The 144179-nt window shown below is 38.0% G+C and overlaps 2 protein-coding genes across 3 annotated transcripts; both read right to left on the minus strand.

The window, feature by feature from the left end:
• Positions 1 to 5234: 5234 nt before the first annotated feature.
• On the minus strand, positions 5235 to 119478 carry LOC145988801 (nuclear factor NF-kappa-B p105 subunit-like). 2 transcript variants are annotated; one of them, XM_083123994.1, is made up of 20 exons: positions 119366 to 119478; positions 108790 to 108929; positions 99866 to 100029; positions 92949 to 93039; positions 86188 to 86317; positions 81095 to 81187; positions 71534 to 71627; positions 67438 to 67556; positions 64223 to 64384; positions 61762 to 61908; positions 56167 to 56289; positions 54807 to 54907; positions 51680 to 51741; positions 47684 to 47798; positions 44254 to 44452; positions 40865 to 41034; positions 29504 to 29608; positions 26071 to 26259; positions 16994 to 17052; positions 5235 to 10121 (listed from the first exon to the last, which is right to left on the minus strand). In XM_083123994.1, the coding sequence occupies exons 1-19, from the start codon at positions 119400 to 119402 to the stop codon at positions 17011 to 17013; spliced, it is 2283 nt and encodes a 760-aa protein (XP_082980120.1). In that variant the 5' UTR covers positions 119403 to 119478; the 3' UTR covers positions 5235 to 10121; positions 16994 to 17010. The 2 variants fall into 2 exon arrangements, with proteins under 2 accessions (XP_082980120.1, XP_082980119.1); XM_083123993.1 differs by lacking the exon at positions 119366 to 119478 and adding an exon at positions 116095 to 116199.
• Positions 13080 to 13430, minus strand: LOC145989080 (uncharacterized). Its single transcript, XM_083124374.1, has one exon. The coding sequence runs from the start codon at positions 13428 to 13430 to the stop codon at positions 13080 to 13082; it is 351 nt and encodes a 116-aa protein (XP_082980500.1).
• Positions 119479 to 144179: the final 24701 nt, after the last annotated feature.

Below are 144179 nucleotides of genomic sequence, written 5' to 3' on the forward strand. Positions count from 1 at the left end.
CGACACCCCCATTCATTGCAGTTTCCACACCAATACCCACTTGCAACGTGTGATTGTCTTCCGTCCACGCGTCTCTTTCAGACAAATTTCATTTTCTGCAGTTAAACGTAGCACACCCTATCTCTTCCACGAATGGCGATAGGTCCAAAATGAGTTCGGATTGTCGTTTGTGGGACGATTCTAGCCTAAATTGATGTGTCATACATACCCTTTTCCATTTGAAAATATTGTGTGATATCCAATATGGCGGAATCCAAGATGGCTGCCATGATGGCCACACCTTCATTCAATGCAGTTTCCGCACCAATACCCACTTGCAACATGTGATTTTCCTCCGTCCACTCGTCTCGTTATTACTGGCCTGTCCCGATACTTTTGACTAACCCTGTATAAATTGTTTATTAATTGAAATAAAGTTTATAGTGTGATTATAGGACATCTTGTACTTCGGATTAAGGAACAAAAATGTCTATTTTTTTTGACTTGCCCCAGGGCATATACTCACTTAGGGCTGGCAATGTGGCTATTATCATAATATGAAGCTGTCAATTAATGTAAGTGAATCACATGTTATCAATTCACATCGATTGGCAAATTAAATACTTATTGCATTTAGTTTACGTTTACTTCAGTGGCGTATGCTGGGTTCAAAACTTGGGCTATATCATAGTATTCAAAAGGACACACATTTTTCGTTCATTTCTATAATAGTTTGTATATATAAGTGATGTGACATTGTGATTATAAATATACATACACTTCACAAATAATTATGAAAATGTACATTGTATCATTAAGAGAAAAATATGGAAAGTATTTCATGCTTATTTATAATGAGGGCCTGCCCATTTTGTGAAATATTTATGCAGATCTACTTGCGAAAATAAAATATAACACATAATATAAAGGGTCTTTCATTAAGAGTGATACTTTTTAAAATTTGAAAAAAAAATAAACCACTCAACGTATCAAAGTAAATTGTGCTTCTTTTTGAAGCTTAGACATTGCAGTTATGTTCTGAACAAAATATCGTTCAAATGTCCACCACGGCTTTGAACACACTGACGCACACGAAGCTCCAATTGTTAATCACTCTGGCCAACATTAGTGGCGATATGTCTGCGATAGCCTGACGAATGTTCGCCTCCAATGTTCCAAAGTTCGTGGCTTGTCAGCATAGACCTGGGCTTTGATGTAGCCCCAAAGAAAAAAATCCATGGGTGTTAAATCACACGACCGTGACGGCCAATTCACACATCCACGTCTTGAGATGATCCGGTCTCCAAACTTCTCCCTCAGCAAATCGAGCGTAGCATCAGCTGTGTGGCGCGTAGCGCCATCCTGCTGGAACCACATGTTTTCAATGTCTATGGTGTCAAGTTCTGGCCACAGAAATTCGCGTAACATGGATCTGTAGCGGTTGCCATTGACGGTAACGGTTCTTCTCTCATCATCTCGAGAGAAATAAGGTCCAATGACGCCGACACGCCATAAACCGCACCACACATTGAGTTTTTCTGATTGCAATGGCACCTCATGGACCACTTGTGGGTTCTTCTCTCTCCAATAACGACAATTTTGCGTGTTGACGAATCCACTAAGACAACAATGCGCCTCGTCTGAGAAGATGATTTTTCCACTGAAATCAGGATCAGTGGAGCCATCGTGTGCGTCAGTGTGTTCAAAGCCGTGGTGGACATTTGAACGATATTTTGTTCAGAACATAACTGCAATGTCTAAGCTTCAAAAAGAAGCACAATTTACTTTGATACGTTGAGTTGTTTATTTTTTTTTCAAATTTTAAAAAGTATCACTCTTAATGAAAGACCCTTTATAATAAACAGTAGCATATGCTGGGTTTAAAACCTGGGCTCTCTCTTTTTATCATAATGTTCAAATGGGAGGCTCTTTTTCGTTCAATTTCTTGGATTTTAAGGTGATGTGACATTGCGATTAAAATACATACATTACAATTTACTAATAATTATAAAAATATCACTTTCATTAATATAAAAACAATAAGGAAAACATTTCAAATATTTCATGGTTACTTATAAAATATAGAGGCCCATATTGTGAAATATTTATGTAAGCCTACGTGCGAGAAAAAAAATATACTCGTACAATAAACTTACCTTGGATATTTAATTTGGACAGGAACTCCATTCTTCTCTTGGCAACCTCTGTGGTAAAATGGTTATTAGCACAGTGCACTATGATGCCAGGGGTCCTGGGTTCAAATCCAGGCATGGACATGGGTATTCTTTGTGAATCACCCTTCATGAATTTCATCTTATCGTCACTCATTCTGATCGTCCCGATTAGCTAAAGTGGCAGAAGAGCAAAGGAAAATAACAAATCAAATCCATTCTTCTCTTCTTTGCGATGCCAGAGGCCTGATTATCTTCACGATTTGAAGTTTATCCTCATGCAAGAGCAGAGTAAATTGTATCGGCAATAGTTTGTTAATTATGTCATTCATTTTCGTTCACTACACGACGCAGCACAGATCATTCAAAACATATATACGTAATTCACTCACTCAATACACTTAAGAAAATCCACACAGTAAGAAACCTAATTTTCTTAAACTTCCTTCAACGTGATTTCCACTTGCAAAATGCCCTTTGTCACCTCCGGCCAGTCAGTCTACCACAGTCAGACATAAAAAAAGCAGCAGAGGGGTTGAAAACATCCTAAAGCGTGGTTGGTTGAAGATCAGTGGCCTGTGAGTTCTGCATGTGTTCGATGGGACAGTGTTGTTTTGGCCTAGAGGACAAATTCCCTATCACATGCCAGCCACTCTTTCCCGTTCCTGCAATAGTAGTTTAGTTTCAAAATTTCCCTTACCTGGGAAAATCCCATGCTGTTTAGCGCATTGGCATCGCTGTAAGGTTTTACCGCAGTTGTAAAACGAAGAGTTCCCTGTCTAAAAAGCCACTACAAATACGTCACCGACCGCCTCCAGGCGCTGGTCGGGGAAGAATTTAATCGCTGAAGTCTGGTGGTAGTTTCAAACGAAAGGAGTCCATCCCCATGTATAGATCGAGCACAAGGAAAACAAACCTTGGACAAAAAATCCCCACGCAGCCTTTTCTTCCATTCAACTCTGGCCATAAGGAAGCATGGTCCATTTTCCTCGCGGGAGTATGGTGCACAGGAGTCGAAAGGTTTTATACTATCATTTCTTCCCGCGGTCGTTGTTTGAGAGTGAAGCATCAGTCACATTTGATAGTTGATTATTTTCTGTATTTAATCTGGGCTTCGGCGATAGCCTAGGTAGCCTAGAATATACGTGCCTGATAATAAACTTCTTACCTTTAAAACTTCATTTCAATAGGAACTCCATTCTTCTCTCCTTCTGGGTAAATATAAATGTCACACTTTCATAAAATGTTTCTTCGGACCACTCTTTCATTTTCAGAAGAACACTTTTCTCAATACATAGAACAGCTGTGTTGTCAATAGATCCTTAATTATGTCACTCATTTTAGTTCACTAAACAACACAGCACAACACAAAAATATAATTCACGTAGAAACTGACCACAATACCCGCATTCACTCACCATAATACACGCACTCACTCACCACAATGAGAAAAGCCATGCACTACGGAAATGAACTTCCTTCAACATTCCTGGACGCGATTTCCAATCGAGCTACCCTACTTGCCTCTGCCCTCTGTCAATCGGTTATTTTTAGATGAAGTCATAAACCAGTTCCGGTCAGCTAACAAATCTTCCGAACTCCTGGTCACCATTGTAATGCAGGTACTCTGGTTGTTTCAGAGGTCAACGGCCTCTTGTTGTGCTCGTTTGCAAGGGTTTGGAAAGTGATGTCCTTGGTCCAAAGGGAAGTTTCTGTCATCAGCAACCATTTTCCCTTTCCTCTAATAGTTTCGCTCCAAAATCCTGCCCTTGTAGGAAAGATGCCACACTGGGAATAATGAGTTCGCAACACTGACGGTATCATAGCAAGAAGACTGCCAAGCTCAACGCATGCAGCTCCCTGCGAATTTCGAAGATAGCCAACTCTCAGTGTAACAACTTCTAAGAAATAAGTGTGTCAACTCCTGAAACGCCATCATCTTCTCATTGAAATGAACAATATATGCACATTTTGTGATCGATTTTTTTTTCTCTTCTGAGCCTGAGCTCCGCAGATAGCCTGGAATATACTACGCCTGTGGTTTACTTATAGCCTAATTGTACTTTTTTTCCATCTGGTTGGAAAACTATTCATAAAACGTAAGTGCATTCCCTTTAAATTATTGAGGATCATTTTCTGGGATTATTTGGGAGACATATCCTCCCCAGCCCAGCTAATAATGCATGTGATATTAAGAACAGATAGGTGCTGCTGTCCTTGCATGATGAAAAGTCCCAAATAGGCATTTGAGTTCTTTAGTATTGAATCATATCATAATGACAATACCATCGTCTGTGTCCACTTATTAAATTAGCAAGTAGTACAAGCAGTAAAGTATAGGCTACTTGTTTTCGGAAACCACAACTTATTCTTTCAATCATTAATACTGGATCCAAATAACAAAAATCATTGAACATTTAATAAAAAAGAGTTACATCAACCAATTGTGCACAAAAACGATTGCCAGTATTCCCAAAGGTAGTTCCTTCCATGTATTAATCGTAAATGTCACATTTTTAGGTGCCTGGAAGTTTGAGATGTTGTCTTAGCACCCACGGTCTCAGTAAATTTGATTGATTGATTTGGTGTTTTAAGTCCACTTTATGCACAGTTAGGCTAATGGGGACTGGACAGTTTAATGTGGGATCCAAACCACTTGTGCCTCCACCGGGTATCAAACCCGGGATCAGTCTCAGTAATTTTTTTTTTTTTTAATGAAATATGAGAAAAATGTTACAACTCAAGATGTCACTGAAGGCTCGGCTGGCACCAGCAAAGCCATTTTCGAAATTTTCTCCCCCTTTGAAAAATTACTGATATTCCAAATTCTGAAAAAATACATGTTTAGAGTTCCTTATAGATGTGACTCTTTATGTGGTTTCCTTTCGCAATTTTCCAGTCATTCACAATCGTTTAATAGGTTTACATAAAATTTGAGGAAGGGGGAGGGTGGGAGAGAGGGAGGGAGAGACAGAAAGAGAGAGAAAATATATTTTTGGAAAGAAACCTGTACTTAAGAAAAATTTAACCTACCATACTAAAATCACAATTTTTTCTGTTTAGGTATTATTTGCAAGAAAACACGTTATTTATTGCACATTTATTAATGACACGTATGAGGTCCAGAAATAGGTTTGCAAATTTTTCTAACTAAATCACTTAACATATACTGATTCAGGACATAATTTAACTATTAAAAACACAATTAAACTCAACATACACAACATGATAAATATATTAATGATGCTTGCAAACTACACTAACAATTAAAATTATACAAGCGTAACTTTTCAACAGACATGATACTCATACACTCTATATGAAATTTGAGATATCTGTTGTTCATTTTTAATGTCATTATACATTTATTTTTTAAAAATTAAGAAAAATAGTTGACATATTTTCCAACCAAAAAAGAAAATTTAATTAGCAGACCTGATGGTGTAGTGGAAACATTCACCTTGTAATCAAGGAGTCCTGGGTTGAATACCTTTTCGAACCATAGTGGTTCACATTCCACTTTAAACTCTAGGTACAGTTGCAATTAGCCTATCTGTGCATAAAGTGGACGTAAAACAAAAACTAAGACAATTAAATCATTGATACTGTAACATCATTCTTCTTATGAATACACTGAGAAAATATTTATCTTTAAATCAACAACAAATTCCCACCCTTCCCATTAAAAAATATACAAATTAAGGACAAAACAATATTATGCAAGTTTCTTTGGCATAAATTTAAATATTTCATTTGAACATAGAGTAATTTGATCACAGGAGAGAGTACACGATATGGCACAATCAGACATTTGTTCAAATAAGGACAAGATGCGTGGATGGCATTGTTTACTACTTTTATCTTTTTTGCCTTCTTTCCACATTTAATATGTCTTGTTTAAATTTAAATAACTAGTCTGTATTTGTAACAATTGTCTTAAGAGATAATATATTTACTTGTAGGCTTTCTCATCTGCTAGACTTTATTAACAATATTAGGCCTACTTTAGACGAAAGCATTTTCTTTAGCATTTTTGTAACCAAAATGATATTTTATAAAGTGAAAAATATTTTGTCATTTCAGATGACATAGCATTTCTCAAGGATAGAATCGGTCCTATTTCCGTAGTATTTTTTGTTGCACAATCAATCAGTAGTGCACTTCACTTTTTTAAAAGCCACTAACTATTCAACTGAGAGAAATAACAGTTCCTTTAAAAAGGTGTTAGGTATAAATCAAAAGTGCTGCTTAAATACATACTTTATAGCATATACAATACACATATGGAAGAATAAATTAGTAGTTTCAATTGTGAAACTTGGAGCACTGGATCATGAACAGAAATATCTCAATATGTAGGGGAGATTTAATGTTACAAAAAATGTAGGGTTTCAGTTTGTTTACATGATATCTCCCCAATTAAATAACAATTTCCTGTTTTAAATTATAAATTTATTGGTTATTAAATGAAAACCATCTAACTATATAGTATGCCTTTTCTTTCATGCAGTATATATTATCTAACATGCTCTGCATGCTTCACAATCGCAAATGATAACCGTAATGTTAGTGAAATAGATGTAAAGTGATGTAAGTAAAGTAAAAAGTAGTGCTCCCCTGTGCTTTGCACCATGCCATGAATGTGTATAGGGGGTGTAGAGTTAGGGTCCCATATTTTCTTGATCATGGCTGAAGGTGGGGGTGATGTCACCAGCACCACGCTCCTGGCCAGCTTTACCCCCCAGTTTCCTCCAGGTACCCACTTTATACAATGCTGGGTGGGTGCCAGAGCTGCTCGCACAGGTTACAAAAATTCTTCACCGGGGAAAGGAACTTGGGTCTCCCTCATGGTAGTCAGACACCCTAACAACTTAATATTTATACTTTCTTCTTTTTCAAAAATAATTAGGTCTAGAAATAAGTGATGTCTGCTATCAAAAATGTTATAAGATTTTTGGAAGCATTTCTCGTGGCATAAATGTTAAAAGGAAATGTTTCCCTCAAAAACAGGCCTTAGTAGTAATGGCACATTGACACATAAGAATCCTAGGTTTTTAAAAGGATTAAAGAACCTAAATACACCATTGGCATTGTCACCTTTGAGTTATTGAGGGCACAGACCTTATAATCTGCCAATATCTTACATATACATAATATATGTTTGTAGATTATTGGGAGCCACTAACAAACCCCATCTACCTCATATAGTATTGGAGCTACATAGATTTTCGTTGCAGTCAGTGGCGTGCCCAGAATTTTCGAAATGGAGGAGTTTTGCACACTTTCTCTTGGTAGTCAGCTCTCATTTTGTCATATTTTGACATTCTTCTTTTAGGAATACTGGACCAAAAGGGGGGGGGGGGGTGTTATAACCCCCACCAACCCCCCTTGGGCATGCCACTGGTTGCAGTTGCAGTATCATAGGAACAAATGAAGAAGTCATGGATATTAAGAAATGTTAGGCTTCAGTATAAATGGTAAAATAAAAGTGAGAATGTACAAGGCACAACCTTAGCATGTTTAAAACAATAATGTTTAGAACACTTCACATTTTGTCAAACATTCATTTTTGCATTTACAAAAAATAGATTTTCGAAGGCATAATTGGCAGTCTTGCTTTATATAATCTGTTGCACATTAACATGTCTTCAGTAATTAAAACATATGCCTGTTTTTTTTTATAATAGTGGTAAAAATATTATCACAACAAATATAATCTCAAAAATTAGTACTAATTTTTGTTTGAGTACTATAAAATATATTCATTAACAAACATTCATTTAGAAATATGCATGAACTTAAAAAAAATACATTATTTTAAGGCTTGCTTGAAGGTGCTTCTTTTCTTTATAGCTTCTCAATCACATTGAAATGAATAAAACAGATTCATTAATAGAAACAGTACAATTATATTTGTCAATTCTGAATATTATACTGCCAATAAAAATGCCACCCAGCAGGTGTGGCACTTAATTTACACATAATATTCATCTGATTTTATTTCTGTCAAAAATAATTATGTCCTGAGATAATTAAAACAATGTACAAAAGTTGCAGCTAAGATGATTCATTAGAATATAGACTAATTCAACTTGATAGTCTATTAGACCAAGATTTGCCTTTGTAGCTATCACAGATATCGAGTTACCCTAATATATTTAGCATTTCTCGCAACACTTGTCAGCTTTCAACAAATTAGCTCTGCAAAACTGACAAAATAACACTTTCTATTCTTCTGGCAACAATATATGACAGGAATTAATAATACTGAAATATACACACACTCTACATTGGCACAATGTAGTGCCACATTTACTAGAATACACACATCAGTTTACAAATCAATGGTACTCATGAAACTTAATGGCAACATTTAAGTCAACATTGCCTTAGTAGCTGTACTTTATCAACACCATCTTAACATCTCCTAAATTGTTTCATCAAGGAAAAAATTATGGCCATTTTGATTCTAATTTTATTCTTACACAACCAAAAAAATAACTTTCTGCCCCTTAGAAGAAAAATTCTGGATAAAACCGTGCCTAGGAGTAGGCTTACCATATTTTTTTGTATTTTTTTGGGTCCAACCCAGGACATATTCGCGATCCTCGTTACTGCTGAATTTCAGTTTTTTTTACAAAAATAAATTTAAATTACTTAAAAGCCTTAACCTTTTATTGGAACGTTAAACTATAAATTGTACAAGAAAAAATATTAACATTATTTTCTAAAATCAATCAATTAATTTTCAAATGTATAATTGAATAATACATTTTCTGATGTTTAGGAAACCTCTCTGTTCTAGGTAGCATTATCTCTTAGTCGACTCAGTTGTACTTTTCACTAGATATGACTTTTTTTTATAAATAGCTGGTTTGTTTTAATAACATCATAAAATTCACAACATGAAAGTTCTGAATTAATTTTAACATTCAGCACACGTTTAACACGATACTAGAAGTCTACCTCTTTCTGCAGACCAAATATTCCCAATAATTGAAACTGGAGCAGATATTCCAAACAAAGACACAGCAAACTCAACCATTTTAGAAATGTTGGTACATGAAATATCAGTCTTTTGAAACATCTTAAAAATTGATTGCCACTTCTCTTCAATAGTATCTGGTACTTTTTCAGAACTTGAACCACAACCTACCTTTAGGTTTTGAATAACCTCGTTCAACAATGTACGTTCTGGTCGTGAATATTCAATACCGGTAGCTATTTTCATGTTTAGATTCTTAAAACCCCGAACATTTTGCAATCCCGGACAGAACTAAAAAACCAGGACTGTCCGGGCTAATCCCGGACGTATGGTAAGCCTACCTAGGAGGAACATATAGAAAAAGCAGCATTCGGAGAATATCATCACAAAATATCATTTCCTACAAAATATGTGGAATGTTGATTGTTAAATAATGCTGTACCAAAGCCTGTGATAAATGTAGAATTTTCTAAATTAATAGACTGGCTAATGCTCTAACTAATTTATGAGGTTGCATTAATATTGATTCATAACCAGCAATATCCTCAAGAACTCAAAGACAGGAAAAAGTAGTGGGGGGGGGGGGGCATGATCACGAAGTAGTTGTTACCCAGTACTATATTTTACCATATTTTCTGGTATACCAGCTCCTTTTTAAAGGATAGCTAGGCCAACAAGAATATAATATACCCCTCCCCATTTTCCCTTAACTACATTAGTGATTCTAAAATTTACAATACTTCATTATTATTGTGCAAAAATTATTTAACATATCAAATCAATATAACCATGCATTTGAGTATCGAGCACTGGTTTTGGAGAAATAAGATACTAGTACTAGTTCATTTACATTTAAGAACAAAAAGCAAAAAATAAGGCATGTAAATACTAATTTGAAGCAAATAAACATTCACGTGGTCCAAAGTTAGAAAACACTGCAATGAATCCCATTTTCCAGATTTCCTTTTCTTCCACAGGTGGACCTGCTGATAAATTGACACAAAATTATTAAGTCTTGTTATTATACATGATAATAGAAGAATGGAATATTTCCTGGCAACATACACCACGTAATCGTTGCAGATGTAATGCTTTTTTTTTCTTGCAAAATGTGAGGTGCGACCATTATGTGAAACTCTTTTTATGTTAAAATATTGAGCCAGTATTGCCAGTACTTAAAAATCATTCATTACAGTCTTTGGTGCAAGATTAGGATGAATGGAAAACTTGTAAATGTATGTTAAAATTGAATGTGGTAGTCCAAATTGACACACATAAATTCTTCGTGACCGTTTAGCTAATATTTTTGTGATCTGAGAAAAAGTTAACATATTAGTTGTTATTGATTTGTGCATTAGAGTCGAAATATTACACTTGAAGAAAAATTTACTACAGTGTTGCCAAGTACAAACCTAAGAAAATTAATGTTCTGTATTTTTAAATTCTGTGCCACTATCATTAGTTTCGTTATCTGATGAGCCGATGCAACAATTATTTGATGGAAGGTTATAAACCAATTTTTGGATTCAAAACACAAGATGCGACGATTATGCAGTGGCAACAATGTGCGGTGAAATACTGTAATTGATTGATTTGGTGTTTTAAGTTCACTTTATGCACAGTAAAGCTAATCGGGACTGGGCCTACAGCTAAAAGTGGGATCCGAACCACTATGTGCCTCCACTGGGTATCGAACCTGGGACCCCTTGATTTCAAGGCAACGATGTTACCATTACGCCATCGAGAAGGCATCGAAATACAGTAATTGAAATAGATGTTCTATCTTGATGAGCTAGGTTAGATCAGTAGAAAATTGGCAGTTTTAGGGAGCTTTTGAATAAAAAAAAATATATATATATATATACACACACTGAATTTCTGGCACTCCTGATTTTTACCAATAACTGGCTTGTCTGTCAAAGATGAATATGAATAATACGAACTTTAGAGCTTTATTAATTCTGTAAGAATGGAAAAAAATATGCTCAATGACAAGATAATAATATAATTATGTCACATTCCAATGAACATTCCCATTAATTTTACACCACTAATGATTTACTTGAAAAAAACCTCTTTGGAATTGAAAAAATGAATCCTAATTTTATAGCCGTGCTTCAAATTTTCTATAATATGCTGAGTTTTCTCAATATTCCACCAGGGAGGGGGAGAGGGGTTGCACTCATGGCTGATATGTAGGCCCTCCACTCACCCCTAGCCCCCCCCCAAATTTTAACGAACATCCCCCAAGCAGAAAAGTGGAACACCTCCCTGTAAAAGGGGGGGGGTAAATATGGATTTTTATAGGGGGGGTAAATATGGATTTTTATATCAATAATAGAATGACAATACTTCAATATTAACAGAAAGGAACCATTTGTAACTCTATAAGAAGCATTGTCCAATGGATCTTTCGATCAACTAAAACAAAAGTGTCGAGGAAAGAGGGTGGAATGTGCAGCATGGCCATTGAGAAATGAAACCAGAGAGAAAGAAACCGAAAGTGGTGAGTAGTAAAGCAGTGACACTATATGTAGATATAATTTCTTCCAACGGATATTTATAAAGTACCAATATAAAATTTACTGACTGAGTACCGGTATTCGATATAAAATGGCAAGTATTTCATGAAGAACCTAAGTGATTCATTCACGTCTATAGATGTATGCGACCATTTTAGTGGCTCTAAGAGTTCTTACCGTTGTAAAAGTAATTATATATTAGAAGGAGAGTTGTAAAAGGGGGGGAGGTTCCACGCGGGGTGGTTGCCTGGGTGCTAAGGACAAATGGGGTGCCGAACAAGCAAAACAGATAAAAATAGAAAAGTGTTAACATCGTAGTGCCCTGTGAAATGACTGGCACCCTATTAAATTAAAGTTATTGTCATTTTGCAAAGATATAGATTTAGTAAAAATTGTCTTCTTCTTTTTATCTAGTCAGTTCCCTGACTGAATGACATATTTAATTTTTTCCAACTTTTCAGAAGAAGCAAAGGAAGTATAAGGAATTAAACATAAAAAGAAAATGAATTTATATTAAGTTCCAAATTTACACTAGTGTCCAAAACTTGAGCATAATGACAGTTCAAGGATAGAGGGCCCGAAAAACGTAAAGAAACCACACCTAAGGGAGCCACCATACCAACATACACCACATGGAACAGGCCACATATACAAGAAACCATGGTAGCAGACGTCACACACCACAAATGCAAAAAATGGACCAATACACATACCACAAAAACACTGTGAAGAGCACTGGAGGCACAGAAAACAGGTTAATATGGGGTATGGTCAACCCGAACAGCTACCAACGCTCCATGCTGAGATCAGGTTGTTGAGGAGCTCTTGGGGAAGCTGATTCCACTCCTCCCGAAGAGCAGTGTAGAGCTCCGGCTTTGGCCTGGGGGGTGGCTGGCAAGTTCCCACATGTCTCCCCAATATGTCCCAGGCATGTTCAATAGGGTTAAGGTCTGGAGATCGTGCTGGCCATTTGATTTGTTGAATGTCTTGAGTCGCTAGATAGTCGTCCACCAGTTTGGCTGAATGAGGACAGGCATTGTCATCCATGAACAGAAACTGTGGGCCGACTGCGCCCCTAAAAAGTCGAACATGGGTATGAAGAACCTCGTCCCGGTATCGCTGGCCAGTGACTGATCCAGCATCGAACATGTGCAGGTCCGTACGACCATTCACCATAATGGCTGCCCAGACCATTATCCCACTACCACCATACCGATCCCTTTTCACACTGTTAATGGGATGAAAGCAGGTTCCCTGTTCACGCCAGATCAGTGTGCGATGGGAATCATTCTGGGCACCGTATCGGGATTCATCCGTGAACAGTACGCGGCTCCATTCATTGCCGGTCCAATGGCGATGTTCTCTACAACACAGTAAACGGGCCCTTTTGTGTGCTGCAGTCAGTGGAACACATGTTACTGGTCATAGGGCATACAAACCACTGGCACTCAGTCTCCGGTATAGAGTTTGGCATGAAACTCCCACCCCGGAGGCGACTGCAAGCTGCGCTGACAGTTGCCGTGCAGGCATGGTCCGGTTGCGATGTGCAGTCACGGTCAGATATCGATCCTGTTGTGGAGTTGTCGCACGTGGATGACCTCCACCGGGTCTACGGCTGACGTCTCCCGTGTCCAGAAACTGTTTCCACAACCTGGAAACAACACTTTGTGGCACATTGAGGGCTCGTGCTACTGCTGTTTGGCTGTCACCACGTTCCAGGTGCCCGATGATCCGACCCTTGGAAAACGCGTCCAAATGATGTCTTTCTGCCATATTTCTGCTGTCTCTTGCCACATTAAACTCGGCAGTACCTTCCGCTCACTACAACAGACGTAAACAGAATGCACACATTTCGGCTTCGAGCACTAGTGTTCACTTTCCTCCCATAGAGGGCCAGGATAACACTGGCGACGATCGGTTCAATGCGCCTCATCAACAATAGGAGTCGTCTGCCACATTTTTCATGCTCGGAACTCTCTCCTCGGCTTTTAAATGCAAATTTTAGCATTATGGTTAAGTTTTGGACACTAGTGTACATCTGATCATTGGCGCACCAGTGGGGGCACGACGGCGCTTGCCACTGCCTGCTGGAAAACGTGGAGAGAAACATTTTGTTTGGTTCATTGTGCTCTTTGTGTTGGAAAGTGAAAGAAATGCTATTCAATTTTTAAATAATTGAAAATAAAGCATTACTTCAAATTAGAAGTGAAAATTCCTTGCCTTCCCTTTGCAGACACATGCCATGTGTTTATTTGCACATGTTATTTAGTTTTCTTTTAAGGCAAAGAGGCACATGACTCCTAATTCCCTAGTCTCTTGTTCAGTATTTGAAAGATACACTCTCAATAGCGCCAAGCGTATTTTCCAAAGTTTTGTAAGGGTATAAGACTTCAATATGAATTTCCTTGCCCAATTTCGTTCAAAAGCAATACCAGGTATCTATCAAATGTGGATCCCAAGTTCCCAATATATATGGAAGTCTTCATGGCCATGCTCTAAATACACTGCTCAAAAGAATTAGGGGATAATGTGAGTTTAGACTTTGCACGGACAGCCCGAAGATAGATAGGTATGAAAACCAAGAGTGCCAGTCAATGGGAGGCTAACACATGCCAAACAGGCAAGGCAAAGGCAACTTGTGGAACATGAAGGCAAAATTAGTGGTCAACAGCAACATGTTACATGGGACTCACCAACGATGGACTCTGAGAGAGCAATGCCGCCGCATGGAAATGGACCTCTAATATGGTGTGTGGTGTCCAGCAACCGCTAAAACAGTTGTGCATCGCTGTGGCATAGAGAGAATCAGGTTATCCAACAGGTATTGGTGGATTCTGTGCCACTCCTCGATGAGGACCTGTTCAAGCTCCTGAGGAGTCTGGGGAGGTGTTTGCAGACTTGCAATACGTCGCCCTAGTGTGTCCCATGCATGCTTAATAGGATTCAGGTCAGGCGAGCAGGCTGGCCAGTCCATCCGCTCAATACCTTCCTCGTCAAGCATGATGTCCACCAGCTGTGACTGATGAGGTCGAGCATTATCGTCCATAAAAAGGAATGTGTCCCCTACCGCTGCAGCGTAAGGTACAAACTATGGGTCGCAAGATCTCATCACAGTATCGCACTGCTGTCAGCGATCCATTCCGGACACTGTAGAGGTCTGTACGACCACAGATACTGATGCCGGTCCACACGAGAACTCCACCACCACCAAACGCATGTTGTTCTTGCAGAAATTGTGGATTGTTGCGTGTTCCTCTTTCTCGCCACACAAACAGTCATCGATTATCGGGATACATGCTGAACCGAGACTCGTCACTGAACAAAACCGATCGCCATTGTTCATGGTTCCATGCATGATGTTCTTCAGCCCACTCTCTGCGGGCTCTCCGGTGACGTTCAGTGTAGGGGTATGCACACCATCGGTCGACGGGCATACAGGCCTACCTGATGAAGGCGATTCCGTATTGTCTGCATCGATACGCGTCTTCCCAGTCATGGTGAACTCACGTTGCAGTTCGGTAGCATTCATTCGGCGGTTCCGACGGGCTAATAATGGCAAATACCGGTCATCTTGTGGGGTTGTTGATGTTGACCGACCCTGCCCACGTCGTCTTCGTACCGTTCCGGTATCCTGGAAACGTCTCCACAATCTACAGATGAGACTTTGCGACACTCCACACACTGCTGCCACAACTTGCTGTGTATGACCAGCTTCCAGTCGTCCAATTGCTCTCCAACCAGTGGACTCGTGTAATTCGCGTTGCGGAGGCATCACGTAATCACCCTACAGCAACACTGCCTTGTTCCAAGTGAACAGGATGACACAGAGAGGGCAGTACTTCTGCCCATTCCCCTCTACGCTCAGGTCATGTGTTGTGGAACGTCGGTAACCCCCTGGTGCATATTCTTTTCAACCGACTTTTGTGATTACATAACAAAACGATATGTACGTTGACCCCCAGAGTAACGATTTGTGCATGTTAGTGGCGAATTCCATCAATATCGCATTATCCCCTAATTCTTTTGAGCAGTGTATATAGAGAGTTTCATTACTTTATTTCAATTTGTGAATCATTGTTTAAACAGATTTGAAAACACCAGCAGAATTTGGCACTCACTCGCTACATAGAACTATTAAAATTATATATATGCATATTTTCTAACTGAAGCTAGAACAGGAGGGGGCAGGGGGATTGTGCTGAGGTACAGAGGATGCCGAACAACCAAAGCAAGATTGTAAAGTGCAAACATCGTGGGATACTGTCGCTATGTTTAATTAATAATATGCATAATCAGTTTGCAAAGAAATAGTTCTAAAAATTTTCTTCCTTGCTTCACTCGCAGTTTAAGGATTTATTCAAGAGTCATACTATATCTGTACTTATTACTACTACTTCAGACAGGCAAGCGCGCGCATCCATGTAATGCATTCTCACTGATATTTCATCGATGAATTGGGCACCTCCCAAGATAAACTCAGAGTTACACCTACGACAAGAACCATACAAATACAGTTATGCGCAAATGTTTCTAATTTCTTTATAACTAGCTTAATAATTGCATGAAATGATTCCTGGTAATAATATGTTTAAATTTTGTGTTTTTCAATGTCATCTCTTGTGTTTTATCTAATGATTGATTAAATCAAGTACTGAACATTAGACTGAAATGTTAACATTATCACAAAAATCTATTTTCCTGGCCTCCCCGATGGCACAGTGGTAGCGTCGTCGCCTTGTAATCAAGGGGTCCCGGGTTCGATACCCGGGGAGGCACATGTGGTTTGGATCCCACTTTAAACTATAGGTCCAGTCCCGATTAGCCTTACTGTGCATAAAGTGGACTTAAACCAACAAATTAACCAACCAACCAATCTATTTTCCATCTTTTCCTGCATTTGACATATTTTTTCTTCTGATATGTTAGTTGAAGGGAAAGGGGGGGGGATTAATCTCTGGAAACATCTACGAACAAATTGAATTAGGGTAAAAAATATGCACTTAACATCCCCAAACTTACACCCCTCCAAAGAGAAAAATTCTGGATAAACCCCTGCGTCCCCTAGCATTTTCATACTGAGGTGTTGGTGAATTTGGGTAAAGAGTGAATGATCACTACATGGAAGCACTTATTGAAACAGGTATCACGACTGTTGATACAGATGACGACAGTGAAGTCCAGGTTTTGGGTGGTGGAGTGGTGATTGTCTATCCTGAGGTTGACGGCTGTGAATGAAATATTATTCACCATGAAATAAGAGCCTGAATATTTCATGGCATCTGCATTATCAGCCTCTACTTTATGTGATTACTTGACTATTTATTTATTTTACTTACCTGTAAGCACTCAGAAGTTACTCCTCTTTAACAGTAGCACTTTTTGAAAATTTAGTAATCTGAAAGAAATAATTTTGAATGTAATAGATGTTCACACTCAGGAAAGAAGGCATAATAATCTTAATTATCTTCAATGCGAAGTTCAGTGAACAGTGTCACAGAAATTTGCAACACTTGTTAACATTTTATCTAGGTTCCCTACAAGTTTTTCTAAGCACCACATGGATTAAACTACACTTTTATGATTGAAATATCCATTATACTATTTTCTTCCCCTGATAAACCTACAAGCAGCTTTCAGCAATCCCTGACACACAGATTTTGTTGATAAAATTACGTGTTTCCATTTTTACTGCCCAGGAATGGATATGAAAAACAAGAAAAGGAAGGTACTAGCTTCAACAAGTTGATCAGATTATATCTCCATTTCTTTGGATCTTGCTGCCAAAAAATCCAGGTTTGAGTCCCAGCTCATTTGGGTTATAGATGGATCTACAATAACTGTCAAGTTATTAAAAATATGTATATTTAGTATGTAATGGGAGAGGAAAGAAGAGTTTACAGAATTCTTGTTGGGAAACCTGATGGTAAGAGACCAGTAGGAAGACCAAGATGGAGGGATAATGTTGAGACGGACCTAAAGGAAATTGGTAGGGATGGAAAAGAGTATATAGATCTTGCTCAGGATAGGGACAGATGGAAGGCTTGTGTTGCTGCAGCCATGAACCTTCGGGTTCAGTAAGGCTAGAGAGTTAGTTAGTTATGTATATTTAGCATGGAAATTTATGATGTTGCAGGGCACAGCATATATCAATTGATTCACCACCTGGGTACGTATTAGATGTTCTGGCATGAACCAGGATATCAAACCTACCAAGTATTATTTTAGCCTTCCTGATCTCTGAAGTTCCTACCACCTACATAGAAAATTTTATGCAGCGATTTAATCTATTCGCTTTTGTCCACAAGGTTTCATTACATCTGCAAAACCTGAAGAAAGTGCTGCCATCTGCATCGTTGATTTGTGGGCTCAGTTTATTTGTGTTTTTATGAAATTGTAAATTTAATTTTCTCTTCATTAAAGTGAAATGTACTACATAAAAATTACAGCAAAAAATGTAGGCTCGATCAAGATTTGAACCCAGATCTTTCTGGCTTACTGTGCTGTTGCTCTACCAACTAAGCTACTACTGATTTGGTGTTTTAAGCCAACTTTATGCACAGTAAGGCTAATTGGGACTGGACCTACAGTTTAAAGTGGAATCCGAAACACCATGTGCCTCCACCGGGTATCGAACCCGGGACCTCTTGATTACAAGGTGACGACGCTACCAACTGAGCTACTGAGCCAGCCCAGGCTTTGCCTGATTTTTATGTGTGAAATTCTCTCTAGGTGCTACCACAACAGGATCTATTGCCTTTGAAACACTGATGACGTTGACAGTGCCTAGTTTCTCCCAGCATAGAGCTGTACAGGGTGAGGCAGAAAACCTAATTAGGGTGGCTACTCTAAGACCATGATAAAATTCAACTATAATTCCCAGTTTTCAAGGTGAAATTTCCAAAAATTCAAGGCTACAAGCAGATATTTTCTCTATTTGAACCTTATGGTATTACCACCTTTCAACACGCACACGCATACACAAACAAATATAGTAACAATATAAAGGGTCTGGGTGATTCCAATGTATACAAAAATTCTAGTTGAGTTCAATTAAACGGCATATATATTTAAAATATTTAATTTAAGGTGCGGAGTTTACATTTGCCATTTCAGACTCCAAATACATCTACAAACACAAGTCACAAATGCTACAGGATATACTACTCTAATAAAAATTGTTAACTGGATGAGAATTTCAAACTCAAATTTAACAAATCAACTTCAAGTTATCTTATCTTGCAATAATCTTCCGTCTATCAGATAGGTTGTTCTGCAGAGGACACTAACAAAGTAAACGGATTGAGAGAATTCTGTTTTATTTTGCATGCAGTTTTCTTTTCCTTTCTCGATAAAAATAAAAGCCAATAGTTGCAATTATTCACGTCTACAGTGCAAAATCCATGCAGAATTTTCAAAGACAATAATTCACACATAATTCTTGGAATTCAAGAAATTTCCGGTGAGCAGCCACCCTGCTAATGATTTTGAAAACGATATAACACAGTAAATAAAAACATCACGTGGTGGGGATTCCACTCCTCACTAGCTGCCATTTCAGTCACCATGGAGCCATGGACTACAACGCACCATGCTTTCATTGTTGAAACATTGAAAATGGGAACTATTGGCAAGATGTTATTTTCCGCACTTCATGTTAGTGTAAATATTTTTTTTTTCAATAATAATTACATACAAATGGCTGTAAGGCTAGCACACGAATATACGTAGATGAAAGTTCTTATTTACTGTGTTATATCATTTTAAAAATCATGTTTTTTGTTTTATTTTCATGCGGTATATTGTTTTACGATTTGGTGAACACACAGGAGATGTAATTATACAGAAATTACACACACAACTCTTTGCTGGGTGAAACTAGGCACAGACATTGTCAACTGTGCTTCAAAGTCAACAATCCCGTTGAAGTAGCACTGGCAGAAACAATTCCAAGCAGCTGCAACTGCGACAGCAAAAGATCAGGTAAAACCGAGGTTGGTTCAGCACAGTATGACAGAGACCTGGGTTCGAGTCCTTCATTTTTCGCTGGAATTTCTACATAATTATTGCTGATTTGAACTTTAAAGCTACAGTAGTTTTAGTCGGAACTTATTTTGGAGTGGGGGGCAGGTTTCCAAATCTATCAATAATTTTTTACAATCTCCAAAATTATATATATATATATATATATATATATATATATATATATATATATATATATATATAGTAATTATTATTAGAGCTAGGAATTTTAGGTGCAAAAATTTGCCAATAAAGGTGCAAAAAAGGTGCCAATTTTTGTACAAAAAAGGTGCTAAAATAGGTGCTAATTTTCAGATGTAAAATTTATTGTGAACAGTGCATACATATATGATTCAACTTGTCTGGATAAACACACAGAGTATTCTCTGGTTTTAAATAGTTTAATATAACTAAGCAAGGAAAATTCTCTGATACATTAGAAAGCGACATAAAGGAAAACATGCTTCTTCTTACTTGCTTAGAATTAGTCATCTAGAAAACTGTTAAAATAGATTACATTCAAAATTTCTATGTTCTTCTGAGTGAGGCTACATCTGCGGTCACTAAGCAGATACTTGTAAGTTGAAAAAGAACGTTCAACGTCAACAGACACAAGTGGTGCGTATTTTGTTTTCAACCGGTAATCCACATCCTTGTTGGTTGCAACTTCTTGAACATCAGGGCTTTTGGCTAAACTTTGTTCTAACTTCTCTTTCCCGACCCCTTGCAGCTCTCGTTGCACATCCACCAAAACAGCCCACTGTGCTTCCTTTTCAGGACACTGCTCCTCCAGTTTTGTGATTGCAGTAGAAAGGAAAGAGAAGCCATGTACAATATAGAGTTCATCTTGCAATTCCTGTTTAAGTGCAAGTTTTTTGGCTTTTTCTACAGCTGAGGAATCACTAGGCAAAGCATCTAAAAATTTCGATATTGTATGGAAATGATTGCAAATAAACACTGCAGCTTTAAACCATGTACCCCATCTAGGGAGGATGGGAGAGGGTGGTAGTGGAAGTTTCGTAATTTCTATGTACTTCTGTATTCTAGAAGGAGCCTTTTTCAGTATTTTCTTAATGCTAGAAACAAATTCGTTCACTTATGTATAGTCATCTTTAAGAGCTTCACAAACTCGATGCAAAGCATGAACAATGCAGGTCACATGTTTTAAGTTAGGATACATATTCTTCAGATTAGAAAATGCAGCTAACATGTAAGATGTGTGGTCTGTAAGAACTAACCCCACATTATCATATTTTATGCCCTCCGGTACAATACAAAACATGCATCATTGAAACTTTGCATTATCTGTTTTGCCGAGAAAATAAGTTTTTAAAAGCATGGGTTTCACTTGATGTCCATTGAGAGGTGCTACTAAAATGTTCAAAACGCACCTGTTTTGCCTATCTGTGGTTTCATCTAGTATGAAATAGACTGGATGGCCAGCTACTACTTGCCTGATCTGAGAGATTTTAGCTTCATAAAGAGGTTGAAGGTAAGATTTCCTTAAGGTGGTTGTTGTTGTTGATTTGTTGTTTTAAGTCCACTTTATGCACAGTAAGGCTAATTGGGACTGGACCTACAGTTTAAAGTGGGATCCGAACCACTTGTGCCTCCACCGGGTATCGAACCCGGGACCCCTTGATTTCAAGGCGACGACGTGACCACTGCACCATCGAGGAGGCTCCCTTAAGGTGGTCTCATCTGGAACTGACTTCCCAGTATATTTTTGCAAATATGATTTCATGACAGGATTGTTAAGTTTCGAAAGAGGTACCGTATTCCACACACTATAAATGTCCTTGCTGTCTCACTGAAAAATTCATTTTTATTTCTGGAACTCGAAGATGCAAACGCCTCACCAATGAATTGCTGTCGCTTCCCATCTTTACCATCTCGTAGTTCTTTATTCCTGACATGCTTCCCACTTTGTAGATGCTGGTGTTTGTCATCAACAGCAATAGAAATGTCACACACATCACACCTCAGAACAGATCCATCGCTCTGAATGTCGTCACCGCTAAACTGTTTAACAATGTCCTGCAGTTTCCCAACATTTACTGTATGTTTTGGCATGGTGAACAAGCAAATCCGATGCATCGATCAGTCGATCACAGACTGCAGTTACCTTGCTCGCTGAGACAGGAGAAGGAAACGAAAACAAAACAGCTTTCCTACAACAATTCGTAAACAATACAGCATAGGACAAAAAGAGTACAACTTCTAGCAATTGTAACGCGTCATTGTTGGCACTGTTTAAAGTCCGCGCGCTTACTACATTAACGTCCAAGAACTGAAGAAAGCCGATTCATTGTTGTGCGGTAAAAAAGAATCCCGTGCCAAGAAGCCGTGCATGGAATGTGGGTGGGGTTGAACAGCATGCGAGTTGTATTAAAAAAAAAAATGATAAAGATGCAAAAAGGGCGAAATGGTGCAAAAGGTTCTGAGATTGTGAAAAAGGTGGAAAAGGTTCCGAGATTGTGAAAAAGGTGCAAAAAGGTGCAACCGAAACACCATGAGTAAAGTTCAATACGTGCTTATTCTGGGGATGAGTCACTTTTTTACCCATTTTCACACAAACAAATTTAAGGTGCAGCACCTAAAATTCCTAGCTCTGATTATTATTAAATAGCTTATTATATATACTTATTGAATATATGAATATCCACAGTGGCGAAGCACTTAATACATGAATTACGATAATTACCGCAAATTTCTACCCCTGCCTGGTACTCGATCTTCGCATGCAGTGAAGCATGATGGTATTGAGACATTCCTTTAATGATTAGTAAAATAACTGAAAACGCACTACTTTTAAAAGTGTGCGAAGTACATGTGCAAACATATGGAGAAAATCCATGTTTCTAAAGCTTTCTGATCAGTGTGTTAAAAAGAAAGGTGCCTGTCGCAGTGTTCTCATTTACCATTTCATCATTTTATAAATCTTAGTATAATTTTAACAAAAAATTCGCATACTAAAGAAGAATTACATGAATAAAAGAGTTAAAAGGAAATAATTTAATGATAGATTTAGTTTATTTTACTTCACTTTTCTACCATTTTTGGTTGATCGTGAAGGCAGTCGATGAGATTGGGGCAATATGGTATATTTTATTTGGTGAGCGCTATATTTTTCATACTTCAACATATAAAACATTTGTGATTCTAAAATGGCGTAACAAAACTATTATTTCACCTTTTACTGATATTTTCAAATCCCAGACTGCTATTCAGAGATTAAGATTAAGAAATGAAGCTATCAGTAATTTTAGAGTATTTCTAGGCTAAAGTTTTGCAACGAAGGCTTTCAAATATAGTGCATTGTTGGAGAGGGCCAAGGTGTCAAATATGGGGCAAGTCGCCATGCTACTTCAACAGCTTTAAAATGAGATATTTTGATCTGTAATTATCGTAGCAGCTAGGTACTTGGTATTGCATTTGAATGAAATCAGTCTGAGCTTTACATGTATTTTCAGATAAATGGCCCCTCTTAGATGTTTCAGATTTTCCCCCATCCCCGAGAAGTCTAAAATATCGATCATGCCTCGACCTTGCCACCTAAAACCAACCGCCCAACGTAAAAATAAATCACCCGTGAACATAAGAATGAATGGTGTTCTCTCTCTCTGAGGTCTAAAACTAAGCCATCAGCCCTAAACATGACGTTTAAATAAAACAGTAAACTTTTAATAAATTTAAATGCCAAGAAATAAAAGATACTCCTTTCACACGAGAGGAGGTGGTTCATACACTCCAAATTTGCAGCGTTAAAGCCCGAAAGGGCAGATAACTGATGGTGTATCGGAACGATACTTGTCTGTCTCTAGTCTCGTCTTTTTGTATCCTTTCACACAGAAAATATAAATTAGTAAAGAAAACGTAAGGAGAGATGTAAAACTTAGCAATAGAACTTACAAGGTGCACTTTTTCTCATGGCCGATGACCTTTTGGACAGCAAGGGGTCTCTAAAGAAAGCTTGTGTTCGGCAAGTGGAGCGGAAGATTTTAAGTTAAAATGTCCTCTGTGCCCCTCCCCGGTGCATTGTTATATGCAAATGCACTTGTAGGTACAAAACATGGCAGGCTTCAAAGCAAAACTGGAAACAGAAGAGTGAATTCCTACGGGGATACTTGATTTGCAGAAACCTGGCTGTGATGTCACATACTTCTTGTTGTTAACAGAAACTTGAGTACACATTCACAAATCTAGTGCAAAAATATTTTTCCAAATATTCTTCACAACCAAGATAAGTTGAAATATATGTAGTCTAATTTCTTAGGGAATGACTGGGGGGAGGGCGAGCAAAAAGACAATCTTGCCCCTCCTCTGTGGCTTATTAACATCAGGCAATACTGAAGGTGTCGTCCTATTTTCAAACAGTCCTAATTGCGAACACTTGCTGTCTGAATAGGAATATACTCGAAGGGCTGTGTCCTAATCGCGAACACATTTTTCTGCCTTGGGACCTACAACTTTCTCTCACACTTTCAGAGTATATTTAACGATTTCTTTTCAAGCTACTCAGTTCTGTCAATGTTCTCTTGGATCATAGAAAATTCGACATGATTAAAGTAGTCGCCAAAGTATATAATTTAATAATAAAAGTGTGGCCAATTTTTTTTATAGGAATATGTACTGCACACTTCTTAACTGAAAAGAGCTTCGTCATTTAATATTACAATTTTTAACATTATCTAAATTTCAAATTCAAATTTCAAAACATGACATTGTTCTTAACAATTTAGGAATACCACCATTCTCCATATACTTGTTAGTGCTCCTCTCCAAGAAACAAAAACATATTTTTTTCTTCCAGCCTCATTTCCATCCTAAGAATCATGCCATTAGACTTTTCTCCTTAGCCTTTAAGTTTTATATAAGGTATTCCACCCTCGGATGTGACTACCTGGGTCACTGTTGATTTTGCTGCTCCATTCCTCCACTACGTCAGTTATCCGGTCTTTCCTGTCGAAGCAGTTTCACATCACTTAAGGCACCAAGGGGTTATCAAGTCATCAACACACGAATGAAAGTCAGATTATGTCGACAGACTGAAAGGGTGAAATGACCTTAGAGGTATTTACAAAGCAGAAGTCAATCAGGCTGGCTATTGTTGTTAGTTAAACTAACAGTCTCTCTGCTTCACTACCTTATCTGGTTTTGAAAACAGGTTTTCAGTTCCATGTGTTCGCAATGAGGACATGAAATTATTTCTCACTTTTGCGTGTTTGCAATTGGGACACAACCATGCTGAAAGCACTTGTGGGTAGAGGCGGAACAATCAAGGTAGGAACTTTAATTTCATGGCCATTTAGATTTATTAAAAGTTTACTGTTTGTTTTAAACGTCATGTTTAGGGCTGGCTTAGTTTTCGACCTCGGAGAGGTAACACCATTCATTCTTATGTTCACATGTGATTTTGCTTTTTAACCCATGCTAATAACTCCATACCATATAGGCACATTTAAGGGATGTGGGGGTAGAGCCCACACATTTTCAATCTTTGACATTTTGGAGATGATGTGATCAGCACCATGCTCCAGCTTCATTTACCCCCTGGCCAGGTACCCATTCATTTTAGGCTGGGTGAGCCTGGGAGCCGCTTTTTGCGGAGATAAGGCTGGAAAAATTCCGACCTTAGATCACCCACCACCGAAATTGAACCAGAGTCTCCACGTGGCAGTCAGATGCTCTACCCACTGGACCACTGCATCATCTCGATTTCTTTTCCCACCTTCACCTTTTTACCTACAAGGCTCAAGCTCCACCTGTCCCCCTGGTTCGGAGCCCTTGCATCCATGGAATGTAGTTGCAGATGGAAAAGAAGAGATTTCAAATGAGGCTGCTCTCTGCCCCCTTCCCATCGGGGTACATGGCGTTTATTGTTTCACATCTGTCAGTAAAATGGAAGCGGTGAATTTCTAAGAGGATAATTCCACCTTACACTTGATTTGCGGAGATGTGGCTGCAATTCCTATCTGCACATGGATCTTTCTGTCACGTAATTCTTGCTGGTATCGAAACTTGAGTCCACGTTCATTTAACTAGTGCAAAAATATTTTTCGAATTTTTTCAAATCGAAACACAAATTGGAAAAAAAATTAGTCTCATTTTTACCATGTGACCAGGGGGGGGGGGGAATACTATTTTGGCCCTCGATGATGAGTGGGGGCAATTGCCCCCCTACCCCCCATCCACCCGGTTCCAACCTCCCTGGTTTTAGAGCTTATAAAGATCAGTGTGATACTGAAAAGTATCCAGTTGAAGGGGAAATTTCAGTAACTACTTTCAAAGCATTGGATTTGGAATATTACGTACAGGCACAGATAGAAATAAAAGAGCATAATGAAGACTTCATTGGTCAAGAAATTTGTTTCTTCTTATCTTGCATACTTACTGGTTCATACTCATTCGTAAAGTATGTTGGCAGTTGAGCAAAATTTTCTTCTCTGGTGCTAAAATTACCAGCATTTTCAGCCCATACGCTCTCAGTAGAAGAATCACTGTCAGAATCACCATCAGAATCCCAATCACTCCCATTAGAAACATCACTAAACATACTATAGTTATGTATGGAAGGGTCAGCCTGAAAAATAACAATAAACAATCAACCAAGGTTTATTTCAATTCACAATTTTAAGTATATACAGATGAAAAATAAAATCAAAGCCTCAGTAAAAATTGCATCTAAAGGGCATACTGGAAACAAATTTTTATCTCAACTTTCTGCAGTCACATCCACATAAGAAACACTAAGAAAAATTATAACAAAAGCATGTCAAAAATTATCCAGTAAGGCTCACCCTATGCATTGATAAAGTTTAGAGGAAGTTTACAATAGTATGATCGCAATGTTGTCAGATCATCTTCTCCATACATATTCCATATTTAGGATGAGGCATTTACTTCCATTCTATATGTATCTCTTGGCAAATAAATACAAGTGATGTATTGGGAAATTGAGAAAAGTAAGTGACAAGTTACATAAGCGTATCCAGACTTTTTCCCAGGGGGAGCAAAACTTTTTTTCCCAGGGCAAGCAAACACTTTCTCAGGGAGGGCAAGGAATAAATATACCTGGTGAGCACAAAGTCTTTCCCAGATTAAGAAAAATCATATCTTCAAAACTATGACAGACAGAAACACGAATGTTGTGCCGTTACGTAGTCTGACTCATCAAGTATTTTTGGGTTGTTGTCAGTAGAGCTGCGATCATCTGTTTCAGCGAATGAAGGAGAAGAAGCAGTGAGTTCTGTGGTACCATGAAAGTAAATTGCCGGTGACAGTCCACAGACAGTTCAGAATGTAGTATGGACGAGACCGTCCAGATGATAAAAGAATCAAAGCATGGTATGCAACGTTTAAGGAGACTGGTAGTGTGGGTGACATGACCAGAACAGGTAGACCTGCTGTGAGTGAAGGGACTGTAGATGCAGTGTGCATCGTGTTTCAGCATAGTCCTCAGAAATCAACGAATCATGCCGGAAAAGTACCTGGAATCAGGATTGTAAAGGGTCTAGGAATTCTAAATAAATTCAATTCTGATCCAGAAGAGAAAATCAGCAAGCGTAAATGGGTTCTGGTCCATAAAGAACCTTTTTATCTATAAAGTATTTGAATTCTGTCCAGGAACGTTTTTTCCAGATCAATTTAAATATGTTCCAGGAACATTTTCTCTGCATCAATTTAAATACAGTCATGGAACCTTTTTTCCAGATCAATTTAAATACGGTCAAAGTTCCACATTCAATAAAACAATATGCAACATGGACCAAATTTAAAATGGGTGAGAAAAAGGTTCCAGTTCTGTTACAAAACCCAATAGAACCCATTAGAATTCATGGGTTCCTGGACCATTAACAACACTGCCTGGAATCCCTAAGGGAATGATGGTTAAAATTTTACACACACACACACACAGTTTTGTGTTAGCGACGGTTTCTGATGATATGTTGTCCAACACGTGTAGAGAAATTTAATATTGTTTAGGCGTGGCGTGACTTTTTAAAAAGTGTTACCGGCTATGAGTATGACAATTATGCCTGCTAGACGTTATTACACCCCCCCATCCCTATTTGGTACAGAAAACATGTCTTCGAGCTAGATATTTGTTCATTTCGTTCTTGTTTTGCAATCAGCACAGTGATTTAGCCACAAACACTCCTAGAAAGAACTAACACGAAAATCCAATGAATAGTGGTAGAACCTTGTCAATTCTTCATCTGTCTCCGTTTCTTTGCAATGAACTGCGAAGGGGATGAAGAAGAGCCACACTTTTCTCAGGTCAGTTTGACGTTTGTGTGGTGAGCACTGAGCAGACGACAGAACTCTGCTCCTTCATGGAAGGGAAACCCAGCTGTACGTACTACTGTTGCCAACTTAGTATTTTGGAGCAAGGTTTGTCCAAATCACGAATCACACCAAGGAACTATATTTTCATCTATTACCTAACTGGTCTCAGTTGTAGTTCAATCCAGCCTTGGCTCTGCAGTTGCTTCACAGAAAGTGTATTCCTATTTTAGGCGGGATATAGCTCTTTTCTGCCAATCGGATGTGGCAACACTGGCTGCTCCGTTAGGTCTGAATGGCAACAGGGCCCCTTAACAGGCATATGAATAACCCCGTAGCACACTATGCCCCAAAGTCCTTCCCCGCTCTTTCCCTGCATTGGCGCCGTCTTCTCCCTTGTTGCCTCTTCAGGTTAGTGGAACGGCCTCCCTCTTCGCTTCCGTCGGTAGCAGAAAAAATGTCCTAGGCAATATCTACTCGACGGCAACGGTGTTCATTAACGTATTTAACAATGTTGTCATTTAATTGAAACAACTTTTTAATTCTTTACATTTTGCTGTTACCTGCGGTAACACCGGCTACATGCATGCCACGCCTCTGTCGTTTAGATATTCTCCATGCAACAATTGATGCACATGTTGGAGTCAAAACATCAACTTGTGATTTTTTTTGGGAGGGAGGGGGACATTTGAAAAACATATCTGTGCTTAGCAAAACAAAGCTTTTTGAGTTTTGGTATCATTTAGGACATCCCCACGTATTGCCTCTATTAGGAAGCAAATTATGTGCAAACATCGTACCACGCAGTGGATAGGTAGACTGGGCCCTCACTTTCCTAGCCATAGAACTATGTACCTAGTAGTGAGAGCAATAGACCTTAGTAAATAATTATAAATTATAAGCAAGGGTATATTTTCAATTTCATGTCTATTACAACCAAAGCATTAACAAGTAAATAGTAATTACTAATAACAAGAATTCTAACATCACTAACGTTTATATAAATAACCAGTAAATAATCTTTGAGTTTTTGGCACCGTAAAAAAACTATGGATGTTTAATTTAAGAAAAAAATAAAAAATAAACCCCCATTTTAAGTAGGTTATTTTTAGCCCTAATGGCCGATAAGTAGACTAACGTGGATTATGTTATTGATTAATTCATAGTTTAATTGAAATACTTAACTGCAGTAGAACTTTCCCCCGGTGTGTGTGTGCGTGTGTGAAGACCAAGTGGTCGAGCGATTCTCCTGGCTCGGACACGAGATTACGTAGCGTGACGTCAGAGCATGTGATGTAGTGTTACCAAGTTTATCGTACATCTATGAAATGGGGAGTGATACATTTAAAAAAAAAAAGTCTCTATCTATCCTCCTTTCTGTATAATAAATGTTGGAAATTAGGGAAAGACTGCTCACCCTGTACTCCAATATTGTTGCAATGCTTTATTTTGAATTATTTGAGAAGGAAATAACATTAATTTCAGAAATTAGAGAAAATAATTTGTCAGAACATTATGCTTGAGTATGGTAACAGACTTACCTTCCTTTGGAGTAGAAGTTTACACAAATCTGAATTTAGCACTTTGCATGCCAAATGAAGAGGGGTGTTGCCTTCAGAATCTTGCAGATTGACATTGGCATTGGTCTGCACAAGAAAGATAAGAAGTCATTGTTTAACTGGAACATCATACAGAACAGTGCATACCATTTTTTACAATAATTGTAGTTCACTTTTATTAGAATAACTCCTGTACTGTACAGAAGAACAACAGGCAAATGCAGTGCTAAGCAGGCCCGTAGCCAGGAATTCTCTGTAGGTGGGCAAAGTCAATCCTAGAGGCGGCAAATTTTTAATATATTGTGTCGCATTGGCAGATATAGCAGGGTACACAGAGGCACTTGCCCCCTCCCCCAAAGGAGATAAGTAACAGAAGATGGATGATATCTTGAAACTGCAACGAACAAAAAAAAACTTCGAGCAACATCAAATAGCAATATTTCGATAATGAATTTGAATTTTATTTTCTTCCGTCGACCCTTGATTAAAAGGGCATGGAAAACGTCGATACCTTTCCAGGTTGCCAAAGAATATAAAGTTTAACATAAATAGGCTAGGGACTGTATCTACTTGATATTTACAGGTCGATAATGTTAATAGATGATTAATATGTACCAACAGCTTTGGGCCTCTCTGCAGTACTGATTATGGGAGCACTTTATAAATCATGCATCATAATGATTCCCTCTAGTTTCCAGTAATGCAAGATTATTATGCACAAAGGAATTTAACGAGAATCCAAAAACACCATTGGGTTGTGTTTTGCAAGAAAAATCGAATTAATAAAATAATAATGGTTACATATTATCTACACTTTGATGAATTGTGTAACAGTTTTTTGTACTTGCTAAAACATTAAAACATGGGTCCCTTAGTCCACCACGGACTCGATTTCCTTGAAATGGGACTTGCATCACTACAGACAATGTTTGCCTACTGTTTACGTTAACCATTTTGCAAAATATTGTGTGAATTGTATTATACTGCTAGTTGAAATACATGTTTTGACACCTGACAAACAAATAGGAATCCCTTGATTGATCAATGACTTCTTGGATTACAGTGTCATCAGTGATATTTCAATTCAAGTTTCATAGAAAGAAATTGTTATAATAGAGCGCAAACTATTTTACGGGGCGTAATGGCATTCTCTTTAACATTTTCTTTTTTCATAAAGATCGTTTGTCGTTTGGCTCCCAGGGCCGACTCCCGCTGCCCCATAGCTATGGCTTTGAACTTGGACTATAAGAATAGCAGACATTGCGAGCGAACCGAGCAAGAAAATTTTACGAAATGTATTTTTATTTGTATATAATTTTAAATCAAGGGGGGGGGGCAATTGCCCTTCTGTGCCCCTTGCAAGTGCGCTTGGCCATCTGGAAGAAAAATGCAAGTAACACGTAAAAACTAATTCTATCATGAGTATATAATTGTCCTGCTATTCTTAGATTCTCCTAGTCTTGTTTTTTTTTTACTTCAATGTTTGCTTCTCCTAATATGGACTTCCATGCCCCATGTCCCCCTCTGGTTACGGCATTACTTATGAGTGCCTCTTCCTCAATTTCACGTCATCACTCATTGTTGCAAATAGCTAGAAGTGGCAGAAAAGCAACGCTAGTAAAAAAAATCAAATATCCACTCTCTCTCTCTCTCTCTCTCTCTACCACATGAATCACTATTACCAAAAGGCAGACTTGGGAAACAAAAATTTAAACAGTTCCAAGTTCATAGCAACACATCCAAGAAAAACATCCGAACACATTAGGCACCTTTAATACAAGACTACTCAAAATGTCACAACTGTTCAAGATATTGAAAATTGTGAAATCATTTCCCAAAGTCTGAATCTGGAAGGGATTTTTCCCCCAATGATGATACGACATTATATGGAATCTCATACACCCTAATAAATCACACATCTTCATAAATCACAAAATCAATAAGTGTCATTGTTATGTTGCTAGAGTAACACATGATATAATTGTAAAGATTAGTGAGAATTCCAGGTAGGAATGTGTTCTGTATTTTTCACAGGGGGCAAAGCAGGCTCTCAGGAGGGGGCCTGGTGCTAAGCTAATCTTATTGAACTGACATTAAAACTGAAACAAGCTTCTCTCAAGAACACCACTTGATGTTTTTTTTTGTATATATATATATACATATGGAGATATTTTATTTGTAGTTTGATGAATGTTCCAGTTATAACAGTTCAATAAATTTAACAAACACAAAAGAATCAAGTTATACAATGAGTTTTGTCAATAATGTTACATTGTTGGGGTCTATGATATTAAGATTAAGAGAGTGGCAATGTAGAGTTGTTAGGCTACAACAATATACAATTATTGTCAAGGTTCATTGTAAAGGGTGTCCAAAAGGTCACACAACCAAGACTTTGAACATACGTAACTTTTGTACAAAAAGCGATGGATACATGAAACTTGCACTGCATAGTAAATTTGTCTGTGTGGATATTTTTGAAACATTAAACAAGCAAATCATGCTCTATGTGAACATTCAGTATGCAAAAAAATTACTAAGATGTAAAAAAGTTTTTGTATGAAGTAAAAACAAACATGAAAAAAAAACAGCTGTGGAGTTGCTTGCAATAATTTTCAATGTATATTAATGGTCTCTGTGGGTATGTATCAAAATGATAAAAGAACAACAATTTTTTATACATTTTATGCATTATAGATGATTTAAAAAATCATGTTTAAAAAAAATACGAGGTGTACTGACAACAGTGGTTGTCAAGAGGGCAGTAAGAGGTGTGCCCAACATTTGGCTATGTTATTCAATTAATGCCTAGATGAAATACAAGAATTGAAATTTATTGTACAAAAAAACTAACCTACCTATCTACCAGTGTAAGTTTCATGTCTCTATCGTTTTTTGTACAAAACTTACGTACACTCAAAGTCTCAGTTGTGTGACTTCTTGGATACCCTGCATAACTGTATCTTTTTTGTTTTTGTTGAATTTATCCTACTGTTATATGTTTTACAGGTTTTAAGTCCACCCTAAGCACAATTACGCTAATTGGGACTGGACCTACAATTTAAAGTGGGATCTAAAATCACTATGTGCCTCCACCAGGTATTGAACCCAGGACCTCTTGATTACAAGATGACAAAGTTACCGCCAGGCCATCGGGGAGGCATAATAAATTATCAAAAGCAGAGAAGAAGCCTGCTTCCACAGTGATGTCACATGTTTGTCATCCTCTTGGCTTGCAGATAAAATAAAATTATGAAAGGACCTTCTCAACGTGATGATGGACCGAACCGAAGACGTGTAACTCGTTAGTTGTAAAGAAGTAACTTTCAAAAGATTGTCAGATACCCAAACATTTATATCAGCCTGGTGTCCTAGCTAAAATTCATTTGCCAGATAGTGCTACCAGAAGCACTCAGATTTTTATTGGTTCGAGAGAATATTGAAATCAGTTTTGTAGAAATCTCAATTCATGATTGAGCAAGTGAAAATGTACAGGGTCCGCCTTTCCCCTTTGGGTGCCTGACGGCGGCCACCCGGATGCCAATTCCCGTCAAATTGAATGCGATATATCTCTGCTATGGAAACAGCTAGCTTGGAATGACTTCAAGTTCTCAGAATTATAGTTACAATTACATTCAAAATAAGCACGTTAATTGTCACGGGGGATGTTGGAAATGTTATCCTTGTGCATCCACACTTTTTTTGGCATGTTTTTAGGAAACTTTGCGTAGCTTTGGTAACAAGACATGCTAAAATGGGCACTTAAGTTTCCTAACACACTTAAGTTGGCCAGAGTGCCAACTGAAACACATGGTTTTGAGCATAACTTGTGAATTTTTTCTTAACCCCATTCCATTTCAGTAACTTCGCGATCTCAGTTCAATCGTATTTTTAAAGTGGTTATGTGTGATATGCGTTTTGCTATAGTTTTAATAATGGGACATAAGTACACATTACAACAGAAAGTTTTCATGTATGATTCGTATGTGATTACAAATTCTCGTGGGAACTTACGTAGACGATTTTCAACAGAATTCCCAGGTGTGCCTGTTCCACACAGAAATACCGTGCAAAACCTTGTGAACAAATTCAGGGAAACAGGATCTAAAATCAGAATCACGAACCTTCCGACCCTCTATAAACAACCGTCTCACTTCGAGTAACGTATCACTCCGCATCAGCTGTTCATGGATGGCGCGGTCATCATATGCTGTTGTTCACTCGCATTTCACCCGAATACGTTACATGAAAAGAAAATGTATCCCTATGTTTTATGACATCCCTACAAATTGAAGCAAAAAAATTTTTCGAAGTGTGATTAAATACATGTTCTTGTTGAAGCTTGAAGTACAGGTATGAACATATTTTTTACTTCAAAAAATTCATTTATCTGACACTGGGTTAACGGGTCCCTCCTCCCCTTTTTCTCTCAGTATGATGGGGCCAAAGTAAAACTAAGAGAGCGAGAGAGTCGATTCAGTAAATTCAAGCCTTTTCGTTTCCTTGCTACCTCTTCCACCAAGCTATTGCCCAACATTGTTGACATGCAAAAGTAAAGTAAAGAGCTCCCCTGTGCATAGCACCACGCCATGAAGGCATATAGGGGGTGTGGGGGTAATGCCCCACACTTTCTTGATCCGGTCGTGAGTGGGGGTGATGTGATCAGCATCACGCCCCTGACTGCCTTTACCCCCCAGGGTTTCCCCTAGGTACCCATGTTATTCGACGCTGGGTGGGCGCTGGGGCCGCTTCCATCGTTAGAAAAGTTCCCGGATTTGAACCGGATAGGGATCGAACCCGGGACCTTTAGCATGGTAGTCAGACGCGTTACTGACTGAGCCACCGCTGCCATTTTGTTGACATGCAGAGAATTGTTTTTCTCCTTTGTCCAACTATGTCCCGCCAGTTTTAGCAGAAACTAGACAAAGATAAGCCGAAAGATAAAAATAGATTGTTTATCTCCGTTCATTTCTCTTTCTTGAGCACTGAAAAAGAAGCGACAATAAGAACTCACATTATTTATGCAAGGGAAAAATATTTACTTACTTTAATCCGACGACGGGAGAGGTTCGATGCCTGTCAGATCTTCATCACAACTATCTTCAGATTCACTTTCCCCGTCATTAACTTGGATAATGAATCTTTCCAAATTTAAATCATCTGTTAGGTTGTCCACTTCCCACAATTTCCGCTCTTCGGTTTCAATGACATGCCGCACTGCATCTGCCCAGTTACGCGCCGAAATCTGAGACATGGCAATCCCAGTCAGTCTCTTGACCTCGTCCAACTTGAAGGTCTTGTTGTTGCGCACAACGTACCCTTTGACCTGAGCCCATATCATTTCAATGGGATTCAGGTTGCAATGGTAAGGTGGTAGACCCAACACAGTGTGCCTGGCTCTCCTTGCCATTTCGTTGACAACGTATTTGTCGTAGCTTGGCTTCATACGCGAAACGTGATCGAAAAGTTCGGCCTTGAGCACGTCAGCTGGAAGCACAACACCTTTTTCGCTCAGCCAATCTAATATGTCAGACTTCTTCCAAGCAGTGGTTGGCAACTTTTCACACTTCACACTGTGATAGGGAGCATTATCCAGCACAATAACACTGTTTGGGTCAAGTTTTGGCAGAACAGATGAAAACCACTCCTCAAAAACATCACCGTTCATTTCTTCGTGGTAGTCACCTGTAGTCTTGGACACAAAAATTAGCTGTGCACTGTCCACGAACCCACTTCCACTTCCAACATGAACAATGATGAGCCTCTTGCCTTTTCCTAACGGTTGCTTCATTCCGGTTGACAGTCCTTCGAGAAAAGCTTTCTTCCTGGAGGTGACAGTGCTATCCTGCCACGCCTTGCTCACAGTGTGTCCTGCGTTTACCCACGTCTCGTCCAAGTAATAAATGTTCTTACTTTGCTTTCGCAGTTCCCTTATGGACCGGAGGTATTTTCGGTGCCAAACAACAATATCGTCCCTATCGATGAGTGCTGTCTGCCGACTTCGCTTCCCATAAAGGAACCCAACGTCCAACAAGAGGCGATATAACATGGACGCGCTAAAATTGGGGAGATCCTCATCGTTATTAACATCCGCCAATACCTTCCGCAAGGTGGGTAGTTCTTGATTTAAAAAATAGGAATGCACTTTGCGCCGTATTGCGCTTATTTCAAAATCGGTGTACTTGTTCACACAAGCAACAACGTTGTGTTTCTTCCCGGGAGTCACAATTTCACCAGTCGTTTTCCGTTCTTTCAACGCACCGAAAACAGAAGACGCTGACACACCACTGCACTCGGACACCAACTTCACCACCTCCTTCACTGTTTTCTCAGGATGCCACCGACAGAACGTTGCATAAATGTTCAGAACAATCTGCTTCTCACCACTTTTCAACGGTTGTCCTTGCCGATGTTTCTGAAAGAAACTGAGAACACGGAGACCTTCCTGCATGCATGGAAGTTGCCATATTTGAAACTGGTGCTACTTTCTTGCCGCTCACGTGATCAGTTGTAATTCATACAATCATCACGTATTATTATTATTATAAGCAGAAACCTTTAATGAAAAGCTATTTTAAAATTCATATTCCAGGATAATTTACACATTTTTCTTGCATTGGCAAGCTTTTTTAAAATATGCGGCGGAAGAAATCCGCTATTAGGTTGTTGCCAACCCCAATACCTTCGCACTAAAATGTGAGGAAACTGAAGTGGTGTGGCAAATATCGGCACATGATAATTTGATTTCACGATGTCAGTGAGGGTGCTGTGGGGTGAAGGGAGACGGATGGTCTGACCATAGCAGAGGTCTGCACCATCGATTGCGACCCTCATGACTGCAGACCTCACAAACAGCCTCAGACTCTGTAAGACTTGTGGGGATGAGGGAGGGCGAAGGCAGCCCGTGAGGGTGAGATGAGGGCAAGACACGAGAGGGGTATGGGTGGAGGTTGATTGAAAATGAACACCTTCGCTCTACAAAGAAGAAAAACATGATAATTTTTTTAAAAAACCCTGCAAATATACATTTTATTTTATATGTAGAGTGCAATAAAATGTGACTGCCTCTTACCGTCTTCTTCCCCCACTTTTCTTTCCAGTGACAATGGTTCATTGAGTTGCCGTTTTAGTCTCCCTCAGCGTTTTTGCTGCTTAACCCAGAATTTTAGATAGAGGTGAAAAGGGCATACGAGTGTTTTGGGATAGCATAACTTTAGAGACGTTGAAGAAAACTCTGGAGCATGTTGTAATGTGCGACAATGAGGTGTAGATCCCCCACACTGTGACACGCACTTTATGTCATTAGTTACAGAGACGATGAATACGATTCAAGAACTTAGTTAATCAAATTAAATCTATCAGTCTACTTATGTGCAATAGTAATAATAAATCATACTTTCAAACCCCAATCAATTTAATCAATAAACAGCTGTTTTAAAAACGTCATTTATCTCAATGTGTCATCGAATTCCCTAGCAAATATGATTTTTAAGCATAGACGACAGAAGAAGAATCATTTGGTACTGAACTGTCACACCCGGTATGGGATAAGATCATGGACGTCCGCAGGATTTTTTCCAGGGAGGTATTTTTTCCAGGGGGGGGGGGGCAAACAAGGCACATTTTCCCCAATAGTAGTGTTGTTTCCTCAAAAAACATTGCTTAAATTTGAATTTATCATGTTCGTGCAATAATTAACACACATTATTGTGGCTGAAACTAAATTGTATGTGAAAAATATATAATTTTTGGTTGACTTTCATTTTTCAGGGAGGGGGGCATAGCCTCCCTTGCCCCCCCTTCCGGACGCCCATGGATAAGATATACATTTTGTTCTTTATTTTTTACATTTAAGACTTTATCTTCCACATTTGGGTAATCATCTCTTCTTGCACCCAGCCACCGAGCAGCCAAGATGTATATTTAATTGTTCTTTTTAAGTTACGTATCAAATTAACTCCCAACAAGTGATAGGGCCTCCTCAAGTGAAACATTGCTATAACGCGTCTGTTGACAAATATAACTTCTCTGCACCTTGTAGGCTACGTAGATAATTTTATTGTCATAAGTTGGCAACACTGTTATGATACACGTGCTTTTGTTTACAGAAGGTCTTAAGTTCTATGATTCTCACTTTAGATAAGAAGCGAATGGTAAAACGGTGTGTACTTACCAAGGATAAATTGGACGAAGTTGGAGAAAGATTAGAACACACTCCTCAAAAATTGCTCCGACGACTTGCACAGGAAACAGGAATTTCCGAAACAACAGCATGGCAAGCTACCAAAATTTTAAAACTGAAACCGTACAAGGTCACTGTTGTCCAGGAACTGATACCATGCAATAATCAGTCGGGTAAATTTCTGTAACTCGATTTTGGGGAATGTTAATGGTGGGGTAATTGATCCAAGTTTAATATTCTTGTCTGACGAAGCATGGTTCCATTTAAGGGGCCATGTTGTGTCACAGAATAACAGGTATTGGAGCTCCTTTGCATGACCAGAAAATCTGTGTTTGGTGGGCAGTAAATGCATACAGAGTTATAGGGCATATATTTTATGAAAATACCACAAATGCACAGAGATACAGGGACGACATACTCACACCATTCTTCGAACAACTAGTTGATATTGAATGCCAGTCAGGGTTTTTCCAACAAGACTCTGCCATTTCACACACAGCTCAGGAGTCGTTGGATTTCATTCAGGAAATTTTTGAAGACTGGGTTATTAGCAAAGGATTGTGACCCCCACAGTCCCCTCATCTCACCGTATGCGATTTTTATCTATGGGGGAAATTGAAAAATAAAGTCTATGCAACAAAACCCCACACATTAGAAGAACTGAAGAATATCAGGAGAGAAAATGAAGCAATTTCAGAAGCTGAACTGTTGCGTGTAAATGATATTTCCTGAAAAGATGCCAGAAATGTGTGGATGCAGGAGGACACCATTTCCAGCATCTCTTGTAACAAGGTACGTGCTTATTTTGATTATAATTGTAATTGACACTTTAATGATTGTAACTGTATTTGTTGCAGGAATGAATTTGCAATAATTATCATAACATAGTAGGTCGTTACAGTAAAAATTGGCATCTCTAAGAGTCCGATCTGCCACCTTCCAAAATATTTTTTCTTAATTATTAAGGGCCATGCCCTCCCCTCCCTATGCTTTTGACGCCAATATTGCCATGAAGCCAAAAGTACACACAGCGTAAATAAATTATTGTAGTTTAGTGAAACAAAAATAGGGGACAGTGGCAGTGGCGTCAACTTAAATGAGCCTGTGGGGCTGAAGCCCACCCGATAATTTGCCTGTTATATTTCATTTTAGAAATAAAGTCTCTGCGATTAAGAAAAGTTTTCATCATTATAGACTGAAAGAATTCTTGCAAGTTTAATTACTAACTGTTTTCAAAATGTTACATAATTTTTATATGACACTTTTCAGTGTCCTATATTATTTACACCATCCATAGTCATCACTATTACAAATCTATGGGAGGTTAAATAAGGGCTTATAAACAGGATGAGGATTTATAGGCACTAAAAACTCGCAAAATAAGCAGGCAAATAATAACAAAATATAAAATAGGTACTAATCGTTCTGCACATCGCCTTACGATGCCATGGATCCCAGGTTCGATTCCTGGCCTGGGCATGGATTTTTGTGAGTGTTCATTCATAATTTCATCATATCACTCATGCCCATCTTCGCAAATTAGCCAAAAGTGGCACAAAAAGCAAAGTAAAATAAATGAAATTAAATTAAATCAAACTAAACGTGCTGAACATTTTTCATTATTTTCAAGGATTAGACACTGAAAAAGATGTTATCTTCGAAAGAAGCACTTGTGACTAAAACAGTCACAAAAGAACACTATACCTGTGAAACATGAATACCACTCACTCAGGCACATAGTGTTTCTGGTAATTTACAATGCATTGCAGAGAACAATGATACATTGCGAGCAAGAAAATTTTTGGATCCAATTTTTTGCAGGCTGTAATCAATATTGATTTAATAAGGCACAAATAATTTCAAAGGATGCCAATGCATTCTTTCTTTTACAACTTTTGTGCCTCCTCGATGGTGTAGTGGTAACATCGTCGCCTTGTGATAAGGGGTCACAGGTTCCATACCCAGTGGAGGCACAGTTGTTCAGATCCCACTTTAAACTGTAGGTCCAGTCCTGATAGCCTTACTGTGCATAAAGTGGACTTAAAACACCAACTCAATCAATCAATCAATGAATACCACTCAGAAATGTCACGAGACGATTTTTAAACATAAACGCCTACATTATCTGGCCAAGAAACAAGAAAAGGCATTTTATGGCAAATCGTTAGCCTATTATTGCATAAAATTTGAAACAAATCTCCGGGATCAGCCCACAAATTTCCTAAAACCGTGCCAAAAACGAGTGGATGCACAAGGACAACATTTCCAACATTCCCCGTGACAATTAATGTGCTTATTTTGAATGTAATTGTAACTATAATTCTGAGAACTTGAAGTCATTTTGAAGCTAGCTGTTTCCATAGCGGAGATATCGCATGCGATTTGATGGGAGTTGGCATCCGGGCGGACGCCAAGCGTGCCGCCGTCAAGGCACCCAAAGGTGAAAGGAGGACCCTGTACATGTCACATGGCAGAGTTTACTAATGTAACAAAGATATGCACCAAAATGTTAGGAAATTAATATCTCCTATGTATTTTATGTACTAAAAAGAGTCAAAATGTGCATACAAATATAACATTTACCAAGCAACCAAATAAATGTTCCGGAACAAAATTTATGGAGGATGAATGTTTAATTTCCAATGTCACTAATTCTGACACTGGGCATTGATTGATTGATTGATTTGTAAATTATGGGCACCTCAGCACATCTGCTATTTCGACCCATCACGTTATATGAGGATAAACCCCTTAACTAAATCAAAGATAAGGCAGGTCCACCATAAAACAAGGTTTCTTAAAAGTTCCTTAGTCAATTTTTAAAACTAATTCATTCACAACTAAAGAAGAACTAAAACTTAATGTCTGCTATGACTAAAATATCCTTACCTAGATTAAAAGCTGAGGCTGCAAAAGGGCACTCAGCACACACAACGACAAAACACAGGACAACACACACATAGTCCTACGAAGATTATACTGGCCGCAGGTCCAGATGCCATAGCCTCATTTGCCTGCAAGAAGCAGTTGCCGGGATGTACTATGTGGAAGTGAGGTTGACTTTTGGGTGCCTTACCAGAAGGTCACCCCTTACACCCCTCTGACATTGAGCGGAATGATCTGAAGATGATCAGAGGAAAAACAAAATTATGCAAAATTACCTGTGTGATTAAGAACGAAGCAATGAATATGCAATCATTTTCTATTGCCATGTGCAGAGCAGTTGATTGTGTAGACAAGCTTGTCTCGTTGACATCAGCTCCAGCCTTTACAAGTAATATTACAACTGGCAAACAGTTGTTCTGAACTGCAACATGCAAGGCTGTGAATCCTAAAAACAAAAAACAATAAATTATTATGGCGTTTCAACCATATTTCCACACATGGTCACATAGATTAAGAATGATAGGAATTCTATTTTCACTAGCCAAAGGATACATATTATTGTCAATGTTCATATAATCATTTCAGAAAAAAAACATTATAGGCTCATTGTTCCATTAATATTTCACAAGTAGGGGAAACTGGCCTAAAATGACATACTCAGGTAAAATGACATAGTGCGTGTTTCTCGAATTTGAAGGTTTACAGGCGAAGGCAATTCAGTCCTTCCGATGCACAATGTAAAAAAACTGGAACCTCTGAAATAGCTAATGTGTACGACGAATGTGCTGTTGTTGGCAAGTGATTTTGTTAAAAAGTAGGTGGTGAAGTTTTCTCTTGCAAGTAACAGGAAATGTATTTGCACATCTTAAACTGTACACTATCAGATTAACAATAGGAATTTCTGTGCATACTGTTTAATGGCTTAAATTATAATGTACTGTCGCGTGGAATGTTCTATTGGCGTCTATGAAAAACACCTCATAACTTTTTTCATGTTGTTGGGTAAAACAACACATTACTGATCAGTCTAAAATTGCAGTATGTCATTTTACCCTAATAGAGAAAATGAGGAAACATTTATCTTATACTTTGTGTTGTCGACTTGAAATCAAGGGGTCCCGGGTTTGATACCCAGTGGATGCACATATTGGTTCGGATCCAACTTTAAACTGTAGGTCCAGTCCCAATAGCCTTTCTGTGCATAAAGTGGACTTAAAACAAGAATTCAGTCAAAATTACACAGTATGTCATTTTAGGTGTACTATTTCAGTACTTGAAAAATTGCATCTTGCACTTCAAACGATTATTATTAGTTGTTCTTGGAGCATATATCATTCTAATTATTTTTATATTGTAGCTAAAGAATGTAAGAATGGGTTACAATAAAAATCAGCCTTCTAACCTGTAGTCTTGTCCTATTTTTAGGCGTTCTACAAAAAAGTATGTCATTTTAGGCCTACTTCCCCTACAGCTTCATGGAGAGAGTCTATCTTCTCCATAATAACATGTTAAGAAATATTAGTTATTTATAAGAGAATAAATCCTGACTAGAATAATTCAAAGTCTATATAAGAACGTTAAAGGAACTGTTAGAATAAATGGACAATCCTCCAAGGAATTTAATATGGGAAAAGGTGTAAAACAAGGTGATGGACTTAGTCCTCTTCTTTTCATATTATTCATGGATCAAATTATAAAGCAATGCAAAAGAAGAACAAGAAAATGTAAAATTGAAATTATAAGATGAAACCGGTATGGATACAAACATTAGTATACGCTGATGATATTGTTCTCTTAGCAAAAGATAGCAACAGCCTACAAAATGCTGTCCTCGAGTGGGGCCGAGCATTCAAAGAACGAAAGATGGAAATCAATGTTAGCAAGACGAAAGTCATGCACTTCACTAAACAAGAACCAGCAAGGATGCACCTTCATTGGAATAATACGACCTTAGAACAAGTAGAACAGTTTAAATATTTAGGAACCATACTAACTGCGGATGGGAAAATGGACTCTGAAATTAATCACAGAATTCAGAAAGCAAATAATCTGTACTATAATATTAGTAACACCATTATAGGTAAAAAGGAGATTAGTAAAGAAACAAAAATGAAAATATATAAAACAGTCTATCTCCCCACGCTATTATATGGATCAGAAAGCTGGATAATGCAAACTAAATTGGAGAGCAGACTTACTGATACTGAAATGAAATTCTTAAGAAAAACTGTAGGAAAGACAAGGAGAGATATGATACGAAACACAATACGAAGAGAATGCCTGAATCAGGAACCACTGATTGAAATCATCGAGAAGAGGGAATTAGGCTGGCTTGGACATCTTATTAGGATGGAGGAAGAGCGTAAACCGAAACAAATATTTGAGGCCTGACCAGAAGGAAAGAGAGGAAGGGGACGACCCAGGTTGAACTGGAACCAGTACATTTATGGACTGGCACAGAAAAGAGGGAAGACTGGCACAGGATAGAACTTCTTTCAAGAAGTGGCTGAAAGGACCCGACGCCTAATTGGGCATAAGGGAGAAGAAGAAGAAGAAGAAATCCTGGCACATAAAATATAGTGTATGGAATAAATATGCTCAGATTGTGAAATAATTACTCAAATGGAGAAGTTCTAAATTACTAAATTTTCGCAAACTCCTTTCAAATTCTGTCTCAATTTATTTATTATATAATTAAGGCACAATCTTTACTAAACCAAATGATTGATTAATTGGTATGTAAACACTTAAGCTATTTTGCACACATCACATTATACGGGGCCCAGCCCCTTACCATAACTAAAATAAAACTGCCTGAGCACTAAAATAAAAAGCTGAGGCTGTAAAGGGGCACTCAGCACATTGAAGGACAAAACACAGGACAACACACACACACACAGCCATACAAAGGATTATACTGGCCATAGGTCCAGATGCCAGAGCCTTGTTGGCCTGCAAAAAGCAGTTACTGGGGTGTACTGTGTGAAAGTGAGGTTCACATATGGGTGCCTTATCAGAAGGTCACCACCCCTTACACACCCTTTACTAAACTAATGGGAGGATTTTGGAACAGATAAATATGACCCTGTTCTATATCAAGCTTAAATTTGAAATTTTGTGGCATACAAAATGAGCTGTAGCCAATGCAAAAGCAAAGAAACATACTCAAATTTGTAATATGATCCTCAAAGAAAAACTGCATCATCTCTAAATATATCCCTTTTAAAAGGTTCTAAAATGTAGAAGATAAAGGATAAAGCCCTCCCCATCGAATAAAGGTACATAGGGTTCCTCATTCTAAAACCTTAATGAAGCTGATGTGGTCAGCACCACACTCCAACTTCCTTCACCCCTCCAGGGTTGACTTCTTCCTCCCATTGATGAGAGGCTCCCCAGAGTCTCCCACACAGGGGTCGTGATTCATTTAAAACTTTCTAAGTGTTTACAATACTCAAAACTTTAAAATGTTACTAATACAGATATAGTACTGAGATATGAATGTGATTTAAAGTTTAATAACTCAATAATATTAATTTTACAGATAAACCAATACACTGATGTGCTTATATCAGCCAATACCAATAGAGTACCTTAATGCTAATCTGTACCATCTCAACTATTTATAGAAATAGAAGATAGATAATAAATAAAAAAAGACACTTGCCTTCATAATTTTTAGTGTTGAATTGAATGTGGTCCTTTTGTCTTAAAAGCTCTTTAGAACATTCATCGTCCTTATTCGCAGCAGCACAGTGCAAGGGACTGTTTCCTTCAAAATCTACCACATTTACATTGCATCCAGCATCAATCAGCATCTTCGCTGCTGCCACATTTCTCATCATCACAGCTAGGTGAAGAGCAGTCTGAAAATAAATTTTAAAAACTGAATTTTATTATTTTTGTGTGGCATGGTAACAAAAAATTAACTGCAAGTATGAATAAAAAAATATTAACAAATTCTACTACAGGATTATATTGTAACAACAATTCTTCAAGCTTTCCTGGTGGCAAAATAATGAAGGGCAGCATGGAATGCTTCTTCCATCTTCAGATATTAAAGTGCAGAGATGTGCATGAAACCAGATTTTAATGCATTTGGTATGGAAGAAATCTGACATGCGCGGCATGCCAATTAGGTGCTGCCTCCCCTATGGGCATCCCACACCAAGTACATAAAAAATGTTTACATATACATCCCTGTGCTTTAATTCCTGAAGATGGGAATGATGTTAGCTCTCAAAACATGGAAGTATATCCGAGAGAATCTCTCCATCATTACAATACAATATACGAGGTGTGGCAATAAAGTTTCCGGATTGATTTTCTTATTCATTTCAGGTCACGTGGATAACAAAGAGCTGGGTAGGACACTGACCAGTGGACTATCCTCTGTCTGCGCATAAACTATTACGCACATGCGTGGAACAGTCTGGCTGTAGTATTTGTTAGAAGCGGACTGTGCATCTGAGCTCCATCAGAATCATGTTGTGCATCTGAGCTCCATCAGAATCATGTTAAGTTCGAAAGTGGAACAACGTGTTAATGTCACAAAACTCGAGAAATCCACCATGGAAACTTACAATTAGTTGAAAGAAATTTGTAGGGATCAGTGTTTATTTCGCACACTAGTTTTCAAGTAGTTTTAGAAGTTTAAAGAGGGTAGAGAAGGTGTCTGGGACGATCCACGACAGGCCACCCTTGCTCATCGAAAACAGGAGTGAGTATCAAGAAGGTCGCTAAAATTTGTCATTGACTGGGTGCCTGAAGGTCAGACTGTCAATCAGTTGTGTCATAAGAATTATACACCATTAAGCCTTGTTTCCATGATATGAAAAACTCAATATGCTGACCAAGGCAGAAATTTATTTTATTATAAAACATAAACTACACGTAACATTTCAATCTTCTAGCAAGGTCTTCTTCAGACTCTGCAGGACGTATATATACACAAACATTACTCCCCTCCAGACTATTTGAAAGTTGTTCTGGAACATTCTAGCAGGTGGCTTTCCCTTGTCAACTGTACTTTCATCTAAAAGGTTAAACATATTTACTTCCATATAGAATGTGGTTGGACTCTTTATCTCACGCTCTTTTTCCTTAATTTTTCTTCATTTTCTTCCGTACAACATTCCAGTGTTGGAATATCCACCGTATTCACCGGACCTAGCCCCGTGCGACTTTTTCTCTTCCCAAAAGTCAAGTCTGCACTAAAAGGAACCCAGTTTGAATCTGTGGACGCGGTGAAAACCAAAGCGACGTGACTCTTGAACAGCATATCAGAAAATGACCTGTAACACTGCTTCTAACAGTGGGAGATCCTCGTGGAGTGGGGTAGGGATCGGGGAGGGGACTACATTGAAGGGTACAATATTTCGATTGTCTGATTTTTTCAATAAAAGAGTTACAACATGAGTCCGGAAACTTTATTGCCACACCTTACTTTCAGCCCAATTTTACACCTGTCCCGAGTTCTTCATCAGGGATGGAAAAGGATTTGTAGTTATGACCGTAACTTACGTTAAAACATAGTTACTTGGTTAAAAGGAAGATGGATTTACTGCTGACATGGATGTATGCATATATAGATAGATAATGGAAGCAGTCTAACTTTCAGTAGCAAAAGAATATAAAATTCTACAATCTGTATTTGACTTTCTTAAAAGTCCTCCGTTCCCACAATCGGAGAGAAAACCACAGCCATAAATCTAGGGGTGTATTACACACTGACAAAGATATTTTAGTTTGGAGTTGCCAAGCATCTTTCCCCCTTCCACCAAAACAAGACAGGGAGAAAGTGGCATCAGTGGATGTTCTTCCCTTGCTCCCTTGAGCAGTGACCATACCCAGAGGACGGTTGGCTGCTGATAGATAAAAGGAGGAAAAAAGATGTGGCAATGATTTCAACTGTCAATCGTGCAACACTGTAGTTTTGGTGGGGATGGGGTAAGGACACTTATTATTATTATTATTATTATTACTGTTCTTTGAATAGATTACAGTTACCCAATAAAACAATTCCTACTTTGAATGTTAATACACACTTGATGTATATCATTCCACATCAACATCTTTTTTACATTTAATTTTGTGTTTCAGCAAGGCAGTATTTTCAAAACAAATCCAGGATTGGGTAAAAAGGTTTTGGATTAAAAGACGTAAAACTACATAACTGTAATTCTGGATTTGTTCACTTGACGAAGTACTTTAAGTGCTGATTAAAAAGAAACGTGAAGAAGCGGAGCGAGCTCTGCGAAACGCAGTTTACAAGATTGTTTTAACAACGATACTCACGTAAGTGTTTATTACATATTTTTTCTTTAATTATAATAAGTGAGTAAACGCACTATCTTAAAATGTATACAGTATTTATTTTCTTAAAAAAATCTGCTTTCATTTTTGAGAATATAATATATTTAGGCAGAGGCACGGTGTCATGACTGTCAAACTTTATTATTTCAATTATTATTATTATGTTGTTTTACAGTATAGTTGAACAATAATTTAGAACACTCATTCAGATGAACATTTTTGGCTTCCAATTCAAAGAATATCAACATATATGACTGAACGTAATTCAACAAAAATTTCACTTTCAGAAAGGGCTTACATTCCCCACCAGAGATTTGCCTTTTAATGGAAGTTTTCAATTAAAATTGTAATATTGATAAATAAATCATGACATATCCACAGTGAAACTGTTATCCGCTGAATGAATACTACAAACTTTTCATGACAGAGATTTGAACAAGTGTGTAATTATTTATATTTATCAATGAATTCTACACTATGCTGTGCTTGTAACATCTCTGCATTAAATTACATGAAGTGGTAGTCATATTTGCAAGAAAGATTATTTTCTCAAAATGAGTTTTTTTTCCCCAGTCAGTTTTATTTCATCATTTCTCCATGGGGCAGAATATCCTATGAATTACTGGTGGAATTATGGTGCATGTAAATAATAGAACAATTCCTCTACCTATTTACTGTTTAGCAATCAACATGTTCAAAGAAATTGATGTTGTACACAACAAATGTTATTCACTTCCACTACTATAAAATAAATTAAAAAGTGGTGCATATCTATAACTTACCTGTCCATTTTCATTTTGAGAATCAAACATATAAGTATAACACCTTGTGATTAGATATGAAAGCTTTTTCTTCAGGAACTCGTTGTCTCCACTCAAAACTGCATTGTGTAATTCACTGAAAAGAAATAGAAATATTGAAATTCTATGCAAGATAGAAGAGTTAAAGAAAAATGCATAAATAAAATTCCAAATAAAAAAAAAATAACTCCATAATTCAACAACGCTTTGAGACAAGGCCTGCCAAGTGGCTTTTTGTTGGGTGATGTGTGGACATACTGAGTTCCGTTGGCACTCTCTGGCTTTTGAAACTGGAGCATGAAACTTCTATTTCAAGTAAATCCCAAATTGTCCTCATGATCCTGAGCCAATGCTGAAATTTTGGGGTGCCCACTAGGAATCGAACGCAGAACCACTTGCACAAAAGGTGTGAGCATTAACCATTTGGCTACACAGGAGCCCAAGAAGTTTCAACATTTTGCTGAATTCTTATTTTCATCTTTGGTACAGGTAAAGTCAATGGCATGGCATGGATTTCATAGGAAGTGTTACCAGTCAATGAGACAACTACCTTACTAATTTGATACTATTATTACAACTGTTATCATTATATGGGCTTACAGCATAGTCAAACCTAATCATTTAGCATGTTTGGCCAACTGACTATTATGACTTATGACCTACTAAAATATCAACGTACATGACTGAATGCAAAGAGGGATTTTATTCTGTGTCAGTGATTTCTAATAAGTCAGCCCATAATGGAAGTTTTTTTTTATTCTAATGAATATTACTAGAGCCACATACATATGGTGAATAAAAGATCAAGATTTCGGTACAAAAACTGGGCATATTTCTGGATCAAAAGCAGTATATAAAATGGCATTTCAGTGAATGGTGAATAAACAACTAAATTAGATTTAAAAACTATACTTATTACACAAAATTAACATGTCCCTTCTAATAGCACATTTATATAGCTATGGGAGTACTAAGCATATTCCTGTGTACAGAAGTACATTTATGCTTCTCAATGTTACATCCGTCAAATCAGGGGAGTAACAAACAAGCAGCTTAAGGGCATGAGGGAAGAATTTCCACATTGCCGTCCTCTCTGTGGAGGCTAGATCACTGTTGCCAACTTAGTTCTTCTTGAGCCAGGTCTGGCTCTTTCATGCACTCGTTTGGCTGTGAACTGGGGTGCATGCCTCCCTGCCTCACTATGCTGCTATCACTGGCTCCGGTGTACATAGACCAATTTTTACCATAAGTATACATTTTGCATGTGATATTGTTATATTTGCTTCGTCGCCCCACCCTCTCTTACCTAACCAGCTAAGTTTTCTTATAGTGACGTGAAGAGGACTTAATATTGTTATCTGGGAATCCTTTATTTTTGATTTAATATGACCATCGGTGATGGGTGATGCCGCCAGATCTAGACGGTGAAAAACTAAGAATAAATTGCCATTACTTTAAAGCTAACAGTAATAACAGCACCCCCACCCCAACTCCCACTCATTTCACACCTAAAATTACACTAGGAGTCACTTTATTCAGTTTCGTAAATCTAGTCCGTTGAAAGTTTTTACTGCATTTACGGTGAAATTTAGCTCATTTGTGCACATCAGGTTTGACAACACTGCCAGGATGGCCGTACAAGGCAAGGAGAAATGCATTGCACTTATGGAAGTATTATTTGATATGTTCTCTTGGAAATGTCAAACTTCTGATGACATAGAAAATATATCAATGGAAAAAGGACAGACTGAAGTAGTAATTGACAGGTGGAAAAGTCGAAACTTCCATTTGATTAGCCATAACTTGAAGTTGATTTCCCATAAGGAATACATGGGTTTCTGAAAATTCTTACTCATCATATTTTTCAAACATCGTATCTAGCTTAATAATCAACTTTAAGAAACACTTTCATTTTCAACGTGTGGAGAAATTCATAGACTCCTCAACACCGCTGCTTTTCTTCAGTAGCATTGCCATTCAGACAATATTGAAATAAATGCACAACTGGTGCGAAATTGTCACTTTTCCCCTTAAAGGGAGCTGAAAAAAGTAAAAATTATTGTCGCATTTCTCATGTGGAACATTTACGCAAAAATTCACACTAACTTGCTTGGACCTTTTTACTCATTTATTCTTTTCTTGAATAAAAATACTATGTCTTGTCTTTTCTTCTTTCTCTTGACCTTGCACTCCCCGATTTTAATATTTTAACAATAAAGCACCTCCAACTGCCAGGAAGCAAGTGTGAGACATTTAAATGCTTGTGTTGTTTTCAACCCATGGAGGACATGGGCAGTGGTTTGCATACAATGTAAGCTACCGAAGCATTGCTTCGGAATGCACTATGCAATAACGTAACAATATATTATGTCATTATATCACACTATTATTCAATAATATCTAGTTAAAACCGTTCCATTTATTCGCTACACATAGAACAAATACCAGCACCTGCACTATAAAAGAGCTTTTGTCCAAACTGTTTTCTGCCATTCTTTCTCAGAAAAAAATGATATAATTTAAAATGGTGGACGGCCAACACCAGAACTACTGAACTTGGTTCAAAAGACCAGTAAATTCACTAGACATTTTCATGTGTGTGTGTAATTATATATTTAGTGCTTTGGCTATCTAAATGGTCACCGCATGCCACTGGACATATGTAATATACGCAGTTCTTCCGCAGATCTTTCTACCTTCCTACAACTTCAGATTTCAGCTTCCAGAAAACAGAGAAATATGTACATTTTCAGGGCGAATGAAATTATTAAATATCATTTTCATCAGTAATTTATTACTATTATTTAAATATAATAAATTGCTGACGTATCTCTGAAGATTTTGTATCGATTCGCATTGAGATTTCAAATTTAAAGAAAAGATGGGGGCTTCGCATTCTAATCTCACCCAGAGCCTTGCGATATGTTGCTACACCACTGGATGTGGATGTTGTGTTACGTCTTATCTATCATCATTCATCTCACTGTTGCTGTCAGCCTTTTCATAATGTGTAGAGAAGTGGTATTAAAAAAGCACATGCAAATACAACACATGTGTTGAATCTATAATGCATTTCTTCAGTTCAGGAGCCCTGGTAACACTGGCTCCTTATAGGCAACCTCCCCTTAGTATTTCCTACCTCCTCATTTGAGAGGTCAATGCCCTGTCCCACTGTGTCACGTAATCTGATCTATCCACCAGGACCTGCGCTGTTTATCGACAACTGTGGAAGACTACATATCAAGAAGAGATGTGTTCTCTTGTTAATTTTTAAAACATTTTTAACAGAATTAAAATAACTTTGTGCTTTTCTTATATTTTTGGTAACAGTGGTTACGTGCATGCCTCTGGGTAAAGTTCAGCATGAGGCCGCCCTACCACCTACCCTTGTCATTATGGTATTACATATAATAATAGGCTACATCTATAAAACAATACACATATATAGATATCTGAAAAAAAATGCTGTATGTGCATTTGTATTTGCACCAGCAAGGGAACCCTTAACTTGTCCTTCGAAAGTAAAATTAATTTTCAGGATGCTGATGTAGTAACACAAAATATCAAAAAGTGGTTCTATAGAAACAACCTTTCTCAGTGTTCAGTCAATTTTTTTTTTAATTTGGTTCTCGAACAAACTGTGAGCAAGCTCATACAGGCTTAACGAGGAAAAGTTCAAACTTAAGCCTGGGTATCAGATCACCTTATGCAGAGATATTTTAAGAAGTAATAGTGAATGAGGGGAAAGAAAGAGAATTAAAGAAGAAAGATGCAGAGAAAGAGGGATAAACAAGCGAGAGAACGAAAGGTAGAGAAATATAGAAAGAATAAAAAGTAAATGAAGCAGACAATGGGAGGAAAAACAGAAAGATAGGATACCAAGCAAAGAAAAGAAAAGAGATGCTAAAAGTAAGAAAAGAAGGCCAAAAGCTAGAAAGAAGATACAAGAAAGATAAAAGGGTTACATAGGCAATTTACCTGTTTCCTTCATCATATGATGTTTCAATTTCTTTCTTCTCACTTGATTTGCCAGAATTCACCTTGAAAGGAACAAAACATTACAATGAAATTAAGCTGAAGTAGACAAGTATAACTGCAGCTTCTTATGACTGTGTCAAAAACTTTAACACATTATTCGTTAATACCAATTAAACAATTGTGGTATGCCACATTTAATACTACAACAAACTAAAACTTGGAACACCAAATACGTATACACTTAAAATGAGGGGTGCGCCCATAAGAACTTTCAGGAGGGGTTTAGACAGAATAATTCATATTCTCATTTGATTTGGTGTTTTAAGTCCACTTTATGCACAGTAAGGCTAATCGGGACTGGACCTACAGTTTAAAGTGGGATATGAACGACTATGTATCTCAACCGGGTATTGATTACAAGATGACAACGCTACCACTGCACCATCGGGGAGGCCCAATAATTATCATAAACTGCATTCAGTTCATATATATACACAATACATTACACAAACAAAGAAACACACACAAAGTAATACCTTCCACAAGGGTTTTCCAAGCTGACATTGCATTGGAATGTATATATAATGAATATGAAATGAGAAAACCACTGCCAGATGTGGAATTGAAAGGAATATATAATATAATTTGTTCATGTTCAAAAAATTAAGTGCAGCAAACATCTAGAAAGGAGAGGAATAAGTTGGCCAAAACTTTACATAGACATTATAAATATGGACTCAATAAATGGGTTTGTAAGCTCACATCATCAAAGAGCAGCATACAATTAAAAAGAGAGAAGTTTATTGAGAGTAATGGGAGACATAGATTAATGTGTGGGAGGCCCTCCTCACTGCAGAAGAACACCAGAAGAAATTAAATAACAAGAATGGCAATATAGAAATTTAATCCAACAGAAGATATCAAGTTTCTTTGTAGAAAAGATTTTGAGACATTTGGGATACATAATTAATACTTGATAAGATCTACATTAAAGATAATAATAATTCATACTATGGGAATGAGAGACGTGGTAATAGATAATTAAGGTACTCATATTTCCCACAAAGCTGTTTTACATTATTTTCTATTAATTTCGGTAGCCATTGCCACCATCCTTGTTGGAATTCGTTGTGCTGTTGCGAGGTGTGTTTCTGTTGTTTCTTCCTAAATCGCCGCTAGGTGTGCTGCTGTTGCCTGTATGTCTGCGTATATGTCGTCTGCTGTTCACCGGTGTTAATTGCTGCAGTAACAGAAGCCAGGTGGTGTGCCTGACCACTATCTATGTTGAGTTCATGGTTGTAGTGCATGATGGTGTGTATTTCTTTGATTTTTGTGCCTATGAGCGTGTGTGCTTTGTACGAGGGAGAATCCAATGAAAACGGAAAAAGTGTAATTAAAAATCTTTTTTTCTTTCTAGGCATTTGGAAATTTGCAGACACAGTCCTTGACGTCTTTCCGAGCTGGTAGTATGAAGCAGTGCTGGTAGGTGGGGTTGGATGTGAGTAACAGCTGATTCAAGATGGCGGCACCACTATGCAGTTGCACCAAGCAGGAACAGCATGGAGTTATTAGATTTTTATGGAGTGAAGGTGTGAAACCGGTTGATATTCATCAGAGAATGCAGACGAAGTATGGGGATGCCTGTCTGTCACAGCGGCAAGTCTACGATTGATTGGTGCAAGAAATTCGCAAAAGGTACGACTTTATTGACTGATGCTCCTCGTCCGGGTCAGGCTCAGCGAGTTGTGACAGAGGAGTCCATAACTGCAGCAGATCGGCTTATTCAGGAAAACCGGTATGTCACCCTGGCTGAAATGGCTTCTTTGCTGAATATGAGCTAAGGTTCAGTACAACACATAGTGCATGATGAACTCTGCTACAGAAAAGTGACCGCCAGTTGGGTTCCTCGACAGCTGACGCAGGAACTGAAAGTCCATCGGGTTGATGCATGTCAAGAGCTGCTGAGGCGTTATGAAGAGGAGGGGTGAGGATTTTCTAGCTCACATTGTCACCAGGGATGAAAGTAGGGTGCACCATTTTCTACTGACGAAAAGTGCAAGCAAAGAATGGCAACATTCATCTTCGCCGAAACCAAAGAAGTTTTACAGCCAGCCTTCTGCAGGGAAAGTCATGTTGACTTTATTCAAGTCAAAGGAAAAGTGCATGTAAGGGATCTTATGTATGTGTGCGAGTTCAGGCAATAATTCATGGTAGGAACACAAGAGTGATAAAAGAAAATTTGCATTCGTCAATTACAGTATCTGAACAATGCTTCATGTGCATAACAATTCGCTTCCGATCAAAGCTGCTGGCTGAACGCAGAGTAAAAAAGGGCTGCCAACGGCGTGTGGCAATAAAGCGCACTTTGTCGTAGCAACGAGAAGGAAAACGCGCAAGCAGTTGCCAAGAAAAACAATTCTGTCTGTCGTTTTCAATTCTCAGAATATGAAAAAATAAGGCATGGAAATTTGATTTTTATTCCATGCTCATCATTTGGATATCCTTTGCATCGCCATTGGGCTAACCGTTATCGAGATTGTAACACTGTTATTAAACATTAATTGTGGCTGTTCCACAAATGATAGCAACATTATATATGACTGAGATATTTCCACATAAACAAGCTTCAATCACAAGACATGTCATATTTACTGGTTTACAAGAAGCTACACACAATTGAATTCATCTTACATAAAAAAAACAAAAAACTACACTTTTATGAACATTTTTGTTTGAATAGAGAACAGACAGAGCTAAAATTAATTTGTCTTGCTTTTGTCTAAAAACAGACACTTCTGGCTTTCCAATGGGATATATTTGACTTCTTTCCTCCCACGGAGTACAATTTTACAAGCACGTAAACAGGGGGCTCAATATTTTTGTCACGGATAGTAGGTTGACCAAGGTGGAAATGGGGTAGGTGTTGAGACATTGTCTCTTGAGGGCCAGAGAAAACAGGATCACTTTCCCGAGATGGAGTGGGTGAGAGATGTGAGGGCACTGCAGATGGATGGATGTTTTCAAATGATCATCTTCGATGCACATTTAGGCAGGAGATTTATTTGATGAAATGGGCCTAGGGGAACTTGATGGAACATTTTTTCTCAACTATACACAAAATACTTACTACATCTGATGTTTGGTCAGTCCAGTATATGGCATGGTACGTAACTTCACAAGGATTGTAACAAGAGGCCATTCTCGATGCACAAGCATGGCTCGATGATTCTGGAAAGAAAGCAGGGAAAAATTAATATTTTTTCTTCCTTACATTTTTTATTCTTAGAAAGATTCAATTTTCCCATACAAACCCAATCTATACAATTTGCAGTATAACTCTTCTCCTTTGCAATAATGAGTGAGCCATAAATTGAACAATTTATCTGATATACTTGTGTTATCTGCACTAGGGCAGGAACTAAAAAGCAAAATTTTCTTATTATAGTTCATATATATTTACATTAACTTTAATGTTTCAAAGGAAAGTACAAATGAATGTGCTCACACACAAATCAAATCGTTAGTTTTCCAATGAAGGTGGTTCATTCACTAGACTTAGAATGTTACCAAAAAAAAAAACAACAGAACACAGAAGCAGTATTTTCTTCAATTCCATCTAGCATCAACAAAACGAGGTATAATTTGTAACTTCAGTGTTCTTAGTTTTAAGAGATTAAAAAAATGTACGTGCGCCGAATTTCAAATTTCCCTGCTCAAAAAAACACTGGTGCTTCACATTGGGAAATATTTTTTTCCCGGAAAGTATCTCAAATATGTGCGTGATTTTTTGTACAATAGTGCAAAACATATCAGGCAATGTGCTGGTATCATTTTGCACATTTACGTCACGGCGTCGCATTGTGGGGGCCCGCCGATTTTCAAATTTCATAAAAAACAAGTTTTCTTTTCTTCTTCTTCTACCTGATAACGGACAATTCAGTTTTTATGTCATAGGCTTATAGCCACATTTGTACTGAATAAAACGAGGTATAATTGTAACTCCAGCATTCTTAGTTCCAGAGATATAAAATTTTATATAAAAGCATGCAGAAATTTAAAATCCCTGCTGGAAACGCCTCGGTCGTTCGTGCGTTTACAGAGAAAACACGCTCGGTAGTCTAAGGGTTAATGAGATAACACCTAGCCTTTGAAGTTAAAAGATTTCCATAAGAAAGAAAAAAGTCAACCAATGCACAAGAAATGGCTTGTCTCCAATGTTCAGAATATGCCATTTGTTGTTGGCAAATGTTATAAAAATAACACAAAAGTATTATTTGTCCACAAATTTTCAGTGTTGGACAATGCAGAGTGACAGATAACCAGTTCATTTATACTCCTAAGTAGAGTGTAATTTTTTTGTGTGCAATTCTTGTCCCACAGTTCCTAAAAGCCAAATATTTTTAAAATTCATATTTTCACGTAAATAATCTGCTTTCTATTTTTTCACTCACATGTAAACCGGATGATTAACATACATTACTGCTTACCTCGTAATTTAGTTACAGGAGGGTGCTGTCCACCAGCACTATGCAGCATATGGCAGGGATGTATATCTGACACATAAATGCTATCTGACCCATATTCACTATCTTCAGAATATTCAGTGCTGCCTGTAAAAGTAATACATACAGTAAGTTTCAACAGTTATTACTCTTATTTAATTTTGGCATCATTGCACAGTAGGGGATGGCGAGATCAACAATTTTGTAATCTTGTCAGTTCTAAGTTTTGGTAACTTCACTGTGCAAAATAACATTTACAAGCACTACTGGTGTGTGCATTAAAACCCACTCATTTGTTTTAATTGTAACTAAACAAATACATTAAAGAAGGAGTCTACAATGTCGAAAGTTTGTTCCGGAAGGGGACACAAAATGTAAAAACAATATATTTGAAATGTGGTAAATAATATTTAAAATATAACAACAATCTGGCCTGGAAATTGTACAGGTGGTGGTCATTGAAACTGAAATGCTGGTGATTACAGAACATGCCACTGGAGGGCTCGCCTGTGCCACCTGTTGGTCATGCACAATCAGCGGCGGCTCAAAGGGCAGAGCCGCCGTGCCATGGCACTACCCTCAGAAGAAACTCATACCTCGCCAAAGTATTGTTAAATTAATACATTTACAATTTACAGACAAGGAGATTCGAATCTCATAGTGGAAAGACTTGGGTCAAGCTGACGACCACACCAACCTACAAGCGGCATCGCCAGCTGTTTCGTACCCTCGCGAGGCCTGAGCCTTCCAAGAGCTGGCCTGACAAAGCTCGAATATTTGGTTTCATGCAGTAGAAGAGAAGTCTTTCATGCAGTCTTTTGGAGAATCGCATGCAGCAATGTTTCCCTCCACCAATATGTAGTGAACTCATCGATGTGCATCAGGAGGAATGGCTGCAAATCACCACTGTGCAGGACCTCTATCGGTCCTTCCCCCGACGTGTTGCTTGGCCGCCAAAGGCCATTCAACACCTTACTAATAAAGATTAGTGTCTGTCCAGGTGTCTCAGTTTCAAGATCCACCACCTGTATAATTGGGAGGGCATTGGTATTGGGTCAGTTCTAGATATAAAGGATCTTGATCTGATCTGACTGTCTCTCTATGGCAGTCAAACAATCGAAGGTCAACATTCTATGTAAACAAAATAATAAAGTTACAAAATTGTTATTGTGTGTTCTACTTAATTCTGAAAATTTTCCAACTTGTCCAGTAATCTGCCTGTTATGTCATCAGTTGAATCATCATATGTTAAGTGCTTGGAAGATTTAATTTCAAGAACTAAAAAATACAAGGTGCTGGTTTATTGGGATATTTATGATCATGATCGATGTGTCCACTTATCTGCTAATGGGAATCAAAAATTGGCAGCAATCAGTATTATAGCAACTTATCCATAACCAATAAAAGTAGGCATATATTTTGCAGGTACACTGCAAAAGTAAAAAAAAAAAAGGTAAAGTGCTCCCCTGTGCATAGCACCACGCCATGAAGGCGTATAGGGGTGTGGAGGTAACGCCCCACACTTACTTGATCCGGTCTTGAGTGGGGGTGATGTGATCAGCATCATGCCCCTGACCACCTTTACCCCCCAGGGTTTCCCCCAGGTACCCATGTTATTTGATGCTGGGTGGGCACCGGGGCCGCTTCCATCGTTAGAAAAGTTCCCGGATTTGAACCGGCCGGGGATCGAACCCGGGACCTTTAGCATGGTAGTCAGATGCGTTACCGACTGAGCCACCGAGGCCACTGCAGGTAGAATAATTATTTTAACAAAACACTAGTTATATCAATTTGGCTATTTTGAAAACTATACAGGCTACAAAAAAAAAAGGTGTAATGAATTCAGTTTCAAAAACTAATTAAGAGGGTCATTTTTCTTGACCTGGCAACACTGTTGGAATATGCTCCTCTAGTGGCCATGTGTCAAATGATGAGCAAGTTGTGTTCTGGAGAGTTATGTGAATGTGTTTATGTGTTGATTGCATACATTACTCCATGTTAGTGAATTAGAACCAGTTGAAGTGTGGTGTGTGTGTGTTTCATCAACCTAATAATGTTTATGCACCAGGAACAGTAAATATTCATAAAGTTTCAGGTTGTACGTGGACAAAACGCATTGAAAATTCTCAAGGGATTACAGGAGGCTTGTGGTGCCTCAGCTCTTCCATCTCAGAACATAGGTCCTCCATGACAATGCGAGGTGCCAGTATGTCCCTTACTTGCCAGACACGAGTACGATTTTCCAAAAATGAAAGAATCACTATGAGGGAAATGCTTCCGTGCTGGAAAAGTTTCCAGCATCATTTCTACTATAGAGCACTTTCTTTGCACTCAGTCACAAAATGATGTGCTTAATATATACACCGCCTGTCTTGATATTTAGAACCATGTTCTCACAGCAGCAGGAGATTGCACTGAGGGATTAAAATCACATCTAGGTCACTCGTTGCCACTTCAAGAAAAATGAACCACATAATTATGATGTAAATTATTCTTATTGGCAATTTGTTAAAAATTTGTAACCAGAAACCAGGAGATACGCCAATGTACTGATTAGTACCCAAGAAGAATATTGTAGTTGAGTAGCAAATGCAGCTCCAACTTGTTTAATTGTCGACTCCAGATGGACATTGCACTATATAAGCACTACACAATGTAAGGGTTCTTAGGTGTTTTTAAATAGTTTGTATTCAAGGTTCAAACTTGCAATGGTAACTGTGAAATGGAATCATATTCAGTTGCTTGCCTAACCCCAAATGTCACCGCATGCCCCTGGAAATTCACAAGGGATTGCAGGAGACTTGTGGGACTCTGATCTCCATCATAATTTAAAAAAAAAAATATGTATTAAAACAAACTGAAACATAGCTCCTCCATGACGATGTCAGGAGTCATATGTTACATGACTTGAAGAAGTTGCTGCAGAAGGTACTAGAGCATGTCCCTTGCTTGCCAGACATGAGTCTGTGTGACTAGGATGTACTAGATGGACATTGTGCATTCTGAAAACCAGTCAATATCACACTGGAAACCATTTCCCTGACCTGACATACTTCATCATCATCTTTTTCTTTAAGTGGTTTTCTGAAAGACCATGTTTATGCAACCAAAGTGTTTGACAATGTTGAACTTACACAATGCCCAAAATGCTGAGAAACTCATTTCAAGAAACAACATACCACAAATAGATCACATATTGAATTGTTATGAAATTTAAATTGTGTTCGATTGTTTTGAATGTTAGGGGAGACCGGGGTAATTAGAACAGGAAACAGCCTGTAGAAGTTCCACTGTAAATTACTCAGAAAGTTACTGATGGATTTTTTAAAAATTTCTACCATACAAAAGGACATCTTTTGTATATTTTTGAAAAAAATAATGACCATACCTGCATTGCAAATACTCATCCAAAAAAAAATAATTGTCATGACACCATAAAATTGTTCCAATTACCCCATTTGGGGTTAATGGAACATAAGTTAGAAATTTCAACTGAATAGCTTTAGATTGCTGTTGGGGTAATAAGAGCATCATATATAAATGTCTCATTTATCCTGCAAATTTGAACACAATAGCTCTACTTCTTCTGGAGTTATCAATGCTTGTTTAAATAAAATCCCAAGTTAACGTCTTTTTTCATAAAGTTCAATTTCCCAGCTGTGAAGCAAACATGTGTGAATGAAAATCAGTGTTCTATGATTTATTTGAAAGGTTATAGGCCATTCTACAATGTAGTAAAGAAAAAACTTCTAATAGTTACATGTACAATCTAGTATATCAATTAGAAAAAGTACAAAAAAGCATCTTTTTTGGAGAAAAACTTACTCCAATTTGTAACAAGTAGTGCTAATACTTATGAAAACACTTAAGATAACTTACATTAACAGGTTTAACTGTCGTGAAAAACTAATATATCCAGAAATTAAGCTTATCAGTCTCAAAAATCAATTATATATGAAACCATAAAATATAGGCTACATGACAAAAGCTACACCAAAGAACACTTGACCCATATTAACATTTGTCAGTTTGGCACCAGTAGATCTACTGATTTGAATGTTTGATTTCTTTTTTGAAAGCTTCATACTTGCTCTTAATGATGTCATACAATGGAAGGGTATATGGACCGATTCCATTTAACTCCAAAGGTCCGTAAAATATAAACTTCCTATCAATTTCCTCAACATCAGGGCTTCGTGGCCAATCGAACTTGCCAGTTTCTTTTTCCTCCAGAAACTTGATTGTTGCTTTAGACTGGCCATTAGAGATTTTAATAATTCTACCAACATACCACTTTCGTTCGTAATATACAGCGTAGTACTTTTCCAGTTTGAATAGGCCTACATCGTCATAGTCTGATTCTATTTTACTATGTATATCACAATATACTTATCTAATGATTACAATTACCATTTTTTGAATGTTGATACAAAATACCAAGTATGACATCATATTATACATTGAACAATTTTAAAGAGTTGACCTTTGTATATAAACCTTGATGCCAATGCAAATGTACACAATTTCAATAAATTTAATTATAAATTTCAATGTATCATATCTTTCTTGTCTGAAAGAACACATATGATTGAAGATATTTGTTTTTCATATTGCCAGTCAAAAATAACTGTTATGACTAAATTATTATAAATATTGCACAAATGTGGAACTTTGAACTTAGCCTAACCATTTTCAAATGTTCTTATGACAATGTATTATTTTTATTGTCACATTCATGGTATTTCAAGATGATGTTCTTATTACCCCATGACTGTTCTAATTACCCCAAGCAAAATCAAGCAAATTACGCAATGTTCTAATAACCCCTTTGCAGAAATTTTTGGGGTAATAAGAACTTCGCTTATAAAAACCAGGCAAATTGCCCATAGACAACCAAACTCTCATGAAAAGATGTGTGCCCTTATATTTTATTATAGGGGTGAAGAAAATTTTGCAAGGGTTCTTTCATTCACATCCAGTATATGCAGAAGCAGAGAAACACCAAGCATGCGTCACATCATTTTTTGCAGGTGTATAATAAAAGCCAAATAAAACTTACTTTTGTGTAGTTATTCCAATAACAAATTTTCTGCATGTAGGTTTAGTGTAGGTACATAGGTATGAAATGTTATTACACCAGTCTTTTCGTTTTAAATTATTCTACATTAACATGTTCCAATAACCCCATGTTCTAATTACCCCGGTCTCCCCTAGTTAAAAAAGAACTGCCTAAGCTGTTCTATGATTCTATGTACAGTAAAATTAGACAAGTACTTTGATTCCCTTACTATTCATTTCTTACATGCTTCTTTTTCAATACTTTGTGACCACCATGTATTTTTCATTTACATAGTTTGGTACCTTCAGTACTGGCACCTAAATATTTAGTGTGAAACAATTGAGGTCCAACAACAGAACAGTGACACCTGATACTTATTCATCAACTCATCATTTGAAACTTGGTCCTCTCTTTGCCTATCATAATATGGGTATCATCTTCATAAAGTAAAATCAAGTGTTGGCCTGAATAGTCTTGTTCTTTCCAGATAAATAGTAATTTTAGATCATGAGTGTACCTACCTCCAGAATGAAGAGTGTCCTCTGGTATATCTGGTGCTTCACTTGAAGCCACAATTTTGTTGAAAGGAGAATCTAATTCTACAGAATTTAAAAATTTATCGATATCTTCCTGTTCATCATTGCCCTGTATTGGTGAATAAAATGGATCTAAAGAGAAATAAAAATGTATTTAAGATTTTATTTTCATTAAATGCAAAGTTAGTTAAAATTAAATTCACACGTTATCATAAAACATTGTTTCTTTGCATTTTATTTAATATTTTATGTTGAGTTTCTGCCACTTTGGGTAATCGTGAAAATGATGACCAAGGGATATTTGCAAAAAAATACCCATAGCTAGAACCATGGGCGTTGGTCTACTTTTTTTCAATTTTTGGCAATTTAAAAACGAAGCACTTTATTTCCTCTCATTTTGCGTCATTGTTTAAAAATGGTCTTGACATACCGAATTTGGTATGAAACTTTCATAGATTGCAACACAAACTTTGTTAATTTGTAACTTTTACACGTTTTGAAGCTTCTTATACTACTGTGTTTGCTGCTGCTACTAATGTTCGAAGTAACTATTATGTAATCTTGGTTGTAACAAGTACTATGTTATTCATATAATAAACTTATTGGATGCTAAAATAAACTAAACTAAAACTGCTACTACTGCTGCTACTACTACTACTACTAGTAGTAGTAATCATAATAAAATAATAATAACATAATTTAAAATATTGATAATACAATAATTTTGAAAATGGACCAATCTTTGACAAACTTCTGCATATGCCACTGGTCTATATCAGAATACTTTTGAGGGGAGGGGGTAACTTTGACATCTTCGGTTTGACCCCCTAGGAAAATTTCTGGTGACGCCCATGGCTAGAACACATCTCAAAGTTGGAACCTTCGGTGCAGTCTGAAGTGGAAATTCTTAACTGGGGGATGGTTTGTCAATTTTGTGGATATATGGGGGAATGCTTGTATGAATCAAAATGGGAGACAATGCAGCAGGTGGGGGATTTTATTCTAGCTGGGAGGAACTTCATTAAAATTTTCTTACCTGAAGAGATATCCCCCCCCCCCCCCCATGTTCGGTGGCAAAATCAAGATTCCATCATTCAATCTACCCAGGCCAATCTCTGTGGCAGAGTGGTTAGCACACCATGCTACAGTGCCAGGGGTACCAGGTTCGAATCCCAGCCTAGGCATTGTGTTCTTTCTGAGTGTACCTTCACCAATTTCACCATATCATCACTCATCCTCGTCTTTGCTTTTAGCCAAGAGTGGCAGAAAAGCAAAGTAAAAGAAGCCAAATTTATGAATCTGCTCAGTTTATTGCACGAGTTAATGAGCATTGCATACATGGAAACTGATATGATTGATTTCATTGTATAGGTAAATGGGACATATTTATCAAATACAGTACTTGGAATCTTATAGAATTTATCTGTAGCATCATTTACATTTTAATATTTTTTTAATTTGTTCCAATTGTTTGGAGTTCTTAGTAGAGCTTAGAAGAGATCTTTTTTTTAAAATTATATATTTTTTTCATAGGTTCTGATTTTATTCTGCATGGCTGTGAATGGGACAAAGCTGGGTGATAATTATTCTTGAGAACTAGTGGCATTTCGTTCTTTTTGACAATCACATGGTTCATATTAGTCTTGACTAAATCTAGTGTTATGCCTAGTGGATTTGTGACATTATTACTGCTTAAAGAATGTAGTTTGAGAAAATTTTGAAGCTCTAAAAAAAAAGGTTCCAGAATTTAGCATATTACAGTTAGGGTCCATGAGGTCTGGTATGCTGAAGTCTACAATTAAAATTAAAATGGCCATTTGGTCAGTGTGTAGTTATATGGCTGAATAATGTCTCATACATTTTAGGTGTAAATCAGGAGGAATATAGGTGGCACAAATGTATTCATTAGCTTGCTTTTCAATTTTAACTTTTACAATTAATGAGTGAAAGGTGGGATTGTCAAGAGTGCACTAAATTTTGGTGGGTTGATATTTCTTTGAAATAGCTAATAACATGCCTCCTCCCAGAGATTTCCCTGTGGACATTACATTGCCATCTTTTCTAAAGACTACTTATCTATTATCAAAAAGTTCTTTATCATTGTGTGAAGAAGTTAGCCAAGTTTCAGAACATATTACAACATCATAATTGCTCAAAATAATACTAAGCTAAAACAGTTTCATTTTTGTTCTCAACCTATGTATGTTCCGACATGCAATATTCATTTGTTTTTTAGCTTTAGGAAGGGATTGGTTGGAGGTATTTTTAATAAGGTTATTCTTTGCAGGTGAATTGGCAGAATAACAAGTGGCAACACTGATTGCATTATTATGTGTTTTGCTGGACCTGAGATTGATTGAAGTTTTCTCAAAATCATCATGACCTGAGAGGGTGAAGTTCTTACCTGCCAAGTATGTATAATAATTCACAGGTGGTACAGGCTTACCATATGAACACAATGGATTGGAAGCTTCATCGGGAACTTGGTCCAGTAGAAGATCAGCTTCTGTCTGTGTGCTTTGAGAAACCATTTCCCGTTGAATGCTTGAAGATAATTTGGTTTCATCACATGCTTCAGCCACATTAAGTTTCCGCTTCTTCCACAACACTGCACGAAAAAAGCAGCAGTACAAGTGATTAGCATATTCATGATTAATTACATTTTCTGTATTTATCTCTTATTAAGTTCAACTAGGTTAGGGTGGTGGTCACTTTAGAATCGTAGTAAAATTAGAGTATAATTTCCGGTTTTCAAGGCGAACTTTCCAAAAATTCAAGCAGATATTTTCTCTATTTCCCTACGTACCTTACGTATTACTGTCTCTCACCACCCACACACACATACACACACACAAATATATTAACAATGTAAAGGGCCTGTGTGATTTCAATGTATCCACAAACTCCAATTCAATTCAATTAAATATATACACTGAGTTCTCACTGAGTTACGACCACCCCCTCCAAACAACAAGGAACGGCCCAGCAGCTGCTCTGATCACATGACCACCACAACTGCAAGTATTGTGGTGAATGTATACACACAACTCTACATGTTAGCCGAACAGCACACGTTAGAATGGGAAGAGGTCAGGATTTACCATCGTTCCAAAAGGGCATGATTGTGGGTGCCCGAGCATCAGGTGCGTCAATAATCCAGACAGCGACACTGGTCGGATGCACCCGTTTCAGTGTAGTGAAAGTGTACAGAGAGTGGCAAGAAAACAGGGCAACAACCACCAAGAGGCAGAATTGCAAGGACATACGGAAGGTGACACCGCAGGGAGAGTGTCAAGTCAAACGGCTCGTGACAGCTCAAAGCATCATCAGCGTCCGGGAATTATGGGACCAATACAACAGCGGATGCACAAAACCCATATCCCATGCAACTGTGCAGCGCACACTGGCATGCATGACATTCCACAGCAGATGACCCACTCGTCACTGCCAACTTAGTCGCACTTGGGCCCACGAGCAAGCCGATTGGACCGTGGATGATTGGAAAAGGGTGTGTTCATCCGATGAATCATGGTTTTTGATGGGTGTGTGTGTGTGTATGTGTGGCACCAACAACACGAGGCTATGGACCCTTCCTGCATGGTGAGTGCTGTACAGGCAAGTGGCTGTATGGTATAGGGTTAATTCTGTTGGCATGGACTGGGATCATTGGTGTGTATGGACCACTGTGTGACAGCCGTTGTGCATCGGGAGGTGTTAGGAAACCACTTACATCCAGAATGCAACACTTCTACCCACACAGGGATGGCATTTTTCAGGACGACAATGCACGGTGCCACCAACATGGGACTGTACTTGCTTGGCTGGAGGAACCTTCCACAGAGATGCAACTTATGAATTGGCCCCCTAACTCACCCAATTTTAATCCCATAGACCATCTGTGGGATGTTGTAGTACAAGCTCTTTTAACCATGCCATCAGTAATATATGGTGTCAGATCTCCGTGGAGACATATCCTCGTGGAACCCATGCCACGTCGTCTCCAGGCCATCCGCTGATCCAAATGTGGACCAACAAAGTATTAGGTAGGTGCTCGCAATTCAGTGAGCACTCAGTGTATATTTGAAATATTTAATTTGTGTGGAGTTTACATTTGCCATTTCACATACTCAGACTTGAAAAACATCTACAAACACAAGTCATAAATGTTACAGAATATACTAATATAAAAAAAATTGTTCATTGTATAAGAATTTCAAACTAAAATTTACCTAATCAGCTTCAAAATATTTAAAAAAACAGCTGCAACAATCTTCTGTCTGTCAGGTAGATTGTTCTACAAAGTAAACAGACTTAATTCTGTTTTATTTTCCACACAGCTTTCTTTTCCTTCCTCAATAAAAATAAGAGTTAAACTGAGCAAAACTTGCCTCAGGGAATTTATATATATGTATAAATTCAATGGGATTGTGATTAATAAAGGTTGCAATTTTTCACGTCTACGGAGAAAAATTCAAGCAGAATTCACACAATTCCCAGTCAATAATTCACGCATCATAATTCCCAGTCAATAATTCACGCATAATTCCCAGAATTCAAGGACTTCCTAGTGAGTAGCCACCCTGTAGGTTCATATAAAGTCAACTCAATTCCTGTCCCTCACCTCTCTATAATTCTTCCCGATACATCATGTAACATAGATCATTAAAAGTTTGTGAAAATTGTCGCTCACCCACTACTAAGCAAATCTCCACCTGTACAACTATTTCCAATGTGATTCAAAATTACTAGCAGGGTCTCTGTGGCCTACAATTTTCGAACTGGAAACAACAAAATAAAAGTGTATGGAAGCATATGGAAGGTTAATCCAAAAAAAGTTTTATTTGACATTGTTGCACTCAGTGGCATATCCTGAAAATCCAACATGATTACCACATTTCTCATTTACTGTCTTTCTCTATAGGTGGGTTTCATCTGAGATCACAATGAACGCAGCTGCCATGTTTGTAGCCAATTTTATTTGTCATTCCAAGGAATCTTCCCACCATGTAGCATTCGTTACATCTGCACCAACTGCACATTTGTTTTAAATCATGAATATCTATCTGTGTTAGTATCTCCACCTGCTCGCTTGAATTCCGTATGCTTACAAGAATTGACCTCAATCATAGCTGCTTGAACCCATAATGCAACAGTTTGTGATGTAGGTGAAACACACCTATACACAAAGCAAGCAGTCAGGATGGCATGCCAGAGTCTCCTATTAAAAAAAATGGAAAGTGAAGAATGGAAAAATGAAAGTATAGAATTCATCATCTCAAATTCATTTCTGAGGAAGTTTGAATTCACATGAAAGTTTTGAGAGATGTACCCAGTAAAATGAATATCCTTATGCAAAACAAGCAATATACATCAAATATCCTTGACCACTGCATCCTACCATGAAAGCATATAAGGGTGTTGAAGTAAGGTTCTCACACATTCTTGTTCTTGATTATAGTGGGAGTGATGTGTTCAGCTGCTTCTATTCCATGGAAATTCATCATTGGTTGGGGGCTGGGTGAACCCAGAGCTGTTTTATACAGAGAAATTGCCAGGAAATTTCCCAGAGGCCTTTCCAACTGCACCCCTTGGTACTCAGATAAATATGCAACATATATAACGTTAAAATCATACTAATGATGTGTCACAATATTATTTTACCTTGGTCTGTAGGTATGTACTTGAAGCTTCTTAAATCACTCTTCTGATTCGTTTTTGCCCTGTACAGATAGTAAAACACATCTACACTTCTTGTAATAGTACTATCATATGGTGGTGTTCTGAAAGTAACAGAAGAAATTACTTAAATTACTAAAACTAAATTACTTAATACTAGCAATTTAAAAATATAGTGCTTAAAAATTTCAAATATATACTATTTGTAGTTTAAATGGTAATCATTGGCAATTTTATGAAGGACATTTGTGTTTATTTTTCAAAACATTCAATTTAAAATGCATTTTTTTTTTTTTTTAAACAATGTGATAGAATGTAGAGTGGCGATGGTCAATACGTATATTTGTTATCAGTAAAATTACCGATAATTTTGATGATCTAATATTAGCTATAAGAAGATATCGGAAGTAAAAAAAGGCTGTCTCTGTGGCGCAGGACATTGAGTGCTCAAGGCATAACCTAACCACAGAAAGGTTTCAGATCCAAGTGAATGCATGTTCCCTGGTGTGTGTGCACCCTGTTTCTAAACTTCTAGACATCCTTAATTGGCATCATTGCAATTAGTCTCAATATGCAGACAATTGATGTGTATATAGGAATGAGACAGATTAATTTGTACTCTATCAGTAGAGGCATGCAAATTTGTTTTTGATGAAAACACGAAATATGAAATAACATGCTGTAATATTCATTTTTCATGTTTCTGAAAGGTGAGGTGCATTTTCCTACCCTGTTTTGTCACGAAATAATGCGAAATGAACTGCAAAATGCGAAATAGACTCTTAAACACGAAATTTACCATTTATATACCGACGCGGCACTTTCTGAAGTCTGAAGTATCCTGTGAGTTATGCAATTCACGAAAAATTGATTAATTCTGCTGTAAATATTTGAGAAGCAAATATGGGCCCTTTTACACAGGAATAAACTTAATACTCTGGTAACTACATAAATGTGTTATTAGAAGGGATAAGTTTATTTTGTGTAATAAGTGCAGTTTTTAAATCAAATTTAGGATTATATTCACAATTTTAGAACCAAAATGTCACTTTATATAGCATTTTTGATGTGATTATTCACCGCTATAACACCGAATTTTATTTTATTTACCACTTTTGAACCCAAAATCGACTGTTTTTGTACCGAAATTTTACTTTTTTATTTACCAAAAATATGTGCCTCTATCTATCAGTATTGTTCAATATAGACACATCAGTGTATTGGTAGAATTAGCAATAGTTTTACCGATCTTATATATATCTAGAGACAGCCTGTAATATGGTGCAAAATTCTGCCATTTTATTATTATTTTATGTAAAGCAAATATCTAAATATGCAGTTTATTTTTTAAAGCAAATGCATTGCAGTCACTTGGTTACATACAATAAGGAAGTTAGTTAACCATTTGTGTTCTTCAAGAAACATTTGCAATTTTATATTGGATCAGTAGAAATCCATTATCAGCATTGGCAAATTTTATAGAGGTACTTCATCAGCATTGGCAAAAATTTCCTGTTGGTCCATCCGTAGAAGATAGTAATGTTAAAAAGTTTCAACACTAATGGATAGAATGGTAGGGGGAAAACCTTCCACAAAGACAAATTAATGATGCATCAGAAACATTCATGTCTGATGTAAGAAAGATGTAATAATACCAAATACAAGAAGGTATCAAAAAGTTTTGCCTGTTGAGATATAATTTGTTTCATAATAGAAAGATAGAAACAACAAACATACATATAGTTTGCCTGTAGTGTCCTCTACTCAGAGTTATCCCTCCACACAGTTGCCATCACCTTCGATGCATTTGAGCGAGCGTTTTATCCGCCCTCAAAACCAGTTTGGAAAAATTCCACAGAACACTCCCTGCCCCACTGTTCAGACCTGTTTTAACCTCCTGTAGGTCATCGAATCTCACGCCACGAAGCACAGACTTAGCTCCGACTTAAGTAGTTAAGTTCAAAGTGGGAGAAACCGACAGTGTGGACATGACAAGGAGTGGCAGGCCATCAACATCGTTGACCGACGACAACCACCTCAGAGTAATTTCTGATGCAGTGCACATGTCCTATGAGTCAGCACATGCAATGATTGACAGTTTGGGATACCATATAGTCTGTGCTTCGTGGCATGAGATTTGATGCCAAGGAGAGGACAAACAAAATAATATATTTTTCTAGCAAAGGACAAGCAAGCTCTGCTAACAATCTCCAGCCTGCGAAGATCTGTACCAGTCTTACTTGTGACTATTGGTTCCTTATGATAATTAATGTATACGAGGGTCACTATTTATATTTTGAGCCTAACAATGAAAAAACAGGAATTTGGCATTGAAAACTGCTTTATTGTTTTTCGAAGTATTCTCCTTTATGGTCAATACACTTTTGCATTCGTTCGAACCATCTGTCAAAGCAGTTTTTCCAATCTTCTTGAGACACCTCCATAATATGGTTTTTGAACGCATCAAAGGCATCTTCCGCCGACGAAAATCGTTGTCCACGCAATTTATTCTTGACATTCGGGAACAAGAAGAAGTCATTGGGTGACAAATCAGGATTGTACGGCGGATGACCCATCAATTCGATTTTTTGACTGTTCATAAAGTCGGTTGTTAGACGAGATGTGTGACAGCTGGCATTATCTTGATGAAGAATGATCCGATGGCGTTTGTTTTCCGTATTTTTCCGAAGACCTCTGGCAAACAAATTGTTGTGTATCATTCAGAGTTGACCGTTCTACGTTCCTCTAAAGGCACAGTTGCCACATGACCAGTTTTCCCGAAAAAACAGGCGACCATTTGTTTCGATGTGCTTCGAGCGCGAACAACTTTTGTTGGATTGGGTTCATCTTGAAACACCCATACAGTCGACTGCTGTTTACGTTCCGGCTCATATGCATATATCCATGATTCGTCACCTGTTACAATCTTATATACGTCTTTTGAAGCACCACGATTGTATTTATTGAGCATTTGTTTGCACCAATTGACGCGAGCGTCTTTTTGAGTTTTTGTCAAATTGTGTGGGATCCAACGAGAACATACCTTTCTCACAGCTAAATGATCATGTAATATTTTATATATGCTGGTGGAACTAATGCCTATGGTTGCCTCAATCTCACAGTATGTCACATGACGATCTTGCAGTATTAGGTTTTGCACAGCATCAATGTTTTCTTGAACAACAACTGATTTTGGACGACCTTCGCGAATCTCGTCGGTGAGCGAATGGCGGCCATGATTAAATTCATTATACCAGCGTTTCACAGTGGCAAAGGATGGGCTTCATCGCCAAATGTGGAAGTAAGTTGATCGATGCACTCTTGTCTTGATAATCCACGTCGAAAATCGTAAAAAATCACCGCATGAAAATGTTCACAAGTTAATTCCATTTTATTGTTGTCGTGCAATCTCCAAGGCAACATAAACAACACAAATCAAGCTATTGACAAAACATTTGAAGTACGTGATGGTTAATAATGCCAGACAATTCTGTGCAAACGTCAAATCGCGCCTAACTTCAATCAGTGTTGCCAAGGCTCAAAATATAAATAGTGGCCCTCGTACTAATGTCCAAAATTAAAGCAACAAACGGAAATTCTTTCCCGTGTGTCCGTTTGAGCACATAATTCGATCAGGTGATAGTAATATTTATGATGTCATAGACAACTGGTTTAAGATAGAAAATAAACTAACCTTAATGTGCCAGGATATATCAACAAAAATATCACGATAGCAACAGGTTAAACTTGGCAAATTTATATATAAAAAAAAAATCACACGAAGAAAGGATTTCTGTTTGTTGCTTTCGTTTTGGACACTGTAATTACCATGACTGAATGAAAATGTATGTACGAAATATATAATTTTAGCCTGACATTCATTTTCAGGGAGGGGCAGCTCAATGAGTGAATCCAGCCTTATGTTGACAGGAGGCATCTCAATGTACCCTAAGTTGTTGTCATGCTTGAGGTAGGCTTGAAAACTGGGTTGCTTCAGGCAAAATTTTTACTAACTTTTCAAAAAGTTATATATTGTCTGTGTGCCTTAATCTGATATCTATCTATTGAATATTTCTCTTACTTTATGACAAGTGCACATGGAAAGTATTTTTCCACGATTTTTGCCTCCTCTTTCCATTTGCCATTCTTATCACAAAAGAAGATCTTCACTTCCCCTGCAAAAAAAGAAAAAGAAAACATAGAATTACAAAACTGAATAAAAATTAGTATCATAACACAGTCGGTAACGCGTCTGACTACCATGCTCGAGGTCCCGGGTTCGATCCCCGGCCGGTTCAAATCCGGGAACTTTTCTAACGATGGAAGCGGCCCCGGCGCCCACCCAGCGTCGAATAACATGGGTACCTGGGGGAAACCCTGGGGGGGTAAAGGCGGTCAGGGGCGTGATGCTGATCACATCACACCCACTCATGACCGGATCAAGAAAGTGTGGGGCGTTACCCCCACACCCCCTATACGCCTTCATGGCGTGGTGCTAAGCACAGGGGACCACTTTACTTTTAATAATGTTAGATGTAGGCCACCAAAATTAATAGAACCTCTACAAGTAAAATTCACGGAAAAAAAATTTAAAATTAGTAATTCACTTACATCTAATTATTAACAACAGCATCTTTTAATCCCTGTTCCACAACACTCCACCTTTACCGGGCAGCTTCTGGTAGGAAAAACCCAAATAAACAACTAAATAGGCTCGTTAGTCCTGGGTTGCTATCCCGGTCCTCACCATAGCGCTCGGAACCAAAGAATCAATCACAGGCAAGAACTTACTGAATTAATGTTGCAGGGTGATGGCTGGAAACTTGCAGAAATGGGCTTTATACATTTATTTACAATTCAACAAACATGGCTTGGATTCTTCCAATAATTCTCTAATTTACATTATTTACATTTCTCTAACTTGAGCCCCACGGCAGAACTGCCAAGTGGAAGCTAAGCATCGGCGGAACTGCCTCGGGATGCTCTTTCTCATGGGAGGCCACTGAAGACCGAAGATCACTCTCCCTTCTGCTATCCATTTCACACACACTCTCTGTCCTGTCCTCTGTCAGAGGCCAAATTTATACTTCCTCCCTCATCTCATGGGGGAGGGCTGAAAGTTCAAATCTTATTGGCTCTTTTAAACTACACTGAACCATGGAAGAAACCCAAGCATACAGAGTTAAACACAAAAAAAGAAACAAATACTGTTTGTAACAGTATTATACTCCCCTCACCGAAAAAAAAAGGGCTTACCCAGGTAAGTCTGTGAGTCCAATGTCCTGGTGAGGTTTGCCTGAAAATAAAAATAAACACTAACACCGTCCACTTTACTTCACTCACTTTACACTTTCCGGAATAAGTTCCTCACTGCATCCTGTGATCTCTGGAACCGGTGACATCCTAATTAATCGTCGTGAAGTCCATTTCCCGGTGTGGGCAGTTTGACATCCATGGCAAGGATGTCCTCTTCCAGGTTGCTTCCTTCTTGTGAGGTTCTGGGATCGAACCTCTCATCATCCACTCCTAGGGTAGGAGTACAGTTCAGCACGTGAATTCGCGACACTTCTCTGCTTACTCCCAGCTATCGTTTGCTTTTAAATAAAAATAAATTTTTCTAATGAAGATGATAATTAGAACTGTCACTTTAAAAAAAAAAAAATTCTAAGGGATGTGGCAAAGGAGAGAAGGCTGGTTTGTTATGGTCTACCCAGCTGTTTCCCCCGAAGCTCCATGGGGTGTCTCTGGGTCAACTGACCATTCTTCCCGGCGCCTGTCGTTTCCACCAGAAACCAGTGGCAACTCTCGGCTTTTTGGAGTGAAGGAAGAAATTATGGTAAACCGAGGAAGGTTTGAAAAATCGTTCAATTACAGTCACAGATATCGCTTGTACTATGTATTGCATTTTGAATGTTACGTGTAGGCCCTTGCCCCCTTGAACGATGAAATATTTTAATGTGAAGCTATAAAAACCTACGAAAATAGCATTGACGATATTTAAATTTTGCAGGAATTTCGATTTTGTCCCGTCTCCCTGTCGTGCAGATTGAGGATAGTAAAAAGTGCTGCTTCAACTCTGAAATTATGCTAAATGCTTCAAAATTGTGCAAGGATTTATTATTAATTATTTTTTCGGATAACTGCAGTTTTAACTTCAATTATGCATATAGTATTCGAGTTTCGAACTTGCGTTACTTATTATTCACTACAGTTATGTGATATTGTTATTGTCGGGACGCGCTAGCAAGCGGCGTGGGACCACCCACTCTGGTAGCGACACGCTGTTGCCGGATTTACCTACTTCAGGATTCTCGCGAGCCCACAGAAACATGAGGAAGGCTGAACTACTGCAGCTCCTGAACTACTGCACAAACCCCAGTTCCCCATATATCGAATAGACAAGCTTGCAGAAGAAGCTGGACATACGGTGGTCCGTCTCCCGCCTTATCATTGTATGTACAATGCAATCGAACTTATTTGAGCACAGGTCAAAGGGCTGGTAGCACAGAGGAACACTTTGCCACCTTTTACACCGTAGAACGGGCTATCGGGGATGTGACAGCAGATAGGTGGCGTTCGGCTATCAGGCACGTATCCAGAAATTCTGTTCGGGGGGGGCTAAACATATATTTTTTTACAGGGGTATAGATAGAACATCGCAAGGTTTAAGGTCGATGGTGGCGATTCAGTTCCAAAACGGTGGGGGGGGGGGGGGGGGGGGGAAGAAAAGTTTACTTTCTCTTGGTAGACAAAGGTTAGCATTAAAAAGCCATAGTGCGGGGCCAAAAATGGAAAGCAACTGTCTCCTAAATCTGCCACTGTTTAAGCTGCTGTTCTTTTTCTTTCAGAACGTGATATCGGGACATTTTTCATCACTCGACTCCTCTGTTGCAATGTACGAACGTTGTGTTTGTGCCGAAAAAGATCTCAGTATATGTATGTGTTCGTTTCACGAAGCTGTTATGCAATGGACAATCCATTCGAATGTTTTGATTTGATTTATTTTATTTTACTTCGCGTTTTGTGCCTCTTGGTTAATTTGCGAAGATGGGGATGAGTGATGAAATTGATGAATGGACATTCACAAACAACCATGCCCGAGCGGGATTCGAACCCGGGACCCTTGGCATCGCAGCGTGATGTGCTAACCACTCAGCCACAGGGGCCCATTAGAATGTGTCTTCCAGGTTTGGATATGATCCTTTATGATGTTGTCGCCTGCCTTCGAAACGTAACCTTGACAAAAATCCTAATTTTGCATCCTTGTGACTTGGATCTTCAAGAGTTAGGAAGAATTCAGTCTGAAGGCACACACACGTCGTTTGCAATGAGTGACCCAATCAACAGAAACTTTTCATACCGTAGCGGCACGACAGGCTGCACAAGCCTGTGTTCGATTTGTGAAATCCTCAAGCGACACGTATAGCTTGTAGCTTTGGTGTGAAACGTGGTGGGTCAATCTCATTGTCACCTTCAAACGACAGCTCGTGTTGACCACAGAAGAAAAATATCTTGTCAACCGGTGGGAATGTCCCTTAGTTTTATTCTATCTCCTTTTTCTGTGCTTGTTAATTAAAATGACAACATCTTACGGTTGGGCATACACAAGAGATATGCCATGCAGAAATTTTAGCGGAAAATGCAGACTCCACCAGGCATACCGTGCCATTGCTCTACAGCGCCAGCAAAAGATCAAGCAAAGCCAAGGGTGTCTCGGTAGCTCACTTGGTAGAACAAAGAATGGCACGGTATATGCCAGAGACCCTGGTTTTGGAGTCATGGTCCAGCTTGCTTTTTCCGCTAAAATTTCTACATATGAAACATCTTCTTGCTTTCTCTTCTCGACATTCATAAAATTTTCGGCCCTCATGGCTGCCCCTTTGTGGTAGTTAGTGTTTGAGTGTTTTTCCAAAACAGTTGACTTAAAAGTCCTTTTTTAACCCATGAAACTCTCGGACTGCATACAGGAAATTTGGTCCGGCCACTAATAAATCGTCACTCAAAACTTAGATTTTCAGTCGATCTGTGCAGTTTGTTTCTTTTTTTTTTTTTAATGATGCTCCAATGCCCGTTACTGCTGAAATATTTACTTTAGAGACCTTCGATCTCTTCGGCTCATGACCCGAAACTAGCACTACACTGTCGGTAATGTCTTCAGCTTTGGACCCGAACCTGTAATAGTGGTCGACTTCAGCACTTTCCATCAAAATATGTCACTAGTTCTCCCCCCTCCCCCCCAATCTCTACATCTTATAAAACTGTCAATGGACACTAACGAATCACTAATCGACTGTCACACTTACTCCTGAAGTCTTATTGAATGATTCTGTTGTACAGACCAACCGTGAAATTGAATCCGCGCATTTATATCTATATTATATTCTGGAATGTTCCGCACATAAAATGTTTTGTAGTTCGACTCCACCTCCTATTCAAGAACGTTCCCTCTCGAGCTTTTCAGAGAATTAGTAATCCAAAGAATCGCCCGACTCATGGCGCTGCCTTCAACAGTGCTTTGTTGTGCAACTTCCAAATGCTCAAGTTCGTTGCGACAACACCGAAAGAGCAAGAAAAGATTACATACAATATTAATATAACAGGGTTATCCCTCAGGTTCTACAACATTCTCCGCTTTTCCTCGATAATTATATCTCTCTTTAAATTATAATCACAATATTTTATTTCACACACACAAGCCAAAAACCTCATTTTATCTAGTGTAAATCGAAAAATTTCGGAGGGGGCTCGAGCCCCTGAGCCCCCCCTCTGGATACGTGCCTGTCGGCTATATAACACACAAGGAAGATTATTTCCGAAGCATGGGAAAAGGAGGGAGTTGAAGAGCAGCAAATGGAGGATTTTGTAATTTCACTTGGGCGGGAAGACAACAGTGACAGTAGTAGCTCAGATGAAGATGTTCCTTTACCAACCAACAATGAAGATGATCTTGGGATAGTGCCACTACAATGGTAGCCGGTAAGCAAAAACAACTGATTCTTTAACTACTACTTCTGTTCTTTCATTCATTTTTTTATGTTTTTACATACAGGTAGCTCAAAGCATTAATAACACATGTACCAAATGTATCATTAATGTTAAGGAAATCGAGCAATTGCCAAGCGTTTCGTTGTAATTTATTGAACTCTGTATTGCCAGAGCCTGTATTCTCATACAGCTCCCAAATTATCTCACTTCACACACCCACATGTGCCTCCCCGATGGCACAGTGGTAGGGTAAGCGTTGTCGCCTTGTAATCAAGTAGTCCTGGGTTTGATACCTTGTCGAGGCACATAGTGGTTTGAATCCCACTTCCAACTGTAGGTCCATTCCAGATTAGCTGTAGTGTGCATAAAGTGGACTTTAAAACACCAACTCAATCAATCAATTCACACACAATTGATTTGTTCTTGATAAATTCTTCTCCGTAATACAGTAACTCAGTTCTGTAAAATTCTGTTTTGGAGGTGATTTTTTGTAGGTTCCTCAAAATATAATTTAAAAACGTGTTAACGAAACGAAGTTGTACGTAATTTGTTTATACGTAATTTGCCCTAATTTTCAAGAAATACATTTCATTTGTACGTTCTGAAGCTTCAACAATCGCGGCGTGATAAAGAAGGCAAAGAGAGGCGGCATGAAATCAAAGGAGAACGATTTGCCACAGTGTTGTTCATAACACAAGATGCATTTTCTTTTGTTGGTAATTGTGATACGATACAACATAAGTAAAAAGATGCCGGTAGCTGATGCTTGCAATGTACCATAATAAAAACACAACAAAGGTTCTTTCAGTGAAGGTTTTCGGTTGCTGTGTAGAGCAGGAAGATAAAATGTTTCATGCTTGCCAGAATGCCCGAGCTTGCCAACAGCTGACTAGCCTATCTGTGTGTTTGTGCGAACGTGGCAACGTAGAAATCCCCCAGCCACATGGCAGCCAACGAGGAGACAGAATTTGGTCACGTTCTGCCGTTCTGATTGCACGCCGCTTCTTATCGCGTCCGTACAGTAATTCTCCCACAAAATTGTGTAGAATGGCTCAACAAAAGAAATGAGTTCAGCATAGAACTTGAAACGGTTTGAGAAAACTGTTTGTTCACCCCCAACCTTCTATCGATTTCCTGCCATAAAATCTTCAAACGAACAAAAGCGACAGGATAAATAAAAGATAGAGGATGGATCGTGGCATGGTTGTAAAAAAAAGCTTGTCGCTGTGTATGCATACTCCCTTTTTTTTTTTAAACAAGTCCGCTGGTGAAGTATAAATAAGATTTGGACGTCATTTTATTTTTATTTCCTGAAAACATATTCCTCACTTCCTACATGGAGGAATCGCCCCTGCCAGAAACCGTATGTCATGCTTCGGGCATCTTTTCACCTGGTTGTTCACTGCAAATGCGATCGAATCTAAGTTTTCTGACCACTTGCCGTGTTCCGTGCAAAACTTGGCTATCGCTCTCTTAACTGTCTTAATTGCTGCTTTTGCGAGATCTGCTTGTGGGCGGTATGGAGTAATGTAAACGGGTTTGCAGTTGATAGTTTTTAGTACTTGATGAAACAGGCGGCTACAAAACACACTTTGATTGTCAATGGTAAAACTTGATGGAAAACCATAAAGGTGACAATATTTCAATCAAGCACTGGAAATGGTCCTAGCTGTCACTGTTGTCAAGGGTGCCAAATATATGTGCCTCGTGAAAGAATCTTCAATGAGAAATACGTAGAGATAACGCCCCCTAGAACTGATCGGAAATGGTCCAAACAAATCTCCATACAATTTCACTCCTGGGCGTGGCTGATTGCGACTTCTCATGAATCCCATCTTTCTAGAAGAATCTGGATTGTATCTCAAACAGGTGAAGCATGATCTGCAGTAATCTCTAACATCAGAGTAAACATTTTTCCACGTCTTAGCTGCCCCTGGATGTGTGGCGTGAACTTTGTCACGGGATATTCGCAGCACTTCCGGTTTCAAGGAATCCAGCGTCCATATCTTTTTCTGCTGTCCAAACGTGGGAAACCTTCCCTTCTTCTGTTTCTGTAGAGAATCCCATCTTCATCCAGGTAAAAAGTACTCAGATGAAAATCGAATACTTTCCTCTTCAATTTCTCTCCCAATTGAACTTCCTCTCCAAGACACGCAATTAACGAAGACAAATATGGGTCCTTCTGTTGCTCTCTTGCCCATAATCGCTTATCTTCCAAGTTTATATTGCCTGTTGTTATTTCGTTTACTTCCAACTTCTTTGCATTAGATTCTATTGCTGATTGAGTGAAATTGTTGATTTCGCTCCGAGGCTCGGGTGTTATATCTCCAAGGAGTTCAACAGAAGCGGTGTCAGGGTTGTCTCTCAAAAGACGTTTAAAGAAAACAGAGCAATACAATTCTTCATCTTCGCTGTTCTGTCCATCATCATCAGAATAAGATAGTGCCATCACATCTTCCTCAATGTCAACTAAGGTTACTTTCTCTCGTTCCGTTCCCTGAGCAGCCGAAGGACCGGGACTTGAACCAGAGTTCTCTCTCACCAAGCAAGTAGGCTTATTTCTCTTCCTTTTTTCCTGGAATTTACTGAATTTATCATTCACATCCTTCTCGAATTCGTGGTGAATACCATCCTGGAGTTCAAAACAGAGATAACCTTCATCCTTCAGGTTGCTAATCGGAATATGATCTTCTTTTACTTTCCTCGCCGATAACCCTTTGTTTTTCCTGACTTTTTCGGCTCTGGGGGTTTGCAACACTTCTCTGTCGCGATTCTCTTCTACGTGAATGATGGTGGAAGATGTGAGGTTACTAGTTTTTTCTCTTTCTTCCCAATTGTGTCAAAAGGAATAATCTCGTCCCTTTCATTCAGAAAAGGCCAACCGTTCAACAGGGGTGCAATTAAAATCTTCGCCCTGGCTAAAAAAAACTTCTACCGGTGATCAGGTCATGTTGGGGATTCTCCAAAACAAAGAATTTCTCTCGGACACATTGAACATAGAAAGTTACATTGAAAAAGACATGACCCACAGTCGTTGTTTTCCCCTCAGCTAACTGTACATTCGGCTTACTATGACTTAATTTCGTCGCCTTTTCTTCCAATTTGCGAAATAAAGACAACCTTATGCAGGATATATTAGCGCCGGTATCCATATACATTTGGATCTGAATGCCATTTATTTCTCCAAAAACTAAAGGTTCCTGAATTTTACCATTTGACATCTTTATTGTCAAATTACAGGAACGCCTCACTGTCGCACCCAGTCCATGATGTTCTCTTGACTCTGAAACATTATCTTTCTTTGAAGCTTTGTGGGAACTTGCCAGATGTGCAGTTGATTGACAAACATAACACTTGCGATCTTTGCCAGACATTCTTGGATGGTCAGTAGTCACTTTTGTCTCCCTCGAAACAGCAGGGGGTTTCTTCCCTAACCTGATACTTTGCAGGGTTCAAAATGTGTAACCGATCCGACCCCGTGGCGCTACTCGCCCCAGTGACTGTCACCAGTCCCTCGGACTGAGGAAGTATGGTGCCTCTCAAGGCAAAGTTAATGATTTCCTGTTCTGTCTCATACTGACCAAAAGTAGCATTTTCCAACATCTCTCCCTTTAACTTCAAAGCATACTCGTGAAGATCTTTCATGCTATTGAAATTCTGACATCGTTACATAGGCAAGAACTTACTGAGTTAATGTTGCAAGGTGATGGCTGGAAACTCACAGAAATGGGGTTTATACATTTATTTATAATTCAACAAACAAGGCTCGGATTCTTCCAATAATTCTCTAATGTACATTATTTACATTTCTCTAACTTGAGCCCCACGGCAGAACTGCCAAGTGGAAGCTAAGTATTGGCGAAACCGCCTCAGAATGCTCTTTCTCATGGGGGGCCACTGGAGACCAAAGATCACTCTCCCTTCTGCTATCCGTTTCACACACACTCTATCCTGTCCTCTGTCAGAGGCCCTCCTTGCATGGGGGAGGGCTGAAAGTTCAAATCTTATTGGCTCTTTTAAACTACACAGAACCATGGAAGAAACCCAAGCATACAGAGTTAAACACAAAACACAAAAAAGAAACAAAAAACAAATACTGCTTGTAACATCCCCAAAACATGAATAAAATGTTGGTGCAAAGAAGTATCTTGTGAAATTATTTGTTTATATTTTGTTATTTGACACTGCTTTTTCTACTTCTGTCAGTCACTTGTAATGATGAATAAAATATATGCAAGAAAAAAATACATTGAAACAAACATGACATCTATATTAATTATGCACACTGATTGTTACATTAGCACTTCAAAGTAATTACATTTAAAAATCTTATACCTAGTGTTGAAAATAAATTGTATTCGGTTGTGATTACCACAAATATTGGAACGTTGACTTGTAACTTATGACTTTCTAATGTAATTTTATAAACATATAAAAATTGTGACAATTAAATGTTTAAGTCTCAGTATTGGAATTCATGAGAAGTTGAAGATTATTCACATCAGTAAACAAGTTGGTTCAAAGCCCTAATATAAAGCCATGTAACTGAATAATTACTGTGACTGTTAAGATGTAATTAACCATTTTCATTATCTTGCATCCTGTCCAGGGCTTGAACCCAAAACTTTCAGTGGTGAGATCAAGATTTTTTTTTTACCTTGCTTCAGTGGATTAGTGATGATCACAACCTCGTCCCCTCCCCTACAGGTTCCTGATACTGGACTTGTTCGTTTTATTATCAAACGCCCAGCTGCAAAAATAAAGAAATTAAATTAGTTGTTTCAAGTCAAAGTACTTGGAACATGTCCATACATACCAAAGTGCACTGAAGAAACTCCCAGAAAAAAGAGACAACAACAATGTGGATTTTAGACAGAGTTACAAGCATACAGTCTGTAAAAAAAGACAAAAAAGCTTTCACTGTACATATGGGACCAACAGACCAAGGGGACATGAAGGATCTGTTGAGAAACACACAAGCAATAATGACACTACTGTTACTCCTGTCCCTGTAATAGAGTCCCGTAAAAATGTTAGTTATGATTTGTCTAACCAATGGAACCTAGTAGAATACATATAGGAGAGTCAGAAAAACTTGGGTAAACATCACCATATTCTAGACCGGGTGTTTTAGACGCCATTTTCCAAAATGGCCGACAGCGACAATATTTTGCTTTTATTTCCGCGCCTGAAACTGTTAAAGTCATAATTTTGGTGTCTAAATATATGTTTTGAAGGGTGAGGAATCGAATAAAATGGTTCCTGAAGTTGTCTGGTTGTTATTTATTTCAGAAAATCTGTTTGTTCTTTTTTTGCATCTATAAAGGATAATATGAACAAAAACTGATTACAATTTTTTGGAAAGTTACATTTACACAACATAAAAGATTTGAAAAAAATACATATAATAAAATAAAGCGCACATCAAAAAATTATACTAGAATAAAGCACACATGATAATATGAAAACTCTGAACTTGAATTTTTTTATAAGTTATTTCGACAACCTGCATAATATGATAATTTCTTATTTTTCTCCTACACTATCTTTTATATTCTTCGCCGCATTTGCAATACTCAGTGCATGGTAAATATTTCATACGACATTTACATCTACTAGTAGCACATGCTTTACAAGTACACTGTATTAGTAGCTCAGAAGGCATTTCATGAAGGCAGATATCAGGTTTTAGTATGCCATTTGCATCTTTGCACCATCCACAATCGGTTGGTTGCAGGGTTCCATCAGGAAAGTAGCTTCGTGAAAGTTTTAAGCATTCCTGCAGAACAGAAAAACTTCTTCTCAAATGTCCATTTCTTATTGAGAAAGATGAGGGTGGTAGCTCAGATATGTGCTTCTGTTTGTGTAATGAATAACGAAACTCATCAAATGTCTTATACTTTGAGGACGGATGTTAAACTTGAACAAGATATTCCTCTGCTTTATCAAGTGCTTCTTCAGACAGAGTATTTTCTTCTGCAAATCCAATTAGTAATGTTTCTGGTGATGATTTCAGTGAAGATTACTTTGTTCCTATCTTGCTTGTAACATCACTACCTGTAATGATGTGTGCCTTAATTAAAGTTCTGTAAAGCGTAGCTCCCAGTTTTCTCCCCAGCGTGTGTAGAGGCACATAACGCACTTTGTCACCCACTCCCACTTTAATCCACATTTCTTCCAATCCTTTCGTGAATAGTTCAAATAGATATCGAAGGACGAGAACAACTACATCAGTGTCATTAGATAATACTATGAGGTATGTTATGCTTGACTGAACAGAATGGAATATATGGAGTATCATTCTGGAATCTTCTTCTTCTACAAAGGTCTGAAGGTCAGAGCAAGTTCGAAGTTCCTTGTTCATAACTATGAAGGCATCTCTGGTATCATTGTCTCCTGTGATGGTTCCACTTATCACTGTAGTGGCATTAGTCGTTTTGCATGTTCAATAAAACCGGTAGCAGAGGACAATTGAAGCAGCTGTTTGTTTTTACTTAAGACCAGAATCTGTCCATCTGCATAGGAATTAGTGTGTCCCATTCGATTGTCATAATTTCAATTGGATCAGCAGGTCTCCGTCTTTCTCTTTCACCTTCGTTTAGTGACTGTTCGATGTAGCTGTCAAATACAAAATCTACTCTTTTAGTTCCGTTGTATTGAGTTGCATTAGTCCAGAATTTATTAAATATACTTTTAAAAGTTCCCATACACTTAGTTCTGAGTTGGCGAACTTGTGACATAAAATCAACTATGACAGTAGTATTCATGACTTCACGTTCTTGAAAACAGTAATCAGTTGGATCTAGTTTTTTCTCCAATGTGAAACAGTAGATACTTTACAGGTTTGGTTGTGTAGCCATTATCATCTAATAACATATTTGTTGGCAGCAGATCATATTTCAAAATACCTTTCATTGTTTCTCCTCGTGCTTTAGCTGTGTGTATACTTCTATCAGCTGCAGCAATATTATTCTTTTGGGAAGCAAGTGTTGTCTTCGATTTCGGAGCACGCACTACGGTTTCACCCATCATTGTTAGGAGTCTTACCTTCGTAATGACACTAGAAAGTTTTGTAGTTTTCTTAACGAAACGTTCACTTCTGAATAGTTCATAACTCTCTTCTCCATGCTCTCTCACTCTCATCAGGCGAATAGCATCCTCTCTAGGTACACATTGTTTACTGATAAAATTATGAAGTTGGGTCTGGCTAGATGTTTTATATGGATTGCCTCTACTGTTTACACATTCAAATACTGCATTCACAAATATTAACATCTTGGAACTCAAGTTTCCTGATAATTCATGATGAAGAGTTACCTCACTGTAACTGGTATCATCAGCACCAAGTATTTCTCGGAAACAGTTGCTTATTCCTAATACCTCGTGATATACCAACTCCCATTGAGTGACACACGTTTGTTGCTTTGTTTGTTCAATTATTCCTTTAGAGCTTTTTTCGACATCGTTCGATAGTTTGCTCCAATTTCATGACTGGTGAAACAGCACTAAATGATCGATTGGTTTGCCTCACTACAATATGGTCTGCTTGAAATTTCTGATACACTTCAGGATGCTGTTCCTCTAACCATCGCATTTTTTCCACATACCATGATGCATTCCTTAAATAGTTAATACTGTCAAATTCACAGAATATAGGTTGAAGGTTCTGAATAGCTTGAAGGTGGCTATTCCAATCGCCATCTCTGTCAGACGCTATGAGAAATTTCAAGTTTACAAGGTAAAGGAATGTATCCTAGTATCGGCACATTTTGAACTTAGTGGCTCAATCATTGGAATATTTGTGAAAGTCATTGTACAAAACTGCTAAGATTGCTAAAAGTTCATTAAACTCTGTTGGCCTTGTTTCACATTCTTAGTTGAAATACTTATTTTTAATTTCTGGGCTTGTTGAATGGTAATAGCTAGGGCTCGGAAGTTGAGGAAAAATCCTTTTTTTTCCCTAGTGTCCGAAGACGAGGCCCAACATAATATATGTTCATTTTGGGTCATTGTAGGCCAGAAAAAGGTGGGTTTTATTTGTCCTTATTTGCTTTTTCGGCATTTTTTGGATTATTGATCCTTTTTAGCCTTTTTTTAGGTCTTGACGGCCTTTTTTGCAACTTCATCTTCTTTCTACTACGTTTTTACTGCCCATTCTCAATTCGAATAATCATCAGTTCATCACCTCTTAAACTTTCTGTAGTAAAGAAATAAAAAAAAGAGAGATAAATATATTTGAACCGATCCCTGAAACGAGAGAAAAACATTTTTGGACAACTGAAGTAAGTACGGTACAATATCCTTTAACCGTAACTTGTCTGTAAGGTCGCGCTGTAAGTGGCAACTTTCTCTTGTTTTGAAGCTTTCAGCATGCCGTATACGATCAGACAGCACAAGCCTGCAAAGATCTCAAGGTGCCGCGCAGAGGGAGGGGGTGGGGAGGTTAAAACTAAAGTTATTAATTAATTTGGATCACATCTATATGTCCTCTTTTTCGTTTTTAGGTCCTTTTTTATATTTTTAGATCTTTTATAGGTCTCTTTTTTGGCAATTTATAGGTCTTCAACTTCCGAGCCCTAGTAATAGCATATCTTTCTTTGGGGTTACATTTACAAAATGCTGACCATTTCATCTTCAATATAGCTTCAAGAATCAGCAAGCCCTTGAGCGATCTGACGTAATGACTTCAATTCATTACTGATTCTGCAGTTTTAACACCAAACACTTTGCACTCAATAAGTGCATCCTTTGCACCACTGCCACACAGATATTTTCCAATAATGTGTCGGACGACCTTTGCGCAATGGAAGTTTCCAATCATTGGAATGATCTCAGGAAACTCTGAAAGGCTACTCATCATAATATCAGCAATGATATGGAATACACTCTCATCTGAATATACTGATAAGGCTGATTGTTTTAACTGTGAGCAAACATTCTGCAAACTTTTCAATGATAAGAAAACGGTAGCATGTTCTGTAACTGGCCTGGGGATGAATGGAAGAAATCACACATGCATGAGAGGTGGTGTAGCTGTTGATACCAAAGTACGACATCCAGCCCATGTTGGAACAGTTAGATCATCAGTTGCATCTTCAGGAATCCCATGTTTAATTAAAGTGATCTTCCTTCCTTAACTTTGAAACTTTCATGAAAACATGGTTTGCTGTCTGGTCTCTTGTAATGTAGAACCCTTTGATAAGGTAATTCCTTTCGTATGTAGTAACTTCGTTGAATAAGATTACTCTGAGATATCCTTGATTTGACCGGCAGTTTTGTTGTATCTGGACAAACAAATCGAAAAAGAAGATTTTGTGAAATAAATAACAATCCGACAACTTCAGGAACCATTTTGTTAGATTCCTCACCCTTCAAAACATATATTTAGACACCAAAATTATGACTTTAACGGTTTCAGGAGCGGAAATAAAAGCAAAATATTGTCGCTGTCGGCCATTTTGGAAAATGGCGTCTAAAACACCCGGTCCAGAATATGGTGATGTCTACCCAAGTATTCTACTAGGTTCCATTGGTTAGACAAATCATAACTAAAATTTTTACGGGACTCTATTACAGGGACTGGATCATGTGAAAAGGGTACATTTATTGCTGAAAACTCAAGTCACACGTCTGAAAACTCCCTAAAATTCCATTTTAAACTACGAATCGACAGACTCAGCTGGAATTTTCTATTGGTTCCAATTTCCAATTAAGTTACTCTTCCTGTTACACTAATAAAATTATACTCACCTGATATTATAGGATTAGAGTAAACTGGTTGGCAGGGCAATGGAGTCCCATTAAGATCAAATGCATCAAATCTCAGGCACACCACCTCCGTATCAATTTTCTTCAGGTAAGAATTAATCTCCTTTCTCCTCTGCAAGAAAATGATAACATAATTATACAATTATTGATGCAGCGCACAAGTAGGCAAGAACTCTTAGAGCTTCACAATCACTATTTAATATCTTTAAATGGTACATTCTTTCTAAGTCATTCATATTGCATCCAATGGACATGGCAGAAATCACTTCAATGGAGAACAATGACTAATATTGTGTTGAGTCAGATACAATTTCATCAAGTTCAGATCATTTTTAGGGACACCAATAATGACCAGTGTTGTAAAACATTATTTTCTTGTAGTTTACGGTTATTACAAGCATAAGAAAACAGATTTTTGTTGTGCTGTTTCAGGAGAACACATGCTCCCTTCATCAGACATTATTTATACTTTCACTAAATATAGTTATAACAATGGTTAGCAATTTTTTAAACAAAAAGAATCCGTTATATAATGGATGTTGTCAATGTTACATTGTTGTAATATAGCAACCTAACATGTAAAACATGATATAATGTACAGTCATGGACATTTCTGCGTTCTAACAATCCCACTGAAAGTCGTTTGGACTGTTACAATGCAGAAGTGTTCATGACTATATTACGACTACTACTTCATCAGGCTTAACCTCATAAAACGTCATATTTGGTTTAACCTCCGATAAGGCAGCGGATAACAATTTTACCACCATCCAATCTGTAGACTACATTTTAAATTGGTTACATGGAACAATATTAGAATAAAGTAAAATTGCAGCACTATGTCTAACAATAATGGATGCGATTATGTGCAAATAATGTATAGATAGAGCTGTGCTCACTTTTCAATATTCAATTGTGAGAATATATAACCTAAATTCATGTATCACTTTAACAGTATAATGTTTTTCGAGGAAAACCAAATTGTTATTTTTGAAATAATACTCCACATGTAACAAACTCAATTCTGATTTGTATTACGTGCATTTATACATCAAGAATTTAACAAACGTGTTTATACCTTCACATGTCAAGAGATGCTATCGCACTTTGTACAATATTTTAAATGTTTACAAATTCTTATGTTTAATTCTGCTTTACAATTTTTCCAAGAAGGTTTAATGTATTCATAAAATTCACATTGTTATGATGGTAAATCTTTCTTTCCTCGAACATAAACACAATAAATAATATTCAATGTGTCACAATGAGTATGATATGCATTTGCTTTCAAAGTTCACTGGTTATGCAAAATATTGATAAATGAAACTTTCAATTGTTAGTGAATGAATCCTATTTACTAAGTTAAGTCCATCACATTATACATATCTGGAAGTCCAAATTTCAACATAAGTTCATGTCACGAATTTCACATTTTTCAATTTCCCGATTTACCAAAGCGGGTTTTTTGTCGGTACAAATTAATCATGGTCATTACAATATTAGCATGACAACATATTTTGTCAAATTATATTTTGTTTTAAACAAGATGCAGACTGATTTTTCAGCCTTAAAAATTAATGACTTCCAATTACAAGTCCTTCATCATGAAGATGACAGTGTATCCTACTACCAACTCTTTACACCACACGCACAGAATATAAACTTCTAAAGATTTTATAAGTGAGAAATATAATTTTGTACATTCTTATTACTTGAACATAGTTGTAAAATACTGTTTGCACAATAAATCACATTATTTGTTACTCAGTAGTTTGTTTTTATTTATTTTAAGTTATGAAATGTTGGACAAAGCTTTCCTAACTTTAGCGGGAAAAAGGTTTTTTTGGGACATAGATTTTTCCCTCACTAAGAGTTGGCAATAATTATCAACTTTACATAGGAAGGATTACTGCATACAGGCACGTATCCAAGGGGGTACTTAGGGGGCTCGAGTGATGGTTTAGTTGTGCCCGAACAAAATTTCATGTATGCAGTCCGAGAACTTCATGGCATAAAAAAATACTTTTGTTTAAGCCTACTGGGTTCGCACTCACAACTACCATGAAGAAACATCCGAAAATTTAATGAATGTAGAGGAGAGAAAGCAAGAAGACATTGAATATGTAGTTATTTTAGCGGAAATTGCAGGTTCTACCAGGACCCGAATCAGGGCTCTGGCATACCATGCTATTGCTCAACCAACTGAGCCACAAAGCCACCCTTGACTTACTAATTTTGCGCTAAAATGCATACACAGTACATGTTCTGTGTATGTCAAATCATAAGATGTTACCGGTTTAATTAACATGCTCCGAAAATATAGGAGATAGAAGAAAACTGAGGGGTATTCCCACCGGTTAAGGAGACATTTTACATCTGTTGTCAACACGAGCTGTTGCTTCGAGGTGACGATGACAGTGGCTTACTAAGGGAGATTTCACACTGTGTCGCCTGAGGATTTCACAAGCCGAACCTTGGTTTGTGCGGCCTTTTGTGTAGCTGCGGTGTGAAACGTTGCTGTTGATTGGCTCGTTCCATACGACATGTATCGCATGTCTCTTCGGTCTGAAATCTTCCTAAGTCTTGAAGATGCAAGTCACAAGGATGGAAAATTAGTACTTTATTAACGTTAGGTCTGAAGGCAGGCGACAGCACCCTAAAGGATAATATCCAAACCTGCAGGAAGAACGTATCTTACTTATGTCTTCAATACAAAATGATAAAAACTTCTGGCGAGTTGATATTAAAAAATGTAATAAAGAGTGGCATACCCAGGATTATCGGATGGGAGACGGGTTACGAATACTACGTATTTTTGGTAGTCAGTCTGCATTTTGCCATCTTTTCCTGTCTTTGACGTTCTTTTTTTAAAATATACTGGATCAAATGGGGTTATGACCCACCTCCCTTGGGCACTTCACTAGAAATAAATGAGTAAGCATTTGATCATATTGGGAGATGAAACATTAGATGTGTTGGGCCTGAATATGAACAATTTGGTGGGTTTCGGCTTTTATAAGAGCTGCAAACATGGGAGGACAAGACATATTAGTGGTGTTCAGACTTGAATCAGAGAGAAATATTCGAGAACTGTCTGCATCCAGTTCGCAGCCCACAACTTGAATCTCGCATTGTCTAGTGAATTATCCATCCCATGCATGTGCAACAGCTTCGTAAAAACACTCAAGACACCATAGATGTTTTGATGCCTGATGAGAAGAAATGGACAAACACACACACACACACAGATGGTTCTGGCATACAATGTTAATGCATGGAAACAGGGGAGTCGAGTGGTAACAAACGTTCCAATTTCACATCCTGATTAAAATGGCAGCCTTAAATAGTGGCATCGATTTAGGGGATAGTTGCTGCCCATTTTTTTGCCTCGTAATCCTAGGCCTTGTCTACCAAGAAAACGTACACTATCCTTGCAGCCCCCCCCCCCCCTCCATTTTGAAACCCAATGGCCACCACTGGCATTAAACGTACAATTGTGAGGTTCTATCTATACCCCTTAAAAAGATGATGTAGATGAACCACTACATAGTACAGTGATTCAAACCCCATAGGAATTTCTCTGTTTCTAATTTAATACACAGAATCACAAATATTCTGACACTGTTCGTGGTATTTAAATTTTCCCATTTGTTCACTGTTAATATGCTGAAATATACAGGGTGGTCCATTTGGATATGGATAAAATAAAACATTAATAGAAACGTAAATGTGATAGTAGGAAAATTTTCGTGTTGATGTTTTCGTGCACGAAACATGGGAGTTTTGCTGTAGTGTGTTGGCAACAATGAAATTTGAACTGATTCCGCCTAACAATAAAAAAGAATTCATGTGCACTGAGCCAATACGTTGAGTTGTGTTTCAATTAGATGGTGCACTCCCTCAATGGGCACAAGTGGCTCGTGATTTTCTTGACCAACATTTCAATTGTCATTGGTGTGGCCATGGAGGACCAATTGCTTGGCCTCCCATCTGCCCAGATTTAACCCCTCTCACCCCAGAGATGTTACACGAGACGTGGAGTGAATTGAATCACAGATATCAGTTGCGCAGAGTTCGCAATGGAGGCCATGTAGGAAACTGAAAACTGTACCAAACTGTTAATAGTGTATAAAAATAAAAACTCCCACCTTTCAGTCTTTTGTATACAATCTTTCAGGTAATTACATTTGACCAAAAAAATGTCACATCCATTTTATTTTATCCATACCCAAAAGGATCACCCAGTAGTTTCTGACTCCATGTTATAGGCAAGAATGTAAATCTTTCAGCACTGTGACTTAGGTCTAGTAAATAGACTTGAAGTAAAATTGGCTAATCTTTCCTGGGACTCAAGAGCTAGGTTACCAATTTAGCAAATTCTGGACTTGGAAAATGTTTCAGGGTGGTCAAATAACTTTTGAAGAAATGCACATACTCCTCATTCACATAGTCTGTTGTTTCTCCTTCTGTGGTTTATATAATGGGCAAAGGAGATTAAAATATCATAAAAAGAATCACCCTGCACAACTTCTAAATTTTATTATTTTTTCCTTCCAAATTTTGAACATGAGTTTTGTTAGTTAGGAGAATAATTTTAAAGGGTAACCTTAAAAAAAAACAGAACTTTTAATTTTAAGGACCACCCTACTGTATATGAAATAATAATATCAAATGTTAAGTCAATGGGCCACAGTAGCTCAATCATGAGGACGTATGACTACCACATGAGAGATTCGATTTCATTCCCTGGTGGGGGAGAACTGGGATTCTTTACACCTGTTCAAGCAGCTCCGGCACACACCTAGAGGAAACTCTTGGGGGTAAAGGCAGCCAGGTGCGTGGTGCTGCTCACATCACCCCCACCCTTGGCTGTGATCAAGAAAGCGTGGAGCCCTAATTCCACACTCCCTACATGCCTTCATGGCATGGTGCAAAGCACAGGGGAGCACTTTATTTTGTCAAATGTTAAGTGCAGCTTGCTGATTTATGTTTTTAATTGTAAAATATTGTAACAAGTTGCCTACAATGGAGACAGATGCATAATATGAATTGATTTCCTTTGATTAATGAAGTTAAACCTAATAAATATACACTCATCAAAAAAAGTTAAGCATATTTGCAGTTTACCCACCAATGCCGAATTTTGATGTTTCATTTATGTTTAGATAGTAGGTACGTTGTTGAAATCATGTTTCAATCATGGCAACCCTGGCTTCTTAGTCTTATTCTGTACAGGTAGAGGCATTCGACTCACGACTGCGCAACACATCCAGTACGCTAGACCTGATGTGACATCCAAGGAACCGTGTCAGTGTGGCTCGCGTCCGAGGAAGCTTGTCTGTGTGACCCAAAATGCCTCGTCAAATGGTGTCTATGGCCGATCTCATCAAAATAATCACATTGATGGAACAGAACATGAGACAAGGTGACGTTGCCAACATTGTTCACGTGAATCAAAGTGTTGTCTCCAGGTTGTGGAAAAAGTTCCAAGACACCCATTCAGTAGCAGATCGACATCGCATGGGCCGTCCACGCAAAACAACAGCAGCTGAAGACCGGTACATAGGCATATCTGCATGTAGACACCCTACATGCACAGCTACTACTCTGTCCTACGAGCTTCGAGATGCCTCAGGAGTTAATGTAAGTACCCAAACTGTGCGCAATAGACTCCATGATGGGGGACTGCATTCGAGAGGATCCCTCAAGACTCCTCCACTTCGACGACATCACAGGGTGGCTCGTGTTCGATTTGCTAGAGCACATCAGATGTGGACACGAGGTCAATAGTCCAGAACGTTGTTCACTGATGAAGTGTGAAGTGGTTTACACCCTGCAGTAGAACGTCATCAACAGCTTGGAGGTTCAGCACCATTCTGGGCAGGTATAATGTTCGGCCGCCGTACACCACTGGTTCACATTCAAGGAAACATGATGGCCGCAGTGTACGAACACAACATTCTCCGACCCATAGTATGTGGTTTTGCAGAGACTGTGGGAGATGGGTTTACTCTACAGGACGATAACGCTCGTCCACATCGTGCAGCAGCAGAATGGATACCTGGAGGGACGTGGGATCCGCAGAATAGACTGGCCAGCATCTTCCCCGGACATTAACTGCATAGAGCATGCGTGGATCTTCCTTAAAAGAGCAATTTCCAACCGTCAACATCCACCACTAACGATTCAGGCCCTAAAAGATGCTGCCATCAAGCAGTGGGACCATTTGCCTCAAGAAATGCTCAATGATTTGGTACTGAGCATGCCTGGTTGCATTCAAGAGTGCCTCAGGGTTCGTGGAGGACCAACACATTATTGATTCATGTGAAACTGTCTTTAAAACTGTCTTTCATTTGTGATGTTCTAACTGAGGAAGTTCCTTGCTTTGTTTGGTTTAGTCACATAAGGAGTATTTTTTTTTTGTTTCTTTCTTTTCATACTGGGTCTCAAGTTACCGAGAAGCGTACGTTTTTGTTGTATTTACTATTCAGAATTTCACATGAAATAAAATGCTATCGGTTCCACCTCAACACAACAGAATCTGGTATATGCTTAACTTTTTTTGATGAGTGTATATAAACAACTGAATAGTCATATTTGTACTGTAGTGAAAAGTAACTACATACAATTAACAATCTATCAACTGTGTGTATAATAAACAACTAAGTTACCAAAATCAACAGGTGAATTTACAAGTTGAACAGAATTATTTATTTATATGAGAAGTAGATTTAAAATAGTACCTGTGGTGAAATAGCTCCATTCGATGGGTCTTTTCCCCGCTCCTCCAAAACTTCTTTCTTTGTAGTATGATAGATTCTGATGCAGGCAAATCTATGGTAAATGAAGACAACATATTATGATATGTACTAGGAAGTAGACAGATTAATTGGAATACATCTCTGATTTCTGTAATTAGTCTGCACTTTAGGGCAAATTTCTGTCACCAATACAAAAATATATTCCTTGTAGTCAGGTTTTCCAAATTACATGTTTAAATATCTAATTTCAGGTCAAATTCCACTGCACACTGCAGTCTCCTGCTTACATACATTAATTAAGAGCAGTGGCAAAGCATCCTATGAGGCCAGAAGGCCAGGCCTACCCACATCATTACTCTTTAAAAGGTGTCTACTTATTTCATCAAAACATACGTAATGCAATGCAAAAGTTTGGAATTTTCATTTATGATAATTACCAAAAAATTCTAATCCTGTCCAGTATATGAACTTTCCACGGAGTGAGGCACATCTGCTGGGACCTCTTCTCTTCACATTCTGTCGTACGGTCGTATATGTGGGAAGCCTAATCTTACGAGTATTGTACGTATGCTTATAATGTGCTCATGAGGCCGACCTCACGGTGTTACCTGCTAGGGCACATAGAAAGAATATCAGCAACACTGCATTTCCGTCGGGGTTGGAGATTTGCGGTATACCAGCATTTTATCTACACATTAGCCTGTTTTCATGCAGAGATATTTCTATTTCATTGTACATTCTCCATATTTTGTACGAAACTTAGGTTTCCGTCCTTTCATCAACAAGAGTAAGTGAAATTGAAAATTATGGAGTACTGTAGTTCTGTCTTCGTTTCCTGGTCAGAGTACTGATGGTCTTGTCGATTCACCCAACACTGTAGCGTAAACAGAAAGTCTAAAAAACTTATATTTGTAAAGTAAGTCTTCATAACAAATTATGTAAATTAAAATGCTAGTTACGCCCTATATTTACAAAGTTGTTTCACTTTCACTGGAAATAGAATACAGTGGCTTGCTCACTGTCTGTGAAAACTTGCCCTGTCCATGACGCTACAAGGCAGCGTGGCTTGCGATGCAAGGTTCGTGGTGGATGAGCTTTGTTTGGGATTTGTGTCATGTACAGTGATCAGATTTATGCAAGAAAGTGTTGGACTGAAATGCAAGAACAATTGATGTAATCATCGGTAAGGTAGGACCCACGTTTGTTCTTTCTTTCTTATAACACTCATTTCTAAAATGTTTTCAACTCTATTTACCTTTGCAAGTAACAGTGGCAAGTGACAGCAAAATTTGAAACATTTAAGAAGTTAATGCTAAGAAGTTGTTGAAACGTTATTTAATGTGTTAACACCGTCGTCAAGTAGACATTTTTATGCAGCCGACACATGCGAAGAGGTAGGCCATTTCGTTTACCCTGAAGAGATAACAAGAGGAGAGAGCTGTGAGAGTACAATGCAAGGCAAAACTTTTTTTGGGTTCAGGACAAAGTGTGTTACGGGGTTATTCATACGGGCCATGTCCGGTTCAGGTCTGGCAGAACAGGCCAGTGTTGTCACATTGGATTGGCAGAAAAAAGAAATTGGGATTCATTTCTCTCAAGCAACTACATTTATTATAACCTGTCGTGTTGCCATCATAGAAGGGTCCCAAACAAGGATCCTATGTTCTATTATCACATAAAGGTGTCCACTCACACGAGAGGCAGAACAGACTACAATGCGACGTTTTGTATTCACACTGAATGAGAGAGGTCACCTTTACCTTTGTTTTTTTTCTTGAAAGCTTCCGCCACATTACGAAGCCAGGTGACCTGATTGTGGTCATGTCAATGTTTCTCGATCCTCTTTATTTCATCACATTCTCCATGCATTATCATCGTCAAGATTAACCGAGAGCAGAACAAATGAGACAAAAATAACTAAAATTTAAATTATGTTTACTTGCACATACAGGTGTCAAAAATTCATTTATCTGCAAAGCCAAGGCTGGATTAAACTACAACCATTCCTTTGGTTCCTTTTCACCTCAATTGCAAAATAAATAAGTATATTTAGAAAAAAAAAGTGATGAAGAATTGACAATAGGGTTCGATCATAATTCGTTGGATTTTCGCGATGTCTCATGATTGGTAGTTCTTTCTAGAAGTAAACTCAGGGGTTTAAAAAAAAAAACTAACTCAACAGAAATCTAGATTGATGTAATCTGCTGGGCGGGAGGAGATAATAATGTCTAATAGACATACATAATTGTCATACTGAAAGCCGGTAACACCACTTTTGAAAACGTCATGCCACTGGCAGGTAAATAAACGGCTTGGAGAGGCATTGTAACACTCTCCATGACATACGCCCCCCCCCCTCTTTTACAGATTCAAGCAACTAATAGATATTATCGCACTCTTGTGCCTACTCTGCTAGCAACTCTATGCTTCGCCACTGATAGAGAGGTTGTTGTACCATTCATATTATTTAATTTGTAATTTTCTATCAGATTCACGTATTTATGGTGAATAAAAGATCAAGATTTCGGAAAAAAAACTAGGCATATTTCAGGATCAAAAGCAGTATATAAAATGGCATATTGGTGTTAAAATGGTGAATTAAAACCTACATTTGACTTAAAAACTATACTTATTACACAAAATTAAGATTTCACTTCTAATAGCACATTTATATAGTTATCAGAGTATTAAGTTTATTTTTATGTAAAGGAGTTCAATTTTGCTCATCAAATATTTACAGCACAATTCATCAAATTTTCCATGATTTGCTTAACTCACAGGATAATTCAGACATCAGAAGGTCTGAACTAAAGTTCGTGTTTGAGAGATTATTTTGCATTTTGCAGTTCCTTTTAAATAATTTCATGAGAAAACATGGTGGCAAAATCAGTGTTGCCAAGTTGGCTCTTTTGGGGCCAGAACTGGCCCTTTTGAGTACGTACTCAGCCCCAAAATCCTGCAAAAGCCCCAAGGGGCTTTTTAGCCCTACAGAGAGAAATCTTGCTACAAATCTAGCCCTTTCAGTAATGAAATGTTTTTTGGAATTTCAGTAAACTGTAAAGAAGAATTCACTTAACCGACCCTCCTCTGCACCTGCAAGCTCGTCCTGCGACCCCTCCTGGGAGCAGGTAGCAAGTGCACATTGTCACTGTATCCCCTTGTTTCTGGTTTTGGTATGCTGTGTAGCCCGAGGCGAATTACGGATAACGTCTATTCCAGAAAATGCGAATCTTTGTTCAGTTGCATTGCATCTGGTCCTTGAAAGTTCACAGAAGTGCGGTGCGGAATTGACAAATCGTTCGTAACAGTAGGCTTGCCCAGAGACTAGTTCGTGCATGCGGCCATGTGTGTGTGTGTGTGTGTGTGAGTGTACGAGTGCATATATATGAAGGAGGAATATGCCGAAAATGTGTAATGCTTTTGTGTAATCTACTGCACCACAATTTATGTGGGAAATAAATTATTTAAGTTAAGAAAATTTAATTTACTTGAGCGTATGCCCCTCATCTTGACAGTTGATTAGTTGTGGTTCTTGAGTTTCAGAAATTTTGCACCAAAACACCCAAGAATTAAGAACCAGATTTTTTTTCAGTGCACAGCTGCACCTTTGTAAATCTAACCCCTTGGATGTGAATTTCAGCTCCATTTTGGGTGCGATTTAGCCCGTTTTTCTCTCATGCTGTTGGCAACACTGGGCAAAATGCACCTCACACCTTTCAAAAACATGAAAAATTAACATTACAATGTGTTATTTCACATTTCGTGTTTACACCAAAAACGAAATATGCTTGCCCTTAAATATCAGTTACTGGTGAATTTTATCTTGATACTTTATTGAAATCTACAAAAATTTCGTATTCAATTTTGGCTAATCTCAAAGATGGAAATAATTGATGATATGATGCAATTGATGAAGGAAAACCCACAAAGAACACCCATGCAAGGCTGGGATTCAAACCCGGGACCCCTGGCATCATAGCACAATGTGCCACCGAAACCAACATGAAGAGCTATCTGTTGGCTGTTTTGTTATACTGCACTGATCTTGATTTGAACCACTGAATACCATCAAGCATAAGGATTATTTGAGACATTCGAAACGAATTCAATATATATATATTACACATACAATTTAATTTAAGTCATAGTAATTTGCATTAATTATTATACAGGCTTGAAACGTTAAGTACAAATAAGACTGATACAGGTGGTTACAGGAACATGAGAACATCAAACTAAAGCATTGTTTTTCAGGGGAAAAGTGGTCTTGCTTGCTACTCCCTGAAAAAAATCCTTGCTGGTTCCTCCATGTGTATTGTTACTATTTCCTGCAAACATGAATTAAATTATGAACTAACGTTACTTGTAGCTGCTTTTATCACAACAATAACTGAATTGATTCACATGTCCAAGTGAATAACAAGGTCTCTCATCCCTTTTCATAAAACATTTTATTTTTAAATGGACCACACTCAGATAATTGCACAGGCTAGATCCATCATTGAAAGGATGACCAAAAAGAAACTTGCAATTGTATCAATCTTGGGCCAAACACAATCCTCAGCACTCTAACCAAAACTTGGATACCCAACATAAAAAAAACAACTAAACCTTACCACAACAAATACTCAACGAATTGTCATCGACAGAGAGGAGAGAGAGAGAGAAACCGCAATATAGCCTGCATTGCAGTATCAAGACACAGAATCCTCATAGCCTACTCCTGACAGAAAGAACTGTCCTACCCATGCTAAATGGAACACAAGAGACCAGCACCACTAAATCTATCACCAGGAGAAATAATTCAAATCTGGTAAAAATTACAGGAGAACACTGGATTTAAAAAATACATATACCGCATGAGGCACCTAAAAGTACCACCTGAAATAGCGAAGAAACCAGAAACAGTAGCGATGTGAGGTTTGCGGGAAACAATAATATCAAATGGGGCTCGTAAATCGGAGGTATGGGGTGGGTCGAAAAATATCGACAAATGGGGCATCTGGAGCAGTCATATTTTTTTTAATGGAACGATATACAATAACATGCATAATAGAAAAGAGCACACGCAGAGAAACACAACGCCGTTGGTCTCATGCATCTACTGCACATAGGAACGAAGATATGGCCATGTGAAAATATGTAAACAAACTAACAAGTGGCCCACTTGACCGTCAGTACCACGGCATGTAAGACTTCTCAGGTGCCTGACAGAACTGCCTTTACGCAGAGCAAGTTTTGATAGCAGGTCCACGAGATCGTGTTAGTTCATAGCAAGCAGTCGTAGTGGTAAGAGCGAAGATTATGGTGTTCACAAACATAGCAAAAGCGGACATGATCCTGATTTATGGGGAATGCCGAAAGAATGCCTCAGAAGCCTACCGTGTGTACGCAGAGAGATATCCAGACAGACGACAGCCATCTCGACGTCTGTTTGGTAAGTTATTTATTAAATTAAGAGACACCGGACGTGTAACACCATGAGCACGTGTGCGAAACAAGCCAACTACAGGTGAGGCAGGTGCAACAAATGTTCTCGCCGCTGTTGCTGTGAATCCGCACGTTAGCTCCCGTGAAATTGCCAGGGATGCTGGGATGAGTCAGCGAAGTGTATTGCGCATTCTGCACACACACACAAGTTTCACCCATATCATATCTCCCTCCATCAGGAACTTCACGGGAATGATTTTGTGGACCGTGTTCGGTTTTGCACATGGATGTTACAACACGACACATCCGATTTGTCACGTATCCTCTTCACTGACGAGGCAACTTTTACCAATCATGGAAATGTCAATCTAAGGAACATGCACTATTGGTCGGTGACAAATCCACATTGGCTTCGCCAAGTGGAACGCCAGCGCCCATGGAGTGTGAACGTGTGGTGTGGTATAGTGGGTGAACATCTCATTGGCCCTTTTTTTATACAAGGGACACTGAATGCTGACCGATACATACAGTTTTTACAACATGAACTGCCTGTACTATTGGAGGACATAGCACTTCAGACAAGGAGGGAAATGTGGTACCAACATGACGGGTGCCTAGCTCACAGTGCAAGACGCGCTACAGCATGTGTGGAAAATACATTTCCAAATCGTTGGATTGGACGTGGAGGGCCTGTCAAATGGCCGGCTCGTTCCCCACATTTGACACCGTTAGACTTTTTCCTGTGGGGAAAGCTGAAGGACATTGTCTACCGGGATGTGCCAACAACTCCAGAGGATATGCAACACCGCATTACTGCAGCCTGTAGGGACATTCCCTACGTGATGCCTCATTCTGTGCAACGATCTTTGCGTGGGCGCCTCGTTGCCTGTATCGCAGCTGACGGCCACCACTTTGAACACACACTTTGACAGGTTTTCGCTTCTTACGCAGTGGTTCTTCGACATACTGTCATGGTCATTTTCATTATGCTGTAACACTGTCAAATAAATGGTGCTGACGATGTCTACTATATTTTTTCTTCCTTTAACACGTTCTGTCTTCATCTTGTCCAATGGCTTCCGACATCTCATACTTGTACATGCCGTGGTACTGATGGTCAATTTGGCCACTTGTTAGTTTGTTTACATATTTTCACATGGCCATATCTTCGTTCCTATGTGCAGTAGATGCATGAGACCAACGGCGTTGTGTTTCTCTGCGTGTGCTCTTTTCTATTATGCATGTTATTGTATATCGTTCCATTAAAAAAAATATGACTTTGCTCCAGATGTCCCATTTGTCGATATTTTTCGACCCACCCCATACCTCCGATTTACGAGCCCCATTTGATATTATTGTTTCCCGCAAAACCTCACATCGCTACTGTTTCTGGTTTCTTCGCTATTTCAGGTGGTACTTTTAGGTGCCTCACGCGGTATAAAATAATCATAAATACTAAAAGTACATACTGAGCTTTGTAGTCTGTATCTTCAGAAACATTTTCTTCCAAATAATCAACCTTTGTGTCCTTTCCTTTAATAAATTTGTGAACATGTTGAACTCTCTGATCCACATCTTCATCCATGGTATATAGAGAGCACCTTATCTTGGCAGGCTCAGAATAATCCCCAAGCTAAAAAATTTCAAAGAATACATTAGTTTGATGTGCATGTATCACACAATATCTATTAACAAGTTTAAGGTTTTTTGTTGTTGTTTTTGTTATACATTTCATGCAGTTAGTGTTCTGAAATGCTAAGTTACCACATACTTTTTTTTAGAAACTTTTACGGACAATGTTCAAGAAAAACGTTGAAAGTTAGGGGCAAATTTTAGTCATAAAGTTTATGTCGTGGAATCTCCCACATAAAACTCTAATATTTGGAATTTTGAAAATTGCGGAATCATTTGTTCTTTGTATTAAATTCTAGAATGTGAAAATGAAACATGGTTCCTGCATTTCACAATCATTTTTTTTTTTTTTTTTATCAAAAGCAGTTTATACTTTGGTTATTCTGTTTGAACACTAACTGAACTTATTTCTGTTATTGATAATAAAAATAATAAGATTTCTGGTTTTTGTAACTTGAAATGAAAGCATGTCAGTTTCCATAGAGGGGGTTGAAAGACTGTGATATAATGTTAGCAGTGATATATCTTACAGTCAGATCAAAAGATAAATCACTAAGATGTTTTATTTTATATTATCACATACAAAGTACTTTTAGGCATGAATCTTTTATGTCAAATAAACTGCAATAATTATATTGTTTTTTTTTCCTGAGCTATTATTGATTAAGTGGAATAATATAACTAACTATGTACTATATAAACAGTGCAAAATACACCGTAAAACTACACTCATTATCAACTCGCTGGATATGCGTATAAATACTACATGTAACATCATTTCTATGTAAATGGTGAGTACTTTTTTCTTTTTTTTTTTTGCTAAAAATGAGAAAATGAACCATGTATCTGTTGTTATGAGCAACTACAACCTTGTTTAAATCCAAAGATTTTGCAAGCTCCTTCTCAAAGGACAGAATAGATAACACTAAACCTCTCGTTAACAATTTGATTACGAAGGTAACACTTGATTTATTGCAAGCAGTCGTTGATGGGGAAATGCACTTTTAATAGCACAAAGCTTATAAAGTTTGCAAAAAGGCAATTTTAAATGTTTCAACCATTGCAAGCAGCTGCTGAAGGGTCTCTATTTTGAGTTATTTTCTGCCTCATAGTGTGCCATAACTCTCAACTGTCCAAATCACAACAGTATGGGGCAGTGAGAGATTGTAGCTTTCCGTGCTTCATGAAAGCGACACTAACTTAATAAAGTATCCTCCTCCGTGGCCGTGCAGGACTGCATGTGTTTGAGTCTGCCTGGGTTCAGTCTCTGGGTTTTCGACCTGTGTATAGGACCGGTAGCAACCCACCATCGTGAGAAAATTGGGTAGCTACGAGTGAGTAGCATAACCCGGTCACAGATATCTCCTATAATGGCTGGGGGTTCAATGTGCTGGCCACACATCACCCTGTTAAACCAAACCATAGAAGGGACAGAAGATTTGCTTGAAATACCGGAAGAAATGCCAGAATATGAAATAGAAGATGAAATAACTACTAAAGAACCAACAAAAGAAGAAATTAAAAAAGCATTGAGAGAACAAAAGAGTGGTAAAGCACCTGGAATTTATAACATTCCACCAGAAATTCTTAAGGAAGACATGGAGATGACAATAGAAATATTACAACCACTTTTTGCAAAAATATGGAAAACAAAAACAATACCAGAAGATTGGAAAAGAGGTTTACTAGTAAAAATACCTAAGAAGGGACATATTACTAACTGCAATAACTGGAGAGGCATAACACTACTTTCAGTTCCTAGTAAAGTTCTAAGTAGAATTATTTTAAACCGAATTAAAGGATGTGTTGAGAAAAAGATCCGGAGAGAACAAGCAGGCTTTCAAAGCAACCGTTCCTGTATAGATCAGATAAATACACTGCGTATTATTATAGAACAGAGTATGGAATACTTCTCTAATATGTATCTTATATTTGTGGACTTCCAGAAAGCATTTGACTCTGTAAATAGAATGAAAATGTGGACAATTGTAAAAGAATATGGCATTCCAGCACATATGATTGATCTTATTAAAAACTCCTATGATGGTTCCACATGCCAAGTTGTGCATGAGGGAATACTTACGGATCCAATACCAGTTATTTCAGGAGTAAGGCAAGGATGTATTTTGTCACCAACAATATTTCAGATGGTAATTGATAAAGTAATGAAGAGGGTAACGGAAGGAAAAAGGAGAGGTATAAATTGGAATCTCACCCAACAGCTAGAAGACTTGTGTTTTACAGATGATGTTTGTCTGCTGTCTCACACATACCGTAATATGGAAAAGAAATTAGGAGATTTGGATAAGGAAGGGAAAAGAGTTGGTTTAACCTTTTGCCGCCCAAGCGTCTCGAACGAGATACCCAAATGTAACCCTCACTGTCCCAAGCATCTCGATCGAGACGCTGTGTCAAGGTCGTAGTTTTTACGTTATAACTTTTCTATTTTTGGCTAGAATTTCAATTTTGTTTTATATTGTTCCTAACACATGTATTTAACAGAAATGTTTTTTTTGCATTTTTTTTGTCTTCATGAAAATGGAGGGGGGAAGGCGGGAAAAGTGACTTTTTGCGTCTCTTTTCAAGGTCAAATTTTTGCCGACAAAGGAACACCGGCTTTGTTGTTCTAAAGTAATGCTTTTCACTCCCGCCTGTGAACTGCTTTCGAAGGAAGCTTGTTTATCAGTATCCGATGTCAAAATGAAAGTTTTCCGTGAGGGGGAGGGGGAAGACTGGTTGCTGAATCTGCGTTGTAAGAATGGAATTTCGAAGCGCGCTGAAGGAAACCTTTGTTTTTTTAGCACAAGTGTCCACAAGTTGCGACAGGGGTTACCCTGCATTGTCTAAAAATAGAATTTCAAGCAGCTGCAAGAATTGGTGCTCATTTTTCACTGCGTTCTAGATTTTTCTTCCTTGAATGTTGTGCGTAGGTGTCGTTTTGTGCCCAAGTGCGAGGACATTTTCTGGGTGAAGTGACAATTTTTTAAAATAATTTTTGGGGGTTTTCTCCCTTCCCCCTCCATATATACGCCAAATTTGCATAAATTTTGCATTTTGTGCATTTTGACATTTTTTTTCGGGGTCGGCAGGGGGAAACACCATTTTTTTTAAAGAAAAGTATTTTTGAGGGGATTTCCCCCTTTTCCCCCTCCATATGTACGCCAAATGTGCATAAATTATATATCGTCTGAATCTGTGATTCATTCTGCGTACAACGGTATATCTTTCATATCTCTAGGGCATTTAGTTTCTGAGCTATAGTCATTTCAAGGTACCGCTGCATTTTGAAGCTTGAATCGGTGGCCATTCCTTTTGGGGGTACAACTCAAGTTACATTGGTCATACGACAATGATGCAAATATTTTTCTGTTTCTTACATGCCAGCGATAATTTCTATGTGCATTTTGAACTTTTCATATCATTTTTTTCGGGGGGGGGGGGGGAACCAAATTTTTTTTCCGAAATTTTGGAATTTTGAGAGTTAGCCCCTTCCCCCCGCCACATATATGCCGAATTTGCATAAATTTCATATAGTTTGAATCTCTAGTTCATTCCGCGTACAACGGTATATCACTCATCTCTCTAGGGCAATTAGTCTCCGATCTACACTCATTTAATTGAAACTCTGCATTTTGCTCAAAATCGGCTCGGGACAGAGAGGCTTACATGTGAAAAAGGCCTTGGGTCTCAAAAGGTTAGAGATAAATAGTACAAAGACGAAATCATTAAGAACAAATGTAAAAAAGATGGAACATTTCCACTTGAATGAGGAAAATATTGAAGAGGTTAAGGAGTTTACATATCTGGGGAGTTTGGTGACAAATACAGGGGGAACAGATGATGATGTTAGATCAAGAATAAGGAAAGCAAATGTGGCATTTATTCAGCTATATAAAGTTTGGAAAGCCAGATAAATTTCAATAAGAACTAAGCTGTGAATTTTTAGAACTAATGTGAAGTCAGTTCTCCTTTATGGATGTGAAACTTGGAAAGTAACAAAGAAAATTACTAAAGACCTACAGACATTCATAAACAGATGCCTAAGGAAACTTCTGGGAATATATTGGCCAGATATTATCTCAAATGAAGATCTATGGAAACATACGCAAGAGGAACCGGTGGCAATACAGATCAAAAGAAGAAAGTGGAAGTGGATTGGTCACACATTGAGGAAAGATCCATCGGCAATAGAGAGACAAGCATTGAGCTGGAATCCACAAGGACAACGTAGGAGAGGAAAGCCAAGAATGAGTTGGAGAAGGACAATAGAGCAAGAAATATGGGAAGCAGGAAAGACATGGAACGAGATAAGGAAGATGGCTGGAAACAGAGTCCATTGGCGATGCTTCGTTGAGGCCCTATGCTCTGTAGCGGAGTAACAGGAAAAAAGTCAAGTCAAGTATAGGACCGGTAGCAACCCACCATCGTGAGAAAATTGGGTAGCTACGAGTGAGTAGCGTAACCCGGTCACATATATCTCCTATAATGGCTGGGGGTTCAATGTGCTGGCCACACGTCACCCTGTTACTGGTTGAAGATCTGCACAGATCTAGGTTGGATTGTGGGAGGAAGACTGCCAGTCTGAAGATAGGCCAAGGCCCTTACGGTCTGTAGAGCCACGGGTTATTATAATATTATTATATAACTTAATAAAGTATGTATCAAATAAACAGTACCACCCTTTAAAAGAAAGTGTGTTAATTTTTCTGCCATGATGAAATCTTAAGTTTTCTTGTTCAACGTCAACGACTTGAATTCAGAGTTTAGGGCTAAAAATGGGAAGGATGAGAGTTAAATACCATCCACTTAGTAGGAGCTACTTTCAAGGAACAAATGAACAAACATATTTTCATGACAAATTCACCTCCACTAAGAGACAAATACATTGACATCAAAGCAATGAATAAGTTGCAACTCTTGCCGCGGGCATTTTGATTAGTGAAAATAACTGCTGAAGATCAACATTTTATTTCAGAATATATTATGCATAAATACTGGCCAGAATTGCATCAATAGTTTTAGACGTGCTTTAAAGATTGATTCCTTTGCACAGAATCAAATTTGCTCACTATGACTGTTCTGCAGAAATTATTTATTTATTTATTTATTTACTTAAAGTTTCAGATACAGTACCGAAAGACCATTTTATACTGAAACTGTATACCAAGAAGAAAAATAATAATAATAAAAAACAACAACAAGACAATACACGATGGCAGACGAAAAAAAAGAAATTGTTACACGTACATTCTTAGCGATTGTCAGAAACTGTGTTCTGACAAGAAAATAGCTGTATTTACAGGCAGGTTATTATATAAGTGGGGGAGCCTATAGTAAAGAGACCACTGTATGAGAGAGAGCCTTGCAGCGGGAATGTGAAAGAGCTTTACGTTGGGGGTTGGCCATGCAGGTACTCGTAGATGAAATTGGTTGACAAGGAATTCAGTTTTAATTTTGCCATTAAGGATTTTATGCAAAAATTTCATGTCTGCTAGTTCATGACGAGTGTGTGGTGACTGGATCTTCAAAATAGACATAATATCTGTTTTATAGATGTGTCTCAGAGAAGGAATTCTATGGCGAGCAATTGCAAGGAAAAAGCTGAGGACAGAGTCAATCCTGGAAAGATTAGTTTTAGAAGCCATAGTCCAGATGGGGGAGCAGTATACAAGAATGGGAGAGATAAAGGAATTGAAAAATATGCTAATGGCTAATTGGATTTGGATTTCAGGGAACCTGTACAGAATACCAAGGAGACACATGGCTCGTTTAGTAGTATATGTAATGTGATCATTGAAGTTTAGCTTTTCATCGATGATAACACCAAGATCTTTTTGAGAGGAAGCATTTTTGATGGGACAGTTTTCGAGAGTATAAAAAGAGAGCACTTTGTTCCTTTTTAAGGAAATGGTGAGGCAGGAGTATTTCTGAGGATTAAATTCAAGTTTCCACTGGCGACACCACACAAGTAGTTCTGTAAGAGCTTGTTGTAGGATTAGTGAATCGCGTTCCGATAAAATTTCTTTGAAGAGTTTACAGTCATCAGCAAAGAGAAGTACATTTATGGGAAGATAAGACAGTTTGTCGGGCAGATCATCCATGTAAAGAAGGAACAAAAGTAGGCCTAAGACACTCCCCTGGGGGACATCGGACAGGACGGATAGAAAGCTGGAAGAGAAGTCAGAGAGAATCACACGCTGCTCTCGTGCATACATATAGTCTGTTAGCAAAGATAGAAGTTTACCATGGATGTGAAATCTGGATTGTAATTTATGAAGAAGGAGATTATGGTTAATTTTATCAAAAGCTTTTGAAATGTCCAAATACATAACGTCAAGCTGGGAATTGTTTGAGATAGACTGAGTAGCATGAGAAAGTAATTCCGATAGATTGGTCAAGCAAGAGCAGCCTGGAAGAAAACCATGCTGAGCAGTATTTATAAGGTGAGATGTGAACTTCAACAACCTGTCTTTGATTATTTTCTCACAGATGATAGAGAGAGGTGACAAAAGAGAGATTGGTCGATAAGATTTTACAGAATGTTTGTCTCCAGATTTATAGATCGGTACAACATTTTCTAACGTCACAAATGATCATTAATAAACATGTAGGACTAAGACTGCGAGCAATAAAATTGACCAAGCATGCTGATTTTCGCACTGTATTGCAATGATTAATTGATTGGATTTGTATTAAGGTCCACACTATATGCACAGAGGCTAATTGGGACGAGAGCTACAGTTTCTTGTAGAATCCGAACCACTTAATGGAATGTTAGCTCCACCAGGGATCGAACCCGGGACCCCTTGAAATCAAGACAGCAGTTTTAACGTTACACTATCAGGGCTGGATGCCCAACTTAAATCTTTCCAAATCTTTGCATTTCACATTTAGGTAGTTTGTGTACTCCTAGATTCTTTAACATCGTATTTATCCCTCTCTAATGTTTGCAACAAGGATAGATATAATGATGAAACTAATGACAAAACATCGCTAACACTCATGCAATTGTCAGTATTCGAATGAGAAACTAACAAGCAGAAAAGAAACAATGATGCTTCTTCATATTTTAAACGTCGTCCTACTTACAAAAAATATTTTTTCTCATCTGTTAGATTTATTCTGAAATGTATTGATACGATTTAAAGAGGCTAATAATTGTACGTAGTTGTATGTGTCAACAACAATCAAAGCACAGTCTCACAGTCACTGAATACATCCACCTACCAGGCAGGCAGGCAGCAGATTTCGTAGCAAGTTTGTTGACTATAATTGGCAATTACTTTATATCAAATGATATGTTACCCTGGCATATCTGCAATGCCCCCCTCCCCTTGATCTTAGAACACATCGTAATAAAATAACTTTGTGATATAACTGAACTAGAAAATGTCCTTCAACATTGTACTTGCCCCAATGGAAGTTTTATAATGGAAAACATAAATGTCTACTTTTTAAGTTTTGGGTCAAAATGCATCTACCGTACTACAAAAATCAAGGGGGTCCTACAGGGGGGGGGGGCTGAGACTTACATGTTGGGGGCTTCAGTCCCGCTAGCTCCCCTGTAGTGCCGTCCCTGCACCCTTCCCTGACCAATGCACATGATTTGCTATAAATGGTTAAGCCAAAATAATGTTCTGTAATACTACCAAATAACTCAAGATGGTAGGGCAGAACAGGATGCATTTTCAAAACAACATACACAAATTAATAAAAGTAACCATTTTCCTTTACAGTAGGAATTGGCCAATATGAAATTATGGCAGATAAACTACTGATATAAAATCTACCAATATTTAAACATTTAATTTTTTAAAAAGTATGGCATGGAGATTATCCATAAAAATTATAACGAAATGGCAGAATTTTGCATTAATTTATAAGATATATCAGATCGGTAATTTTACCGATACACTGAGTTGCCTATATCGGCCGATACCAATAGAATACTAATTAATCTGTCCCATCCCTAATTTACATACTAATGTAATGTATGTTAGCTCAAAATTCCACCTTCTGGTTAATGTTTTTACAAATAGTATTAGGTGTAGGCTAATTTAGAAATCAGCTTTAGGCAGCCAATCATACTTTACCACTTCTTTAGGGAAGAGTTCCACACTTCTTATATACTCTTGTTTGACAAATACTGTCTAATTTTCTAACGTAAAACCCTATTATAGCCTGCCTCAGACCTACATTTTGAATGGGTTAAGACAGTGGTTCCCGCACTTTTTCGTTTCACGGCACCCGACAATAAACACCTATTCCAAATTCTGAAACATTTTATGTGTAAAAAGTACTAGAACTATGTGTAGACTAACAAGTAAGTGTAATTTCAGTGAAAATATTGGAACATTTTGCAGCACCTCTGTATGCCAGCCATGGCACCCCAGGGCACCGTGGCACACGCTTTGGGAACCACTGGGTTAAGAAATTATTCTCACCATTGACCATTAACATAAGGAGCATATAATTCAGACATATTTATTCTCATTCCGTACGTAGGCATTTAAATATCTCTACAAAATCCTGAATTTCATTACACAACATTTTAACCGGAACGGCCTATATATATATATATTGCAAGTAAATGGTTTGGACATAAATATTGCTTAAAAAACACACCAAATCCCATGGCATACACAACCGATAGAATACTAAAGCCTGACAAGTAATTTTTCATTGGATGATTGATGTGTGTCCAATCACTGCTGATTCCTGGCTTTCTAAACCGGAGATGTAGGTTAGAAGTTGTACTTACCACAACAGTGCTCTCCATTTTACCATGCAATTCCTTCGTGTCACAACCATACCTGAATCTAAATGCATCAGGTGGCTGTTGTATTATTTTCAAATATGGAATATCAACCACAGGACTGCAATAGTAGGGAACTTTACATTCTGTAAATAAATGAATGAATCATAAGTTAACACCTAAACACCCTGCACATTGCAACATGTCAAGAAGGCATATGGGGGACGGGGGGTGGAAGTAAGGACCCACAAATTCACAATTTCAGCCATTTATGGAGGTGGTGTGATTAACATCATGCTCCATGCAGCTTTACCCCCAAGGTGTGCATTTATTAGAGGCTGGGTGAACCCCAGAGCTTCACGAGAATACTATTAACCCTTTACCTGCCAATGTTCCCAATTGGGAACATCAACTAATTACACTAGGGAACATGATTTTTGCCCCCGTGAAAGTAATGACTGTTTCTAATGTGTTTTGTAGTGTAGTAAGCGGAACTAATCCTCAAAATTCTCCTACACGTAAAAATTTTTCATAATGTCAATTTTTAATAAAATAAAATTTAAGGTATAAGGTATACGAACATTGGAAAATAAGGCTAGATGTTTACCTGGAAAAGAAAGGGAAAGAATTACTTCATTGTTGTTATGTAAATTTATATATAAGAGACCGGTACACCACAGCGAGGAACTACCAGTTCCACCCCCCCATACGCACATAGGTTGTGCAAGCACCAGATGAAGATACCGCAGACGAGCCGTCAACATCAATCGACGTAGAATACCATTGTGACAAACAAGATGATGGTGTGCACCTCATTATGCATGATGGGCTAAGTGATCTTATACGTGATTTAAATTTGGGAAAAAAAGAAGCAGAGATTCTTGGTTCAAGGCTTCAGCAGTGGAAACTCCTTGCGAAAGACACAAAAATTTCCATTTATCGAAACCGTCACGAACAGTTTTCCAAGTATTTCACAATGAGAGAAAATATGTGCTTCTGTGTAGATATCGTTTCCTTAATGAATGAGTTCGGTGTTCGACATTCAGTACCCGATTGGAGACTGTTCATAGACTCATCAAAATTAAGTATGAAAGCTGTATGCTGCATAATGGCAATGTTTTACCATCAATTCCTTTATTCCATGCTCTAAATACGAAGGAAACATACGAAACAATGTCTGCTTTGTTAGCAGCTGTAAATTATAATAAACATGAATGGGAAATCTGTGCTGATCTCAAGGTTATTGCCTTGCTCACAGGATTACAGGGAGTTTTTACGAAACATTGCTGCTTTTTGTGCCTGCGGGACAGTCGCGACACAAGTCGTCATTTTGTAGTTAAAGATTGGGGAATGAGGGATGAATACCAAATTGGAGAAAAAATGTGGAATATGTGGCGGTTGTTGATCCAAAGAAGATTCTTCTCCCACCACTACATATTAAATTAGATTGATGAAGAACATCTAGAAAGCCTTGAATAAAGATGGCAGTGGATTTCGTTACGTCCAAGACCTTTTCTCGAACTAGACAACAAGCAAAATTGAAGGAAAGTATTTTTGTGGGACCACAAATTAGAAAACTCCTGGAAGACAATTTTTTTTAATCAAAGCTCCAAGATGTCGAGCTGGCAGCGTGGAGTTTCTTCAAAGCTGTGGTGAATGGATTCCTGGGAAACAAAAAAGAAGAGAACTATGAATTTCTAGTTTCAGAGCTACTGAGGTGTTACAAAGAAATGGGTTCCCGAATGTCTTTAAAAATTCATCTTCTACATTCTCATCTTGAATATTTTCCACAGAATTTAGGTGATGTAAGTGATAAACAGGGGGAAAGGTTCCATCAGGACATTTCTGACATGGAACGTCGTTACCAAGGACGATGGGACCCAGCCATGTTAGGGGATTACTGTTGGAATACGAAACGAGAAAGTAGCACTGAATATAAGAGACGTTCATTGAAAGGTAGACATTTTTTACCTATTCTCAAGTAAACGTATGCTTTTGTATTGTTCAAATTTCCTTATCTGAAGCAAGCTAATTACTTCTGACTAGTGGTTGATTACTAATTTCCTTATAAAATGATACTTTATATTATTTACATGTACTTACATGATGTACAATTCATGGCTCTGTACATTTGTTACGCATATTTCCATGCATACTAAAATCTACCTGTAAAAATAAAATCTTGCGTGTTAGAGCATTTTTTTTGTTATTTTTGAATTCAGCACACTTGTTTCCATTAGAGGCAACTTATTTCGCTCTGGAGGCAAAAAAAAATATTTCATTTGTTCCCTAGTGTTATCAATTTCAACTATACTGAAACAAAATTTTTCATAGTTTTCTTGTTTGATCTTTTAATTTAGGGTGTATATTTAGTATTAACAACATTTAATTAATATTTTCATTATTATCATCTGGATAGTATACTATGAAATTACACCAAAATGGTTAAAATTGCATTTATAATATTATATATATTTTATTTACACCCAAATCAATTACTTTTTTCTTCTTTGTACATAATCAGGCAGAACATAATGCTAGTATTACATGACATGCATTAGAATGGGGGTTTTCATTGATTTCTATTAGTCTGGACCTAAGCTTATTATCATGTTCCCAAATGGGAACATTGGCGTTTTGCATGAACAATGCCTACAGACAACAAATAACTTGCACAAAAAACTGAAGAGAATTTTTCCTTTCTCACAGTTGTGAGGCAAGATTGTTTTGTAACTTGGTTAACAATGGAAATAAAATCATGCTTATTGTTGGCTACAAGTACATTTGATACAATTGTTTTTACATTGTTTGTATAACAAAGATCCCGGCATGTTTTGTGCCACGTTCTGTTAGCTGCTTCTGTTGATTCATGCCGTCTCGTTGTTATAAAATTCAGTCTTTCAACAACATTTGTACGAACAACATGGCATCGAATCGTTTCCTAACATTGGAAGCAGCTTTTTAGTATTTGAATGAAATTTTAGATGGCGATACTGAAGACATTGGAGATGTAGTGGATATTTGTCAGTTGCCTTCAGAAGAAACTGCAGATCTTACCGATGAGGAAAAAATGATGACAACGTTTTGGAAGAAGTGGTTCCTTCAGATGTGTGTGGTGAATTGGTTGTCACAACTAAAATGGAACAATCTACTCCGGAGTCTCTTCAGCCAACCACATCAAGAAAGGCTAAAGGCATCAAGTAAACCGGTAGGACATCCTTCGTGGAAGAAGTCTACTGTTATAGAAAACAATTCGCTCCATTGCGATGATTCATTTCAGTGCTTATCCGACAAACACCCAGAATTACTGCCACTGGAACCTAATGAGTTGTTTCATAAAATTTTACCAGAGACATACCTCGAGCATCTATCTTCAATGACGTGCCTATATGCAGCTCAAAAGGGCAAAATTGTGTCGTTCACCAAACATGACATAGCTTAGTTCTTTGGTTTGCTTCTAATCAGCGGTTATCACAATGTTCCAAGAGAAGATATGTACTGGTCAACAGCAGAAGACGTGACTGTACCAATTGTCCCAACTGCGATGCCCAGGCAGAAGTTTCGGGATATAAAGAAATATTTCCATGTTATGGACAATACTCAATTGAAACAAGGGGATAAACTTGGAAAAATGTCACCATTATGATGAGCTAAACAACAATCTTCAGCAATATGGATTTTTTCATAAACAACTCAGCATCGACGAATCAATGGTTCCCTATTATGGGTATCATTCTTGCAAGATGTTCATAAAGGGAAAACCGATTCGTTTCGGATTCAAAATGTGGACTCTTAGTTCAAGTGATGGATATCCTTATGTTATGAAAATCTATCAAGGAAAGGAAGAAGATGAATCCAACTCTCCACTTGGGACTATAGAGTGGTGACAGCCTTATTGAAAGTTGTCACAAATCCTCTGCAATTTGAAGTTTTGTTTGATAATTTCTTTACCTCATACACATTGCTGAAAGAGCTGAAAATAAAGGGGTTCAAAGCAATCGGTACAGTACGAGAAGGAAGGACTGGTAGATGTCCCTTGGTTCCCACAAATGAAATGAAGAAAAAGAAAAGAGGAGAGTTTGACTTTCGATGTGATGGGGAGATATTTACATGTGTAGATAGAATGATAATTCCGTAGTCACCTTGGCATCCAACTAACAGACACACTTGCCATTAGGAACAGCAAAGCGGTACTCTCGGCAATCAAAGAAGAGGATTGATGTCCCTGAACCTCACTTAGTATGAAAGTACAATAAAGGAATGGGGGGCGTCGATGTCTTCGACCGTATGCTGTCCAGCTACAGACCTCAGCTGCGAGGGGAAAAAATAGTAGTGGAATTTATTTTCCAATACTTTGAATGTGGCAGTTGTTGCAGCCTGGAAAATTCACCAAGAACTTCATGGGAAGAATTCAAAGAATCACTTGGATTTTCGAAGAGAAGTAGCTACCGTCCACATCACAGAAAAACAACGAACATCTTCGAGGCCAGGACCACGATTTGAAATCCCAGGGTCTATGAGGAAAACTGATGGTCATTTTCTGATTGAAGCAGGACAATGAAGGTGTGCATTTTGCCAAAAACATGCTCGCCTACAATGTCGCGAGTGTGCAAGAAATACGCATTTACACTGCTTCCCAGCTTTAGGACATTCTGTGTGTGTGTGTATTTTTTTTTTTTTCATTTTCAAATGTGTAAACTACATATATTTAAAATTTGGTATTGCTACATTTTCAATAAAACAAATTCTTTTCTCCTTGAGTAAAATTGCACCATGATGTTTTCTCATTTTTATACAATTATATTATCCTATTATGTATTTGTATTAGTATTTTGTATTTTGAAGGTTGTAATGTTGTATTACTCTCTGTAAGCTTTTATGTAATATTTCTGTACATTTACTATGCTAAAATATAAACGGAAAAGATGATGGTCCAGTTGAATTATAATTAGAAAATTCTGTAATAATACTTCACATAAAACGCCAATGTTCCCAATTGGGAACACTCCAGTTTACATATAGAGAAAATAAAAAATAACAATTTTTTTGAATAATTCTCTAATGTACACCAAAGAGACAAAAATTACTGATAAACTCATTAATTTCAAATCCAAAGACAATTCGGCGTGTAAAAGGTTAAAAGCATTCAGTGGCCATTGTAGGTTCTCGTTGGTTGTTGCCATTTTAACAGAAATATCAAAATTCGATCATTGGTATTGATTCACTACATTGACATATCAATTTTAGCTGTTTCCTGTCGCATATTCTATCTGAGTATTCAGTGGATACTCCATGCCAAAGGGGCATTCCATGAAAAGTCGTCTGGGACTTATTATTGTTTTTCATTGCATTAAGGCTTACATATTTGTGAATACATATGATTTGCATATTTCATGCTTCATAGAAAAATAAAGTCAAACTTTGGTACAATGGAAGCTGCACGCACGAACACATCCTCATTAATGCTTTGAATGCATCCAAGCTATGTCATCATAATGTAAGTATTTGTTTTCTCTTTTTCATTATTTGTTAGCAGACACCCGAAAATACTTCATAAGTCTATGAAATCAGTTCATTATGAGTATTTTAATCCAATTTCATAACTAGAACCTTACACTTTGTGTGTGAATGTCACACACGTAACATTGGAATGCACCTTTTGTGGAACCATGATACTGCATTCTGTCTATGTTTCAAACAGTGGCGAAGCGTGACATTTTTACGTAGTCAGCAAGACTTGTCAAACATCAGGGGGGGGACAATATTTCTCCGCAGTAAACGCCAAGGTCATTGCCTATTCGACGTAAAAGCTCACTGCAGTACCATATACTTTAAGACTACAAAAAACAATGCTATTCCATATGATGATAATTTTGAAACCTGATTAAGCTTGGAATCTTTTCCACATCTCACCTGGTCGATAGCCCGAAAGAATCTTTTCATCAAAGGAGAAAATGTCTTCCGTAAAAATATTGTTTGAAAGCATTGAATCCATACGCTGTGCACACCTGCCCGGTCCCTTTCAGTTGTCATTAAATATTAGGGAAGAAAAAGTCAATTATTGAGCCTGTACTGTTCAACTGTGTTAACTAAGCATGATTTATAACAACACCAAGGTTGTGAAAAGGATGGCATGGCTTTCTTTTAACGTTCTTGTGTGGCAAAGTGGATAAGAATACATGGTATTTCATCCATTCCCTGCGACAGCACTAAATCTATACTTGAGCGTAGCAATGCGTATTCCTTCGGGTACTCGTCCTGGACCTTCTTGTGCAAATCCGTTAAATGTCCCGACATAACTACCGACCCGTCATAACTTTTAGCCATGAATTTATCCTCCAGTTTCTACTTATTGACAATTTTTACATGAACAATAACCCTTAAGATATAAAATCGGCACTCACATCAGTAAAACCAATAAATTGTTCCTGGACACAACCCTCCTCCTTATGCTCAGAACTCAAGGCAGTTGACAATTGGGACCTACTGTTAACATTAGATGGTTTGTTTAACATAATGAATAGAATGTCTGATCTTTCAGTTTAATCAAAACTTTAATCCTGGTGACCTCAGAGACCTTTAAGCAGTCATTGGGTATCTTCCAAGCACGTAGAGAAATTCACACATTTTCTTTGATGGCCAGGGCTGGCGAACACCCTTGTAATCAATAGAAAACGTAGCCCGAGTGCTGGCCATGGGGAATAGTATTGAGCTCTCATTCCGATGTGTTAAACTTTGTGAATCCCCTGTTCTAGCTGTTTCATGGTGTCGCTTGGCTTATTTCGCACAAATATGAGAATATTCTGACTTATTTGTTGTATTCTTCTCTAAAATATTTAAAATGCAGTATTTTTATTATATTGCTAGGTCATTGCCGCATCTCACGATGACCGGACGCCTCGCCTCTGGTTTCAACACATGATAAATCTGTATCAACCACAAAAAAGTACCTTATCTTTTTACACTGATGTTAATCATGAAAAGCACATGGTTATACATGGATAATCTGCCAGTTTTCTTTCTTTTTTAACATTTAGTCTTCAACAATAAAAAGAAGGTGAAAATCAAGATGCAATTAAATTTTAACTGAAATAAAAACCAGAGATATATGACAAAAGATTTTTTTCTGGGAGGTGAGGCTTAACATGTGTATTCACACAAACTTTTACAGGGTGTAGAGAACAACAAGACCAACAACATTTCTTAATGACAATTGCTCATTTTGATGCTATGAATATTCAAGAAAGATAATTTTCTATCCTACATTTGTGCAACCACACAAGTTTCATGGTTACCACTCGCATTTCTTACCTCTGTCAAAAAGTGACAACATTTTGTATTCTGATACGGATAGACAAAGCTTCATGTGCAGTGTAAATATCTCTTACAATACTTACGAATATTTTTTAATGCAAATACATCAAATATGATAAGCAGCAGTATGTGAGGTGATAAATAAATTCTCTGAAGGAAAAGAGCAAGATTAGTATCTCTGCTGGCATGGTATTTTTTCCACAGAATACTTCCGCTTGTCACTTTTGAACAGTGATCAGAATGCTACATTTTAAAAGTAGTTTCGCTACAGCTACAGCTACATTTACCAAAAAGTAGCTCGCTACGCTACTCCTGTTCGCTACTTCTGCATAAAAAACTTAAAACAACCATATCGATATTCAAGACAAGCCCCTAGTATGATAGTTGTACTTACTGGAAAATAGATTATTTATCATCACGATTACCATCATTCGATAACTTTGATAACAGTGTTACTTCAGTTACTTATTTCTACTATAGTGTTTGAGAATATCGTACCTATGTAAGTGGTATATAAATTCAAATTTGATATATGAGCATTGCAATTAGAGTGTTACCGAAATTAATAATTACAACTATACATAAATAAATTTTGGTAGGATTATTTATATATTTGGTAAAAGTTCGGTATATCGGAGACACATTTCTTCATTTTTACACAAGAAACTAGTTACGGAAATGAGTATCTGCAAGCTTTCCAACATTCGTCGAGGTATTTTCTTTCATCGTGGAATATATTTGACCGGGAAATCATGTATTTTTCAAGAGAAATAACTCACCGACGCACAATTGCCATTGCTTTCGCTACGTGAACTGCATGCTGTGTACGTTTGATGACGTAAACCCCTGTCAGTGTTTCAAACCCCCTTTTTTTCACTATGCTTGCCTAACCGAACCTTATCGGAAATGGTTTGTGAGGCTATCCATGAATGGTTCGTGGGGCTACCCGTGCATAATGTAAAACTTTCACATGACGAACACGATAGTAGTTATTTTTCGATGAAGAAAGTTGAAACACTGCTTACCCACAAAGTGAATCAAAATGTGCCCGCCATAACGTGTGTTACAGAAGCGAAGAAAGGAATAAAAAAAAATCACTCTGTATGTGAAAAATTGTCTTTGTTTTCATGTAAAAAGCATAATGGCACCTTGAACTATGATCCACAATACACAATTGGTAAGTACGAACCATGCGAAACACAAAATATCCGATTTTAATGTGTCTCCGATATACCGAACTTTTACCATATATTTTTCTTGAGAATATTTTGAAGGGTAAACTATGCGCTGCAATGATCATTTTTCTTATTAAATATTGCTGCTGCCCACGCATGGAAGATTAATGAAACCTCATTGCTTAATTACCTCATGCCGAAATATCCTGTTTTGAATACCAAGAACTTGAAATTTCAAGAAATATGCGTGACTCACATGTACCTATTCAAATGGCCAATGATCTTCTTGTCTGTGGGGATCCCTAGAGATGTTAGTTTATAAAGACTGAAGAAAATGGACAAGATGTGCCAAAATATCTTCGAAATGAACTGCTCAGTTCTTGAATAGGCACTGTGACCTTATAGAAGAATGCCAAATGCAGTCTCACGCACTGTCTTGGCCCAAAAGGAATGCACTTGGTCTCTCAGCTGGAAGTCGAAACGGGTGCACTTAAGAAAGACAAAGGTTTATGTAAGAAGTTATCTCCCAGATTTCTAATTCTTTGAATTCGTCTTTCGGAATAGCGACGACGAGTTTGACTCCTAATCATTGATCCGACTCCCCACCCCACCTTTGAATGTATGGAGGGCGAGGGGTCGGTGTCAAGCCAGGGGGAGTTACGCCTATGTGCATAACCATATCCAATTTATATCGGATTTGCATGAATCCTTGGAATTAAATAGGTGGACCATTCGGTAGTCTCATGTTCCTCAACATATAAGTTCTTAGGCTACCAATCAAACAAACTATGCACTAAATTAACCTAACCTGCCACCTCCCGATTTTGAGGACACCACGTAGTTTGTACTTTTTTTACTCCCACGTTTGTACACTCTCCTGCATTCGAAAATTTGGACACGCCTCTAGTCAGATATGCTAAATGCATAATCTTGTCACTGAAGGGTTCTTACTTCTGAGAGGCGAGTTCCGGTTATATTTAACCTAAAGAATTATTAGCCATGTTTTTAATTATTTTAGAGATGAATGTTATAGTTGACCTCACCGAGTCTCATCTCGCACTACATAACAAAATCAAGAAAACTTGATACCCATGCTATCACGAAAGCAACTCGAAACTACTACTACTACTACCGCACTGGGTAACAGTTTCATACATTGGAGACACATTTCTTCAATTTTACAGAAGAAACTACTTACGGAAATGAGTTTCTTCAAGGTTTACAACGTTCGTTGAGATATTTTCTTTCATTGTGGAATATATTTGACCGGGAAATAATGTATTTTTCAAGAGAAATATCTCACCGACGCACAATTGCCATTGCTTTCATTTGCTTGCCCTACGACAACCAGATGCTGCGTACGTTTGATGATGTAAGCCCCTGTCAGTGTTTCAACCCTATTATTTTTTTTTCCAATGCTTGCCTAACTTAACCAAACCTAACCTTATCGGAAATGGTTCGTGGCGCTATCCATGAATGGTTCATGGGGCTATCCGTGAATTGTTTGTGGGGCTATCCGTGAATGGTTTGTGGGGCTATCCGTCAGATACCCGTGCATAATGTATCGTGACAAACACGATAGTAGGTATTTTTCGGTGCAGAAGGTTGAAATACTGCATACCCACAACATGAGTCAAGATGTGCCTGCCAAGGGCCTCCCCGATGGCGCAGTGGTAGCATCGTCGCCTTGTAATCAAGGGGTCCCGGGTTCGATACCCGGTGGAGGCACAAGTGGTTCGGATCCCACTTTAAACTGTAGGTCCAGTCCCGATTAGCCTTACTGTGCATAAAGTGGACTTAAAACAACATATCAATCAATCAATCAAGATGTGCCTGCCATATTGTGTGAAAGAAAGGAATAAAAAGAAGCACTCAGAATGTGAAAAATTGCGTTTGTTTTCGTGTAAAAACATAATGGCACCTTGAACTATGTTCCGCAATACACAATTGGTAAGTACGAACCATGCAAAACACAAAATATTCAATTTTAATCTGTCTCCGATCTATGAAACTGTTACCCACCACGGTACTACTACTACTACTAATAAAAATACTAATAACGAACAGTACGCTAAAATACTATAGTTACTTACGACCAAGGAAGTCCTCACCATCTTCACTGCTATTCATGATAACTGTCAAATCGGTCGACGGAAGAACAAGATCTCTTTATGCTTTTATGCTGAAGCTGAAGTCTGCCGTTTCGAGTCGAGCAAGTTCGTCAAGGGTCTCGCTTATCGCAAACACCTTTTCGTGAAACCCTCCCTTCGTGTTCTGACGTAAGCGTGGAATTGTCATGTTGAACAGTTAGGCTTGTTAGGTTCAGTTCTCTTAGCATAAATTATATATTATTGGTTAAGCCTCGTAAAAATGCAGTGTGTTTGTGCTAAGAGAACTAAACCTAACAACAACATAGGTAATTCATACTTACGTCAGAAGACAAAAGGCGCGGCATGACCCAAAAGTTTTGTGCGATAGGTGAGAACAATTTAATCAACGTTGCCAACGTGCTGTATAAAATAATATAGTTAGATATCATATAGATATCGTTCATAGATGTGAAACGGGAACATCAAGCATATTCAGCAAATGCGATTAGATGATGTCACGTGGAACAATAAGTTTCTAAATAATAATAATATAATTTTAACATTTTTTTATGTAATCAGTTTTCTAAATTAAATGTAGTAGGTTGGCAACACCACACGTTGGATGAGAAAAGTCCAACGAGAATGTGTGTTGCATCACTGGGGAAATTACCGACATGTTAAGCCAGTACGTATAGATCGCATTCCTCGCCCACGTCCATAGCATGTCCATAGATAATGATTAAATTTTTCCTGGTTGATATGTTCGTTCTTTGGAGATTTAGGAGAGGAGCAGGTGGGCTGATGTCTACCGTTTAGCAAACTTCCGCTATTCCGAAAACTAGCAAGAAATTGTTTGCAACTTCATGGCGATGTGGTCAGGCCCGTAGCTAGAGGGGGCAGGGAGCAACTGCCCCCCTGTGAAATATACAGAATACATTTCTACCTGGAATTCTCACTAATCTTTACAATTATTACAATTATATTCCGTATTACTCTAGCAACATAACAAAGACACTTATTGATTTTGTGATTTATGAAGATGTGTGGGATTCCATATAATGTCGTATCAGGATAGGGGGGAAAATTCCCTTTCAGATTCAGACTTCGTGAAATGATTTCGCAATTTTCAAAGTTCAATTTTCTAGAACAGTTGTGACATTTTGAGTAGTCTTGTATTAAAGGTGCCTAATGTATTTGGATGTTTTTCTTGGATGTGTTTCTATGAAGTTTGAACAGCATGATTTTTTGTTTCCCAAGTCTACCTTTTGGTAATAGCGATTCATGTGATAGAGAGAGGGAGTGGATATTTGATTTTTGTTACTTAGCGTTGCTTTTCTGCCACATGTAGCTAATCGTGACAATGAGTGTTGACGTGAAATTTAAGATGAGGCACTCACAAACAGTGCTGCAACCACAGGGGGACAGGGGCATTGCCCCCCCCCAATCTTGGAAAGAAGTCCAATCTAGGGGGGCAAACATTGAAGTAAAGAAACCTGACTAGCAGACTCTAAGAATAGCAGGACAAATGGATACTCAAGATGGAATTAGTATTCAAGTGTTTCTTGTATTTTTCTTCCAGACGGCTAAGGGCACTTGCAGGGAGCACAGATAGGCAATTGCCCCCTCGATTTCAAATTTTATACAAATAAAAGTACATTTCGTAAAATTTTCTTGCTCGCTTCTCTCGCATACGCAAATAAGATAAGCAACATACGCGTGTGTTATGCAGTGGCGCAAGAACGGGGGGGGGGGGTACAGGGGTACATTGTACCCCCCTAAATTTTTGAAGGGGGTACTGTACCCCCTAAATCCGTAAATCTAATTGTACCCCCTGTACCCCCCCCCATAGATAATTTGACAGACGCAAGATGCTACTGTTAAAATAACCTATTTTCAATTAGCTCAATAAAAAAGGTTAAATTGTTTATAACTTATAAGCATTATCTTCCGTACCACAGAAATTCAAACCATTGTAAACTTAATCTACTATATTGTGCTTGCTACAATTTAGTTCATTGACCTGTGTCCTTGGAAACTTTTTAAGGAGATTAAAATTGTTCAAAATGTGTGTGGAACAGTGGAATAAGGTAAAGTTTAGTCTACTCTCAGAAAATCACTCTCCAGGCGAATGCTCTCTTGCGTAAGGGGGTACACATTTCTTAAGAAACGGTCGCGTCGATTCGAAGATAAGACACAAATCTTCGTCAGAAGAGTATATGACTGAACTTTTATTTTATTTTTTTCAAATGGAAATTTCCGAAACGAAATACTTACACAAACGAGACTAGATACGACAGACCAACTTGGGAGGGGGGGGGGGGTTCTTTACTTAAACCTATATATTAAGAGATTTGTTAGAAATAGAGATGTTACTAAGACAAGAAAAGTCTCTCCTCTTAAATTTCAAGACGAGAATGAAATAAATTTCTACAAAATCAAAGCGAGACGATGTTCGTGACGATCTTGTTGGAAACTCTGGTTATCAAATTGAAGATATTGCTTAAAATAAATTTAAAATACAGAGTGTCCGAAAAGTCACGCAACCCGGTATTTACGGCCGTATAACGGAATAGCGAAACGGAATGAGAAGATACGCTTTCCGCCAAGATAATTCCCTGTGTATTGGGAAAATTTAGAGAGACAAACATATGTAAGAACATGCATGTTTTAATAACAAATAAGCAAAGTGTTGCCAAAGGCGGAAAAAAAATATTTGCAAATCGTGTATATTGATGCACAGAACTCACTGAGGTAAATTATTGCAACATTTCACAATACCAACGAACAATTTGGATGGCCATCTAATGAATTTGATAGAAAAAGAACTTTGACGAAGTTTCAAAAACATTGCAGAAGGGAATAAATGGGCTGTTCCAAAAATCGATGTTTTCACAATATTACGAGGGACACTGGCAACACTGTTGGTGTCACGTGTCACTAACAGACGTGTTTCACCTCAGGCTATCACACTAAGGCACTTTTAACGACAAAGGAGAAAGTTGGTTATTCTCGAACATATGCAATAAATTACATACACCTTGCAACCTTGAAATGTGGTTTCAATTGGATAGGTATGTCAACAGCCAAAATTCCAGGCATTGGTCGACAGAAAACCCACATCAGTTGCATGAACTACCCTTGCATTCTCCGAAAATCGGTGTATGGTGTGGAATATCGCGACGTCGTATTGTGGGACCGTTATTCTTTGAGACAACAGTGGATACTGCTGTGTACGGGGATCTCATAATGCAATTCGTTGCTCTCCTGGAAGAAGACGAACGTGATGTTTGGCTACAAGAAGATGGAGCAACTTGCCATACATCTAATGAATCTCTTCGTATGCTGAGATAATTTTTTGGTGATCGTCTAATATCCAAGGATTTATGGCCCAGTCGCTCGCCCGATTTAACATCTGGAGATTTTTTTCTGTGGGGTTACTTAAAGGGGAAAGTATACCAAACGGGACCCAGAACATTGGAGGAGCTGAAAAGAAACATTACACAGGAAATTAATAATATCGGTGCTGCAACCCTCAGGAAGGTATCTGAGAACATGATCAAGCGAACCAACTTATGTATCCAAGAAAATGGTGGACACTTCAAACATTTGCTTTAATTTGTAGGGATAGCCACATTTTAGGGTTGCAAGGTGTATGTAATTTATTGCATATGTTCGAGAATAACCAACTTTCTCCTTTGTCGTTAAAAGTGCCTTAGTGTGATAGCCTGAGGTGAAACACGTCTGTTAGTGACACGTGACACCAACAGTGTTGCCAGTGTCCCTCGTAATATTGTGAAAACATCGATTTTTGGAACAGCCCATTTATTCCCTTCTGCAATGTTTTTGAAACTTCGTCAAAGTTCTTTTTCTATCAAATTCATTAGATGGCCATCCAAATTGTTCGTTGGTATTGTGAAATGTTGCAATAATTTACCTCAGTGAGTTCTGTGCATCAATATACACGATTTGCAAATATTTTTTTTCCGCCTTTGGCAACACTTTGCTTATTTGTTATTAAAACATGCATGTTCTTACATATGTTTGTCTCTCCAAATTTTCCCAATATACAGGGCATTCTCTTGGTGGAAAGCGTTTCTTCTCATTCCGTTTCGCTATTCCGTTATACGGCCGTAAACACCGGGTTGCGTGACTTTTCGGACACTCTGTACTATGTCTTATTGAGACAAATCAAGTGTATATATCATTGATTTTTCAAATTAGACACATATTTTATTTATTGTAATTGCAAAGTAAATCCAGTAGTGACAATTACGAGCCTGTGCTGCCCGATTTCATCTATTCAGGATAAAATTCCGTATTTCGACGGTTCGCAGTGTCGAAACAAGATGTAAAGCAGACAAACGTTATTAAGAAAAGTTATTGCTTTAATTACATATTGTACGTTGTGAGAGTGGAGACACAATGTACATATTGCTTATACTAAACATTTCGTGGGTCAGGACGAGATATGCCGCCCAGTGGCGGAGTGGTTAGCACATCCCGGGTTCGAATCCCGGCCTGGGCATGGATGTTTGTGAGTGTCCATTTATCAATTTCATCATATCATCACGCATCCCCATCTTTGCAAAATTAGCCAAAAGTGGCACAAAAATCGAAGTAAAATAAAGCAAATCAATCAATCAATCAGGACGAGATATCTCGCCTTGTAATTGAGGGGTCCCACATGCACAGTGCTTGAATTTCACTTTAAACTGTAGAGCCAGTCCCGATTAGCCTATCTGAGCATGAAGTGAATCTGGAAAAAGTTTTAATAACTTCTGATCCGAAACCGAGACAAGAATAAGCACAAACAAGAACGAGAAGGACCTCACCACACAGGAGACGATATGAGGCTGTGACAATTCTCGACTCGTCTCATCGCAATATCATTCCCAGGTGAAATGAAATGTTTCCTAGTCATTAAAACAGAGTGCGATTTGTGATTTGAGTGAGGAGAACTTATTTTTACCCAAGTGTTAGGTATACTTAGAATTAAGACACTAATTGCTTAAAATCTAATTTGATATCGAATGAAACAAAAACACAACGCTATTTTAAGTTAAACCCTAAAGTCAAACTAAGAAAATCAGATGAATGCACGAGATAAATGAGATTCAGTGCAGGTTGTATGGTTTGCCAGTTGGCTTGTGAAGGGCACTGTGATGCTTAGACTTAATCCAATTTATTGCATTTTTTTCTGCATGGAAACAATGCACTGCGGGTCTATTTATTGAAAGGAAGAGTAGGTTTAAAACTTCTAAATGATTTCTGTAATCAGTTAAGGTTAGGTTTATTGCATTGAACCAACTTTCACATTCAATTGTAGATATTGGTAGATTTTGGATTGGATTTACAAGGACTTTGAGTGAGACGAGAATGTTTGATTGATTGATTTGTTTCATTTTACTTCGCATTTCTGCCACTTTTGGCTAATCGAGAAGATGAGGATGAATGATGATATGATGAACTTAATGAAGGGACACTCACAAACACCCATGCCCAGGCCGAGATTCAAACCCGCGACCTCTGCTATCGTAGCGCGCTACCGTAACCACTCCGCCACGGAGGACGAGGTATTGACTTGTCACCCTAAAACACATGTATCTACATTTAATACTACTACATGCGAAAAGAAACATTGGCTGGCTTTTCATATTGTCCACCAAAGATTGAAAAGAAAGAATCTTTCTAGCGCATGGTTTTCCTTGCTTGCTCTGAGATATGAAGGATTTCGGTTTTGGTATGTATAATAATAGTACTTTCAGCGCTTGAAGAGCGTCATTAGGTACAGATAATTAATTATATTATAAATAAATACTTTGCCATGATTTTTTTAAAGATATTTTTTATATGTAGGCATGGGACTAAACTGAAGTGGAACTCCTACAAGTAGCCTATGATATATTCAATAATATGGTTTCTATATCCAGTAGGTGGGAGATATTTATTCCTGGTTGGGATGGCTCAAGATAGAGGGGATGGGAATCTGCATTAAAATGAATAGATGTATCTTTGTTTGCAATTTTCACATTTCGAAATCCTGATTTTCCGTTCTATTAAATTCAAAATTAGCCCAGAACAAGGTTCAGAGCCTTATATGTTTCGGAATTATTATCTGGTCTTAAAATCTGTTTTTAAAATAATCATAAATTCTAAAGGAAAACAAAATAAAATATTTGTGCAAATTTTGCATTAAATAACAAGAAATTCGTGTGTGCTGTTCCAAAATGGAATATTTCCCATGCCTTCACATTATATATATATATATATATAAATATATGGACCCCATGGCCGAGTGGTTAGCACATCGCGCTGCGACGCTAGGGGTCCCGGGTTTGAATCCCGCTCGTGCATGGTTGTTTGTAAATGTCCATTTCATCCTCATCTCATGGAAGGCAATGGCAAACCACCATGGGTTCACCTTGCCCAGCGACCTTCCGGTCAAAAAACCTGACTTCCGGCAGACATCTCATCATATATCTACATATATATATATATATATATATATATATATATATATATATATATATATATTATATATATATATATATATATAATATAGGAGGCTGAATTTTGTACCCCCCCAAATGAAAAACGTTCCTGCGCCAATGGTGTTATGATATCCATTTTATAAAGGAAAAGTTAAGCCTTAGCCATGACTGTTTCCATGATATCGTTTCCATAGCATGTTATACATATATTGCTCTCAGAATTTTAAACGGCAGTAAAAATAAATGACATTTGCAACTGCGAAGCTATCAATGGGATTGCATACATTAAGAACAGAAGATGGCATATTTCGATTGCTTGTAACATCGAAAGAAGAATTAGACGAGCAAATAGTGACAGAAAACTTGCTTGCCTTGATGTCCTGTACAGGCTGTGAAAGTTGTCGGTGCTATCAGGCGGCACCCTATGAATATAGGTTCAAGAAAATGACAATTCATTGTGCCTGTAGCAGACGTTGTCTGTTGAAGTACCTCAGGCACAACCTCATTTTTTGACAGAAAATTATGTCCACTCTTCTGCTATGGAGTGGACTCTTAATTTTTTTTTATTCATATATCTTAAGCCATTGTGTGACTGGCAGAAATCAGTATTAGCATAAAGAAACCCTGATATTTGGGGTTTGTACGCTTCTGCACAAAAAAGTGATGGCGATAAGCGGCCCAGAGACCTTGTGCCGCGGAAATGGGGTAAGGTGAAGGAGGTACCTCATATCGTTCGGTTTCGTACCATAGTCATTAAGGAAGGTTTTTCATAATGTAAAGAGGATACAACATTTCCTTCTATAAAACTTGATATAAAATATTAATGATGACACTGTAATACAAGAAGTCATTGATTAATCAAGGGATTCCTATTTGTTTTTCGGGTGTCAAACACATGCATTTCAACAACACAATATTTTGCAAAATGATTAACGTAACCAGTAGGCAAACATTGTCTGTAATGATGCAAGAGTCTTTCATTTGAAGCAAATAGAATCCGTGGTGGAGTAAGGGACCCATGTTTTAATGTTTTAGCAAGTAGGCCTACAAAAAATGTATTACACATTTTTACACAATTCATCAAAGTGTAGATAATATGTAACCATTATTATTTAATTAATTTAATTTTTCTTGCATAACACAACACAATGGTGTTGTTGGATTCTCGTTAGATTCCTTTGTGCATAAAAATCTTCCATACTGGAAACTAGAAGGAATCATTATGAAGCATGATTTACAAAGGGCTCCCTTAATCAGTTCTGCAGAGAGGCCCAAAGCTGTTGGTACATATTAATCGTCTATTAACATTATCGACCTGTAAATATCAAGTTGATACAGTCTCTATTAGCCTATTTATGTTAAACTTTATATTATTTGGCAATCTGGAAAGATCATTATCGAAATGCTTTTTGATGTTGCTCGAAGTTTTTTGTTCGTTGGAGTTTCAAGATATCATTCCTTTTCTGTTACTTATCTCTTTTGGGGGAGGGGCAAGTGCCTCTGTGTAACCTGCTATATCTGCCAATGCGACACAATATATACAAAATTTGCCCCCTCTAGGATTGACTTCGCCCCCCTACAAAGAATTCCTGGCTACGGGCCTGGATGTGGTTATCACACCCAGGCCCGTAGCTAGAGGGGGATAGGTGGGGCAACTGCCCCCCCCCCCCCCCGAGAACCTGCTTTGCCCCACCTGCGAGAAATACAGAACACATTCTGACCTGGTATTCTCACTAATCTTTACAATTATATCCTGTATTACTCTAGCAACATAAAACAGACACTTATTGATTTTGTGATTTATGAAGGTGTGTGGGATTCCGAATAATGTCGTACTAGGATTGCGGGGGATTCCTGACTTCAGACTTCAGGAAATTATTTCGTAATTTTCAGTATCTAGAACAGTTGTGCCATTTTGAGAAATCTTGTAAAAAAGGTGCCTAATGTGTTTGGATGTTTTTCTTGGATGTGTTGCTATGAAGTTTGAACTGCTTAATCTTTTGTTTCCTAATTCTACCTTTTGGTAATAGTGATTCATGCGGTAGAGAGACAGAGTGGATATTTAATTTTTGTTACTTAGCGTTGCTTTTCTGCCACTTCTAGCTAATCCCGACAATAAGTAAAGGAAACTCACAAACAGTGTCGCAACCGCAGGGGGCCATTGTCGCCCCCCAACCTTGGACGGAAGTCCATTCCAGCAGAATCTAAGACTAGCAGGACAAATGGTACTCAAGATGGAATTAGTTTTCACGTGTTTCTTGAATTTTTCTTCCAGACGGCCAAGGGCACTTGCAGGGGCACAGAGGGGAAATTGCCCACCTCGATTTCAAATTGTATACAATTAAAAATACATTTCGTAAAATTTTCTTGCTCGATTCACTCGCAGTGTCTACTATTCTTATAGTCATAAGTTCAGCGGGAGTCAGCCATGGGAACCAAACGATCTAAATGAAAAAACGAAATATTAAAGATAATTCCATGGCGCCCTATAAAATCAATAATGTTTTCAGTTTGTAAAAATTTGGATCTAAAAATGTTCGTGCTTGCTTCGATCTCAATATGATTCCTTTCCGTAATGCATTCTAAATTACCCGAAAGAGAAGTAAGACCAAATATGTACTTCAGATTGTTGCTGCTCAAATGCATGAACAATTCTTTTGAGGAAAAGGAGTGCGCACATTTGAAAAATAATTTGTATTACTTTTACTGTTGGTTTGTTATGAGGCGGATCAATTTATTATATAATGTACTTAATGTATTCTCGTAAATAATGTATATTTATATATATATTAAAGAAACTTTGAATACATACACAACTTAACGTTAACATGTTGCATATGTATTTTCTTATTTTACGTCGCTCCATGATGCATAAATAAAATATATGTTGTACATGAAAGTTATACCTGTCATATCTACAAATATAATTATATTCGTCATGCATTTTGCGTCTTTCAAAAATTCCGTTTGTGTGCTTGTTTTCCATTATTAGCAAATGTGAAATTGAACGTGTTGGGAAAATATTTTCAAATCATTTATTCCAACACAAATGCTTTAGCACAGTCTTCTACCCTCTTTTTGCGTGAATTAGGACGATAATAACGTGTTTGATGCTACTATTATTACTACTTGGCACCTTTGTCCTGGTACCGACCCCCCGCACCTATCAAAAATTCGTGGTAGCGCCTCTGCTCACAAAGAACACTCATGCTCAGGCTCGAAACTGGGACCCCTGGCTTCGTAGTGTGTTGTGTAACCATCCCACCAAGGAGGTCGGCTGGTTAAAGATGTAGGACAGCTTAGTGGGTCAAATTATTATCAAACGTAAAAAAAATGTGATAAGTGTTTCACATTTATTATTTTGGTTAAAAAGCGATAAAATTTGTAGTTTGATACGGATACGGGTTACACTAGGCATCTTGTGGAGTGTAAATATCAATTTCAAATCTTATGAATCATTTCTCATATGCAAACGCATCAAATAAGCAACATATGTATGTGTTAAGATAAATGCATTTTATAAAGGAAAAGGAAGTGTTAACCATGACTGTTGGCATTATATCGTTTGCATACAGTGCCGGATCTACGAGTGCAAGCCGCAAAACCCCGCAGTGCGGGGGGGGGGGGGGGGCGGAGACAAGGAAGCCTTTAGGAATGTCACGAAAAATGCAGTGGTGAAGGTTTCTTCAACCTATCTTTAATCAGGGAAATGTTATGACTGCATGATTGTAACAAATGTATCATTTTCCAGGTGTGAGAAAATAGTGTCATATATAGAATTACATCACCATCAGCCCCTCCAGTTCTCGTTTGCCCCCCCTCCTATAGGGAGCCCAATCTGTAACTTTCAACATATTACGTAACTCTTGCACAGAGAACCTACGCACACAACAGGTGGGAAATTATGCAGCTCTGAAATGGGCAGAATCAATAATGTGGGAATATTACTCAGTTTGAGTGTCTTTCTTGTGCGTTTACTAATTCAGTATTTCCTTTTTCAAACCGACAATGAATTAAGGAAAACACATGGTATATTATGAATGATTATGTGCGAGAATTGAATAAAAATATTATGTTTTCAATATGCTACTGTTTTATATAAATATATGATTTTTTTTTACATGTACCTGTAAACACGTGCGTGCAACATCATACTGCATTGACGTGGCTGAAAGTTGCAGTGTTACATACCAGTGCTTGCAGTGTTACATACCAGTGCTTAACCAACGTTTACAACAATATGTGTATGTGTGTGAATGGAGGAGTGGATGGAGGAGTGGATTAAGGGCCGGGCGACCCAAGCGAATGCCCGGTGCACCGCCCTCGAAGGTGTCAGACCGGGGCGTCGAGATTTAGTAGAGCGAAATCCTTATTTCTGATTACATAAATGTGGATATTTGTTTTATAAAGACTTGGATTTGTGTAGAAAAATTGATTGAAGTTACTTCTCAATGACAAATGTATATTGCAAAATCATGTAGCAATTGAAACTAAGAGGCTACTGTCATTTTGATATCAACGTACAATATACGCGTTCTTTGAAGTTAAGGCATTGAAAACACAAGGCTATCGTTGTTTAAATCATAAATACATATACAGCACGGTCATGTTTTGTATTAGCCGAAGGTGGAAAGTAGTGAGACCAGGGTAGAAAGTTGAGGCGGGGGGTACAGGGTTGCCAGTTGGGGTGCCAAAAATCGACCTCGCCTGGATGAAATTTTTTTATTGGGCGTTCCTTTTTTATGTAAATATGTGTGTGCAGATATTAAGGTCCTATAAAGGATGGTAGGAATAAATATTTTAAACGAATATGATAATCAAATTCTCAGAAAAGGTTACATGTAAAGAATTATCTTGTATAATTACATATTACAATTTTTTAAAGTTTAACTCAAGTGAATTATAGGTCCCAACTTAAAAAAAAAAAAACCTAAACTTTGCCCCCCGCTTGCAAAACAGAAAGAAAACAGTATGTATGCTTCACTTTGATGACAAGATGGCGCCAACGAGTGAAGACGTACTTTTATCAGCTCCTCTCAAATTGAAGACAAAATATGATGATAGATGTGCAAAGTGTAAAAGATCTGTAAAAAATGGAATATATAATTACAAAAAATCGTATATTAAGGGTTCAGTTTGCATAAAGTCTTCTAACAAAAATCTCGTAATCTTACAAGATATAAAGTCCGAGAATTATTTACACTTTCAACTTGCCGTTATTCATACAAAGTATTATAAACAGTGAGTTTTTCTTCTAAACTATTATTTTTTATTTTTCAAAAATAGATTTATTAATATATTATTGAAATTTGTACTATTTGGAACATTCTGAAAAAAAGAAAATGGAACTTGATAGGTGCCACCGTACCAGAAATATATAAAATTAAAAAAATCCAATATGGCGGACTCTTTTCAAAATGGCGGCCGTCAGAACGCAGATGGCGATTGGCTACTCGACTGAATATACCTTAGGTGGTACAACAATTAATTCTACCAAGTCTCTTGCTATAATTAAAAAGTCAATGATTCCGGACTTAACTGCCGGTAATTAAAAAGTCAATGATTCCGGACTTAACTGCCGGATTGTGACACAATTTTTTGGTACTATCCTCCATTTCGAGACACACATTCTTTAAAAATATGTTAAAACTTATATCACTTTAAAGCTTATAAAATAGGCTACAACTTTTATTGGAAACAATTTCTTGTCATTTAATTTGTTCAAAAGTTAAAAGGGCATAACTTTAAGAAGTACTAGAAATATTTCACATTTTGAAGATTATTTTTTAAATTACGGCAAAACCACCAACATTATCGAAAAATTCAACAACACTTTTTGTAGATACGGAGATATAAGTCAATAACTGAAAGTCTGCGATATTGATGTTTGGGGGGTGCAGGGGGGGAGCACCGCGAGGAGGAGTGGGGACTTTTGGGATTTTGCACTACTAGTAGTGTTCTAACAACTGACCAAAATTCAGCTTTTACGGAATTATTCCCGACATGAAACCTTTATTGACTGGGCTAAAGGAACCATGCTTTAATGTTTCAGCAAGTACAAAAATGTATTACAAATTTTAACAGAATTCATCAAAGTGTAGATAATATGTAACCATTATTATTTAATTAATTCGATTTTCCTAGCATAACACAACGATTCTCGTTGGATTCCTTTGTGTGTAAAAATCTTGCATACTGACTGGCAACTAGAGGAAAACATTATGAAACACGATTTATAAATGGCTCCCTTAATCAGTTCTGCAGAGAAGCTGAAAGCTGTTGGATGTTATCGACCTGTGATTATCAAGTAGATACGGTGCTGATTACACTATTTATGATAGTTAAGAGGCCATATCATGGGCAGCGGAAAAATAGACCTTCATTCAGTACACTTTTACTCGAAAACAATTTGAGTCATTTGAATGAGCTTTGTGGTAAATTGATTAGAAAGGATGAATCTTAACAGTGAATATTGAATTTTTTTTATCACTTCTATATTTTAAAAGATATTAGCTGCCAAATATCTCAGTTTTTGGATGGGCGTATAGAGCCCGATTCTAAGTTACTGTAAAAATTTAACCTTGCAATGCTTTCTTGCATCCTTCCTGAGTAAACTGATTTTTATTTTTTTTCAAATCGAGAGGCCCATTGTGACAATACGCCATTGCAAACATTGATATGCATTTTCAAACACCATTTTATGTCCTTTGAGAATGGCTTTAATCGAGCCACAGCGGGGTCTGGCGGGGTTATGTTAAGTCCTACAAGTTCAGTCGTCTGCCGATAGATGACTCTGATCAGGTTTTACTACAGTGGGCGTGGCTTGGCTTTCTTCTTCTTCTACCCTTGGGGGAGGCTCAGGCCCGTAGCTAGAGAGGGGCAGGGTGGCAATTGCCCCCGGAAAGCCTGCTTTGCCCACCCTGTGAAACATCCAGAACACATTCCTACCTGAAATTCTCTCAATGATCTTTACAATTATATCATGTGTGACTCTAGCAACATAACAAAGACACTTATTGATTTTGTGATTTATTAGGGTGTATGGGATTCCGTATGTCGTATATGATTGGGGGAAGGCGGGATTCCCTTCCAGATTCAGACTTCGGAAAATGATTTCGCAATTTTCAGTATCTACAACAGTTGCGACATTTTGAGTAGTCTTGTATTAAAGGTGCCTAAAGGTGTCGGATGTTTTTCTTGGATGTGTTGCTATGAACTTGGAACTGTTTAAATTTTTGTTTCCCAAGTCTTACCTTTTGGTAATAGTGATTCATGTGGTAGAGAGAGGGAGTGGATATTTGATTTTTGTTACTTATCGTTGCGTTTCTGCCATTTCTAGCTAATGAGTGATGACGTGAAATTGATGAAGAGACACTCATCAACAGTGCCGCAACCACATGGGGGGCAGTAGGCATTGCCCCCCCCCCCCAACCTTGGACGGAAGTCCATTCTAGGGGAAGTAAACATTGAAGTAAAAAAACAAGACTAGGAGAATCTAAAAATAGAAGGGCAATTGGATACTCATGATGGAATTAGTTTTTACGTGTTCCTTGCATTTTTCTTCCAGACGGCCAAGGACACTTGCAAGGGGCACAGAGGGCAATTGCCCCCCTCCATTTCAAATTTTATACAAATGAAAATAATTTTTGTAAAATTTTCTTGCACGCTTCGCTCGCAACATCTGCTATTCTTATAGTCCAAGTTCAGAGCCATAGCTATGGGGTGGCGGAAGTCGGCCATGGGAGCCAAACGATCCATAGTAAAAGAAAATGTTAAAGAGAATGCCATAGCGCCCCGTCAAGTTATTTGCGCCCTATTAAAACAATTTATTTCTATGAAACTTAATATGAACTATTAATGATGACACTGTAATCCAAGAAGTCATTGATCAATCAAGGGATTCCTATTTGTTTGTCAGGTGTCAAAACATGTATTTCAACTATAATATAATACAATTCACACAATATTTTGCAAAATGGTTAACGTAACCAGTAGGCAAACATTGTCTGTAGTGATGCAAGAGTGTCCCCTTTCAAGGAAATAAGAGTCCGTGGTGGACTAAGGGACCCATGTTTTAATGTTTTAGCACGTACAAAAAAATGTAGTACAAATTTTTACACAATTCATCAAAGTGTAGATAATATGTAACCATTATTATTTATTTAATTCGATTTTTCTTGCATAACACAACACAATGGTGTTATAGCATTTTGTAGGTTTGGTGCATATTACTCACAATTCCAGAATATAAAAAGACGTTAAAAAAATTTTAACGTTAAAAACTGTACCTACGTATGAGAGTATGTTGTTCCTATTTTTCTTTCTGTAGAACTACGTTTCGGAGATTAATTATCTGCTTCTTCAGGTTCGTATGAAAAAACTAGGTACTTAGCATATGGTTGATTTGGTGTTTTAAGTCCACTTTATGCACAGTAAGGCTAATCGGGACTGGACCTACAGTTCAAAGTGGAATCCGAACAACTGCGTGCCTCCACCGGGTATCGAACCCGGGACCCCTTGATTACAAGGCGACGACGCTACCACTGCGCCATCGGGGAGGCGTGGTACTTAGCATAGTACCACGTCGAACTGTAATATAAGGATTGTGGACAAGGGTTGGTGTGGATACATTTAAAATATTATATCCTCGCCCTATATAAAAAGCTTGTCCTTCACTAAAAAACTTGCACAATAAACCTATTCTCAAGTTAAAAATGTTAAAAAACTAAGAAACCTGCATGTATCACTATATACAACTTGCAGGTTCGGCCATTCCTGCCCAACTGTGCTTCTTAATCTACATGAAGGTCAGTCCTCCACGAATGTTTTCCTCTCCCCTTTATTTTCTCATTTCCCCTTATCACGTTACAAATCCAACGTAAATTCACGTTCTTCCCGAGCAGCTTGGATAACTTCAGGAGTGACGTGGAAACCGATATTGGGTGCAATCTTCCAGGCTTTGTCCCATTTTTTGAGGAAATTGATCCACCCTTCTTCTAAATTTCCTTCATCCTTAAGATTATTCTTCCCCCCTCCACAAATATTCGCTGTTTCATACACATTTCTTCCTAACTTCCTCTTTTCTTTTCTAATTATCTCCTTTTTTGCGATTCTATGTCCGCTTTCCAAAATGTGTTCTGAGAGACCTGTTTTGGGAACTTTTCTCTTATATCTTTTTCATGTTCGCTCCATCTTTTACCCATATTTCGACCAGTCTGTCCTATGTACTCCTTCTCACATTGACATTCTATTCGATAAACTCCGCCGATTCCTTATTAATATATAAGTTCCCCGATAGGGGTTTATGATGTACTCCTGTTCTAATCCTATTCCCTTCTTTCAAGATAATAAGATCCAGAAAATTGAGTTTTCCGTCGATTAAGTTTTCCCTAGTGAAGTTTATTCTTTCGTCTTGTTTTTCCAATTCTTCAAAAACCTTGTTCAGTGCTACCCCCTTTCCTATAATCAAGATATCATCTACACATCTCCCGTAATATTTAATACCTATTCCCGTTCTTTCCAAAGCTGACTTCTCTATGAATGCATAAAAATGAATACTATACCTGAAATGGGGTTTCCCATCGCCAAGCCTTCTCTTTGTTTATAAATTTTGTCATTGACGTAGAAAAAGTTATATTCTGTTACAAGGTTATACCATCGTACATACTCCCAAGCTGTTAGGATGTCTATTCCTTTTTCTCATAGGCACCTCTGTAAACAATCTCCCGCCTTCCCTCTCGGTACACTTGGCTATAGGTTAATAACATCGAAAGTACTTATTACATCTTCGTCATCAATTTCCAGTTTTTCAATACATTCTTTAACTTCCACGGCATTTCTAACGCTATATTGGGTGTTCTCATTTATCTTCTTTATTCTTTTTACCAGTATTTTTGCTAGCCCATATCCCGGATGTTCGTAGGTTGGTATAATAGGCCTAAGCTGTATGCCTTGTTTGCGCGTCTTAGGTATTCCAAACGCGATTGATATGTTGCCTTCTTTAGTGTCTTTAATAAGGAGTTTCTTTTCGCTTGTGCCCAATGTAATGCTTGTCTCTATCACTTTTTTTGATCTCTCTTCTAATCTTATTAATAGGGTCTTTCTCTATTTTCTCAAAATCATTACCTTTAAAGCTTTCTACCAATTTTTGGTGATATTCCTTTCTATCCATAATAACCATCTTGTTTTTGTTATCCGACCTAATCAGAAATACCTTATTCCCTTTCACCCATTTTTTACATTGCTCAAATCACGCCTTAGGTTTTTATTTATTTTCTCATTCTGCGTTCTATTTCCCTGTTTCATCTTCATTTCCTTTTTAATTTCTTTTTGCAAATGTTGTTCCACGATATTACGTATCCTTTGTCTAACTTCAATTTTATCCTCCTTTACGTCGATAGTTGTTACGATCGTTTCTGCTTCTTTATGAATTCTTCTTTTTCAAGTTTCTCTTCCCAGGTCGCAAATTTCTGCCCCTTATTCATAATCGTAATCAACTCCTTAGGTGGTTCATGGGTGGTTAAATTTAAAATGTTCTCATTATTCCCCTTCTCTTCCGTTTTTTGTTTCTTATTTTCTAAATTGTCCTTCCTATTCAATTTTAGTTTAATCAATTTCCTCTCTATAATACTACTATCCTTAACTTTGGCTCTTTTCACGGCTCTAAAGTGTCTTTCTTCTATGCGGTTCCACGTCACTTCGTCTAGCTTCCCACTAACCTCCAAATGTAACCTACAGCACTCCTTATTAGACGTTCGACTTGCCCATGTGCTTCCTTTCTGTTCTACGCATACGTAAGTACAGTTTTTAACGTCAAAATTTTTTTTAACGTCTTTTTATACAATGGTGTTGTTGGATTCACATTAGATTCCTTTGTGAGTAAAAACCAGGGACGTTGTTAGGGGGGCACGCGGGGGCACTGGCCCCGGCAAACGTCCACGTGGCCCCGGGAAACTGTTCTGTATTTGCTGGAAATTTTACTTTGATGACAAATATTGCAAAATAATTCTTCAGTAAATTTTGCTTGCAGTTTGAAACACTTCTTCAATTTTCAGTAGCACGAACCCAAACAAGATATTTCTTTCTTATTTCCCTGTTTCTTACTTGTTGAACACAAACAGATGTACATATTAGCAGATAGCAGAGGATGCATTTAATTGTTTTGTGGTCCGCCTCGGTCAGGGAAGTCTGACACCTAATGAAAATTCACTTTTCCTTCCTGCTGCACACCAGATCCAGGATCCCCCCAAAACCCGCACTTTCTCTTCACATGACCCGGCACTGACACCATGGGTGCCGAAAGAACGACACAAACAGGAAGATTTAGTTGCGGGTGGATAGAACTTTCTGGGATTATTTTATGGTTCAGAAAAGATATCCCCATGCGTTTCAAATTCCAAGAACAGAATTATATTGCTTGTCCCTTTTTCGGCGCGGGAATGAATGACATAGCGGTTCTTCTCACATGCACTCAACCCTACTGCTAATGACCTGCCTTCAAAGGAGGAAAAAGCCACTTTCTGAAAAGTCGAAGAAACATCGAAGCGGTCGGTTCATCTGTTGATTTGGTGGACAATTGATATCTGTCAGATAGTTTGAAGTAGGGTTTGTGGTCTGATTGGTGGTTAACTTCTGTAATCGCGAGAAGATAGAATCACGAAGTGTTTGTGATCTCGTTTTCCTACATCGTGAGTGAAATGTCAAATGATAAGCTGCCACATTGTCTTCCTCTGGAAACAATGGATCAGGATCGACTGATCGACCAAATGTCCAACATATTGACGTTCTAAAAGAATCTGACTACCACACAAGAACCTGGGTTCGACTCCCAGGGTGGTTGATCTCATGTATAAAGAAGAATAAACCACGTTTCAATTAAGGAAGAAAACTAGGCACGTAGCAATTTTATTTACAGCCGTCTGCATGCTCGATAAGTATTATGTTACAAAATTTGTATATCTTTCCGACTTTCTGTGATTTTTCTTCATTTAGCCTCCACCTGCAAATGCGGAAGCTGCTGCTGCTTATATGGCAAGGTTGGCTAGACATACAAATATAATTAATCCCTAGTCATACAGCAGGGACGGCGACAGGGGTGGGCACGGGTGGGCAAGCTCCCACCCAAAAATTCCTGTGCCCACCCAATCAAATTCAATATGTACATATACTTGGGGATATATGAATGATTAAATATTTAAGTGTAACCTGGAGTTCATAACATGTATATTTTACTTGTGAATATTATCTATGCTGGAAATGTTCACATATTATCAACCCATAAAAAGCTACTTTTGTCATTGTCGAAACAAAAACTGTGATCAAATTTATACTTCCATGTTTAAAAGCAGCTAGTAGGCTTAGAAGGCTCAAAATTATGCAGGGTATGATCAAGATGAAATCAGAATTGAGGGTGAACTTGAGGGCTGCTGCTCCCGGCCTCCACTACGTATATATATTCCGGCCTGGCTATGGTTAATCTCCAAATAAACAAATCTAAACATCATCTTAGCGTTACTTCCACCAGCAACACACTAAATTATTTCGACTTTTTAATTAATATTAGAATAATTTAATCAAGAAGACTTAGTTAGATGGGCAGGCCATGTGACACGAATGGCAGAGGAAAGAATAGTTTACAGGATTCTTGTTGGGAAACCTGATGGTAAGGGACCAGTAGGAAGGCTAAGACGAGGATGGAGGAATAACGTTGATATGGACCTAAAATAAATTGGTAAGGATGGGAAAGATTGGATTGATCTTGCCCAGGATAGGGACAAATGGAAGGCTTGTGTTGCTGCAGCCATAAATCTTCGGGTTTAAGTTGAAGCTCGAGCCCAGCCCCCCCCCCCCCTTGGATACGTGCGTGGTTCCACCGGGGATCGAACGGGAGACTCCTTGAATTCAAGGAGAGATAATTACTACTAATTCAATCCAGGAAACTTAAGGACTTATTTAGGGGGCTGGGGTCCGGACTGAAAAAATTAAATAATGAAAATATACTTGTGTAGCATTTCATAATTGATGGTTATAATTTCCTTTGAACTTATTGATTGATTTGTTGTTTTTAAGTACACTTTTTTTGCACAGAAAGGCTAATCGGGACTGGACCTACAGTTTAAAGTGGGAACCGAACCACTACATGCCTCCACCAGGTATCGAACCCGGGACCCTTTGATTACAAGGCAACGACGACTGCACCATCGAGGAAGCCCACTCTCTGAACTTATTGGAATGTAGATTGGAATCATGGGGCTTCGAAGGACAGTACCAAAGATTTATGCTTGCACGCTACTATTTATAACAATATGCATAAAATATTAATCAGGAACTTTACTTCTCGCCAACCGGATCTAACGTTCTCTTTTATTCAATAAATATTCAATTCTTCATCAACTTGAAATTAATTTCTTCGCCAGGCCACTTGTCTTTATGCAAATTATACCGATCTTAACTACAGGTAAGCTAGATAATAATAATTATTATTATTCCAGACACACTTGGTTCGGTGTATTTCTAGATACGTGCCTTGGGAGGGCCTACAGAAATTACAGCAAAAGGAAATGAGACAGTCTGGTCCCCTTTCAAACTGTAAATCATCTTCTTGTCCCAAGTTATGTAAACAGTTCTACAGTTCTTGTTTAAATGAGAACCAATGTTCGTAGAAAGGTACGTTTCACAGCAATACCTGTTTCTTTTGTAATTCATGTGAATGGTCATTATATTTTAAATTCTTTAAAAAAAAAGAAGTCCAATTTTGTAGTTTAGAAGAAGATAAATACCTGTATTTTGTAATTCATATGAATTGTTATTACCTTTTAAATACTTTTTTTAAAAAATAAGTCCAGTTTTGTAGTCTAGAAGAAGAAAAATACCTATTTTGTAATTCATGTGAATTGTCATTATATTTTAAATTCTTTAAAAAATAAGCCCCGGCCAAATTTGAGGCCAGGAGACGCCACTGGTAAACACACTCTCCTTCTCGTCTCGATCTCTGAATATAATTTCAATTATAGTCACATTAACTTCAACACATTTTAAAGATACAATTTGTGTCTATATAAAGAACACGCTTGGGCAATACATTCATATTTAGAGAACACCGATCTATTTCGTAAAGAGGTAAGACAACTATGCTGAAGGTAGATATTTAAATTTTAAAAATAATTCACTGCACATTCAATTATACTGTGTGTGTTATGTTATGTTATAATAATGGAATCCACATTTTGCAAATTTTCCAATTCTAGTTTCATTAATATTTTACTTTGGCTATTATGTGAATACATTAATCATGATCGAGGGAGAAATCACACCGGAACGACAAGCGACACGTGTCACTTGAGGATTTCACCAATCGAGCATAGGCTTGTGCGGCCTGTCATGCCGCTACGGTATGAAACTGCTGATTGGCTCGTTCCCAGGCACCATATGTTGCGTGTCGCTTCGGTATGAGTTCTCCCTAAGAGGGCGTGTAACAATGAATTCAATTACATCTTCATAGCTTGTTCACGACTGAAAGAAGCTACTCGTGTCGCATGTCACTCGGACTGGGACTTTCTCTCAATATCGTGTAGCCTCGGTTTGTTGTTCGTACATGTTTTGCTTTAAACTGAATAGGCTCCTGTTGCTTGATGTGACTGTTCCGTCGTCGCTTGGGAACGAGCCAGTCAACAGCAACATTTCTCACTGTAGCTGCAGACTGAAGTGACAAGTGACACATACCTGTAGAGAACAATCCAATCAACAGCAACATTTCACACAGCTGTAGAATTACATGTCACACAAGCCTGCATTCAATTGGTGAAATCCTCAAGCAACATGGATATTTCACGCCGTCTAAAGCAAAATATTCACTGTGAATGCACGAACAACAGGCCAGGGCGACATGATGCACGGTATATGAAAAAACTCCATCCGAGGGACACACGGTGCCCTCACGCCAAAGCGTCTTCAAAAGTCCCGTAGTTTTCCTAATAACATTACGGAGAACAAGTTGGTCAGGATATATATTGAAACTAAAAAGTAATTGCAAACGTAAAAGAAAGTCAAACAAAAAATCAACATTTTCCCCATCACATAAAGGCAATTCATCAATTTCTGCATCAAGGTTATGTAAGGTTACTTTATCTGATGAAGAAGGTTGAGAAACAGATTGCTCCGTTTTGCCGTCCGTTGTAGGTTCTCCCCCGCTTTCGGGGCTAACAAACAAGACCTTAGACACCTTGACATAATCCACCCGCTTGGGTGTAGTGGACGGGTCCAATTGGACATTGCCTCGAAGCTGTGACATAATGAATAAAAATCACAGAAGGTCAAACTTTAAGGAAATAATGGGAATCGGAACTGAAATTTAAACAATTTAAAACCCTGAAAAAAATTATATTAATAATCAAAGATAGTGGGTATAGGAAAATTCTGCAATTCGGCAAGGCAATACATTAAGTTAGCAACAAATCACTAATAAATTCAATTCCCCAAAAAAATTTCAATGCAAACCTGTTTAGCAGAACTAAACGCAGTTGGTCAATGACGGAAGTCCAACACTGGAGCGAAAGCACCTCGGGAAACGTGGCCTTGCTTAACAAGTGCCTGCTACCATATAGTTTTTGACGTCTTGCTCAATTTCGATGTTGTTTGGAACAATCCGTCACAACCCATTTTTTAATTATTTATTTGGAAGTACGTGCTTTTTTTCCCTGGCTATCTCCCTGTAATAGAAATAAATAACACGCCCTCCACAAAAAATTACTTACAATATATATATATAAAGTTTCTCAATCACGGGTGGCTGCTGTGCTGTAGGGAGAAAACAAAAAAGGATCTGACAATCAAAATGGGCACAAGTCAAAACTACTAATCCCAGTTTTACTTTTTTTTGGTATTAAATAGTGCGTCGCTCCAAGATCTCGCATATACCGCCAGCTGGTCCGGAGTTTTATAGCGGGCTCGTCTAGTCCCACTCCCGACGAACTGACGTGTATATGAGCAACAAAAAAATACAACTCCCCTTTTTTTGTGGCCCTTGCCAAAAAATATATATATATATAATAAATCTGCTACGCAAGAAATTATACTGGAAGGGGTGAACTTATCTTAAAGAGCGCCCAGCGCTTTGCGTAATTACATGAATAGTAAGATTAGATATTTTCTCAAAATACTTTTTATTTGCTTAACAAGTGCAGAGTATTTAATTTCTTACAACAGTATTAACAACGTGTTCTGATTTAAATAAGTAGTTTCTTACCAGAAAAAACCGTTACCAATTACCCCCCCCCCCCCTTCTTGACAGATTTTCACAAAAACATTTTTTACAATGACGATCCACGTCATCGATTCATTTACATTGGATTCCCACTATCTCTTACATCACTTATGCTACCCAAAACTAAGTCCATGATCATTCCTTCTTTCGACTACATTTATACTTTGGAGGAATTAGACCCCGGCGATAGGAAATTATTATCAAAAAAAAAATGAAGTTACGATCTTTTCCCACAAAATTTTTAAGTAAAAAAAAGGGGGAGATGAAAGATTAAAAAAAAATGTCTATTAAGGTAACGCGATAAAATAAACCATTCTTGTAATAATACTTAACTCCATATCCGCAAGGTTTCCACGTTCTAGTCAAGGCTCACAGGTGTACCGGAAGATAAGAGCTGAGTCACGCCACTTTGACCCAGCCAGCTATCACGCCGTGGAACACCGTTGCTGGAGTTGCTGTTATCGGAATCGGCCCGGGGAGAACACTGGTTTGTCCAACAAGGCAAAATCTTCTACCTCGAGGAGCTCGCTAGGTGGCAGTCTCGTCGCCCCCCGGTTTCTTGGGAAAACAAACGAAGTTTCTCCGCGAACTGACAATCCCACGCATCGGTCTAATTCCTCTATACAGGGTGGGCCGAAGAATGTGGCGAAACGGGATAAACAAGTCCCGATTCACCACAGTCATAACCCCATTTGACCCAGTATTCCTTAAAAAAGAGCGTCAAAGACAGGAAAAGATGGCAAAATGAGGACTGACCACCAAAAATAGTATGCGTAACCCCTCTCGAAATCCTGGCCACGCCTCTCTTTATTTCGAACACATTTTTTAAAATCAACTCGCCAGAAGTTTTTATCATTTCGTATTGGAGATTGAAGTAAGATGCGTTCTTTCTGCAGGTTTCGATATTATCCTTTAGGGTGCTGTCGCTTGCCTTCGCACCTAACCTTAGCAAAGCCCTAATTTTTCATCCTTGCGACTAATCTTCAAGACTTAGGAAGATTTCAGACTGAAGGAACACGCGATACATGTCGTTTGGATTGAGCCACTCAACAGCAACGTTTCACATCGTAGCGACACAAAGGGCCGCACAAACCTACTTTCGACTTGTGAAATCCTCAGGCGACACGGTGGGAAATTTCCCTTAGTTGGCCACTGTCATCGTCATCTAGAAGTGGTAGCTCTTGTTGACCACAGAAGAAAAAAATTCTCCTCAACCGGTGGCAATGCTCCTCAGTTTTCTTCTTTCTCCTTTATTATCTGTGCTTGTTCACTATACAGGCAACATCTTACGATTTGACATATTATAAACAGGACATGTACTATGTAGACATTTTAACGAAAAATCAGTCGAAGTCAAAGGTGGCTCGGTGACACATAGACACTGACTGATCACTAATCGACTTTATGAACTGAAGTCTCATTAACCGATTCTGTTAGCAGCGTATTTGTATGCTTATTATATTCTAGAATGTTCCGATAAACCGATTCGTAAATATTGACAGTGGTTCGACTTCTTCTCTTATTCAAGAACGTTCCCTCTCGTGCTTTCCAGAGATTAAAAATTACAACGGATCGCCCTACGTGTGGCGCTTTCTTTGTTGTGCAGCTTCCAAATGCTGATAAGACTCTACCTACTGCTCAAGTTCGCTGCGACAACACCGAAAGAGCAAGAAAAGTTTACGTGCCGTATTATCAACAACAGGATTATAGAACATTCTCCGTTTTGCCTCGATAATTATTTCTCTCCTTAAATTATTATCATCACATTATTCAAGTAGCCAAAACCCAAATTTTATATAGTGTAAACTGAAAAATTTCCTGGGGGGGGCTCGAACCACATCCCCCACCTTGGATACGCCTATTAACAATAACAGGGTTATAGAAAATTCTCAATCTTGTCTCGATAATTATTTATCTCCTTAAATTATCGTCAGATTATTCAAGAAGCCAAAATCCTAAATTTCTCTAGTGTAAAGAGAAAAAATCCAGAAAAAGGGGGGGGGGTGCTCGAGCCCCTGATTTTCACCTTGGATATGTGCTATTAACAATAAAAGGGTTATATAGG

This window comes from Lepisma saccharinum, chromosome 6 (genome assembly GCF_977018435.1).
Source record: "Lepisma saccharinum chromosome 6, izLepSacc3.1, whole genome shotgun sequence".
In the NCBI taxonomy this organism is placed as follows: Eukaryota; Metazoa; Arthropoda; class Insecta; order Zygentoma; family Lepismatidae; genus Lepisma; species Lepisma saccharinum.

Excerpts from the sequence above, each read along its gene's own strand:
- LOC145989080 (XM_083124374.1), bottom strand. The coding sequence starts at position 13,430 with ATGGCAGAAAGACATCATTTGGACGCGTTTTCCAAGGGTCGGATCATC.
- LOC145988801 (XM_083123993.1), bottom strand. The coding sequence starts at position 116,149 with ATGAAGCTTTGTCTATCCGTATCAGAATACAAAATGTTGTCACTTTTT. Across the intron at positions 54,908-56,166 it reads TCCTGTAACTAAATTACGAG|AATCATCGAGCCATGCTTGT; the intron begins GTAAGCAGTAAT and ends CTTTCTTTCCAG. Across the intron at positions 29,609-40,864 it reads CTTCGTTCTTAATCACACAG|ACCAATGCCAATGTCAATCT; the intron begins GTAATTTTGCAT and ends TTTCTTGTGCAG.